Source organism: Cydia pomonella, chromosome 6, assembly GCF_033807575.1.
Source record: "Cydia pomonella isolate Wapato2018A chromosome 6, ilCydPomo1, whole genome shotgun sequence".
Taxonomy (NCBI): Eukaryota; Metazoa; Arthropoda; class Insecta; order Lepidoptera; family Tortricidae; genus Cydia; species Cydia pomonella.
The window spans coordinates 16,895,889-17,040,067 of record NC_084708.1 but is presented as its reverse complement, the minus strand read 5'-3'; the positions used below and the strand labels follow the sequence as shown (position 1 = coordinate 17,040,067).

Sequence of the window (144,179 nt, the reverse complement as noted above, 5' to 3'; positions counted from 1 at the left end):
TGATTTACTTTTCACAAAAAAACTATGCCATTCACTTTCTTTAAATGTACTTAGGAATGCCCCGTTAACGGAGTTTAAAAAAACACCATGTTTACATATATCATTACAATACATAAAGATCGATCTCTTCAAGATATTTTATGAGTAGTTGAAAATGTGAAATAGTAGAGACACTAATTGTTTTCATTGAAAATTTAATAGTCTATGAATATTTGGGATATTTTACTGTAAAAGAAGTAATTCAAAACCATATAATATGAAACATGACTATCAGTTTCTACAGGGAAAGTAATGTGAACATGAAATTAAAATAACTGGAGTCAACCGAGGGTTCCGTACGTTTTAGTATTTATTGTTATAGCGGCAACAGAAATACATCATCTGTGAAAATTTCAACTAATAATTTTTAAGAAAAAATACCGACTTCATTGAGGGAAACCGGTGAAAGAACGATTATTCTTGATTTGAGATTTCATACAATGAAATTAAAAAGACAGCGTCCTACGCCTAATTATGTAGAAAAGAAGGTAATATGTTTTTTTTTGCCACTGCACCTACCTTGATACATTTCAGATTTGCCCTATGGTTGACTGGTAAGATACCCGCAATAGGGTATTCGACTGTATTTAAGATAAATTATTTCACACCATGCATGAAATAAAGCACCCAGACCCATATGGTGGGAAGATTAGCTGGCTATGGATGAAGTCTTGGTGGCTCAGTTGGCAGAGCGCTGAAGTATCAATCCAAAGACCGTGAGTTCAAGTCTCAACCAAGGCAGAATTTTTTGCACATTTAAATTTATACTAAGATCACTAGGGAAGTTGCACACTTTTGAATATAAACTCAAAGGTAATATTTATTTTAAAACGCCATCCCGCATTGAACCAGAGTGGAGTCTATAACATGTCATCGCTCTGGTTCAGTCAAGTGCAAAAATATGTATCGAAAGAATCGTCTCATAAATATGGTACTACGCTCTTATTACACTGGAATAAGATGCTATGGGACACATTTTTGAGTAAGATGTGTACACCCATATTTTTACACTTGACTGTTCATGAAAGGCCATTTCAGAAATGGAATGTAAGCCAAATTTGCATAAAATGATATACTTACCGTGTCTATTGTATATGATCATGCAATCTTACAGAGTATCGTATTTAGCATAGCATTGCTTTTTGGCAAATCTGTTGAGTGGCTGACCTACGTAACTACTGAATTACTATTATTAAAATGCAGTGCTGCAAATTTACAAGCCAATCCGAACGTACCCTCGGTCACTTGCAACAAAAGTTCAAAACAAGTTTGTATGCCTGGTGCCTGGTTATGCGATTTAAATGTTTATACTATAGATGAATTTTTAAATGTTAAATGCACGTAGTAATAGTATGCAAGTTCCTGGATAAAACTTGTAAATAGGCTGACTCTGTATTTTGTTGGATCATTAACAATCCACCAAAAATACAGATCATTTTTTGGATGCTTGATTAAGTAGAATATGGAGAACTTGTAAATACATTTTTAACAATCCTATGTAACCCGTATTCCACAAATAAAATTCATTCATTCATTCATTGATACACTGGCATCAGAATGTTATTTTAATCATTGAATAGGTATTCAAATATAATTCTAATATCAGTGTACGTTCGAGTTGGCCTGCAGTTATATTGATATATCGTTCTTACCCTGCATCACCTTACAAACAACTGAATTTAAACATACTGGCAGTATAGGCAAAGAGGCTTGATTATCTACATTTTCTGGCAGCAGTATGCCCTCATGCCGAGTTCAGAAAACGTTAATTCAGCGGTCAGACACCGCGTCGGTTAATGTGTCATGTTAATGGGCTCTGGGTGGAATATCGGGACATCCTTTGCGTTCTATGGTATCCCAATTTATTTTATCTCGCAAGTGGTATTGAAAGAATTACGAGTGTGCTACGAATGTAGAATGGAATCGGTTTTAGATTCGATTTATATTCTATAGCCGTTGACCTCATACATTTTAGGTCTGTGGAAATCGTAGTTAGTAGATTTTTTAGCCAATAAATAAGATTTTATTTTACTTATTTAACATAAGGAGCCTTCTAATGATGCAAGATTCTTAAGTATGTCATAAATTGAAATGGATGTCATACCTATACGAAAGAAAAAGTGACCATGGCCTCCAGTGGCCGGGCTGGGAATGAACCAGCGTCCTGTGCAGTCGCGGCAAATGCCTCAACTACTCAGCCACCCAAACTTTGGCACTGGGCACCGGGGCATCTTGTTTAGTTTATGTTTTATATAGTAGTATTTCTACCTGAAGTAAAACAAAATAAAATATTTTCATAAAATAATTTGATTTTCACGCCACTGTTCGGAAATGTGGCAATAGATGGTCTAAAACCAAGCTGGAAAGTATGCAATATCTGTAGCACCTGAACCACCACTACTATACAGGCCGTCCCAAGACTATGGGACATCCAGGGAAAGTACCTTAAATATCGTAGATAGGATTTAGGATTTAGGAGGGTATTTTGCTGAAAGAAGATATTATTTTATTTTTAAAAGTAAGTAATATTGCATTCAAAGAATTTAAAAAAAAAATATTGAAAATTGCTTACCTTTTCTGGGAATTAAACCGAATCCTGAAATTTTTATTCTATTCGTTTCTTATGCGATATCATATTTCTGAGATGACTTATTTTTTATGCATTCTTTCGATTGGCATCATAAAAATACAGGATGTTTTTTTTCACATTTGACTTGGTTCGATTTCCAGACAAAGTAACTTATTTTTTTTCAAATCTTTAGTTAGGTTATTTATAGGACCAATTACTAGTTAAAAAAAAAGTCAAAACCATTCAGTTACGCTTACTTAAAGCGTTTTTACTTTTGTAGCTGTTTGTGGTGTTTTAGCAAAAACGCTTCTAAGTTTCGAGTCGGTTTGAAGCAAACCACAGAAAAACGCCCCTTGAAAGTGATAAAAAAAGGCGGGATCGGAAAATACTTACTGAATTAGATTGTGGAAATTGTGTTTGACTAAAAAATACAAGGAACACCTATATACGCTATAAAAATGAGTTCTTTTAGTAAAGAAAATATAAATGCTCTTGACATAAATACATGGCTTTCTTTCAACAATTGTCCTTACATCAATATATAGTATAATAAAAAAAAACATTTGCAAATGTTTTCTTATTTCCTCGCAGTAGTCGTGAAAAGCACTATGTAATGCCTCGGCCGGAAACGCTAAATATGGACTCGTATTATTTGAGGGTCTCCACTAACCTGTAGGCCCTCAAACTCACTCGACCATCTTTGAGCGGTTTTCCGGCCTCTCCTACAATGTACTGTTGTTTCCTAATAATAACTAACAGGCCAATTCGAACATACACTGAAATCAGATTGATATTTGTATCATGTTATGTAGTTATCATGCATCTCGCCCGCACCAATACATTGTACGGACATAGTTAGATGTAATTCTAATATCAGTGCACGTTCAAATTGGCCTGTTAGGTAACTCAATATAATTACGTCACAATTTGGGTGCGTAGGTGCAAGATAATGCCAACAGCTAAACTTCTGCAAGACAAGCTCATCCATCATTTAAATGTGTCTAAATCGACAGTTGCGAAACTTATTAATATTGATAATTATGTTTCACAAAGTGGAAATGGCAGTGTAATGAATAATCAACAATCGACTTGCATAAAGACTTGAATACCTGAAAATGGTCGTTATTTTCACGTTTCAAGTTTTTTAACTGCTCTTGTTAAGTTTGAGTGGCACTCAGGCTACGTAGCGAACATACAAATCGCTTACGCTCCGTAGCGACCGAAACGCAACTGTCACTGTCGCATTAATATGGAAGAGTGAAAGAGAGATAAAGCGTTTGTCACCTTGGCTAAGCACCCAGTTCAACGGATTTCGAAGTAAAATGACGATAACCATTATAAATAAAATGTGTAAAGGCCGCGAGTGGTCTTTATACTGTACGAGTATAACTTGATCTCAATTTAAGCGCTATTATCTACATTATTTTGTGGGCGCCATGTGTCCTCAACGACTCTCGTAAATAATATTATAAAATCTGATCGAAATTTCATCAGGAGCATCTGGATAAAGTTTTTAGATGAAACTATTTATTTACGTAAATGCCATGAGATAATTTGTATGGATCTATAAATGAATTTAGACTATCTACCTTTACTAATAGTGAGTAAAATGGGGAGTAGAAAATCATATGAGTGGCGTATAAATTTCAATGCGGGTAAAATCATCGGCTAATTGTACCAAAATAAAGAAGAAACAAACAAACAAATTGACTCAATAAATACCATCAAGAGTCACCATTATCTGAATTGAAACCTGTCCTCAAATGTCTCCTTCAGCTCAATGTTAATTACTTTCATAACAATGATGTAATTATTCAAATTATAAATGTAATTTAGTTTTCAGCGTAATGAATAAAGGCACATTAAGATTGTAACGGCACTCTTTTCACGCAAAAACGTAATTTCCTTTCCTTTTTATTCAAAAAACCCCGTAATAGCGTATGATTAAGCTTAAGTGCCACGGCAGCGACAGTCTATTGTAATGAGTCAAGAATTACCGTTTTGCTACAAAGAGGCGAGTTTATTAAAGTTTTGGATTCATGATTTACTTGGTTTTGTTCTGTTTTACCGATTCGAATTGTTGCGTTTAAATAAGCTAAATTCATTGTATTGTACCGATATTACGTTATTGTATAATTAATACAAATGATATACCTATTTACTGTTTAAGTAAAACAAAACGAAAAATAGACATTTGCCTGTTGTTAACCTAATATTTATTTAATCTATTTCGACGTTGGATGAAAGAAATGAAGCATATTTGAAAGAAAAATATATATAAATAGTCGACAAATATAAATATAACGACGTCAATGTTACAACAGCACTAAAATTCCAGCCCTACTTGAAAAGCACAAACCGGCTGAGCGTGGCTTCTGGCTAAGAAAAGATAAGTGTTTCTTGAATGCAATCAGCGCGAAAAGGTGGCAATGGTTCGTTTTCCGATATAAGCTGGTACATGAAACTTATAACCTTTGTATTATTACACAAGTGAAACTTGTTTACGGGAAGCTTCGCCCGGGGCTTTGCTTTAAAACCAAAATATCTACTTAGGTATCTACATATAATATCTATATCAATATTTACGCTGCTTTACTGCATGTGAATTATAAGTAAAAAATCGGTTTAGTCAAACGCGAGATAATCATGGACAAACATACAAACATACATACATATGGGTGAAACTGAGAACCTCCTTTTTTATTGAAGTCGGTTGAAATTAAACTGCATTAAACAAATGTTTTACAGCAAATCAAATTTGGTGATATACCGACAGCAGCACTAACCGGGTACAATGGTGTTTTCAAACCATCCAGAAACCCATTGAAATATATACACAACAACAATATTTCATCCAAATTGGTTACATAATTAGATTTTGTTAGAGAGCCACTATGAGGGTGGCATTTGTTTAAAAACCCTCAATAAATAAATAAAGATAAAAAAAATATATATATATATATATAATTAGATTAGGCGATGTACCGGTAGCAGCACTACTACCGGGTACAATTGTTTTTTCAAACAATCCATGTGTTCCAAAACCTTCTCCACAATTTAACAAACATTTTTCTGAAAACTGCATCAAAATCCGCTTAGCCAAATGCGAGATAATCGCGGAAACACATACATACACACATACATACAAGTCAAACTGAGAACCTCCTTTTTTTGAAGTCTTTTAAAAGTTCTTACAGTACGCCAATTCAAAAACAAAACACTCGGGTTGTAAATTCATTTTTAATAACTCGTTTTAATTGCTCTGAGTGTATCATGAAATTAGCCAATTTGCCTTATCAATTAGGTATAAGTTTTATCAAATCTTGAACAATGTTATTCTATTAATAGTGCCTGCTAAAATAGTCTACCAATATACTTCTTTCTTTTAAAATATATTTTCATTCTCCTTATTCAAAAGATTCGAGTTTAAACAGCTCAATATAAACTAAGTTATTTCAAAGTAAGTTTGTCTGGCCAGGCGATTATCCGTTTCATTATAGTAGTATTCATTGCTTTTAACACTTAAGTAGTTAACTGATGGGCAGACTGCCGACACACGATAATAACTAGGAAACTTTTTACTTCCCTGAGCCCTATCGTTAAGCTAACTGCTCCCAATTACCATTTTCGCGTGCCTCCTAAATAACTGCGTTCAAAAGTTCACCCAACTCGTAATGTATTCGTTTAACTGATAATTTTGTTCGATTAGTTACAAAGGCCGAAGGTGAGGGGCGGGCTTTGGCGTCTAATGATCTAATTTTGACGAACTCCGCTTCTGTGCACGTCAATTAATATGAATTGAAATATAGTTATTAGTAAAATGACTGGCGTAAAAATAACAAGTATTATTTTAGAATTCCACCACTTAAAAAAATCGGCAAAGATTAATAGCTGAAAAAGCTGCTTTTTTAAATTTACTTATTTATTAAGGTTTGCCAACAGGTGATGATGTTGTAATTGCTTCATAACTACATTAAAATCGATTTGGTTAAGACTTAAAATTTAGAACATCTCTGAAAAAAAAGCAATTCTATTTGACCTCTATTCTAATATCAGTCGAGATGCCTTTTTGTTCGAAATGAAATGTCAATTGCATACAATTTTGACATATCTCGCATGTTAGTTTTTTATTGAATGAATGCGTGGCATGCGTGAAAAAAGTTTTCACGTGACGTACAGTTTATCTTTTAATTAGTTTGAAGTATAAAATGAATGTGTTTTGTTGTTTTTAAAGTAACTATAGCAAAAATGAGCGATAAAAATATTTCGGTGACGCCACCACATATCCGCGAGCTCCGCCAAGAGAGCAACGATGTCCTGTAATTTGGGTTAGTGAAATATATCATAGAAAGTTTGTAATATGTGTGTAGAAAAAATAGTGTATGTAACTGTAGATAATTAGGCATTAAAACACTCGTGATCCTATTAAGAAACTCACTTCGTTCGTTTCTTAAACCCACACACTATTTTAATGCCTTTTATTATGTAGCAGTCACATAAACTACTATTACCCATCACGTGCCACCCCGTTTCCATAGAAAAGAAGAAACGGGCGCGGGAAGGGAGTCGCGCGTTTATGTCCTCTGAGATACTTACCAATTTTCATTAATTATTTAGGTTTTATAGTAGAAAAAGTATTATTTTATGAATCATTTTAGATGACTCGTAGAAAAAGTATTGTGTCTCACAATCACAATACATTTATATGAAACTTGTCTCAAAAATGTATAAACAGTAAGTACATCTTTATTTTATAAATATGATGTTCGCTTAAGAAACACAAAGCAATACGTCGAATGCAACCATGAAATCCAGATAAATTTTCATGCATTCGCAGCGACTACGAATCTTGTTTGAATGCGAGGGACATTCCACAGCACACTTTAAGAATTTCGAATTCAACATCAAACGTATGAAATATTTGGTGACATTGTTAAAATTTGACGGTGAATTTAAAATTCATATTTGTAACGAGGACATAATAACGTGGAATACATAGAAATATCGCCGGCTTCTGAAGTTGTCAAATATTACAACAACTTGCCTTTTATTAAACGACCTATTCAACCAACATTTGGATAAGATGCACTGTAGAACTTTTTTATAGTTAAAATTGGTATTTAAATACCCCGACATGAAAATGACAAGAGTTTTCACAGGAATAAAACAATTAACATTTTAATATCTACACAACGGATATAGGTTATATACATTTGCTGGCTAATGTAAAATAAACAAGTGCGAGTCGGACTCGAACACAAGGGGTTCCGTACTATTACGCAAAAAACGGTAAAAAAGCCACGTTTGTTGTATGGGAGCCCCACTTAAATATTTATTTTATTCTGTTTTTAGTATTTGTTGATATAGCGGCAACAGAAATACATCATCTGTGAAAATTTCAACTGATACAGCCTGGTGACAGACAGACAGATAGACGGACATCAGTGGAGTCTTAGTAATAGGGTCCCGTTTTCACCCTTTGAGTACTGAACCCTAAAAAAATATGAGTAACCAAAATGATTAAAAAAACAGATCTATAAATTGAAACCTTAACAAAACGCCATAATTGAGAAATACATGGAGAATAGAGAGGTTAGGCAACGTATGTCATTGACAGAAAGGTTTTATGTGAGGGCTAATCTGGCCGGGGTCGAGGCCCATTAATTAGGTCGCTCGTCCGCTCCTTCGGCGGTTTTTGTGGTTCCCATTGACGTATTTCTTCTTCACAATATCGGTTAGCCGTTACGATCGTGTCCCTCGCTCAATTTACTCGGGAAACCCTTACAAAACATTGCAAACTCACCCAACTAACTACCAGAGTTGGAAACCTTATTAAATAAAAGGTGTGTTTTTAGGGTTCCGTTGTAAAAATGTAAACGGAAACCCTTATGGTGGGAGTTTGTGCGTCTGTCTGTCTGTCACATCGCTATCTCGAGAAACTAACTACGCACGCCTTATGAAAATTAGGACTTCTAATCATCGCTTAAATATTCGCCCGTATTTAACTTACACACTGTATTATTGGCTTATATTGTTTTTCAAAAATTTGGTTTGTTGGTAAAAATAGCCAAATCAAATTTTGAACTTGAATAACAACCCAAGTAAAATAAAAGCATTGTAAAAATAACTTTCTACGCAGAACTTGGCACACATAATCTCAATTCTTTTGTCGGCAAAGTCAATAATAACGCATATACTCGTACTTCATATTGAACTTAGCTCTCATTTCACATTTATGTTTTTGACGGGATATCATTACTTTTTGTACAGAAATTATTAGTATCCATTATGAATACATTTTTATTTGTAAAATTACTCTATTATTCACCAATACTTTCATACTTAACTTTGTTATTCCTTTTTGATACGAATTAACAATAATATTCAGTTTTCAGATTTCTTCCTCTATAAACACCTATAGCCTACCTTGATGCTAAAAATCAAGTTTCTGGGTCATCTGGAAGTGGGTTAGGTTGTACTAAGGTAATATAAGAGTATACATCCCTCGTCGAATACAATTTCCACAGCTGAAATGATATGCTTGGGAATTTCCGCAAGTCTCCATTCTCGTATCCCGCATTCATACAGTATTTTTATAAAGTTACTCGGGCCCTTTGGGTCGGAACGCGAAGGTTAGAGAAAACAAATGAATCGAGAGGCAGCAGCGGCAACAAAAGTGACGCTGGAAATAGCGGCAATCAATAGAAACCCGCTGTTTGCCACCGCACCCCACCGGCCCATATTTACGTTTACAACTTATGTTACGTTAATTTACTCTCAATAATATACCTAATAATCGTTGTAGACGATTGACTGTTTTATTATTGTGTTGAACGTGTAACTAATTAAGATTAATCATGGCCTGGTATTATAATACAATAATTATTAGTAGCGCCTTTGTGTGACATGCAAGAACCCGCATTAATTTATAAATGGCAGTATTAATAATAATAACCTACCTTATGTAAGACAGCCTTTCGTTGGACTGTAACAAAGTTGAAATTACAAAAGATAATTGGAGATAGGTATATTTGAAATGTTCTTAGCGATACTTAATTTTTAAATCGCTCATATATTGGAGTGCTTGTGCTTAAGTATAATTGGAGCGAGCATTTGTTGTGAACGTTGTTTATCAATAGTTCGTGTTCAACGTTTGGGCACTTAGTGCTACAAGATAGTACGTGTATAGGTTGATCCCCGAAAAAATATTTATTTTATTAAGTTTATATGTCAACCACAATTAATTAAATTATTGTATAAAATTTATCGCACGAACAAGAATTTAGGTTTATCGTTTTAAGGAGTTTTCAACCAATTAACCATTGGATTTAGCAAAAACAATTAGTTTGGTTTGGTTCTTTAATTATTGTAATGTTTAGTTGAAACATTATCCACTGGTAACGATTGTATTACCACTGTGAACGAAGCCAAAGACGTCTGGACGCAGTCTTGTCCCGGTAGCCCGCTTCTGGTGTCTCTTAAGTCGCAAAAACAGTGGGACGAGCCTCTCTGCAAGTCAACTTTAAAAGAACTCATTGACTCTACCCAGAGTCCAGCAGAGCGCGCTCGTTTGCTAGCAGTCGCGGAACCGGAAGCGGGATATTGGCTCCACGCATTGCCGTCATCCAACATTGACACCCTGCTGGACAAAGCAACCCTAACCCTAGCCACCTCCTTGCGATTGGGCACCAAAACCAATGAGACCCATCGCTGTCGCTGCGGCGCCATGGTTGACGAGCTGGGCCACCACGGCTTATCCTGCCAAAGAAGTGCGGGTCGCATCTCTTGCCACGCGTATATGAATGATGTCATCCGGAGGGCGCTTGTCTCCGTTAGCGTGCCGGCCATCCTTGAGCCGAACGGTATCGCACGCGACGATGGCAAGCGGCCCGACGGGATGACACTCATTCCATGGTCGCAAGGGAGGACGCTTGTATGGGACGCCACCTGCGTTGACACGCTTGCGCCGTCCCACCTACAGGCGACCTCCGTCAAGGCGGGGGCTGCGGCCACAACGGCGGAACAATACAAGCGGCGCAAATATGCTGTCCTCGGCGAGGGCTACATATTTGCGCCGTTTGGCGTCGAAATTCTGGGACCGTGGGCTCCCAGCGCGAAATCCCTGTTTAAAGAGATATCCCAGCGCCTTGTGGATGCCTCTGGTGACCAGAGGGCTGGCAGCTACTTCGGTCAGAGACTAAGTCTGGCCATCCAAAGGGGTAACGCTGCCAGTCTTCTGGGCACCATAACACATAGTGACGACCTGGGGAACATTTTTTATTTATAAGTTTGTATTTTAAGTTTTATAATATAGGTATTTAGTTTATTTATTTGTTATTTAAGTTTACTGTATTTTATCATTTTGTGTTGTCCCAATAAAGTTTACATTGTTATCATAAACTCTAATCTATTATTCCTTTATTTATGTAAATCCGTACTTGCCGGCACACCAGGGTGAATAAAGGTATGTACTTAACCAATATGTTTTTGATATCATTTTTATACGTAAAGTGATCATTACAGAATAAAGCCCAACCTTCCCGCGCCCACTTAATTCAAAACACGTTTCAGTACAATGAGAGGGCAAACGCAATACCTATCTCTGCGCGTCACACCGTACTACACATTGATTGAAAAAGATTGATCCAAACCAATCACAACGCGTTGTTTGTTTTTCATTTGGGACGTGTTATAATACCGAATAAAACCAATTAAAAATGTTTAAATGCTTATTTACTAAAAAAATGTATTGAATCTATCTCGCGCTATCCGCATTTGAAAACTCCGGCTGTTGACTTGAGAAGGTTAACTGCAGGGATATCAGAAAATTGGTTGCATAAAAACTTCTATGGATTGGTGTATCAATTCAATACTTTTTCTTATGTGTCGGCAATATTTATTATAAAAAAATAGGTACACTAGAACTAACCCACTAAAGGTCATTAGTTTATTCAAGTTAGTGTGATCCAGCATTTTTAGATTTTTGTACGCTACTTTTAAAGCATTTCCTTTTTTTTTTTATACTACGTCGGTGGCAAATAAGCATACGGCCCACCTGATGGTAAGCAGTCTCCGTAGCCTATGTACACTTGCAACCCCAGGGGAGTTACATGTGTGTATCTAGTGTATATTTTATTATTATTAATAGTAATACGACATATTTATTGGGAAATAAACGAAACTTTTATTTCCGTGGTGATAAAATGCCTTAATTTGACAACTTAGCAGTGGCGGATCGTTCAAAGAACTCGATTCCCACCGGCTTGTCTAATTTCAGACCGTTGAGTGCTTTCGCGATCGGATCATGGAGAAAAGAAAAGTAAAATTAGCTCCGGGTTCCCTACGAATATTTGTGACGCGCCGCCACTGCAACCTAGTCTCCTGCAGTTTGACAATTGAAATTACTACCTGCGATTACCTAGTTCAAGACTTATTTTTTTGTAAATGTTACTCTTGAACTACCTAATTCCTAAATGTAAATGAATACATTATTTTTCTGTCATATACTACAGTAGGTAAAAAGTTATAATTCAACATCATACATTTTACAGATAATAAATAATAAATCACGCATTTAAGTTACAAGAGATAAAAAAGGAAACTAAAGTCCGATCACTATTTAAATAAAAATAAAAGGCCGGAGTAGATTTAAAGTATTGCATGGGGTGCGGCGGTTAACTGTCCAAGTAGAAGGCGGTCGGCTCTAAAAATACGATAAGGAAGCTATCAGGCAGTTGGTTATCGGCTCGGCAAACATAGGACCAACCGTTCATGAATAGTTAAAAGCTGGGCATCTTAGGGCTCGAGTACACATGGCTCAATCCCATAAAAACAAACAATATACTTATACGCTTTAATGCTATTAATGTTTACGCGGGTCGGATATCACTGCATTATTATAACTAGGCGTTGCGTAATCAGTCTAAGAGGGGGTTGTTGCATACAGATAAATTCGTTTCACGGATCGAGCAACCTTTTCAGTAGTCCGTGTGAACTTTGGCTTATTGTGATGGAGGCATGCGCGGTGTGTGCCCGCCAGGCGGAGTTGGCATAGTCTCGTGCGGCGCGACTGGGACCGCCCGCCGCCTCGCGCCTTACGCGCGCGCTCCGGTAAAACTCGCCAACCGTAAACCGATTACTTCCTAAAAATACCTGCAGAATTTTAATGAACTTTTCAGTGCTTCTTGTGATCTAACGTAAGGAGTCGCAGTGAGATCTTTAAATAGTTAACAGTGAGTAAGTAATCATAAGTGGGTGAAGTCGTACGTGATTTTATTTGACATTTATGCATCGGACATTGTTTATCCACAAACCGGCCGGTCAAGACTGTACAAGGTAAAAGATTTACTTAATTTAAATTAAAATAGGAGAAAACCTCTCATAAAAATATTTTGTTTTCCTGTTTGGATACCTACGTGAAAGAGTCTTACGAAGTAAGTCGTAGTAGCAGGCAAGGGGAAATTTTTTTTAGGTTTAGGTTTAGGTTTAAGAAATTTTTTTTCTCTGTCATAGCGTAAAAATATCGCGCACGTGTTCCCCTCGGCTCAATCGAAAGCGGCTTACGTCCGTGACATTTCTTTCGCTAAGTACAATTTGTACCAAACGACATAATATCTTTATATATTCATTCAATGCAAATTTTAAGAAGGCTCGTTTTTACGATCTAACCCATTTTATTCCACGTTAACTTCAAAACAACATTATTAGCAGGCAGTAAAGGTTTCATAATTATAAAAGTTATGCTATGCCTTTATGACTAGTACTAGGTACTTTCTTGTCTTTTGTCTTATACTGTCTACTAGTATGTGTGTAGGTAATAAAAAAAATGACGTTTCACAAAATACACTGGTAAAAATATACAAACAACATTTTAAATCATTGCCTTACGGTCTCGCTACGTAGGAAATGATAGCGGCATGTGATGTCCATTCGATTAAGACGAGATTTCTAAGAGATCTATTGTTCGTTCTTTTTGGAAAAACTAGGTTTTCTTTCACGTATACGTAGTGTACGTTACATAACATATTAATTTCAAGTAAATACACACCGAAATCTATGGCACAAAAGGGTCCTTATGCTTCAAGTGCAATGAGGTGCCTTTCCATCTGAAATTCCAACAGATTTTTTTATAGAAAGGTCCTTATTGCACATAAAGCATATGGGCCCTTCTCTAATGGAAAGCCACATAAAAAACAATTTTCCGTACGCCCTACACAAAAAAAAAATGCTTTAATCGATTATGGGTAAGAAAAGTATATTACCTTTGACCTGTTGTATACTTAAAACGGGTAATTTAATTCAATTTGTGTGTATGTATAATATGTGTATCTAGTAAAATTGTTTTGGTGTAATAAATAAATAAATAAATTAAATACAGTAGAAGCTACAATAATAATACATTTTAAGCATTGACAATATTCGGAGCTTTTCACGCGTGGATTCGAATCCTATCCTCGTCGCCATTATTGAAGGGGGTGAAATAAAACGGTAATTAATTAATTACGGTATATGGGATAAACAATAGACATGCGCTTGTTCATGACAGTAATAACAGAGAACTATCTTAGTATTGCCGCAGGAATTACTGTGACAGGCTATAACATACACCTAACCTACCTACACCTATCTACTAAAGTTAGTTTACATACCTATATACCAGTACGCAGGACCAGCTGAATAAGCTTGAGCGCTTTCAGAATCTCTGTATAAGGTTTATATTTGGCTTGCGCAAATATGACCATGTGTCACAGTTTTGTTCTCAGCTCAAGTGGTTTCCTCTTCGTCTTCGCCGTGACTCTCATGTTCTCGCCCTCCTTAATGGCATTCTCTTTAACCCCGCTACACCATCTTGTATCTTTTTTCTATCAGATGTTCTGAGACTCATATCAAAATTTTACAATAGCTCTTTTACCATCCGGGCTGTTCGGTTGTGGAATGCTTTGACAGTAGAATAAAGATTAGCTAAATCTCTCCCCATTTTCAAAAATCATCTGAAACTATACTTTTTATCTCTGCCTTAAGTTGCCATTTTATTTATTATACCTATGTATATATATATATTCGGCCCGATTCGAAGAATGAAATACGATAACGATAAGTTCTGGCTTAGAAAAGTTCATTTAGATATCGTTTGTATGTCGTATAATTGACAGAAGCAGCTCGATTCGGCAACCAATGTCACTTTGACGTTAGAAATATCATTGATAGATGTTATTGGGATCACAGCGGAATAGAAATAAACGTCAATTTTGACATGTCGTTTAGTTATCGATTTTTTAAAGATCTTTTCAAGATATTAAACGTGTCATAATCATTCCTCGAATCGGGCCGCTAGTATATTTATTTGTGTATTAGTTATTGTTAGGTAGTTTGTGTGTTTGTGTTTAATAGTCTCCATATGTAGGCTCCTTGCACTTAAAGGTTGTCTGGAAGATATCGCTTTTTACCCGGTTCTATTATCCTTTAAAATTTATTTGTAGCTTTACATGTATGTAAAATATATAATTATTGGTGCGATCAAGAATATTTACTTACTTACTTATATATTATATACCCAAACATGGAAGCATGCTACAACGCAAATTCCCGCTGAATGCAATCTGTCTATTTGCTGAGAACTCGAAACCCGGTTTTAAATAATGTTTCGATTTAAACCCGAATCTCGATTAAGTCTTACAACTTAATAATAATGCTTTTAAATTAATTTGTCTTGAAGGCCCTCTGCGCTGTTCGGTTCGGCCCCGTCTATGCCTCCCAAAGGTCCTGGACCGAGTTCCAATGGAAAAATTTATACTATAATACTATAAAAGAAAAATATATATATAATATAAGTAAATAATAATAATTCAGGCTAGATACTCATACAGTCGCCATCAGGTATATCGGAGCAACTGAGGTGCTCAAAAATATCTGAACACGCAGTCACTCAAGCGCCCTGAGAATAGCGGCGTGTTCAGATATTTATGAGAACCTTGGTCGCTTCGATATATCTAATGGCCACTGTACGTCCCACTGCTAGGCAAGGGCCTCCTCTCATGCGCGAGAGGGCTTGGACTATGGTCCCCACACGGGCCCAATGCGGGCGACTTCACATACACTTTTGAATTTCTTCGCAGATGTTTTTCTTCTCCGAAAAGCTATGACTTTCGTACTAGCCGTAATACGTAAAGTCAGTATCAAATATATAGTGACAGACAGATGGGTATCGAATCTTTGTTAACGTAACGTAAGGACGTGTTGCAATACAAATCATTTGGTCACTGGCCGTCCTTATCTATTTGATGCTGACGGTACATATGCATATGTATACTTATTTTATACATACCTAAATAGATCTTCCAAGATTCAACACAAACAATGCTTGGTTAGGCGGCAGTCGTTCGAAATGAATTTGAAATACGAGTATAATTGGCTAGGAGGTTTCAGTGTGTCTCGGTCTCCGCAGCAGAGTCAAGAGCCCTCCGTCAGACGAGCGACTCTGTCAAATGACTACAATGGAGAGGATTATTCACACGGCGCACGGACCACTTGGCAGTAAGATGCATTATCTTTTGTTAGCACCCCTTGCTTCGCCCGCGATAAAAATGTTTGGAAGCGCGTCGGAATTATACCTACTCTACTCCGGGAAATAATATTTGTGCTCATGAATGTTTTTGCAATTTTTGGCCTTATCTACTCAGTGACGATCGAGTTATGGGCACTTACGTTTCTTTTTCTACATAAAAAAACTATCCTATTTGTAACATTTTATCTCACAATTCTACCGTGTAAACCGTAAGTAAATACAATCATTGGTAATATTGTTTGGTAAGTGAGTAAACACTTTATTGCACGAGAAAAATATATATTGATTTCATCACATAGAAAATTTATGTGTAGTACAAAAGCGCACTTATCCCTAAGTTTGCTTCAGCTTGAGTGTTTTGTGTTTTCATTATTTAGGTGTTTAATAAACGTAAGGACGTGTTTAATGTTTCTGGAGTTATATTGGCTCACAGATGTAATTAAGAATCATCCATTAACAATCGCCCTTTCTTTTTGCCTGAAACATCACATTGAATGTAAGTAAGAATACGAAATCAACAGGTTAGCTATAAGTATGTAACTTCCTAACATTTGGGTAAGATACAACCCTCCTTAATGACGTAGCGGCCACATTGTTATCAACGTTGTCACATAACAATTAGGGCATCATTAAACAACAGCCGTGTAGTACTTAGTTTACAATATGAAGGCTGATGTAGGTCAGCTAGCGTTCCGCTCGGGTGAATTCACCATTTCATTCGTCGCATAGAGAAGCACTTTCATTTTTTGTATGCAAGCGAGAGTGCCAAAAGTTTTGCGCACTGCGTCGCTTCCTCAAACTGAATATGTATGGGATGAAGTTGCCAATTCAAATTCGGATACTTTGTATATCGCACTACTATCTTTAATTGAAAATTTACCGATTTATGTGTGAAAATAATGAAATATATTCGCAAAAATTTTCGGTATGTACCCAAGTACAAAAAATATTTAATTAAAAACAGATCCGAAAATTTCATATTTTTTGGGCTTTTCATGGGCTTTTGAGGTCAGAAATATTCTGAATTAAACAAAACGCAGAAAAAACCGGCCAAGAGCATGTCGGGCCATGCTCAGTGTAGGATTCCGTAGTTATTCTTCCGTCACAATAAGCTAAACTAGAGCTTAAAGTATAGTAGATTGTTAACCAAGGGATGAAACGGTACCTTTCACCCGAGTTAAATAAATAGGCAAATTTGCATAATCAGTACCTAATTAAAGTAACAGACTTACTTGCAATCGGAGACGTTGCATGTTTAAAGATAAATATCCCATATCGAAAAACATTTAGATTGTTATATTTATATAGACGAATAAAACACATATTTAAGCAAACTGCAGTAATTTTAAAATGATTTGGTTCATTAAAACATGAATAAGTAAAGTATAACAATAAGTCCTAGACATAATGCATCGTAGATGAGTGCAATAAACGAATATGAATATAAAATAAGCGGGATTGCCTCTTACTTTTTAATTTTTTCTCTTTCGTTATACCTTTTTACTATGAAGGGGAATTTTTTACGATAACTCAAAAACAGCTAAACTGATCATATCCGCTATAGTTTTCATTGTCTTGCTTAAGTTCTACTTCTACGATTTTTTTCATATTTTTTGGACCTATGATTTAAAAGTCAAAGGGGGGGGGGGGACACATTTTTTTTCTTTCAGAGCGAGTATCTTCGAATATGTTCACTTTATCAAAAAAAAATTGTTGAAGACCTCTTTCCAACGGTACCTCACACTCTAGGGTTGAAGCAAAAAAAATATTCACCCTCACTTTACGTGTAGGAGATGTACCCTAAAAAAATTAAATTTTTAGATATTATTACACGACTGATAAAGTCGTATCGATAAAGGGGTTTATAGATTTATATGTCCATGCCAAATTTCATCTTTCTAGCACTAACGACCATGAAGCAAAGCCTCGTACAGACAGACAGACAGACGGACATGGCGAAACTATAAGGGTTCCTAGTTGACTACACAACCCTAAAAAAGAGGATTTCGTCGCTATTAACATGTAAAAAAAGGCACCAACCCTTATTTGGACCCTTTCAATGGGCTATAAATCTAAATTGGTTTGTTTACACTTTACCAATTTCTATCCAATCGTGGTACTAATATCAAGGAATCATATTCATATCCATGAACAAGGTCAAGCTGAAATTTTAGTCTACAGAATCGATTGGTTTTAACCGACTCCTAATTTTGGTGACATGCCAATATTTTATGTTGGTAGTTCAACTTTGACACTCTTGGGTCGGATGTGCTTGCCAAATCGGGCTGCAAATAGTCCCCGGTACGAACTAAAAAGATTCGATTTTTGATTTGATTTGATCAAGTATTTTTCTTTTTGAAAAAGTCTTTATGCATATACCTGTTTTATAGTTATTGACGAAAATTTTTATTAGGTAAATATTAGATTAGATTTAGTAGGTAAATATAATACATATTGTAAGATAATTAAGGTAAAGTATGGGTAAAGGAGGTTCAGAGAAAGGTGGTAACATAGGGTAGGGAATTTTTCCAAATAATAAATTATTCCACGAAAACTACAAAAAATGTTTTGTGTTTTATGTTATTTTAAGGTATATTCTACAATCCTATGTTCATCAATACACGATTTAATTAATTTACCTCGGTAGAAAATGATCACAAAATTAGCATTAATTTTAGATTTTAGAGTGTAAGTAAATAGTCTAGTACTACTTAAAAACACAAATCAAAGTATTTATTGAACCACAAAATATTTGCTAATCCGCGAAAAGATAACGTGCTAGACAATCAGTGCTAACCCGTTATACTTACTTGCGTATTTTTATATGCAATTAATGTTCCCACCCTCCCACCGCAAAAATAAATACCTACTGCAAATAAATATAACAATCCACCTCCGAAAGTACAAAACTCGTGTGTATGTGTTTCGCCTCTCTACGAAGCATCCTCAGGAGATGTTGACTGTCCGAAGTTCGACTAATATAAGAGTATTTAATAGAATTATTTGATTCGTCCCTTGAGTTAAATATTGTAGAAACATAAACTAAAATGGTCATTAAAACGCCATTTGTTTAAAGCTTTAAAATGCAAACTTGTAGATAAACTTGCTCGGTCGTAGCACGTAGCAAATAATTGTGTTATTTATGTAGAGGAAACTTGCTCGTAGCATACTTAGGCTACACGTATGCCATCTGCATCATATTTTTCCTAAAAGTGCATCGGGTGCCCTTAAACTTTACAATTTAATTTGATATTTCATATTGCAAGCAGGGTTGGGCCAAAATTAACTTGAAAAAGAATTTAAAAAAAACTAATTTCTTATTCAATTCGAGTTAAATAATAATAATTCCTGCATTCATTATTTATAATAAAATTAAAGTGAATAAATCATGTAACTTTTATTTTAAATAAAGAATAAATAAACTGAATAATTATTTTAGAAATGAAGTTATTCTAAATAATGTTAATTTAATTATAATGTTTCTAGTCTCTATTAGTTCTACCTACGAGTATATCTAAATAAGAGATATTTTTGTCCCCGATACCCAGACTAAATTTTTATTCGTGAAATATTCAAGATAATATTAATTAAAAAAAGTCAAGATAATATTAATTTGATTAAGAATAAGATATCTTCATTCAGTTTATTCACATACGAATTATTGTATTATTTGAATAATTTTGTCGGGAATAAAATCAACATGGTGTTATTCTTAGGAGTTCTTATTCGAATAATGATTTTATTCTTGAATGCCCAACACTGATTGCAAGCATATATTGTTTCTATAGTATTTTCACACTTCTTAGTTTAAGTCAATGTCATTATAGTAGGTTGGCAAATAAGGGTTCGGGTTATTTTTTATTTTCTTTTCAAGTCAAGTCTCGGATATGGGTATATATAGAATCAGTAGATGTGGGTAGTATGGTATTCAAAGTCACTTCGTGTGTATTTTTTAGAATAATAGTCGCTTTTAATCTAGAGCAGTTCAAAAGTTCAAAGCAAACCCAACTCCGATTTGTGAAATTTTTGGACCTTATCTTATAATTTGTTGAACCAAATAGTGATATCTTTTAGTGTGTCATATGTTTGTAATATACTTACAAAGGCTATTCATCCCGTATGGGTATCAACCCATACGGTATATTTAAAGAAATAAACAAATCTTTGTACCGCCTACTTTATGACGTTACAGTTACTACCTCCACCATTTTGCGCGCTTGTCATTTCATATATTTGTATTTAAGACATCATACTGAATCCACTGATACCATATATACCCACATTCGAGATGACTTGTTCCAAAATCGATTACTAGGAGACTTTTTGACAACGATCTACTATTACTATTTGTTAGAATTGATAATAAATACGTACCTACGGCTCATGGCACATTGCATCCGATTCGCACGTCGTAGATCCTTAGCAAATGCGGAAATGGATAGTCTAAATTTGTGTAATTTTCATTCGATTTGTTCCCTATGTATTTAAAATCTGTGATGTAACGAACGTAACTTTCTTATAAGGGGCCCACTGATTACTAGTTCGCCGGACGATATCGGCCTGTCAGTTATTCGTGATTTTCAGTTTGTAGTCTTGACTAAACCACTAAGTGTTTTGATCAGTCAATCCATAGGCTAAAAATCGTCGTGTGCAAGATGTCGTAGGAGCATGGCACACTGCATCAGATTCGCACGTCGCTCCGAAGTTTGAGCGAGACAACGCTTAGTATTATACCGTCATGCCACTCGCACGTCGACGTGCGAATCGGATGCAGTGTGCCATACACCTTAAAAATATTTGCTTTTTTTACAAATTTCGCAGGTCGAGTCCCGGCTGCATTTGAGTTTTTTTCGTTGAATGTAGTCTATTGTCACCAAATTTGACCTTGTAGGCAAGATTATGTATTTAACACCTCTCTGCTACGCGTCGCTTGCTCACTCTCTATAGCTTGGGTGAATTATTAAACCAGACGAGATAATCGAAAACATTTAACTCATTGAAGATATTTTCGTTTTAAGCATACAAACAATTTGTTCTTTTGATCAATCATCACCATTACAAAATATTGACTTACTATATTGAAGGGGAATGTTTTATTCTCGCGAAGCATAAATCTTACGGTTTGAACATCAACTTTTTAGACATCAAAGGGCCCGGCAACGCATACAAATAGATTGTTTTCTTTTCCTGTTTTACTTTTATTCGACCTATAGATGATTATGCTGCTTACAGGAAATTACTCTAATTAATGTTGTTGATGACTCTTTATCAGACTGTGTAAGGTATTGCGACGTGACCGAATGACTACAGTAGAGCTAAGATGGTCGGTTCTTTATCATTTGTCATCATGCCTGTCACGTTCTAACAAGTATGTAAGCGCGAAAGTGACGGGCATAGTGGCAAGTGATAAAAATATGCTATTAAGTCAACGTCAGCACTCATTTAATACGAAAGAGCTACAATACGCGTCTAGCGTTACGCGAAACTTGTAGGAATTGGTAGAAAATTAAAAAAATGTAATAAATTAACTCATGTAATGGGACCTACTGTTTATAATAATCTGACACAAAACATTATTGATGCACCAAGTTTGAGAAACTTTGAGCATTGCCTAAAAAAATGGCTCATTGAACACTCGTGCTACACCTACGGGGAGTTGATAATGTATATACAGAATCAGTACCTATCTGAACAAACTTTTAAATAAGAAACTGAATATATGCCTTCTACCTAACCTAACATTTACTTCTGTTCACCTATTTTAAAATTATTTATAATTTTGGTTGTATTAAAATTTATAATCTCAATTTTAAATTATTATAGCTGTAATTCTATTTTTATTTTATTTTTATCTGATATAGAAATTGTTTTTTTTTTAATTGTAATGTTAATACTGATGACTCAATAGTTAATTTTATTTTTTATTTGAATATATATTTTGATCTTGATTTTTAATTTCTGATCTCAATTTTAATTTATTATAACTGTAATTCTATTTTTAATTTTAGACATGTAAACTGGCTTTGTTTTTCGTTTATATTGTAATTTTAATTTTGTTAGATTTCAACTTTAATTTAGTACTAAATTTATTTTGACATTCCAATCAACTTTATGAATAAATGAGTATGAGTACTTTTGTACCGAGACTGACTGAAAAAGCAAGACATGTTCGTAGTAGTTTTCGTGAAAATACGATGGAAAATAATTATGCACTACATCTTGTAACACCCCGGTTATACACCGTGTTTTTTTTGATTTGCGTTAATTTCAAGGGTGCATTCCTGAGCTTAAATTAAGTAACTTTCTCAAAGACACCGATATTCCAACTAACTCCATTTCGGAGATAATCAATATTTTATTTTTATCTTATAAAGTTCTTACGAGTGTGTACACTTACCGTAGGGCCCGTTCACATATTGATTAGTGTTTAGTACGGGTTAATACATTTTCTACTAAACGTAAGTACTATCTCGGACGATCGATGTTCGAAATGACATTGACATGTCACAGTTTTCAATTGTTTGATTGAGATAAATGTAATGCCCGTGCAACAACAACGCTATATGCAACATTTAATTACTTTTTATAACAAAAAAAATGTTAAAAAAATAAATAAAAAATTTTTTTTTTGGATAATTAACAATGTCACGTAGTTTCCTTAAACGTACTTACCAATACCCCGAAGTTAACGAAATTCAATAAAAACACGGTGTATACAATTGCTTTACGGTTGTAGAAGAGGCTAACCCTAGAACGTAAAAACGCTTCCGAACGCTTTGCTGGAAGTTAAAGCTAACGCTGGCACCGTCAAGTTTATTACCAGCAAGTAAGCGGAAGAGATATTATTGTGACCAAGACATACATAAGTTCAAGTAAGCCATTGACAAGTGTACTTTTAAGACATGTATAGTTATGCCCTAATAGAGAAAAACCACTTGATTTAAATATGAGTGTGTTTAAGATTTGTGGATGACAACAGTCAAATTATAAAAGCGTTGCTATAGTAAACAACCAGTAAAACGTATAAGTCTATGACGTATGTAGTTTACATATGTTCTAACAGCACCCCTTAAACTATATGTTCATAGTACACATCAAATACCAATTACTATTATCTACTAAGCACTAAGCATATAAAAATCTCTAACGAAACGCTGGAACCTTTCAATACATAAAGGCTTTGTTAAAGCATCGGCCAGCATGTCGCCAGTACACATATACTTTATTACCAGCACACCATTTTCAACTATCTCGCGAATAAAATGATGTCTAACATCAATATGCTTAGTCCTTGCATGAAACATGTGGTTCTCAGACAATTTAATTGCAGATTGATTGTCATTGTAAACCACCACTTTGACATCTAACTTCAAACATTCCGACATGAATGCCCTAATAAACAATGCCTCTTTGCACGCATCAGATAATGCCATATATTCACTTTCCGTACTGCTAAGGGCAATTGTACGTTGTTTACGACTCTCCCAAGAAACTAAAGAATTGCCTAACTTAAATACATAACCAGTGTAAGATCGACGATCGACTACACAAGCCGCCCAGTCTGCGTCCGCTGACCCTGTCACATTCAACCCACTCTTCTCATACTTGATGCTGTAATTCATCGTACCCTTCAAGTACCGAAGCACGCGCTTCGCGGCTTTCCAATGAGCTTCCGAGTAGCAATCGTTAAACTGACTTAACATACTTACAGCATGCGCGATGTCAGGACGCGTACAGACCGCGATATACATAAGGCAACCGATCAAGTTTCTGTACTCGTAGTCTCCAGTCTTCTCAGCTTTCTCAAGTTTCAAACCAACTTCCATCGGTGTTTTGGCAGGTTTACAGTCAGTCATCTTAAACCTTTCCAATACTTTGCTCATATAACCAGACTGATCCAGAATGATTTTTCCATCTTTCCGGCTGACGTGTATTCCCAATACACATTTCGCAGGCCCAAGATCCTTCATAACAAACTGTTTCATCATCTCCTCTTTTACCGCCTTTTTCTCAGTTTGATTATTGCTGAATATCAAAATGTCATCAACATAAAGGCCGAGAATGACAATTCTATTGTTATTCGATCTAACATAGACACACGGCTCGGACGCCAGTCTCTTGAACTTCAACTTTTTCACAAGAACGTCGTTTATCTTCTCATTCCATGATCTACTAGCCTGTTTTAACCCATAGACAGCTTTCAGCAAGCGAAATACTTTCCCTTTGCCGCTCTCTACTCCAAAGCCTTCAGGAATTTCCATATAAACCTCTTCTTTCAAGTCACCGTTTAGAAAAGCTGTCTTGACGTCCATATGATCAACTTCCATATCATATTCCGCCGCCAGTGCCAAGAGTAGTCTTATTGTGGAGTATCTCACGACGGGTGAGAAAGTTTCGAAGTAATCTACTCCATACTTTTGTGTGAATCCCTTCGCAACCAACCGAGCCTTGTATTGCAGGAGCTCTCCATTCATGCCTCTCTTTTTCTTAAATATCCACTTGCACTTGACAGGTTTCTTCCCCTTCGGCAAGTCCACAAGTTCCAGACATTTGTTATCTAAGAAAGACTGATACTCATCTTGCATCGCTCCCTTCCACTGCACAGACTCAGGACCGTCGAGTGCCTCGCGCACGGTAGTGGGGGTTTCCGCGCCGCAACTCGAGCTGGTGGTGAATACCGAACAAAATGCCTCCTCGAAATCACTCCGTCCTCTCGATTCCTCCGAATCCCAAGAAGACGACCCAGGAGCGTACTCTTCATCTGAAGTACTGGTTTCATTGTTTTCGGTATCATCAGCGTCCTGGTTCTCACTCGCAGGCTCCGACTCTTCCGCGACGTCAACGCATTCCGCCGTCTGCACTCCTACATTTTCAGATTCATTAGTAATGACCATGTACGGAGTCGGCTCGTTGACCACAGGTTGCTGAACCGGGTCCTTGTAGAATTTGTCCTCTACAAACACAACGTTACGCGAGAATATACATTTCGTAGGATGAGTGGGATCTACGAGCCGATATCCTTTCGTATTCTCGCAGTAACCAACAAAAATGTACGGTCTACATTTCGGATCCAGTTTCTTACGATCCTCTACGACAGAGTAAGCAACACAACCAAAAATTCGTAAATGGTTCAGATTTACCTTAGATCCCGACCACTTCTCCTCTGGAGTTGCGCCCAACATGGCCTTGGTTGGCGATCTGTTCTTCACATAAACCGCGGTATTCATTGCTTCTGCCCAGTATTTCTGATCCAAGCCAGCTCCCTGCAACGTACACCTCGCAGCCTCAACAATCGTGCGATTCGCCCTTTCGACGACCGAGTTCTGTTCTGGGCAATGAGGAACTGTCAGCTGGTGTCTGATGCCATGCTGCTTCAGAAATTCATCAAACTTTTTATTTACGAACTCGCCTCCCCGGTCACTACGCAGAATCTTTATAGTTTTGTTTGTTTGATTCTCGACTAGGGTTTTGAATTCTTTAAACTTACTAAAAACTTCGTCTTTCGTTTTAATAAAATAACTAAACGTTTTACGCGAAAAATCATCTATAAAAAGTAGCATATATCTCGAACCACCGTACGATGTTTGCGGCATAGGCCCGCAAACGTCAGTATGTATGAGCCCTAAGACTTCAGTCGCTCTTGTAAACGATTTCTTTGGAAACGGTAACTTAGGCGTTTTCCCTTCTATGCAAGAAATACATTGTTTAAACTCGGAGTTATTAAAGTCAATGCCGTTGGCCATACCTGATTTCAGTAGGTTCATGCTTCTTGAATTCAGATGACATAGACGACGATGCCACACATCTTGAGAAATAACACTACGTCCAGTCCCCACGTTCGCTGCGACATGTTCAGCGGACACAGACTCAGACGATCTCGGTTTACTATTACGCGTGTTCGAGACGGTTTGTAATTTGTAAAGACCATTCTCACATTTTGCAATAGCATATAAAACATTTCCAAAATAAATATTACAAACATCAGAAACAAATACGATTTTAAAACCTTTTGACGTCAAAGCGCTGACAGATAGCAAATTACATGACAAGTTCGGAATATTAACTACGTTACAAAGAGTTTTTATACCGTCTTTAACATGCAGTTCGGTACTGCCACGACCCGCACTACAAAGCCTTTCGCCGTTCGCCACGGTGACTTCCAAGCTCGTGTCTGGAACGAAGTCGTCAAGGATGTCCCTCCGGTTGCAGAAATGGCTCGATGCACCCGAATCGACGTACCAGAAATCCTTCTGCACATCTACCGACAGTGCGCTCAGCATTTGTGCCGTTTCTTTGGCAACGGGTCCCTTCGTCTTCCTGTTCTCTGGACAATTCTTGGAAATGTGGCCCAGCCTTTTGCAGCGGAAACATTTGACAGGCTTTTCGTCACGTCGCTTCGCCACCATCACGGAACCACTACTCGTGTCCGTTCCGTTAGCCCGGCGCTGATGTTCCTGTAATAACTTTTGCTTTACCAGCTCGCTCGACACTTTGACACTGCAGTTTTCTAGCGCCATTATCAGTGGGTCATAGTCAGATGTGAGTCCACTTAACATTATCACAGCTAGAAACTCGTCGTTCAGCGGAGCTTCGATGTCGGTTAATTGTTGTGCGACATCACATATCTTCGTAAGATACGATTCCATATCGGGATACTCCTGGAGCTTCATCCCAAACAACTGCCGCATTAAGCCCAGTCTTCGGCAAAGACCCCTGTCTTCATATGCAGTCTGAAGACTTACCCACGCCTCCCGTGCGGTAGTTGCGTTACGCACGTGCGTGATGGCCACAGGGTTTATGCTCAGACAAATGCGAGCCAGTGCTTTCTGTTGCTTCTTTTTATCGTCGCAAATAGGTTTCACACCATCATTGCTCTCGACGCACTCCCACAAATCTTCATGGATCAGGATCATCTTTACCATGAATTTCCATGATCCGTAGTTCCCCATGCCATTTAATTTTTCAATAGCTGGAACAATAGCCGCCCCCGAACTGGACGTCGCCATTTCGATTTTGGAATTTCGTGCGCAGAATTTTCACGACATAAAGAATAACGCACACAGCACTCCGCAGACGCTCACTTCACATTAAGCGACTGTTACCATAAGCTCTGCTACCATAATAGAGAAAAACCACTTGATTTAAATATGAGTGTGTTTAATTTTTGTGGATGACAACAGTCAAATTATAAAAGCGTTGCTATAGTAAACAACCAGTAAAACGTATAAGTCTATGACGCATGTAGTTTACATATGTTCTAACATGCCCTAAATAAATGCGAAGATAAATTATCCGATTGTTTTGACATCCCACACATGTTATTACCTTGCGGATCGTAGCGAAGTAAGCAATCTTTTATCGATAAACTCTAAATTCATTCATTCACCCTTTTAAAATTATGGCTTCAGTCCAGTGGGACTATTTCGCCAGAATCAAGGTATTAGGAGCTTTAAATACGACTAAAATTTTACGGTTAGTACAAGACAGTGTACCGTGATTTTATTAGCTCTTGTAAAGCGATAGCTGGTAAGGTAGCACGTGGACTACCGGCCGTTGACTTCAAAATAGTAGTTGAATGCGTTTCAAGATTAATTCTCTATTCACTGCATACACCATTACAAAGTTTACTGTATTACGCTATCGATATTATACTTTAAACAATATTAATGAGCAAAAAACAAAGAAATTATTCACAAGGCTAACTATCAAGATGGCGCTCGAACCGGAAGTCCAAAACTCTAATTAATGTTCAGTAAAGTCGCTGCACGTTTACGGTGAAGGCGCCATTCCGTGGCACCTAACTGTGAACTTTAGTTAGACGGAATCTAAGTAGACAAAAAAAAAACGTTTGATTTGACACCAGTCATACTAAATTAGTTTTGACATGCAAAATTTTCAACAAATATAAAGTTTAGTTGTCTTCGTAAAATTATGATCAAGGGGTTGCTGGGGGAAATGTCACATTATAAAGTTTGAAAATTTCCACAGCGCCGCGCCGACTAGAAACAATTTACTGCGACCTCACTCTGCGAAATCGTCAATTTAAAGTTTCTTGTCACATTGTACGCGGGTTCAATAGGGGATGCCCTTATTTATTGATGTTCTCAGAAGTTGAAGTGTTTGTAGTAGCATTTCGTACACAAGAAATTTAATGTTGATTTTGAGATATCTTTCAGTGTTCCACAAATCGGAGAAATTGTAATTTAAGTTACGATCCAGACAAAATAGCATTTCAAGTTGAGCTATCGTTGCCTGCCACTTGCTTAATTACTTGGTACAAAACAATACTAGACCTGATAGATAAGTTCCAATCTGCTTAGTTGGAGGTTATATTGTCATTTTTTTTTCGAGACGTCCAAACAATTCATCTGTAGGAATACGAGTAAATAATTAACAGAATGGGTGAAAAATAAATACTTATAACGTTCCTTTTCGTTTCTGTTTACTTAAAAAATAGGATAATATAGGATTGTTTTTATTTATTATGCTTGATATCTAGTAAGGTTGTCTGGAAGAGATCGCTCTTTAGAGACAAGACCGCCTGTTGTCTGCATCTACATTTAATCAATTGTTCTTTTAATATCTTGTATCTTTTTACTGGGGTGTGCCAATAAAGAGTGTTCTTTCTATATTAGTTTTTTTTATATTAGTTCTTTTTGTATTAGCCACCGAAACACGTAAAACAAAAACAAAAAATGTCATCGCCTCTCGTTTGATGCTTTGTCAAATGATAGTTCAGATGCTGTTGTTACTTAAAAAAATCGTCAGCCTGGTATATCGCGGTGGTAAGAACATCAGCTGGTCGCATGAACATGTAAAAAATAAGCGCTATACCTTTTATGATAGCAATATCAAATCATAAAACTTTGCATGTAGCATTTCATCAGGCGTAAACGCCTGAAAAGTCATTGCGCAATTTACACATTACGCATACTTTGCCGCACATAAAGTGGTAAGGCGCATATTTTTACATGTTCATTTTACAGCTGACGGTCATTCCACCGCGATAGAACCGGCTGATGGTTTCTTTAGTTTAAAACTGCATCGAAACTCTCATCTGACAAATATCAGCCGGGAGGCGATGACTGACGAAATATGCTCCTGGCCCGCGGTCTAAGACGGGAGTCGAGTTATTTAGCCCGCCACTGATAATAGTATTTGTCATAGACACAAATGTTCGTAAAGTTATTAAAAAAAAATCCAGATTGAAAATTGTGAGATTTTGACCCAAATTGCTCGAAGTCCTTTGAAGGTTTCACGAGAATTGAGGGAAATAAGATGTTAAGCGACTGCGGCGGAAGTCTGCCATATAAGTAGTCATGCCTCGTCTTGCTCCTCGGTCTTGTTAACAATCATCCTTTTATTTACTTTATAGTACATATGGTGCTATTTTCCCGCACGCGTGCGGGAATGAGCACTTTCTGTGCATATGTCGAAACTTCAAAGAGCCATATGTACTGTAAAACGTTGTAAGATACACGTGCGAATAGGCAAATCGCAACTCGTGTCGTATTATTTATCACCACTCGTTGCGAATTTCCTATTTTCTGCACTTGTATCGTAAATAACTATTGTAAAATAAAAACAGCCGGCATAACTTACCTATGGCAGCCTAACCAGCACGCCGCTCACGCCAGCTAAGCTACTGGTCGCCTTCACCGTGGTTCCGACACTCGGCCCCGCTCAAACGGTATCACGCTAGGGGTCGTGGGGTTGGGTAACAATAGGTAGCGAAGAGCTGACCGACATCAGCAGCCATGTCGTCCCCAAAAGGACGAAGACTGACCTCCCCACATCGATGGGGAGCGACACGCCACAGCCGAAAGGTGAGCCCGAGGCCGATATATCGAACGCCATCCATCATCATCACTGTACCTATGCGTATAATAACTGGTATTAACTTGCCAAAACTCGTATATTACCCGTATGATAAAAAAATCTTATTCACAAAATAAATGTGCGTTGTTAACAAATAACGGACAGAAACACTTTTAGTGTTAGGTATATTTGTATGATTACTTTATGTGTTTTACCAAATGTACGTACTCTGTTTCTGTCTAACCTCTACTCCACTGAAAACGTTGTGTTAAATTCGTATATAAATTTATTTTACTGCAATTTGAACTCCGGTGATAAGGTCGCATTTAGGTAGTCTAATGGCGGACTTAAACAGCCCCGCGCCAGTGCAACTCCAAGCGGAAATATATGGCGCTTTCATAAAATCTGAGGTGTCATTTCCTTTTGAATAGTTCGTTATATCTACGCGGGGTCGCTGCATAAAGTCTCAGGTTATTCAGGTTATTACGGCGACGCGATCCGCCGTTGCGGGGACGACGAGATATAAAGGGAACACTAAATCTCACCCTTATTGACAAATGACATCCCTCGTTACAATACCGTGGATATCGTTTTCCATATCCATCGTATTTTATACATTTCCTCCCTATTTTTGGTGCCATATGATCGTAAAGCTACACAAATGTATATATAGACACTAATACGCTCTTGCCTGTATTATATTGTATTGAATATTATGGCGGTATGGGATTTCCCGACAAACTGGGCTCGTGATTCTCGTATTTTGTTTTATTTCCATATTTTAGCTTTCGTGGCTTTGCAAATCTACGTAAGTGCCTAAATTAATTGTAGGTTGTAATAAAGTGATCGTATTGCCTTTTCAATGTAACTATTTCAGCCAAACTTTTAGAAAATAACCAAATTATTTTATTATTATAAGTAAGATTTGTACCAAAATTGCTAAACGAAACATAACATTGCTTTGATCTTCTTTGCCTGTCATAGACGTTTATTTAGAACACTTTAGGTATATATTTTTAGTATCGTCTAATACTTAATGCATAAATATTCTAACATATCCAGTCGGATGATAAGCAAAGAAATTAGTTCGATAAAAAAGGCAACATCATGTTAGGACTACAAAAAGGACTTACACCGGAGTTAATAGACGCGCCAAGTATAGGAAGTCCAGGCAGGAAAAACTTTGTATAAAAAAAAATACAGTGGGTATATTTATGGTAAGGTGGAGTAAGACGAACATAGTTAATTTTGCTCGGGGCAAGACAAAAAGTATAAAGATTCCATACAAGTGTTTGTCTTGCCCCGGTGATAGTCTTACCATTCTTATCCAACCTCCATCAGTTAAGTAATTGATTAAAATCTCGGGCCTTAACATGTAGGTTGATGTAAGCAAGTTGATGTATGCGAAACAGCAGTAAAATAAGCAAGCAATCTGAGTAATTACCATGGTGCTCAGCCAACGTACCAATCGTGAACGCTCCGTAGCGTAGCGTAGTCTCCATATCTATCACTCTTCTCTATCAATCTCTTTCTATCACTCTTCCATATTAGTGCGACAGTGATAGTTGCGTTTCGTTCGCTACGGAGTGTAAACGATTGGCACGTTGGCTACGCGCCCTGTTAGATAAGACAAGATAAGAAGAATTTATTGAAATTTTTTAGTTCGTATATTTTCTTGTCGTGTGTTGAGCTGGCACAGCACTGGCACAAATCGTAAACCATAGAGTAACATATACACCGTGTTTTTATTGAATTGCGTTAACTCCGGGGTTTCGGTAAGTACGTTTAAGGAAACTAAATGGCATAGTTAATTTTCAAAAAAAAAAATTTTTTTTGTTTTTTTTTTACTATTTTTATTTTTATAAAAAGTAACTAAATGTTGCATATAGCGTTGTTGTAACACGGGCATTACATTTAACTCAACCAAACAATTGAAAACTGTGACATATCAATGTCATTTCTAACATCGATCGTCGGAGATAGTACGTACGTTTAGTAGCAAATGTATGAACTCGCACTAAACACTAACTAATAAGTAAACAGGTCCTAAAGCAAGTGTACACGCTCGTAAGGGCCTTATAATATAAAAATTTATGATTGATTATCTCCGAAATGGAGTTAGTTAGAATATCGGTATCTTTGAGAAAGTTACTTAATTTAAGCTCAGGAATGCACCCTCGAAATTAACGCAAATCAAAAAAAACACGGTGTATATACTCGTACTATAGTTCGTGTCATCCACGATGACGCGCAGATTTGCCAAATCTAACCTTTAATGATATAACAATACGAGTCAAGGCACGCGTCTTCATGAATGACACGATAGATTTGCCTCGAACGGCTCGTACAGATTTTTTACAAGTTTTCACAGATAGGTAATTTGTCACGAAAAAATATGGCATCGACGTATCAAGGCAGTTTGTTTACACAGGGCCTATTAGGAAATGCGTAAATCGAAATTTCGTTCTCTGCCTCTCTATCTCTCGAATATGCAAGAGTGATAGAGAGGCAGAAAACAAAATTTCGATGTTCATGTTTCGCGATAGGCCCCCTATTTGTACTAGTTGCCCCCCCTACGCAAAGTTTTGCGTAATATTCCCTATAGTTCACTACTGGGTATATATATTTAATTTTCTTTTAAACGTTTCATCGCATATCAACATATAATTCATTGCTCAATGCGTTAGGCTAAATGTAGGAGTTAGTTCAAATCTCTCCCTTATCACAATTGAGCAGAGTGCATGAGTCCGTCAACGGTTTCCCATGTTCTCAATAGAAACGGAAGAATTTATTACAACAACTCTTCATATAGGAATGTACAGACCCTTTTATGGAATAGGTCATGAATCACCCGGATGAACCCGCGCGCTTTGACAAAAGCTTTCATAAATAAATAAATGCACATTCATAGAGCTTTTCCTTTTTTTCATTTACATAACTCATTGAAATGATTCTTCCTTTGTAAATTATGGAATAAGGACAGATGTATGTGTGGTGGATATCATTCAGTTTTGTGGCCCGTCTGGACATGTTCAAAAGTATTGAGGGAGATAAATTTTCATGTATTTTTTAATATAACTTTAAAATTATAATAAATAAATTTATCGTCACAACACACCTTTAATTTGTGTCACACACGACATATTTTGCATAACCTTTCTTTACTTTCTAGTTAGGTACACCCAAAAAACGGCCGTCAAGTTTACCATTCATTTATTTACTTTACTCGCCCCGTCTTTGGGTCACCCACTTACGTGTACCAATTTCAAGTGAGCTACGGAACCCTCAAGAATAAAACTATTATATTTGTGTAAACGACTATTCAGATAAATTAATTTCGCAATGCAAACTGAATATACGAGCAAGTACCTACTTGAGCGCTTGGCCCGTTGACGGTATTTATCTCTTGTTCAGTATTCTCGTGCTTCAGTTGAGTGGAAATATCTGAGGTACAAGGGTATCGAATATACCACAGTTCAGCGTGAAAGGATTAAGTCGATTGGAAGTAATCGTCTTTTCTTCTGATAATATTACTGAGGGCGTTTGTAAACGTCTCTTATCTCTGATCTTGCTTGGCGGGATGGATTGACGTTATAGTGATTGGATTGTCTTGGGCTTACTGTTTCCGAGATATATAATTTTGGTGGAAATATAATTCATGACAAGTTTTGGTAATAATAAGTATATTATCATAGAGATGTTGCTCAATCAGGCACCGTAAATATTTCAAATTTCAGTTACAAGAAATCATAATACATATATACAAAATACATAAAGAAACAGAGTGAAAATAAAATGCAATCAGATTATTTTAAAGGAAAAACTACTTAGGTATCATCAGCAGCAGAAATAACTAATCGAACGAGGTATTCAAAATAATCTGGATGTAACGTTAGTTCCTAAATTCAATTAGGCTGCGCTCACATTGCTAGGCCGTAAGAAGTAAGTAAGTATAATAAATTTGCGTACGGCGAGCTGCAAAAGTGCATGGACATATTATGAATGAAATCCATGTGTACATAAAAAAAACAAGTGAATGATAATTATAAGTAAGTGAAAAATGTTCAAGAAATTAATGATTTTGGAAAAGCGTTTCGTAACCAGTGAACGTATTTCCGTTCACTGTTAGTAACATACCAGGGAATCGTGCCTCAACTTCTTTCACCGCACAACAGCAACACTTCCAGGCAGATGTTCTCTTACATAATGCAGTCCACTCAATAACGTACCTCACACCGGCACGGTATGTTACAGTGAAACGTTTCAAGTACAGATTCCCCCTCCGGTAGCGTGCTGTGTGACAATGGGCGAGCAAACTGCACGAGTGCATGAGAGTTCACCATTTTGCTGAGTAAAATGTTTGCCTCTGAGATTTGCTATACCAATAAAACGTGGAGCTACTTTTATAAAACGATAGAGGTGGTAAATAACCTAAAATCTTCAAGTATGAGAAAGCAATTTATTTTTTTACTAAAGTTTTTCCATCTTTACTTTTTGTGTTCACCAACATTTTCATATTATGTAATATTTCATTTTTGTTGATTTGCCTTGCTCCAGTAACTTCCTAATCTAGCCATAAATTCTGTTACATAGTGAATTGTATATAACAACTATTAGGTACTATACTACAAAAATTTAAAGTTATTGGAACAAATTTTACATATGAAATAGATAAACTAATTACGAATTTAAAATGCGTAATGATTATTAGATTTAGTCATCTCTTGCGTTAATACGTGCTTTTTAATAAAGCAGCGAAGTGCCTCAAAAATACGCATGATTATTTCACCACCTCCGTCGGGTATTTCGACCCGACAATTTTCTGTAACAAACTTTTTTTTATGTATCGCGTAGAACAGGCCTTGTTCTCTAAGATACATAACATTTTTTTATCCATTGCATCACCATTGACTTGCCGGGAGTAAATAAGTTGCCTTAACAACGGGTCTATATTGGAACGCATAATTTTTTATTTCCTATTTTCACTTCGCACAACAACTGTTAGCATAACAACGTTTGGCATAACTACAGATCCGAATAATTTGATTATCCTAATTTTGTACGCACATACACTTGTCTAAGAAATTTCCATCCTACAGATTAAATGTCATGAGATTCTTATGTTAAACCCTTCTATACGCATAACCCGTATAGCCCAAATTCGAATATCTTAAAACTTATAATACTAATGCGTACCCAATATTAATTTCTTGACAATAGTTTAATGCATAATATCAAGCCGAACCTAACCAGTTCTAACTTAACCTATCCTGCTTCCTACTTTTAGGACAACAGTTCGTCTTTGTGAGGGTCGCACTTCTAACCTAACCTGTATTTAAATAAATTATATTAGTAATTTCTATGTTAAGATTTTCAACGTTAATAGAAGCATCTGTTCGACGCAATGAATAATATGAAGTTTGAAGTTATAAAAATCCGATATTACTCATTTTTGAATATGACCAAAGAATATTATGCGCGTAATATTTTAGGAACACAGCTTTTTAGGCGAATTAAAGAATTATTATAATGACATTTATGCGAAAAAGCGTTATGCCAAACGTATTATACTATGTGAAAATATGACAATCCATTTTATGCGAAAAAGAGCACCCCTTAATAATTAATCTTGGAAATAATCCATATTCAGGTTTGGGGAGTAGGAATTACGTCTTATAGGAATGAACAAAATGTCAATCTCTTCTCCTGAAATACGGTGTTGCAAATAGGTTACACTTAAGCGTCGATTACGGTATTTTGTTACACTCGTGCACATGTATTCTCTAAAATGGACCATTGTCGCAAAAATTGGAATCACTGATCCTTTTATCTATCTCTACTCACAAAACCACAACATACAGGAGGGGATAGTCTTGCTGCAGCACTTTGTTAACTACCAACATCTGACTCTTCCTTAGATCTGTCTTCGGAATGCAGAAAACCATAAAAATTTGGTCATCCGAATAATTTTTTTCAGGATAAGAATGTCATATTTTCGGAAAAAATGGCGCGCAAATTAGGCCCTGTTCGCTTGCTCCTTAAAATGCGTATAAATATTAAGATGAGGGCTGACAATATGGAATAATTATTAGGCATTGTTAATATTTGTTAGTCCCTTTATTAGGTCTATAAAATTGTATTAAATAACTTTAAAATTATAGTCTCTAGAGACAATTAACTTTGTAACAGAGTTTATGACTAGACTAGGTATTATTTAATAAAGTTAATTTTAACATAAATGGGGCACGACGCACGTAATATTTGCTCTTTAAGATGAAAGGGGACGACCGCGGAAAATCGCCTTTTCATACAAAGGTAGTCCTCATTTTCCTCTCTGGATATTACCATTATCGAAAATAAACCACAACTATGTCCTACTGTTTTTTTTTTCGTATTTTAAATTATTACACGATTAAGAAGCATTCAATTTTATTGTTTAGATTTGTTTTTCGCTCCTAATTCTTATATAATCAAAAATTTTAAAAAATCAATGAAGGGGCATGGCTATGGTAAATATAGGTACCTACTTACATCAAATTATGTAATTTTTTTTTTATAATGTCAATATCCAGAGAGGAAAATGGGGACTACTTTTCTAAGAAGATTGTGGTTTGTGGTGTTCCCCTCTCCTCTTAATTACTCAGTCTGTACCTGTGTAGGACGCTAACAAGGGAACTGAATGTCATGCTTTACAACTTTTCCATAATTTTAAAGTAAATATCATGAATATCATCATAAATTAATATCATTGAGTCAAACACAATGTCACTTCATCACGTTTAATTTTGTCAATTAAAGCTTGTATCCTTGTCACTTTTGTGGGTAGTTAAACATTATTTCATAGACATGTCTTAATAAAACGATTTTATGATCATGCCTTTTTGTGTGTGCATGTCGTTTTGTGATTTGATATCCGATTCCTAAGTTAAATAAGTAACTCATTTTCAAATTTTGAAACTAAGTCCATTTCCTTTACCGAGGAAATGAAGTTAAGCTCCGATCTACCGTCAAATACTTGAGCAAATGCAGATCTCGCTAGATTCCCTTAGGACGTGGTCATCTTCAATTCTCTGCGGAAGTGATGAACGGAATCGGCAAGTAAAAGGCATTAAATCTGTCTGGAGCGTTCGATTTGCATTGGGAAAATTGCATTTTCGAGTCGACGGCGACAAGGAGGCGGCTGCAAATGTTTGCGACGCTGGGAAAAGCTTTGCTTTAGGATTTTGCTCCGTTTTGTTGGCGATAGCACGGCGACTAATGTGTGTTCTCGGGACCGTGCAGCCTTACGGAATGGGAGGTAAGTGCTTGATATTGAAACGGTAAGATTAAATAAAAGTTCCTCGGGTGAAGATGATTGGCTAAAATGGAATAACTTAGAAAACGTTAAATATATTTATAACCGAACACGTGTTAATGTTTAGTATAATAGGTATTTACGTTTAAACCCTATAAGCAATTAGAAGGAAGGTATGTAATGCTACAACTTGTATGTATGCTACAACTTGTTTATTGTGTACATTATTAAGTTTTACAGGGGTTTTTTTGGGGAGTCTTTATTTGGTATGACGGTAGTACTTTTTAAAGTATGTTCCCCAATTTTCGACCATGGCTGAGCGGATTGGGTTTTTTCTAAAGTTTAATTGGATATACTTTACAAATGGTGTTTTTTCATCAAGGTAGTCTTGATTGGGATCCTAAAAAATTCTAAGAGTGGATTAGCGTATATAGCCTATATGATTTTTTATGAAGTTTTGCCCCCGTTGCAGAATAAAGAAATCTTAGTTGGTTGGTTGTCTGATACTAATATTTTAATACCGCAACCGGGATCGAGTTCTGACTTTTACGAGCCAATCTCTTTTCCGGTCGTCACGTAGAATTTTCTTGGAATGCTCTCACAAATAAAATTAATTGAAAACCTGAAAAGTCGCCGTGTCCGTGCCGTCCCAGTCAACTTGCGCCTTTGTGTTTGCAGGGCGGGAGATGTCGACGAGCAACGATGCACGTACACACAGATATTGTTTTCTAATGTTAATTTAGCGCTCCTGGCAATATTTTACAAGCCACCATGTCAATTAACTACACTCGATCCGCGGATTTTGCAGACGTCGCACGAGCATTAAAACAATATTTTTGAGCATTATGAATACTTCAATCAATTTTTCGTGTTATGGCTCCATCAAGGTGTTGATGATTCTGCCAATGTCGAAGACACGGTTAAGTAGTATATGAATCTACGATCTTAGACATTATGAATACTTACTTCTTCTTCTTCTTTTAAAATATGGCTTCCATCAAATCTATGATGATTTTGCCAATGTCAAGTTTCGTTGTAAGTTTTAAGCATGTTTTAAGACTTTAAGTGTGCTCGTAGAGCAGGACGTTGTTCTTGTTCGGTAGTTGTTTTTAGTAAAGAGATAGCTGGACTTTACTAAAAGCCACGATGGATTGCCGGATGTTGATTAAAACATGGTTAAACGCGTTTCAAGATTAGTTTTTCATTAACTGCACACTTCCACGATAGTTCACTGCATAATAAGCTATCTATACTACACTTTGAACAACATAAATGAGCAAAACATGAGCAAAACACAAAAAAATATTCTCGAGACGTCTTCGCCATCTTGAATCTCAACGACAACCCCCATACTTACTTGCCAAAATATTCATTGAAATTGTCAGCTGTCAAAAAATGACGCTGTCAAAAAATGACCATTACTTCGCTCTTTGGCAATGACTATAGTCTGTAAAGTCTTTGTCAGTAGAAAAAGGCGCGAAATTACGACAACCCTTCAAAAGGGACGATAACACTTAGCGCCTTCTTCGCGCCTACATTTTTTAAATTTGCCGCTTTTTTCTACTGACGGAGATGGCTTGACAGATTATATATTATTATACTCTTTGATTCAAATAAATCTACTGCATGGAGGTCCAAATAATATATTAGAAGAATACTGGTAGGTAACGAATAATTTTAAAATACTACCGAATCATTTCAAAATTGACAAATAGGAATATAGGGTTTGGAAAAACGATTATAAATTTACCGTGATAGTTTTGTTATGAACTAAATTATTAAGTGATACATAAGGCTTATAAAACTATAAAAATGGAAATTTGCTGCTTAGAGGAATGTGGTGCGAATTCAGTGCGGCCAGTTCTGATTGCTCCGAGGTGCAACGATGCGCCTGTTGACTTCTACCCTTGTCTTCCGGCGTGCACTAAAACATATTATTGCTGTGAAAAACCAAAGCCTAAGGAATCTCGCGAAGAAAGTTCTCGTCGAGGCGAGTGTCGTCATAGCCAACATAAGATGGAGCGTCGACCATGTTCACCGCCTAACAATCATCAGGACTGCTACGTCGTTCGTCCGCCATCGCCTCGGCCGCCGTGTTGCGAGCCGCAGTGTAAACCGACCAAGACAAAGTACATTATACCATGCTATCGATATGAAGATGGACGCATTGTAAGTAAAGCAAAATTGATATGAATTTGTAGGTGTAGGTTACAGTTAACCTTGAACAGTTTATGAGGTAAAACAATTTATGGAGAAAGTAGAAATACCTAGAATAACTTTTTTAATTTCATATAGCCATTATCACTACTTGCCGAATACACAATTACCCTACTTATTTAAATTCATATCACGCCAGACTCAATGTTTAATATGATTATAGTTCAGTTTTAATGTAAGTATGACGAAATCACAATCAATCAATCAATCAATTGTCAATCACAAACAATGAACTGGAACGTACTAAACAATCTTACTCGTATACACAAAATAAAAGTCCTTTAGAAAGATATATTTTGAGGTTTTGTAATTTATTCTTAATGCCAGAATATATCACTGTTTGATATGATATGAATTGATTGAGGTTAACCTATTTAACGCCCTTTTTGTTAGTGTTGGTTAAGACTCAAGTCCTTTGGGTCATCTGCTTTAAGACTCGACTCAGTTTTTCAGACTCTAGTCATTAAGCCGAAACTTGAGTACTTATGGAGAACTAAGTCTTTTGTACATGTACAAAAGATCTCCACATTAAATTCATAGGTTATGGTGCACATATCATTAAAAACTAACGATTTTCCTTTGTGTTACTCGTAGATAAAACATACAACATTTTTGACGAAGTCTTTATTCGGATACATGAGTCCTTTTAAGTTTCACGTAGAAAACTTAAAAAATGACTAGACTCGGGACTTAAGACTCGGAAAATTTTAAGCGCAGAATTGCGTAATAACGAATGGAGATCTTCAAATTTACGAGTAGACTTAAAAGACTCGAGTTCTTACCAACTCTTTATGCGACTTCATTTCTTATTATTATTTCAACCGTACACTGAAACCAACTACAAATATTTTTTTATTATTATTATTTATTTACATTGTGGTTGGTTCCAGGAACGGTATGTTCCTACTCGTCACGGAAGACTGCCTAAGACTGCGTACATGAGAAACGGAATTCAGGATCAAATCCACGGATACAGAGGTGCAATAAGGTTTCTTTGTGCTGGTGGGCTAGCGCTCGAACCTTCCGTATACACAGCTGTTACACCGCTAAAAAAACATTACCCTAAAATAACCCAAGAAGTAATGCCTATTAAAAAGAGGAAATAAACCTTTTATATAGTGAGTAGTAAAGTTACAAGAAAAGTATATATATGTATTCAAGTTACGACTCAGACGACCTTTGGCAGGTTTATCCCCTGCCATCATCTGCGTTGAAAAGGAATGGCCTCCAAGATCAAAATGTCGGAGAAAGCGGTGGCATTGCATACATCAGAAAATGTTGGCACGATGCTTGGTGTGGCGACTATCCTAGACCAATTGCCATCAAACCAATGAAGAAACTGGCCGTAAAAAAAGCTAAGAAACAATGATCCTGTTGGTGCGTAGATTCTAGCAAGGAAGTTATTTGCGTCATCAAGAAATATAATCAGAGTACGATTTTTACTAATACACTCTTATTTTTATTATTCGATTCATACGATACAAACGAACGATGCAAATGCTACACCATAGCAGATTTTTTACTGATGTAAGGAAAAGTATCCGCAGAACCAAGGCGCAATATTGGGTTACAGAGCGAGCACAAGATTTAATAAATAAATAAAAGAGAAGAGTGTGGCTTGTTGATTCATCATGCTCATTATATTGCACATTTTTTTAAATGTGTGCTTACTTTTATTTCGTTTGTGTCACTAAGCCTGACAATTTATTTTGATCTACATAAGTGAGACTAAACGGGAGTGTCTGGGTTGCAGGTGCGCAGGCTCCCCGTGACTGCATTCAAGCGCAACGGCATGCAGGACCAGGAGCACGGAAAGGTTCAAGGCGCGACCAACTTTCTCCAGCGCTGTCCACGCGACGTAGAGCTCGAATGTGATGTCAGCCCCAAGGTCAAAGTGTGTGATCCGGCAAAAGTACCCGTCTGCGACGGAAAAACCGCGCTTTGCTGTCGTCTTTTGCAAAAACCCATAAAAGTTTCACTTGAAGATATACTTGATGATTGACAATGTACGCTGCCTTTGAATTTTAATTTGTTGTTATAAGTTATAATTAATCATACATTTAAATAAAACGAGGTCTGAAGAAACTAAAATATGACTAGGTTTGTACTTGAAAGGACACTTGATCATACCGGTTACCTTCCATTCGGTTGCCATCCATTTAATTCGAGTTTCAATGGAACGCTTGTTTCACACCTTTAATAAAGGATATTATTAAAACCCTTGATCTTTATCCTTATTTGTCGTTAAGCCGGTAATCGGTCCTAAAAAAGACTCGTGTAAATAAATATGAGATCCACAATTTTATTCCTCTACATTTCTCTGTACTTATGCTAGATGGTTGGTCAATAATTAACTGATTTTCAAATTTATTTTTGCTTTTAGAAAACCGTTTACCTTAAAAGTAACCTTATTTAAATTCGGTGAAAACACTGCTTTTGAAACAAACATTACGTACCAATTTCCGTCAGGTATATGAAAAAGCTTTATGTGCTTAATTCATTTATTTATTTTTGGCGACAAATCTGTGCACACGGTAAACTCTTTTCCCTGTTTTGCCAAAATCGTTCTTTGTAAGATGAAACGACTTCAGTTATATTTGTTTTTAAACATTTATTTCCATTGTTGCAGGCTAACCAACCGACGGTGCTAATGCGGCGCGCTTGCGAAGTGGCAGTCGGCAAGCGCCCGCGTAAGAAGCCCTACGAAGAGAGCCGCTTCATTCGCGACGCCGACCACCAAGAATCACGTTACATCAGGGAAGATGAAGAGGTAATTAATAATATCTTTATATTCTATCATTCCTGCATCGGTAGCACATTAGAAATCCGTACCATCAGCAATCCTATTTTACATCCGGACTTCTCATTCACTTGCATCGTCGTGCCAATACAGAAAATATTATGATTAGCGGATAGTATAAATCCCTCTGAATATAGCCAAATTTACTTTGTAAATAAGACATTTTTGAACCTACCATTTCAACACATTACCTTTCATATATTGGTTTTATATACTGTCGTTAGAATAACTAATGCAAAATGTAATTTTTCCTACATTCCGTTGATAGTATGCGCGAACGCGACGGATTGAATGAAAGATGCACGCCTTCCCACTGGGCTAGCAACGCTCTGATTAATTTCGATGTTTATTTACTTATTATTGTTTTATTTATTCGAAATTGTATTTCATAGAAACAGAAATGGTCATAAATTGAATATTCAGTAAAATTCAATACCAATAAAAGTTTGAAGCATGGACAAATCGCCATCTGAATAAATTCCCACGCAATATCCTTTCAAAGCGAAAGCAAAAAGCCAAATGAACGCCTGCGACGCCGAGGTGAAATTCAATTTCATTACAGCCACGCTCAAAAAACTAAGGTGGACCGATTCAAACTCAATACTCGAATAATATTAAAATCCGGCTTTTATTAAAAAACTTGAACAAAAGATTATATAACCGCGATATATTTTAATGATAATCCGATTCTATAATATTTGTGTGGGTGTAAGTCTACCAAAAAATAATGGAAGGCTACAACGTTATCCATTTACGTATCTAATCTTATAGATAACTGTCTGTATTTCCCGTACACGGTTTCCCGTACTTATCATTTAGACTAAGAGGAAACATAAGAAATGTAGGTTATGACTGGAATTCAGATTCTTTTTCCAATCAAAATATAATTGCGCCATTTACATATATTACTCGGATTGGGTTGTTTATTTACAAAATACACAGCCCAATCTTCAATTGAGATGAGTCTGAAATGACCTTCATCTATACGCGCCTTAAAAATGTGAAACTGAATGAATGTAATGTAATTATAATATTTGAAATATTCCTCGTCATTTATTACGTCATTAACAAATATTTGTTGATTTCATACACTTAGATATTAAATACAAGTAAATAGTATAATTTTGACAATTATTTAATTTCGATACTACTTAGTCTGAAAATGCGGAAGCTAATATAAGATCTTTTAACTGAATAATATGGCATATATGGCTGTTAGCCGTTGCTCGAAGTATACATTAAAAAAAAAATTCCACCCCGTGGGAAATACAATTTTCCACCCTTCTATCAGCCTATGAAAGGTGAACTTTTCGAATAGTAGAGATGAAATAAAAAAATATTATAATTTCAAGCTAAACTCTCTGCATTGCATTTTATTGCTGCATTTTAGTAATCTGATTCAAATTTTGAGTTGTTTGCTCATGTTGGCTGATAGAATTGACTTTAAGTGTTGATATATGGTTGATATTGAATGATAACTATTTAATAAAGTTCATTTTTATTTGATTTGTAATGTTAGTTAGTATTTCTCTCGCGGTTCTCTCTCTTTCTTTTCTCGCGAGGAAAATATTAACTATGTATTATCAAAAACGAACAAATCAAATCAAATCCAAATGAACATAATAAAAAAAAAACATTCAATATCATCATTTAAATGTCAACTCTACCAGCTCACGTGATGAAACAACTTAAAATTTGCATCTGTTTTCTTTGCCCCACATGTGGATAAAATGCAAATCTCTCATTAGTTTTTGAACAATGAAGATTAGCAGTTGGTGTGGTGAAAAATAGCTTGTGAATTAATCGAGACTGGGACTGGTACTTGTATTCCTCTATGGTTCGTAAACCACCGCTCTGCAAGATTGGTCTCAGTAATTCCTTTTTATACTCTTGAGTAATTACTCAAGCATCCAAGCAAGCATAGCATCGTAATTACGATGCTTAAAAGAGATCACGTTGACTCCTCTTGCTGTAATTGAAAATAGAGTAACCCTGCAGAGCTGCTTTAACTAAAGAGTTATAATTTCACCTGTAATCTATAAACCTTTGTCTATACTTTTTATACTTTTGATAAAGCGATAAATAGTTGATATTACGAGTACCATATAGGGACTGTAACTCAATTCACATATGAAGTTTTGCAATTGGAACGAAAACGTGTTGGTTACATACGCTTCCCTAATGTGTGTGGAAGTGCACTGACGCTGAGATTGAATTTGGGTTGTCGTTGAATATAAGTACTATTAGCCAGTTTAAAACTTTTGCTCTTTTACTTTAGGAGGGAGTACCATGGGTGGGTACGGCTAACTCGATCACTTCAGCAGAGGATGCACTTTCTGGTTACATCAGTTAGCACTTTCATATAAACTCGTACCTAGTATGAGTTTAAACCATGTTGACAGCGTTCAAACTTTGACTTAGTTCCCTAATTGCCACGCGAGTGCATCGAGAATTGTATGCAAAGTTTAGAGCGTCATTCTGAGAGTTATACCTATGTACATCTAAGTATTAAATTATTGTTGGTTCTATCGTGACGATGACCGTCCGCTCTGGCAGGCCAATATGTATTGATGTCCAGAGAAGGTTTTAGAATAACGCTGACAGGTGAGTGCTGACGGTTGAGCGCTGAGTGCTGACGGTTGAGCGCTGAGTGCTGACGGTTGAGCGCTGAGTGCTGAACAATACGGGGATATACGCGCTCCGCGCTCCGCGTCGGCGTCGGCGCCCCGTAGCGGTCAGCGCTGACCGCCGCTGCCTTCAGTGAGCGCTTTAATATCTAGTTGAGAACGACTGGTGTCGGGGACGCTTCTTATGTCTTCAGAAAGCGGTGTGAGTTAGTGTCACACTGACCATCAGCGTCGTTGTCAGTGCCGATCGTCGGCGGGCGTAGTTCTGAAGACAGAGGCGAGTAAGACAGCCTAGTATCAAGCTAAGAGCTAAGTACTCAACGGTCGGCGCGATACTAAAACTTTTTAATAATAGTGGCATATTCACATGTCGGATTCAATTCAAACATTATACCTACACAAAACTATTTTTGGATCACAATCCATATAATTTGGCTTAGAGCATTTAACAACTGGAGACGCCTTGTCTGTAATTTTTTGTACAAAACAGTCTGCCGATTTTTGTGGGGGAGAAGCACGTCAAATGTATGTAGCCATGTCAGATAAATGTCAGTCCATACAATAAGTATTACTATTAGGCGAGGCTTTCGACAGAGGAGAATAAAGCTACGCGATGGGTGGCAACTCCAGTTGGTAAATGCTCTAACTAATTTGGTATATTGTAAAAATAAATACCGGGATAAGTAGGTAGGATAAGGACATCTGAACTTTTCAACTTTCCGCTCTAAGCCCAGTAATTAACAGAAAGCGCCGTATTACGAAAAGTTTTTGCAAGGAATTTCACTGAAAGATTTTTACCTGGGCAGTTAATTAATTCACGGAATCTTACTTAAGGAAGTTATCCGCTTATGTACCTAAATAAGAAGATTGACGGCTCTGTGTTGTAGTTTGGTCTAATGCAAAATTGGTAGGGTTTGACTCGAATAGGTATAGCCTGTCCGATATTGAAGATCAAGTTGACCGATTGATCGACTATACCTTACAAGGTAAATGTTCTAATTCTCGACAAGCTAATATCCAATGGATGGCACTCAGATATCGACTCGTCAATGACTTAAGTGAGATGAAGTACTGGAACATTGACTTTGTATTACTCAAAAGTGTAAAAAAAACAAGGCAAAAAGTATTCCTTTTATTTCATTAGTGATGCATTGAAATGCAAGTATTAACGCAATACAACTATGTTTAATACATTTCATGGCCATTGTCAAAACCATACGCACTCTATTCTAATAAGAATACTGTCCACGACTACTTATTTTTTTATCCATGTCAAAAAGTATAGGTACAGCCTGCTTGATGTCAAGCGGCCATCGAAATATTATTTGTTTTTACACAAACAAGATATTTTATGTTTTCTTTTCTTTGTTTATCAGGGCAACTGTTGTTTTCATTTCGAAAACCAAAAAAACCAGTCCTGCCCACCCATTGGACAGTGCGCCTCGTGTCCTCAGTATTGCATGGAGTACCCGCCCTGCGTGACCGCTCGTCCTATGCCGTCGCCGCCACCACCGCAGAATTGTTACTATTACTCCTGCTACAATCCTTGTTAAATACTAGAAAACATAAGGCCAGTAGAAGTATGAGATTATTCACTCCGCATATACCCAAAAATATGTATCGTGTGAAAATTTATACTTCGTTTTTATTTACCGGGATTAAAGTAATCATTTAAGGACGACGGAGATAATTTTGTCACTTGGAATAAATGCGCTTTTACATAGAATCACATTCAATTCGTCACGAATAAATTAAACCAAGTTACTGAAAAAAATGTGCACATACAATATAATAATATATTTTATTTCTAATTAAACAAGGCGCATTTACCCCGTAAACGCAAAATGGTGAACCTATTGTTTTCTTTTATACGTGTGACACGTATAAAATCGAAGAATTGTATTTTATATTACTTAAGGTCGTTATATTTCGAGCAGAAATAATGGAGGCCATGGACACTGTTTCTTTTTGTTAATTTTGCATACACACTTGACGTAAAACCGTAGCTCAAAGGTAGTTTATACATAACCATCTTGTCCATATTTCCTTAGTATCTAAATTGGGGTATTTTTAATATCCTCCCATTTCGATAATAATAGTAAATGTAAAAGTAATTAAAATATTGTAAGTTTAAATTATACACCAGTTATTTTTTGTTTTTGTTTACTGTTTGTCATTGTTTTGTAAGCTGTGCTGTAGTAGTTTATAGCAGTGTTTGTTGTTATCTTATCCAGTTTTATTCGCCATTACATTCATTTGTTGTTGAGTTTTCTTTTTCTTTTGAAACGCATAACGAACGGGATTGATAAAGGAATAACAAAAAATCTACGAATGTCGCATTCAAATAGGTACTCGTGTAGACAATAATAAACTACGCTCCTAGAAATCAATTTCTTTGCTTTGGTGAGGTTTAAGGTCTTATGGACATGCCCACGATTCGCGTCACAAAAAATGCTGTAAATTAATAGTAAATTACGATACAAGTGCTAAAAATAGGAAATTCGAAACGAGTGGCGATAAATTAAAACACGACCGAAGGGATTACCTATTCGTACATGTATCGTACAGTCAAGGTATTAAATATCGACACGGACAAAGCGCCAAAAATATGTACACACTAATGTTTGGGCAATAAGGTCGTGTCTACATATTTTTGGCACTTTGTCCGTGTCGATATTTCATACCTTGACTGTACAACGTTTTACAGTACATATGGTCCTTTAAATGTTCGACATAGTAACGTAATATGCTAATTTTCGCACTAGTGCGGTAAAGTAGCTCCATATGTACCTACTGTAAAATAAAATAAACTCACTGGCAATAAAAAAATAAAATTATTATGATACAAAATGAGAGCTTAAATCTGTCAGCTTATTTGATAGCCGATAGGCAAAATTTTAAAAGTAGCTTGTCAACGAGTCCCTTGCCAGTCTATGTATGTATGTTAAGTAATGTATGTATGTATGTATATACTTTATTGTACATAGAAATAAAAACACGAAAAACACAGTTACAGAGATTAAATAATAACTAGGGCGCGGGATTTTGGGTGCGGCTTTTGACAAGTCTTAGAGAGAAACACCACTATTTATTGATGGTATCGATAAATCGAGATTTTCTTTTATTTATATCTATTAAATAATAGGTATTTTGAACTTTCAGTACCCCTAGTGTAACTTTGATCGACATCATAACGTGACGAACGCGTTTGCGTTAAGTCTCATTTTGTATAGGATTTTGAGGTTCCAAAACGTCCCGCTTGGCGCGCTCTTTCGAAATCCAATACAAAATGAGACTAAACGCAAACGCGTATGTCACGTTTGGAAATCGAATTTAGTTACACTAGGGGTACAGATGACTAAGTACTTTTCAACATTTTCAACGGTCGATGATGAAAAAAGTTCGAAATATCTGAAAGTTTAATCCGTTTCATTTGGTTTACTGAAATGAGTATAATTACGAAAATCTTTATATTTTATAGTTGATAAGCTAAGTAGGTATTTGCTCGCGAGTGTTATTTTATTCAGTAACCCTTTTCCAGGCATAGTACAATCTATCGACCACATACGCACCATTAGAATTCCAACTTTAGCATTCCGATTTAAGGTTCAAATTAGACTAAAATTTCAGGAAATGTTACTTGTCTTCAAATGAATCATCAAAGCTAGATTAATTGAAATATATTTTACAGTACATATGGTGCTACTTTACCGTACTAGTGCGAAAATTAGCATATTACGTTACTGTGTCGAACATTTAAAGGACCATATCTTATACCTTTAAGAGTCCTTATTCCTACAGACGAGCGTATTTTGTAAAATGCTTCCTTTTTCATTAAAGATTACGACGTAACTATTAGTATTTATTCAAAAACTGGTAACGTACTTAAATAATCGTTTCCTAAACTAGCGGCTCCAACAGTTCAAATTTTCATTTTCTCTTTTAAACCTCTTTTTTAATGAGGTTTTTTGGGAGTCTTTTCCAAATTTTGCAGTGAGATGTGGCGTTTCGGTTCTCAATTTTGCTATAAACAAGAATCATTTGGTACATGAATGACTACAATTTGATTCAACATATCTCGTACGAGGGGCTGGAATGATTAACAATCGAAGATTCATTTGAAAAAACTGATAAAATACCTTCCGAGTTTTCTTCATTTTTTTGGCGAAAACAGGGTTTTATTATATTTTATTTCCGCAAATTGTACGCATATTTTGCTTTAAAAATAATATTATAGCAAACTGTAACTTTATGTTAACCTATAAAAAAAAAATCGTAACTATGGGACCTACATTGCCGTAAATTTATATTTTTTTAAAACACGTATAAATCACGCAGCAGCGACGCCCCGCTCTCAGTCCGCGCGGAGCGCGCTTAGAGGACGGACCTGTGCTCGATTGTCAGGCATTCGTTGCGATCGTAATCAGCTACGGAGTTCCGAGAAGTGCTACATACTGCGATTAGAAAATCTTAATAAAAGTTCATTTTTTACAGTATGCCTAACAGACTCGCTTATTGATGGATTTTCAGTGTTACTTTTTTTTTAATACTAAGTCGGTGGCAAACAAGCATACGGCCCGCATATGTACGCCTGCAACTCCAGAGGAGTTACATGCGCGTTGCCGACCCTAACCCCCTCCCACCCCTCGTTGAGCTCTGGCAACCTTACTCACCGGCAGGAACACAACACTATGAGTAAGGTCTAGTGTTATTTGGCTGCGATTTTCTGAAAAACGCATTTTCACTTGAAATTACGTTAGGGTTTGCATTATTATTTTTGACCCGGATGAAGTCCAAGTTCTCATGATGGAGTCAGGAGTTGGTCACCAGAACTCCTAATCTACTAATTATAATCCCATCGTGTTTGGGCTCAAAAGATTTGCCCTGACGAACACCATCGATCTAGATGAGGTCCAGGGTCTCATGATGGAGTCAGGAGTTGGTCACTAGAACTCCTAATCTACTCATTATAATTCCATCGTGTTTGGGCTCAACAGAGTTGCCCTGATGAGCACCTTCAATCTAGATGAGGTCCAGGGTCTCATGATGGAGTCAGGAGCTGGTCACCAGAACTCCTAATCTACTCATCATAACTCCATCGTGTTTGGGTTCAATAGAGTTGCCCTGACGAGCACCATCAATCTAGATGAGGTCCAGGGTCTCATGATGGAGTCAGGAGCTGGTCACCAGAACTCCTAATCTACTCATCATAACTCCATCGTGTTTGGGCTCAATAGATTTGCCCTGATGAACACCATCGATCTAGATGAGGCCCAGGGTCTCATGATGGAGTCAGGAGTTGGTCACCAGAACTCCTAAACTACTCATCATAACCTCATCGTGTTCGGGCTCAATAGATTTGCCCTGACGAGTATCATCAATCTAGATAAAGTCCAGGGTCTCATGATGGAGTCAGGAGTTGGTCACTAGAACTCCTAATCTACTCATTATAATTCCAACGTGTTTGGGCTCAAAAGATTTGCCCTGATGAGCACCATCGATCTAGATGAGGTCCAGGGTCTCATGATGGAGTCAGGAGTTGGTCACCAGAACTCCTACTCTACTCATCATAACTCCATCGTGTTTGGGCTCAATAGAGTTGCCCTGACGAGCACCTTCAATCTAGATGAGGTCCAGGGTCTCATGATGGAGTCAGGAGCTGGTCACCAGAACTCCTAATCTACTCATCATAACTCCATCGTGTTTGGGTTCAATAGAGTTGCCCTGACGAGCACCATCAATCTAGATGAGGTCCAGGGTCTCATGTTGGAGTCAGGAGCTGGTCACCAGAACTCCTAATCTACTCATCATAACTCCATCGTGTTTGGGCTCAATAGATTTGCCCTGATGAACACCATCGATCTAGATGAGGCCCAGGGTCTCATGATGGAGTCAGGAGTTGGTCACCAGAACTCCTAATGTACTCATCATAACCTCATCGTGTTCGGGCTCAATAGATTTGCCCTGACGAGCATCATCAATCTAGATAAAGTCCAGGGTCTCATGATGGAGTCAGGAGTTGGTCACTAGAACTCCTAATCTACTCATTATAATTCCAACGTGTTTGGGCTCAAAAGATTTGCCCTGATGAGCACCATCGATCTAGATGAGGTCCAGGGTCTCATGATGGAGTCAGGAGTTGGTCACCAGAACTCCTAATCTACTCATCATAACTCCATCGTGTTTGGGCTCAATAGATTTGCCCTGATGAACACCATCGATCTAGATGAGGTCCAGGGTCTCATGATGGAGTCAGGAGTTGGTCACCAGAACTCCTAAACTACTCATCATAACCTCATCGTGTTTGGGCTCAATAGATTTGCCCTGACGAGCATCATCAATCTAGATAAAGTCCAGGGTCTCATGATGGAGTCAGGAGTTGGTCACTAGAACTCCTAATCTACTCATTATAATTCCAACGTGTTTGGGCTCAAAAGATTTGCCCTGACGAGCACCATCGATCTAGATGAGGTCCAGGGTCTCATGATGGAGTCAGGAGTTGGTCACCAGAACTCCTAATCTACTCATCATAACTCCATCGTGTATGGGCTCAATAGAGTTGCCCTGACGAGCACCATCAATCTAGATCAGGTCCAGGGTCTCATGATGGACTCAGGAGTTGATCACCAGAACTCCTAGTCTATTCATCATAACTCCATCGTGTTTGGGCTCAAAAGATTTGCCCTGACGAGTACCATCGATCTAGATTAAGTCGAGGGTCTCATGATGGACTCAGTAGTTGTTAATTTGATGGTGCTTGTCGGAGTAAATCTATTGAGCCCAAACACGATGGAGTTATGATAAATAGATTACGAGTTCTGGTGACCAACTCCTGACTCCATCATGAGACCCTGGACTTCATCTAGATCGATGGTACTCGTCAGGGCAAATCTTTTGAGCCCAAACTCGATGGAATTATAATGAGTAGATTAGGAGTTCTAGTGACCAACTCCTGACTCCATCATGAGACCCTGAACATCATCTAGATTGATGGTGCTCGTGAGGGCAAATCTATTGAGCCCAAACACGATGGAGTTATGATGAGTAGATTAGGAATTATGGTGACCAACTCCTGACTCCATCATGAGACCCTGGACTTCATCTAGATCGATGGTACTCGTCAGGGCAAATCTTTTGAGCCCAAACACGATGGAATTATAATGAGTAGATTAGGAGTTCTAGTGACCAACTCCTGACTCCATCATGAGACCCTGGACTTCATCTAGATCGATGGTACGCGTCAGGGCAAATCTTTTGAGCCCAAACACGATGGAATTATAATGAGTAGATTAGGAGTTCTGGTGACCAACTCCTGACTCCATCATGAGACCCTGGACTTCATCTAGATCGATGGTACTCGTCAGGGCAAATCTTTTGAGCCCAAACACGATGGAATTATAATGAGTAGATTAGGAGTTCTAGTGACCAACTCCTGACTCCATCATGAGACCCTGAACATCATCTAGATTGATGGTGCTCGTGAGGGCAAATCTATTGAGCCCAAACACGATGGAGTTATGATGAGTAGATTAGGAATTATGGTGACCAACTCCTGACTCCATCATGAGACCCTGGACTTCATCTAGATCGATGGTACTCGTCAGGGCAAATCTTTTGAGCCCAAACACGATGGAATTATAATGAGTAGATTAGGAGTTCTGGTGACCAACTCCTGACTCCATCATGAGACCCTGGACTTCATTTAGATCGATGGTACTCGTCAGGGCAAATCTATTGAGCTCGAATACGATGGAATTATAATGAGTAGATTAGGAGTTCTAGTGACCTACTCCTGACTCCATCATGAGACCCTGGACTTCATCTAGATTGATGGTGCTCATCAGGGTAAATCTATTGAGCCCAAACTCGATGGAGTTATGATGAGTAGATTAGGAGTTCTGGGGAGTTCTGGTGACCAACTCCTGACTCCGTCATGAGACCCTGGACCTCATCTAGATCGATGGTGTTCGTCAGGGCAAATCTTTTGAGCCCAAGCACGATGGAATTATAATGAGTAGATTAGGAGTTCTGGTGACCAACTCCTGACTCCATCATAAGAACCTGGATGGACTTCATTCGGGTCAAAAATAATAATACAAACCCTAACGTGATTTCAAATAACACTGAAACTCTATAGCACTAATGTGCGCAAACGATTGGCATCTTGACTACGCAGCATGGGTGCGTAGCCACCATGCTAATCGATACGACAACGAAACACTATCTGTCTCTCTCTCGTACTAATATGCACAAACGATTGGCATCTTGGCTGGGCAGCATGGGTGCGTAGCCAACATGCCAAACGTTTACGATACGACAAGGAAACACTATCTGTCTCTCTATCGCACTAATATGCGCAATCGATTGGCTTCTTGGCTAGGTATCATGGGTGCGTAGCCAACATGCCAATCGTTTACGATACGACAACGAAACACTACTCTCTCTCTATCGCACTAATATACGCAAACGATTGGTATTTTGGCTAGGCACTAAGCAAGTGTGTGGCCAACATGCCAATCGTTTACGATACGACAACGAAACACTATCTGTCTCTCTATCGCACTAATATACTTTATTTATACCTGCAGTCATTTAGTAACTTCTTCATTTTCCATTGGTGTGAAAGAGACAGAATAAAGAGCAAGGGTTATAGTACACTCTGTAGTCTGTACACTTAGTAGTAGTGTACATAAAAAAAAAAACTACTGTGCATATACAATAAAATAAAGAGTGCCCATATGATATCATATGACACTAAAATTAATGTTGCTTGAAATTATATTGAAAACTATCAAGATTATTCTAGTCTGCATTGAAACGCGCGTCGCGTTGCCGGCGCTCGCGTACCGAGCGCCAACGCCATCTATCGAGCGTTATTTCGTGAAATCGGAGAACGCTCCAAGGATTAAGGGCTCTTAAACGAGCAATTCTTGTATATATATATATATATATTTCTGTGATCTCGGAAACGGCTCTAACGCTTTCGCTGAAATTTGGTATATAGGGGTTTTTGGGGGTATACAATCTAGATTAGTCTTATGTTTGGGAAAACGCGTGTTTTCGAGTTTTCATGCGTTTTTCTTTCGACGCAGAATATGGGCACTAATTTCGTGTTGCCGGCCACTGTCCGTCTGGTCCAGCGGGTTAAGACGCGGACTGCTAAACGAGTGTTACGGGTTCGAATCTCGCCCGGTGACTAACTTTTGTTTTTTTTTTTATATGTTCAAGTTTATATATAATTTTTTTAATTTTTATTGTTTTACACAAGTTTAATTTAGTAAAAAAAAATGACCTATGTAATAAGAGAAATCGACAATAGATGGCGTTACTCTGTGACAAGTGCTGTAAGGTTAAAATCGATTGTAAATAATAATAATTGTCAGTTCACATTTTACTTTTTAAGTTTATGTAGATTATCACCACCATATTACAAAAAATAGTTATAACCGAGCAAAGCTCGGTCGCCCAGGTACTGTACTGTAAAACGATGTACAGTCAAGGTATAAAATATCGACACGGACAAAGTGCCAAAAATATGTATACACAACCTTATTGCCCAAACATTAGTATGTACATATTTTTGGCGCTTTGTCCGTGTCGATTTAAAACACTCCCTTCGGTCGTGTTTTAATTTATCGCCACTCGTTTCGAATTTCCTATTTGTCGCACTTGTATCGTAATGTACTATGGATTTTTTGGGAAAACCTTGTAGATTGGTGCGGCCTGGAAAAGGGATAAATTAACAGCATTGATAAAGGAATAAACTGATTATATCGATAAAAAGTGGTGCTCTCTCCCTTAAATATGTCGGTAGTCGCACGCAAAATTACGGGCCTTAGTAACAGTGTCCACAAGCAATAAAAGGGGTATTTAAACTAATAGAAAAATAAATATTTTTACAGAATATATGGTCCTACTTTACCGCACTCGTGCGATAATTAGCACGTAACTATGTCGAAAATTTAAAGGGCCACATGTACTGTAAAATGTGTTACGATACATGTGCGAATAGGTATTTCACAACTCGTGTCGATTTAAAACACTAACTTCGGTCGTGTTTTAATTTATCCCCACTCGTTGCATATTTCCTAGTTTTCCCACTTGTATCGCAATGTACTATTATACATAGAGCTGCCCTAAAAAGTGTCCGTATTTAAATAAAATAGGTAGAGTCAGACCAAGCTAAGTTGGCATCGATTTTGATAGCCCAGCATGTGCAAGTGTTAAGTAAACGTCGTAATTTCATAGAACATTGACGTTTAAAATAACACTTGCACTATCTGGGCTGTCACAATCGCTGCCATCTTGGTCTGACTCCCCCATCTCATTTGTCTGGCCTAAGCATTATCGGGTTGAGTGAACGGTTTTAGTTAATATCCAAACTGTACATCTAGACTCGGAACTACGTTGACATCGACTTGAATGCATGAAAACTTAAAGTGGTCCGACTCAATCTTTATGGAGCGTCAATACGATTTGATACTATGAAGTTAGTATGAGAAACTAAAACCCAGTGCCCGTACCGTATGACCGTATGACCGTATGAGTCACTGACAGTGTCCAAAACTGACATATACGCTATCGAGAACGTAATTTATTTTCCATACATGTCGCTTGCTCTTATATGCGAGTACGAGCGAGATGCATAGAAAATAAGTTACGTTCTCGATAGCATTTATGTCAGTGCCGTGCCGATCTGGTGGTAGACAAAAAGGTCCATTAAATGAGTTTTTTGTTGATTTTAATATAATTATAATCTTTTAAGACGAAAGGGGACGGCCGCCGCGAAACCGCCTTTCCATACAAAAGTAGTCCCCATTTTCCTCTCTAGATATTGACATTTTGAAAATATTTTACACAATTTGATGTTTTATTCATATATAGCTATGCCCAACCGGTTGATTTTTTTTAGAATTTTTAATATTATAATAGTTTGCAGTGTATTAATAGTAGTTTGAGTGGAGCATTTAAAATTTGTATGGAACCTGTTTTTCGATCCTATAAGAAATAAATAAATAAATATTATAGGACATTTTTACACAAATTGACTAAACCACACGGTAAGCTCATGAAGGCTAGTTGCGGATACTCAGACAACGATATATATAATATATAAATACTTAAATACATATAAAACAACAATGACTTAGGAACAAATATCTTTGCTCATCACACAAATGGATGCCCTTACCGGAATTCGAACCCAAGACCATCGGCTTCATAGGCAGGGTCACTACCGACTAGGCTAGACCGGTCGTCAAATAATTAAAAAAACTAAATAAATCAAACGGTCGGGCATAGCTATGACTAAAATACGTAAAATTCTGTCAAACTATTTACCATAATGTTAATCCAGGGAGGAAAATGAGTACTACGTTTATTTGGAGAATCGATTTATTTATTTTTATTTATTGTAAACAGTTTGAAGTATATGTTACCGTAAATACACCCGTCTTAAGTGAAAACCATATCGCCTTGGTGAAAACGAGTTTTCACTAATTATTAAAAATTTAGTTCCAACTATAACTAGTACCTATGGCAATTCTTAGAATTAGTTGCTAAGTGGACCTGAGGCTCCAGTGACCCGTAGCAAAAATCCCGGGAAAACGCGAGGAAGATTCTAAATTTAAATTTAGTCAAAACTAGTTTTGACTAGAGAAAACACGTTTTGACTGGTTAATACTAGTTTTCACAGTATTTTGTCAGGGTAAAAAAAGGTGCAGCGACGAGCGAAGCGAGGAGGAGCAAGTTTAACTTTGATCAAACTGCGCGCCAAGCTGAGCGGCCAGCGAGCGCTACGACCTACTTAATATATTTTATAATATGTCAACATAGAATAAAAAGCTGTTTGTGTTATGCTACTTATGCGTATCGTCTAGTCAAAACTAGTTATCACTAAAGCATATTGCGAAAAAAAAATCTCGATTAATACTATGTAGTTTTCACAGATGCCTTACGGGAAACTAGTTTTAACTAGTGAAAATTTGATTTCAATGAGGCGATACGGAAAACTAGTTTTAATTAGAGAAAACGCGTTTTCTCTAAAAGGGGGTTTACGGCCACATATCTATAGGAAACAAGCCTATTATGTTTAGTTTCAGTTTTCACGAATGAACACAATTATTTAAAATAAAGCTGTTTCCAGGCTGATACCATTCTAGTTCATTTAGCAGCGGTAATGATTTAAATATGTATAAAGAATAAAATGTCTAGAACGTATGTACTTAGCAGGCTGAAATTCTTTTTTATAACAAACCATTTTCGTGATCTCTTTGACCTGATTCTGAATTGTTTTGTTACAGACAACACGGCGTCCTAAACCCGCAGTGCAATCAAATGGAAAAACGAAGATTGCGAGGATTCGCAATAAAACCGCAATAAACTAGGGCGTTGAGAAATAACAATAAAAACAACTTTAGAGTTATTTTTATGTAATGAAGCGGATCGGTGTTTCGGCTCGTGTCTGTGTGGTGTGAGGGTGTCAGTGTGTCAAATGCGAAGACGGCGGGGGGGGGGAGGGGTGGTGACTCGTGCGCACCATGCAGCTGGCTCTGTCGCTGCTGCTCCTGGCCGCCTGCGTCACTGCTTTTGCGCAGATCGCGTGGACGCCCATCTTTCTTGATGCCACCAGTAAGTACATATTCTATTCCTAAAAAAAAAAAATACCAGTTATATGTAGTTGGGAGCCAGAGCAGTCGCTATATCCTTAAGTTAAAAACGACCGATATTCTTTTATATAGAACCTCTTACATTTTTGTCTGTTAGAAATTTAATTTTTGTCACAAAACCATACAAAAGTATCGGCCCAATTCGAACAATGCTTAAAAGATGTCAGATGTATATGTTTATTTCTCATTCATCCAAATTTACTGACAATACGTATTGCTAGACTCATAAACCGTCCTTGTTGTTTTTCAATTCTGAAATAGTACATTTCGATGCTAGTGCGGAAAGTGTACCGAGAAATCTTGCCACGAGCCGTAGGCGAGTGACAAGACTCGGGACGAGTGAAGGAATGACATTTCCGCACGTGTATCGAACGACGTTTTTTAATACAGTTGCGAAAAAAAAGAAAAACAACAAGTACTTTTTTATGCATGTTTTATAAGACAGAAACAATTGTAAATATAAAACATTATACTATTATTACCAACAATCATTATTTACGATTATTTGTGTATCGTATATTTAAATTGTATGAAAAGAATATCGAATGTTGCCTGCTAAAAACATTCTTCAGTAAGAAAAAACGCCTCTGCTTTGACAGGCGTTTCAGCAGCTATTCCGTTCCATTAAGACAACTTATTAAGACGTTCAATATTCAATAAACGTGTCATAATGATGAAGAGGTAAGTAATAAAATATGAAATATGCTTATATTTATTATTTTTAGATTAACAGTAGGTTTTTATGTTGATTACGACTTTTAAAGGAACATTAACTCTCATCAATAAGTAGTCATGAATTGGAACAAGTGGAAAAGTAAAAAGCAGTTCGCGAAATCCAACTTTACGCACGCTAAACAGCTACGTAAAGTAGCACTTTTTGAGCAACTGTATTAAAAAAGTATAGATAGCTTTAACCAAATACAGTGTGAAGGGAAATAAATAGAATAATTCTTGGATTGAAAAGTTTAAACTGTAGCTTTATTTTTTCGTCATTCACATACCAATAAGCCGCGTCAGGCATTCACAGTTGACGGATGTTCCCATTAAATTGTTTCCAGCTTAATAGTTTTGTGACGTATGGTACCTGAGCTTTTTCAAAAAAATATTGAATACTTGATTCTCACAGAACCTAGTGTTTTTGAATTCTATCTACTCTGAATCATGTCATCATATTCAATGCTGATGCCAAAAAAAATATTTCAATTTTTTTTAAATGAAAATTGTAGTATGTACTACGTGACGCATATTAAAGTGAAAAAAATTATCACAAGAAAATGTGACGTAATGGAACGGACATTTTTGGACATTATTTTAACCCTTTACCACATATGCAACCATATATGGCAGTTATAATATTCAACTCTATTAACAGATATTAAAGTTCCAATTTGAATAAAATATTTTTTATGACATGCGTTAAGGGAATGGTAGGAATATTGTCGATTCTGAGTAGAATGAGCCCAAGAATGTCCAGAGGGCCTACCGCGAACCACGTTCGATGTGCTGCCTCCCTGTCACACTTACGTACGAATTTACAAGTGCGACAGAGAGGCAACACATCGAACGTGGTTCGCGGTAGGCCCTCAGATTTATTTGATATTTATTTTAGAAAACCAACTAAACCAATAAATAGCCTGAGGAGATAATTTAGTATTCTAATAAGTTTGTTTCTACTGGAGATTAACTAAAAAAAGCCGGTCAAGTGCGAGTTCGTTTAGCTCGCGCACCGAGTGTTTCGTACAAACTTTCTATTATCTCAATGCAACTATAAACCCGAAAGATTTTTGACCAGAGGTATACCAAGTAAAATTTTGTACAGCGCCATCTATCCACAAATCTGCTTATTAATTGCACGGCCTAATTAATGTATGTACGTATGTTGGTTTTTCGGGGTCGCACCATAAGGATTCATTTTTACCTTTTTGGTTCGGAACCCTAAAACTTGTAACTAACATAACCTGACTAACGTTTTTTTTTTCATATTCTCTCAGTTGTAAAAAGCAAAAAAGTTGCCGTTTTCATACCGAATAAGAAAAAATCGAATGTATTTTATTATACTTATATTTCTGATCCTCCCTCCGTAGTCGGGTAACAAAGAGATACATCAATATTTCTGCTCCTACGGGAATTTTAGTTGTATGTTGCTATATCGAACCTATGGCTGCTGCTTGAACTTATGGCTGGATTAAATTTCCTATACGAATGCATGTTATTATTCCAGTTTTGTTTCTTCTTGGTTAAGACAAGAAATACCAAAATACAGGCGTGTTTGTTATGCAGATTTTTTACGAAATAAATATTCCATTTCGTTTTATTGACACCACATTAATAACAACTTACTTAGTGCTTTTCATTTTTCGTATACCAACGTACGAGAACAATCCCGTGACCGCAATAACTAAACGCCAGTATTTCAGTCCCCGTCAGATCGTGTTCTTCTCTCACTTTCACTGGGACGGGACATGTTTTTGAATTTGATTTTTTTGTATTTTTAATTATAAAAACATAATCACTGAGTTCCCTCAAGCATGATATTGCCGATTTTTAGAAGCAATTTTCATATTTTTTTTTAGCTTTTAACGTTTTGGAAGTGCATTTTAGACCTATGTTCGTGAGTTTAGCTATCGAGCGAATCGATTCGAATCGCTGAAATTCCTCGAAAAAGGCCTTAAGATTGCTAATTTTTATGACAGCCGTATTGTGATCCAAAAAAGTGCTACGACTTTTTAAAAATTCTGTTTTCTGAACTTACTTCACCTTAAGTTCAAGTTCATTCTAAAGGCATTTTTAGGGTTTCGTATCCAAAATGGCAATAACAGAACCCTAAAACCCTTATAAATTCGTTTCTTCTGTCGGTACGTCCCACCGTCTGTCTGTCCGTCCATCCACGTGTCCTTCCGTTAGTCTGTCCATCCGGATAAGAAAATTATTTTGAAATTTCAATATGATCGGTTGACCCATTAGCGGTTATTTTTTTCAAAAATCTTCATAAATCATTTGTTTGCTTGAAAAGGGTACAGTTACTGATGTTCACGTTTGTTGTTGACCTCCTTATTCAGCTGTCCACAAACAGCCTGCAAACGATACAATTGTATAAGCATGAATATTAAAAATATGCCTACTTATATGATATTACACTCGTTATAATAAAAAGTCCACAAGGATGTCCACGCATTAAAAAAAAGTAAGGGCCGAGAAGTTACGCCCTTTTGCTGGTATGGCTTTTTATATGGTATAAAGGTACACAACCCTCCATTATGCTTGGCTCGAGACGAACTTAGCCGACTTTTTCAAAGAAGTTAACTTTACAGGAGACGCCAACAGTCTTAACCTTAACATTTTGTACGCCAGGCCAAGTGGACCTATGGACACAATCACCGAAGGGCTGCGCGTGTCCGTCGGGCGCAGACGGGGACTGCGCATGCTGCGTGCGCGACGGGGCGTGCCCGTGCGGCGACGTGGCGCCGGCGCGCTGCGCGCAGTGCGGCCTGGAACAATACTGCGCCAATAGTAAGTGGACCGAAGGCCACCAAAGCTTTCATCGTGCATACTCGATGCTGACACCGACCGTTATACGTTTGTTTTTACCAATATATGTATGGGTGGCGGCCATCGTCGAGAGTGCAAGTTCTGAGCGTGCGATCCGTGGCCCAAAGGGTAAAAGTCTTAGCTGGCGAGTCGAATGGTATCTAATTCCGTGCGTTCCGTACCCGCTGACAGATCCATGTGTGGCCACATGGTATGGGTACCGTGCGCGCAGTGTGGTCTGAATTATTACTGCCCGCGTAACCAACGTGCAAATCGTTAACGCATCGTAGTGCACGAAACGCAACCGTCACTGTCGCACTAATATGAAAGATCGATAGAGATAGATGACTACGATACGCCACGGAGCGTTCACGATTGGTACGTTGGCTAGGCGAAAAGCGAAAACTGTAACCAGGGCTATAACTGCGAAAATCGAAGTTCGCAAATTGCGGGGGTCTTTCTCTTTTACTCTCGCTAAGACGTAATTAGAGTGACAGAGAAAAATGCCCGCAATTGACGAACTTCGATTTTCGCGGTTATAGACCTGGTTACAGTTTTACTAGTCGATAACTAAAACTAGCCAACAAATCCTAATCCTACCCGAATTCTATACTGGCGCATTGGATTCGGTTATGTAAATTTTAGAAAATAATAGTTAACAACGAATACTTTATGTTCATGTGTGCCGTTTTTTAGTTTTATTAAGTAAATATGGATCGGAATCCGGATAAAAGATTTTTCAATCTCAATTTCAAAAATCTATCACTAAGAAACCATGTTTCGTAGCACCGACAAAAAGTATGCTGCCTAGCGGTGACAGATTAATCCTTGTTATCTTGTAAGTACGTTGCATAGTACATTTGTTTTAATTAGCGTAGAATTTTGTACATTTCTCGTACATGTTTTCTGATTCACAACAAAGTTGAAAACTCGACTACTACATAGTGAACTAGGTAGCGTCCGCCAGAAAGTATGCTTCCTAGCGATGACAGATTGATCACTGTTTTCTCTTGAGTACATGTAGTAGGTTTTTTTAAAGTGGCGTACAATTTCGTGTTTATCTTATACCTTTAAACGAGCAATTCTTGTATATATATATATATATATATATATTTCTGTGATCTCGGAAACGGCTCTAACGATTTCGCTGAAATTTGGTATATGGGGGTTTTTGGGAGTCTACAATCTATCTAGATTAGTCTTATGTTTGGGAAAACGCGTGTTTACGAGTTTTCATGCGTTTTTCTTTCGACGCAGAATATGGTCGCTAATTTCGTGTTGCCGGCCACTGTCCGTCTGGTCCAGCGGGTTAAGACGCGGACTGCTAAACGAGTGTTACGGGTTCGAATCTCGCCCGGTGACTAACTTTTTTTTTTATATGTTCAAGTTTATATATAATTTTTTAATTTTTATTGTTTTAGACAAGTTTAAATTAGTAAAAAAATGTAGTTAAGATTATTACCTATACACCACCATATTACAATAAATAGTTATAACCGAGCAAAACTCGGTCGCCCAGGTACTTTTTATTTATATAAGTTTGAATTCCATACGATACATTCCGTACGATACCATGTCACTGCTAGAAAGTATGACACAAAAAGTATATGAATAATTAAATGTGCCATTTATTTAACTTCTAATCTTTCTATTTGTATTGTTTCGGCATTACCAATTTTGTAAATAACACCATGCCAACAACAAGAAAACTCGTGGTTACATCCCATGGTATCCTATAATATGTCTAGTTCAATGTTTAAACTTTTAGGCTACGTTTCGACCAGAGATGTGCGAGGATGCGTTTTTAAGAACCAATAGGAACACTGCACGCTGAACGAGGAAAATAAATGAAGTGATTCTTTCTACAAAAGAAGAATAATGCATCATCATCCTAAATCCTAATTTCGTTCGGCTCATCGAAATTTCTTGCATTTTCAGCACGAAATTCATAAATGCTAACACAAAATTATAATAAAACCCAGACGCCCACTTTTAATCTTCCCGTCCACTCTTGCACTTTCGACTTATCACGCCCAAAATTGATGACCTGGAAATCGCTTACGTCACTTTAATGGTCGGTTTCCGTACCGGCACAATCGAGAAGACCCGACACGTCCTTGACAGCGCGGGATTTGACTTTTGAACCGTGAAACGCGGATAGTACATCCGCAAAGTTTGATTTTAATAATTTAGTTCTAATCCTTTGTTCCCCGCGAAATAAGGCAGGTTGCGAACCGCGCAAGTTGTATTATTCAAAAGTTTACTTACTATACAGTGTTCTCGACAACTTGTTGCTGTTGAACCCAATTAGCGACTCTATCATTGTTTTAAGCGTTGCTTTACTGGTTTCTGTAAGCTTACTTATAAAACTTCTCAGCTTGATAACCAGATCAAGTTACTTTTGAAAATGGTCAGTATATCTTTAAAAAATACAACATATCCGTTCTACAGTATAAAGAATCACGAAGTAGGCAAAAACAATAATTGAGAAGAAATTTTGCCCTTTTAAACAAAGCTAGGCAATCCACGACACGACTAAGTTTTCCTATACAATGAATTCAACAGTTCATTTTATTGACAAAGCACAACGATAAACCTAATGAATACGACGCTTGGTGAACGAAAAGTTTATTTAATTTCCAATTACGTGCCATCGAATTTCGACGAGAGTCGGCGTGGTACTCGCGAAATAGAATCACGAATGCGACTTTTTCGAATTGCTTACTTATATCAACGCAAATAAATTAAATAAACGACAATTTAAAAATGGATCGCTGTTTGTAGCCGGATACCCAGGGGATTGCGAGGTCCGGTTCGCGCAATGTTTGCTTTTTCCTTGAATAACGGTCCATTATTAACCCTTGGTCAATATCAAAGCTTTTCAGTGTTGTTCTTGTGGGATTTCAAGCCCTTCTACCGTTGCGCAGACATGTTCTGTAACAAATGTGATATAATGCAGAGTATGAGACATGAACTCTAATAGGACTTTGAGAGATACTATAATATATTAAAAGCTAATTTTATGCATGATATTAATTTAATATTAAATTAAAGTTATACTATCTACTAGTGCCTTGGCATTAAAACTTACACATCTTACATCAATACAAAATAAGTAATTTATATCATGAACTTTACAAATTATGCAAACACAACAAAAAAAATATATATATTTCTAACCGGTTTAGGCCGCGTAGCCAACATGCAAATCGTTTACGCTCCGTACAATCGAAACGCAACTGTCACTGTCGCACTAATATTATGGAAGAGTGATAGAGAGATATAAATCGTTTTGTTGTCGAATAACGATTGTCACCTTAGCTAGGTCGACAGAAACGACGGAGTTATGAGGTAACCAAACATACAACAAAAATGCGGTCGAATTGTTAAACTCCTCTTTTTTTGAAGTCTGCTAAAACAGGTTATATTATGCACACACAGTCTTTCTTTGATGCAATAAATATATGTGAGCACATAATACTTTCTAAATATATAATAAGGAAACTATATAAATCATTTGATAAATCCGCTGACGATATCTTGCTATTTTGTGTTTTTTTGACAGTGTGCAACATCACAATCGACTCACGCGTCCTCAAGACCAAATCCGGCAAAACGTTTGGGCAGATCAAATCGCCCTCCCTCCAGGGCCCGGGTGCCTGCTCCTACTTCCTCCAGCCAGACGCTGGCCAGCGAGTGGAGATTCAGCTCTACAGGCTGGTCTCCGTTGGAAGGTTCAATGGTACCAGGTAAGGCATGTTTCCTACTAAACCAAACTCTATTATATAGAGAATATTTTATACAGTATATATCCAATAAAATTAGTACTTAGTGAAATGTTTTAACTAGGGCTATAATTTTGACTTCAGTCAACTTTTAGCTGATATCCTGTACTATCATTTAACAATAAAAAAAGTACAGGTCAACGACCTCGTTTTCGAAAAAATTTTTAAAAAAGTACATTTTATTATCTTTGTTATCAATTCTCGAGTAATTGTGGCAAAATTTCTGTAACATTTATGCTTTAAATTAATGCCCTAATTCATAAGCTATTGAATTATTTCTATTTTTTTAATGTGCGATATGTAGGTAAATGGACAGATAATGGTACATTAACCAAGTGCATTCGTGTTTAGCAGCATGAAACTATGAAAGGGTGCAGTTTTAAAATGATTGAGAAAAAACATAAGTATGGGGGGTGATTTGTCGATAAAATAAATATTATTATAGGACATTAGGTATTACACAAATTGACAAAGTCCCACAGTAAGCTCAATAAGGCTTGTATTGAGGGTACTTAATATAAATATTTATAAATACTTAAATACATAGAAAACACCCATGACTCAGGAACAAATATCCATGCTCATCCCACGAATAAATGCCCTTCCCAGGATTTGAACCCGGGACCATCAGCTTCGTAGGCAGGGTCACTACCCACTAGGCCAAACCGGTCGTCAAATTCATTGTACTATACGTGATTAACGGCTCGACTAAACGCAGACAAACACATTGTATATAAATGCACGTGTCCTGACTGACTCATCAACGCAGAGCCGAAACTACAAATGCTAGAAAGTTATGCATGAGCTAAGAAGTGATTTTGAGAAATTCAACCCCTAAGAAGGTTAAAGAGGGGATGGAAGTCTGTATGGGGTTCAAGTTTTATTTTAAACTAGGAACTTGATATTTTGTAAAAAGGTTAAAAATAGGTTGAAGGTTTGAATCCATTACCAATGTTCTAAAACTTCTTATAAAAGTTATTTCAACGTTTTTGAAATTCGACCTCTAAGGCGGCTTAAAAAGGGGATGTAGGTTTGTATGGGGTTCAAGTTTTATTGTGAGCTAGGAACTTGAAACTTTGTAAAAAGGTATTTTATTACCATAGAAGAAAATTAATTTCAGCTTTTTTGAAAATTCATCTCTCAAGAAGGTGAAAAAGGGGTTGAAAGTTTGTATGGAGATCATAATTTTTTTTAATTGCGGGAATTGAAACTTTGTATAAAGGCATATTGTAAGAATTCAAGAAAAGCTATTTCAGCGATTTTAAAAATTCATCCCCTAAAAGGGTTAAAAAGGGGTTGATAATTTGTATAAGGGTTTAAATTTAACCTAAGCTAGGAACTTGAAACTTCGTAAATTGGTACTTCATCATCATTGGTACTTTTAATGAAAATTCATTACTATTACTATTAATGAGAAGAAAACAATTTTAAGCGTTTTTGAAAATTCATCCCCCAAGGTAGTGAAAAAGGGGTTGAAAGATTGTATGGAGGCCAAACATTTTTGTGAGTGCGGGACTTGAAACTTTATACATGGGCACATTATTAGAATGAAAAAAAAAATATATTTCACCGTTTTTATAAATTCTTCTCCTAAAAGGGTTAAATAGGACTTGAAAGTATGGATCCATTACAAATGCTTTAAAACTTCATTGAAAAACATAATGTGAGTTTAAAAAAAAGCTAATTTAACGTTCTTGATAATGCAACCCCCAAGTGGGTTAAAAAGGGAATAAAAATGTATATGTCGTACGAGTTTTCTTTTAAGCTAGGAACTTGAAACTTGGTATACGGGCATTACCTCTATATTGAAATAGACGAAAACTGTAACATATCACCTTTTTTGAAAATTCATTCCCTAAGTTAGTGAAAAAAGGGTTGTAAGTTTGCATCGGGAACGAAAATTTTTGTAAATAGTAATCTTGAAATGTCCTAAAAGGACACAATAATAGGAAACATCATTGTATATCCCTTCAATTGTTGTTTACTCTGAGAGTACGTCTGAATATCTGTCCAGTTAGACCAGTTTGACAACACTGGCTCCCCTCGAATGCGGCTGACCCATGACCCAAACAAGAAAAGCGATTTCAGCGTTTTAAAAATTAATTCCCCAAGGGAGTTAAAATGGCGTTCTTAATGGTTTAAAACTTCGTAGGTTGTGTCAGACAAATCTCATGCGTTGTATTATTAACAAAGTTATTAACCGTCCCTACTGCTACCTTTTGCTGCATAATGTTCTATGCTCATGTATATAACCACCAAAATACAAAGCCACGTGTACGAAGTCGTGGGCAACAGCAGCTGTTATTATATTTATAAGTTGTTTAAATGTTTATTGTTCAACAGAAAACCCTAAACCAAAAAAGAGGAACTTGATGCCATGGCACTTTCTAGCAGCTACTTTTCTACAAAGATCATCCGACATCCGATATCGGACAATGTGAAAAAGCTATTACTCAACCGAAATATATACAAAAATAGATGTTTGCAAACAAATATTACAAGTAAATATCCTGAATCGTTCTCTGAAATAGTACAAAAGCCACGAAATCCGTGTAGGTATTCTACAGCACTCTTAAGTCTATTCAAATGAGTTTGGTAGATGACGTGTCAATTGATTCGTTTTTATAATGTCGGTAACATAAGCTAAATATCCGACTTTGAAAAAGGAGGTTTGTTTATAATAACCGTAATCAGGTTAACTTAATCCTATTAATTGTTTCTAAATAGGTTTAATATGATACATTTTAATCTAACTTAACCTATTGTTTATGGATATGATATTTGATAATAATCCTCACCGAATTTTTAATCATCCCGCTACCATCGATACCTACGGTTTTTGACAGTCACACACATATGATTTTTTATCCGGAATACATAGACCATTCGATTCCATCCAATTTTGCGCACTCACAAAACAAAGAAACGACTCACCTGTGACGCGCTGTTTGAAATTGGAATTTGCCATTTTTATGGTTCCGTACCTCAAAAGGAAAAAACGGAACCATTATAGGATCACTTTGTTAACCGACTTCAAAAAAGGAGGAGGTTCTCAAATCGACTTAATTTTTTTTTTGTATGTATGTTACCCGATATCTCCGAGAATCATGAACCGATTTTCAAATTTTTTTTTAATCGAACGGGTATAACCCCGATGGTCCTGTTGGCACCAAGTCGGGGTCTGATGATGGGATCTTGGAGAAATCGAGGAAACTCTTCAAATGTTATAGGTACATGTGTTGACGACCGGTCTGGCCTAGTGGGTAGTGACCCTGCCTATGAAGCTGATGGACCCGGGTTCAAATCCTGGTAAGAGCATATATTTGTGTGATGAACACGGATATTTGTTTCTGAGTCATGGGTGTTTTCTATGTATTTAAGTATTTATAATTATATATTATATATATCGTTGTCTAAGTATCTACAACACAAGCCTTATTGAGCTTACTGTGGGACTTAGTCAATTTGTGTAATAATGTCCTATAATATTTATTTATTTATTTATTTATTTATGTATGGCGCTTTTGGTAATATTTGAAGTCGGTTTTATTTTTTGTTAAAAAGTTTTTTTGTCGATCCATCTGTCCGTCCGCCCGTCTGTCTGTCAAGATCCTTTATCTCCGAAATGCGTGGAGGTATCGAGTTGAAATTAAAATTATTTTCTCAGGTTTACAGTTCCTTGAATTTTTGAAAAAATCAAACTGCTACTACTAAGTTAACGCAAAAGAAATACGGCCGTTCATGCCGCTTAAAATGTAAATGTCGACACTTAAGGGAATCAACATTCATAGGGTACTTCTCGTTGACCTAGAACTATGAAATTTGGCATGTACACTACAATTACAAGGCAAAATCTGAAAACTATAAATTCGTAAAAAAATAAAAAAGGTTAATATTGTACGGAACTTTCGGTGGGCGAGTCCGACTAGCACTTGGCCGTATTTTATTGATTGTGCAAGTTAAACTACGAGTATTCACCGGGGCACGATATTAACTACTAGGAACTACAAATATAGTAACTATTGTTGTTTACTTGAGGGTTTAATTTTCCCTTTTATAATAGAGCCAGTGTTAATTTTTCGATCAATTACCGGCTCATTCAATGAGCGTTCCATACGCAGTTAAAAATATACACTCTAAATTAAAGTAGGTATTTAGTATTTTTGATACTAACTTGTTGCCATAGGTACTCCATTATAGGTTAGACAGACAGAATAAACGGAAGCTGTTGGCTAAGTAAGAAGTCTCTTAGCTATCAGCAACCTACGATTTAAGTAGATCTGACCGACCGAACCGCTTTATAAGAATAATCTGTCAAAGCGTCCTTATGGCAAGCGACAAAGTGAGACTTTTCGCTTGGAAATGACGCATACATATGTGAACGGTAACGAAATAAGTATTTCAATCCTTAAAAGCTAGACTTGCTCTTTATTGAGCTACAGATTGACTTTGGTAACTAGCAACCGTTGAAACGGTGAACCAATACCAATACTCGACAAGATCGATTTACATCTCATTCAGTCGTCAGTTCTATGAACTTCAAATAGACCTCCATCCCGACGGTGGCAGACAGTTAATAACCTAGCCAGCACCGAACATTGAAATTTCAGCAAAACACCTAAATCAATTATCAAGTACAACTTTGAAGGATTTAGTAACTGGAGTATAGTTAGATAAAATATCATATTAAATATATAAAAAACCGGCTAAGAGTATGTCGGGCTATGCTCAGTGTAGGTTCCGTAGTTACCTTACCCTTCTCTCATAATAGGCTGCCTTGAACGGACGCTTTTTGTACTCATGTGTTGTCATGAATAGTTGCAGATACGAAAAATTAGCTTGTTGCCTACCTTTTGTCTGCATTTTGGATGGGCCCAAACTTTCACACTAAGATAAGGAATCTTAACTTAAATGCATCTTAATTGGTTTTCTCTATAAAAGGGCCCACTGACGGTATCGGCCTGTCATTGTCAGTTAGAACAAAAAGTTGACAGTTCCGAACAACTGACAGGCCGATACCTTCCGGCGGACGGCGTTAATCAGTGGGCCCCTTTAGGGGGCGGAATTTATGAGGCAGATGAAAATTGGCTACTTGACTGTTTTTTGTAAATAATGTCAAACGATCTTGATTTTCGTGAGGATCAAATGTCTATAAAGGACTCATGGCATTTAAGCAACACAAAGATCAGAAATGAGAGTTAAAGTCTGACGCTCGTATTCGACGATTGAAACGCCTCTAACAAAATGATAAGGTGATGTGACGTCACATCATATAAGTCTGTCCTAAATGTATGGAAGATCAAGGAAATTGCCATTTTGACCCTGAAATATTGCGTTTATGTGTATAATTGTCATACAATTTATTTTTCAATCCCCAAACCTGGTCCCAGGCTACTCTGCCTATCAAATATGGCGGGCTGGGCATTCGCTCCACGGGGGACCTGGCTCTCCCTGCTTTTCTCTCATCTGTCCATAGCACCGTCAACCTCATCAGTGATATTCTTAATGTCATCAATCCCACTGATGTGGTAGTGGTGGGCTTGGCAGAGGCAGAGTCTACATGGGGAGCCAGATTTCCCGGCGAGAGCCCACCTACAGAAAAAACTAGCCAAGCTGCCTGGGACTCGGTAAATATAAAATCGGTCCACACAACACTTTTGAACGACAGTTGTAACCCCAGCGAGCGCGCTCGATTATTGGCTGTATCTGAGCCAGAGTCAGGGCACTGGTTACACGCTTTGCCGTCGCGGAACATAGGATCTCTTTTAGACCCGGCCGCACTGCGTGTAGCCGTATGCCTCAGGCTCGGGCTAAAGATCTGCGAACCGCACCCCTGCTGCCGCTGCGGAGGCCCAGTCGAAGCCCTCGGACGCCATGGACTATACTGTCAGTCAAGTGCGGGCCGAAATTTCAGGCACGCGGCCCTCAATGATTTGATCCGCAGAGCTCTCGGCACAGTCAATATACCGGCAACCCTCGAACCAGTTGGCTTGTCAGCGGCGGACGGGAAAAGACCCGATGGATGCTCGCTTGTACCTTGGTTTTTGGGGCGGCCCTTGGCATGGGATGTGACCTGCGTGGATACATTGGCTCCGTCCCACGTCCAGGGCTCGTCCCGAAAACCGGGGACGGCTGCAGAAGACGCCCAACTTAACAAGTGCCGCAAATATGCATTTTTAAAAAACAATTACATATTTGCGGCACTTGCAGTTGAAACCTTTGGGCCGTGGTCATCGGACACCAAACAAGTCGTGAAAGAAATTTCTCACAAACTTGTGTGGGTGTCCGGCGACCTTCGTGCGGGGGAATACTTCGCTCAGCGGCTAAGTCTGGCAATTCAACGGGGAAATGCAGCAAGCGTTCTGGGGACGATGCCCCAGGCAACTCTAATGTAATTCAATTTAATGTACCTAATCTTGACGTGTAATTAATAAACAATAAATCAATAAATAAAATGTAAAGAATCGAATGTTAAAAACAAAAAAAAAAAAATTTTTGAGATTTCGGAGCCTTGTATTTTTTTATAATCTCAATTTTTTTTTTTAAATTCCACTTTTTTTATAATGGATGGCTCATTTTCTATCCATTTAACTAAATTTTGTTATAATATTCAACATGTGTCAAGTACCCAATTTTGCATAAAAAAATCTACAATTGTAGCCGAGTCAATGAAAATCATCAGATAGGACAAGGGTCAGTTGTTCTTATTTTAAAATATAGTCACAGATAAAATATATATATAAATATAAATAAAAAACATTTTTAATAAACAAACATCTGAAACAGTAATATATTAATATATATATATATATATATATATATATATATATATATATGATGGACGTGTATTTGTATTACATGTAGGTATGGTCAAATTTCGTTTAATACACTCTCCTTTCTAGTACAGTTTAATATTATATTTCGGGTCAACAGTTTGCCAAAGTATCTAGTAAATTTTCAGAGGTATTTCTATATCCCAAATATCAGCTTCCGACATGAGAAATTGCCGCCATTTTGAAAATAATGCTATCTAGAATGTGCGCATACCTTTTAGTAGGGAACTACTTACTGTGAAAATTCGGTCTGAAACTCCCAGCTTCTATTATGTTTGTGAGAATATGTAAATTGAAATATCTTTTACAAATGTTTTAAAAACATATACTACAAATAATATACTCAAACACACCCACATTGTCAGTAGAAAAAGGCGCGAAATGAAAAAAATCTGGGAAGTAAACTCTTTGTGCCTACATTTTTTTAATTTGCTGCCTTTTTCTACTGACGAAATGGGTGTAGTAGTATACTTTTCCATTCTAAAAGCCGTAGAAGACTGGCGCGTACAGGACCTCGACCTTGGTCCGGTCAAAATATCTTTTTTTTAATATACTACGTCGGTGGTAAACAAGCATACGGCCCGCTTGATGGTAAGCAGTCTCCGTAGCCTATCTACGCCTGCAACTCCAGAGGAGCTACATGCGCGTTGCCAACCCTAACACTCCGCACCCTTGTTGGGCTCTGGTTGTCACCTTACACACCGGCAGGAACACAACACTATGAGTAGGGTCTAGTGTTATTTGGCTGCGGTTTTCTGTAAGGTGGAGGTATTTCCCCAGTTGGGCTCCGCTCTAGATCTGGAATGACATCCGCTGTGCTGTGTCCTACCACACAAAGCAATTCATGACATTCACAGTGCCCATACCTCTCTTTTGGACGTAGTTTAAGGACGTACCCGGGTCCAATCTCTTTCTCACTTATCGCCGTGTCCTCGGCGAACGTACAACGGATCACCTTACACCTCCTTATACACGATCGAACAGGCCTCAGGCCGGACCAAGGTCGCGGTCCGGAACGCACGTCTGCTACAGCTATAAGCCTTAACACATTGGGACCTTACCGGGAACCCGCTCAGGGGGTTCAGGGGGTAAAACGGGATAACGCTGGGATCGGCTACGAGCGTAGCGCTACGAAAACGTTGGTATCGAATGTGTTCTCAAGGGTAAATAGAGACAGGTGGGTAAATTTAGACAATGTTTTTTGACTATTAACTAATAGGGTGGTCCTTATTTCGATATATTTTTCTACGGGGCACCCGCTTAATGTAAAATTTACCACTATAAAACCAATGTATAAAAAAAAAATACATGTTAGGGGTCACTACCGCACTTTGAAAATTTGGACCCTCTATAGAAAATATTTTATATTTTTATTTTTTCGATTTTCCGATGTGGGGCGATGAGTTAGGGTAACGCATATAATAAGATTTTTTAATATTCTAGGGGTTTTATATTTCTAAGTATTGATTTAGAGGTGGGTCTATACTTTCTGATTCTATAAACACACATAAAAAATAGAATATTATTTTGAGTTAAATTAGACATTAATACACTTTAAATCGTCGGTCTACAATAAAAAATCTGAATAAAATATAGAAAAAAAAACATGTTATATGGAGAGTCTAAATGTTCAAAGTGCGGTAGCGAGTGTAGCGACCCGTAAAATCTATTTAAAAATTTAAAAAAATATATACATTGTTTTTTTTTTGTGGTAGGTTTTACATTAAGTAAAATTATATAACTTCGACAAATAAGGACCACCATATTAACTAATCTAGCTAGTCGAAAAATTGTGCACTACTGTCAGCCACATTCATATTTCCTTTGTCACCCCTTCCTGTCCCCAGTTATCCCACTCGACGGTAACTACTATTTTTCCTTGACAAGTTTTTTGCCGTGTTTGTGTCTCCGACATATATTCATGAACGTGCTCCTTCACTATTTGTCGGTCGTGGGCAATAACTACCAATATCTAGAATTTATAAAACAGGGGATCACCCGAAATGTGAAAAAGTCGAGTGTGAAGGGACAGGGCCTGTCACACGCACGCAGTGTGATCAATGTCCCGTCAAATTGAATAGGTATTTAGACTGACCGACTAAGCTTATCCGCCATACGATACGTCCATGTATTTGGAGCACGGATTCCTCATTATTATTCAGAACTTGAACTGTTCGGGTCAGTGCAAGCCAATATTCGAAGTTTTTTTCTAAATAAAGCGATATTGGATGTCGGCCATATTCAATTTGTTGCTTGCATACATTATACACGGATAAACGTACTTTTTGTGATTCTCATTCAGATTAAATGAAAATGTTTTCAGCAACGGTTTTCAGTAGAAGGAGAAAACCAAAGTACCTGTATTCATTTTACAAAATGTACAATTAACATAATTTTTGAATGTTAATCATTGGTGGATAAAGATTGTGTGGGTAGATGAATTATAAAAAATCCATTCTGACAGCAGAACGGATGAATTAATTAAATCTTTATTAGATAATCTTAAATAATCTTAAAATATAAATGATAAATGATCTTAAACCTAAACCTAGATAAGATTTATTAACTATATATTTTTTTATCTATTACTACATTGTTAAGCCTTCGCGTGGCAAACTCACGCAGCCCGATTGTCTATTTGAGATTTAATTCATTCGCAGAAAGTATAATTATAACAACTCAAAATTGAGGTATGCCAACCGAAGACTTGAAATATGGTTGTATTGCACTCATTGTAGTGTTGTTTGGGTTTTTATGAATATCGGCTTGCTGGCAATAGCCAATCAAGCTGTGTGTGCTATTGTTCAGGGGGGGGGGGGGGGGGGTGTCACCTAAACTCGACACACAATAAATATCTCTAATTCCATTTACATAGTTGCGAAGGAGGCTGGCTGCAGCTGAGCGGCGCGAGCGCGGTGCGGGCGGCTGGCGCCGGCGGCCCGGCCGAGACCCGCCTCTGCGGGGCCAATGAGCGCTACACCCCACCCGTCGTGCTGTTCGCTGACCACGGCGCTTCCACTTTGGAATTTAGGTATGGCTCTAAATTGTTGTACCTCCTCGAGCCTGGGACTGGCAGCAGCCCAGATTTGGACCTTTGCGGGGTCAATGAACGCAACACTCCTACACCCCACCCGTCGTGCTGTTCGCTGACCACCGCGCTTCCACTTGGAATTTAAGTACTTATGGGTCTAAATTGTTATACCCTTGAGCTTGTGATTTGCTGGTTGAGTAGATAAAGAAAAATAACAGCCGTTTGTTACAATAACTTTGCCATTTTGGGCATTATACCTACCTTTTTGAGCATTTTACCATGATAATAAACTCATAATAGGTATTAGTTATTCAATACAAGCATTCGGTAATCTTAATCAATACATGCCCGCAACGTCAAATTAGGTTCTCTTTCTTATTATGTATATCACAACACGTTTACCAAGTGGTTCGGAAAGGATTCTTTTAACCTGATTCTTATCATATTACCGGTCCCGGTGGAGCATCCTATCCGGCGAGAAAGTAATTTTAATAAATTACGTTCTAGCAATTAGACGGTTACTGATATTTTACATATTTAATCAAAATGAATTCAGATAATGTTCTGCTGAAATAAAATAAAATATATAATAATAACCGGTTTATGGGTATCTATTTATGTACACATGAATGGGTTCCAGCAGGCGTTTTACATGACATCAAAGCTCTCCAAACGGCCTCTACGTGTTGGATCTATATCCCCACGCACGCCTTATAAATGACCGGGCTTAAAAACCCGAGAGTTTGTAACGGAGATACAAATAATAATAATAATAAAATTTCTTTATTTAGATAACTAGGATCCATTGGGGTTAGGTACATAGTGACTTAAAATATATTGTTAAAATTTAAAAATAAATAAATTAATTAAATTGAAATTCAAATTCAATTATGCAAACTAATTATTCATAATAGGTACTTACAGAGGTAGAATATGCTAACGATCAGTGCCTCGTCCGAACCTTTAGGTAATGAATAATACGTATATAGTTAATCACATTTCGTACTAATACAAATACTCCTAGGTACTTAACCGGTATTATTACGAGTATTATTGCGAGGCGTAATGGTTGGAGCGCTTCAAAATTTATCTGCATTTGAAGTTCGTTTCGGAAACGCATGTTCCGGTAGTCAGAGGGACAAAAGGTCGTCACAACGGAACCGGTAATGCTCTGTTCGGAATTGCGGTCCCGGCGCTCGCAAAGCCGTGCCGACCTATACCAGCACTGTACGAGTACGAGTAGCACTGTGGTCGCTGATGTCAGTTTATGGCTTGAGACGCGCGTAATTCCATTTCCGACGCGATTTGCGACTGCGGTAATACATTAGGGCGGTAATTGAGCAAGTGCCGTCACTTTGCAATTCCCAGCACTGCGGCTGTGATTTATGTAGTTTAACTGCCAACCGCAATAATGATCATGTTATTTACTCGTAATTTTAACTTTCAATGCTTTGCCGGGGTTTCTTTTGTGTAATTGTAGATTTTACCGAGAGTTGGCAGAGTAAAACTTTGATTGCGAAGGCTAGGATACACCTAAAGTCGGGATGCTCTGATGAAACTGTTAGTAGTTTGAAACAAGTGAAAGTAAAAATAACTATTTGATAACAACTTCGGTCCCTATTTTCGGTTGATTCTTTGCTTTTTATTATTATAATTTGTTTATTGTAATATAAAATTATTAACAAAAAATATATTTACTGTAGTCCCATTCTGACAGGATAACAGAGAAGACGGACCGGTCACAGTTCCTCGCGTTCTTCAGCTTCACTTCTCTCAGCAACACGCAAGGCGTAGGCTTCCACCCGAGCGGCGGATCCAGGATCCCACTTACAGGTTCCATTTATCTTTACACTTACTTACTTACGAAAACTCCTCACGCATTCATATACAGGATGATTCAGGAGACGTGAGCAGGATCAAGCCTGCATATTCGGTAAATTATCAGCTACTGTTTCGTACCAGTATTTGTGAGATTAACGTTAATTTAATTTTTACTGTTCAAAAAAAAAGTTTTATTTTATTTACGATATTTATGGGCACCCTCTTTGTTTTATCCATAATAAGTGACAAATTGAATGTCATCGGAGTGTGGTTACTTTTATAAAATCGTATCTCACTCATGTGTGACATTTTATTTTCTTCATAATCAAAGTGCTGTCATAACGGTTAAAGAGGTTTTATCTTTGTTAATTAATTGTTGTAGGGTGTCCATGATTGTAGATAATCAAATTTGACCTTAAGAAAAAGTTAAATAACAGATAAAAAGCGTGATTGTTTTACTTAAATATGATGGTGAACGATTCATTAACAATTACTGATTGTGTAGTCTTAGTCCAGCTCACGTCTCATGAATCACCCTGTATTATTCATAATAATTATACTTTTTTGTACAATTGAGCTAAGCAAAGGTTTCGTCAATTTTATGTGTATTTTAGTACATTACCTTGAAGCTTAATCAGTACAAAATGTTTGCTTATACCAGACCAAGTTAGCTTTTGTTAGTATCTATACATATATTTACCTAACTATTTAGCTAACAATTTAAAAGTATTTTAAAGTAACAGTAAATCGTTAGCATTCTTTGCTAAAACGAATGCCTTGCAGATTGCAAAAAGAATAGGTATTGAAAGTACCCGCCACTACAAAACTTGAGCAGAAGCGAGTCTCAACTCCCTCCTCGAAGTCGTTCAGATCCATTTAATTCCATTGCACCCCCACTCCATTTAGCTCTTCTTTTACTGCATAAACTTTGCTTTATGTTATTCATCTTTAAGAGTCCGCGGCAAGCTCGGCCGAATATCAGCTTCCCATACAAACGGAGTTTCGTTCTTATTTTAAAAGTACGTGTTGGATTGCAATGAAACTTTGCACATGCAATGACATGAGCTTGCAATGCTTATAAAACAAATGAGATGGAGCAAAAACAAGTTTTGTATGAAAAACTTAAATTGGCTGTATTTTTTTAACTATAGTTTATGAAGCTACATAAACTAATTACAAGCATAGATATACCTTATCTTATTGTAAGTAAAAAGTTTCAGAGCAATCTAGCTACGAGTAGTCGTTTTAAAATGAAAGCGTAACTACGTTTGTATGGAAAACCGAGCTTGCTGCAGACTCTTAACAAGTGTTTTAATGATTGCAAAGTTATAATAGGTATATTTAGCCTTAGTTTTATTATTTTAAAATTCATTTAGGGAGTTCTTTCGGACGGTTATTATTAATTCAGTTGAAGTATTCTGACAAACTTTTCTACTTCATATCAATACAAAAATTGTTTTTAAACTGACGCGTGTGTCGGACGTAGGTGCGACCCTTGTCACTTTCTGTTTACAAATATTATGTGTCCAAATATCAGCACGATATCACATCGAACTCACTTATAAATTTATATATTACATGACTTTTCTTTCGCTAAATTTGAGCTGACATAAATGTTTTGATATTTTCTGATCTTTACTCGTATCTATTTTGGCAAGCGTTTTATTATGAATCGAATGAAATAAACAATAACCGCTGAACAACCAATTCGGTGCCTATTTTATTGAACCGATGAGTAGGTACCTAGTTTATTTTGTTCATGTGTACTGTTATACTCACAAATTATGTTTTAGATGTTATTGAAGAACAGAATTTAGCGACAATTACAACATCAGCATACAATCTTGTTACTTAAACAATAAAATAAACTTCACCATTCCTGATGTTTCGTTCCAAGATGTTTCATTAAGTTATCTTAAGGCAATAAACGATTTTTACATTGCGCCTAATAATACTTATGTTTTCAGTGGTTCGAATCATAGTTACATTTAGTTACATCATTCGATTTTATAAACATATCGTTTTGTTGACATAGATTGCGATTGGCTGTACCAAGATGTGTCATGCCGCGGGCCCAGCCCGTGCGTGCTGGCGAGCCCGGGCTACCCGGGTTTGTACCCACCGCACCGCCGCTGTCGCTACCTCTTCGCCACCAACTCCGTCAATACCAGGGTCAAAATTATCTTTACATCCATTTTACTGCCCAGAAAGTGAGTATTATCAGGAAATTAAACGACAAGTTAATATAATAAGTAGCGTGTAAAGTACACGTGGATCAGACACACGACGGGACACGTGGATCGTGGATGTAAGCAAAAGTAATCATTCGTTTGGCAAGTTCCTGCAGCGATACATGTCTATTAATTGTCAGGAAGTTTTAATTGCAACAACTATAGAAATGATGCAGTTATGTAATCTAAAGACATAACGGCGTGGGCTAAATTATATATAATTATGTTCAATGCATATCTACAATATATTTTCTACAATAGACTCGAATGTATTCATAACGAAAATTGTGAGAGGGCAGGTAGAAGTAGCCTCACTTTACGGGTGTTGTAAATGAGGAATGCAGTACTGTCAAAGAATTTTATTTCAGTGCCATTACGCGCCTTGTCACAGGGCCAATACTATGAGGTCCCAAGCGACTTTCATATTGATTGCCACTGTGATCAGGTACGAAATGGTACTGAAATTAATTGATTTGACTATACCAGTGACGACGATAATCATTGGAAAAACGCTATCTTCGTGCCTGTAACAAGCCAGGCACGAGGTTAGCCCTTTGATGCAGTTACACATATAAAGCAATTTTGTAAATTACTAAGGCGAATTTAAAAAAGTTGTGGCGTTCGGACGGAACTTAATAAAAAAGAAGTGTGTAGTTAGGTAGTTTTGTATATATGTATTATATATTATGACTATATATGACTATTTACATATGTGTTTTATTTCATATCCCATTTATATATCGTTGGTTATAGGACTTATAGGTTTACCTATCTTTTAGGAAATGAAATATTTTATTTTATGCCGTTTAGAACAGTTTTGATGTTTACCGTTCTCCAATTCTTCCTCAATTGCTCAAAGGTTAACTGGAAGAGATCCCTGAAAGGGATAAGTTCGCCTTTGTACAAATGATGTGTGTTCTTTCCTGTTTTATGTTTCTTTCTGTACAATAATAGTACATTACGATACAAGTGCGAAAAATAGGAAATTCGAAACGAGTGGCGATAAATTAAAACACGACCGAAGGGAGTGTTTTAAATCGACACGAGGTGTGAATTACCTATTCGCACATGTATCGTACAACGTTTTACAGTACATATGGCCCTTTAAATGTTCGACACAGTAACGTAATATGCTAATTTTCGCACTAGTGCTGTATAGTGTTTTACTACTACTACTACTACTAGATATTACTAAAAACTTACAATAAGGAAAATAAAGATGATTTTGTCAATCGAAAATTTCGATTCTGCGAAAGGGATTTCAAAAGATAGATTTTAATTTTGAAATTTAGAATATTAATGTAATGTGCCCGAAATAATAGGAAAATTGATTGTGTTACGTTCCGTTACAGAAATCTCGTTTCAAAATGTGTTCTGAATGTTTGCTTTCGGGACGCTCAGAATAATATTTTATATTTGGTATATACCTAAGTAGCAGCACGAGATAAAAGGCACAATGTTCGACTCAAATATTAGCTAGGGTAGAGTCAAGAAGCTTATATTATAACAGACTGGAGATAGAATATATAACAAGCTTTTAAGAGAAACTTATTCAATGCATTGAATTCAAATGTTATTATTTCAGTGCAGGAGATTATTTATATAGGGACTCCTTGTTATAAATAATAAAATACCTACACATACTTTGACTAAGGTGTTGAGTTTGTGAAGTTAGGGCTTGTAGATTTAGAAACTTGGCTCTACATGAGATATGATAGCTTTTTGACGGTGCGAGCCTTATGGCTTCGGCTTTTTATATTATAGAGATTTATTTATATTATATTCCCTTCAAAGTAGCTACAAGTCACCCTTAGACAGGGACAAAACATATTCATGACGACATTCCAATTTTATTGAATCTTTTGTTCAATATTTAGTATTATCGTTGATTGCAATCATTGTTCCAAATAAAATGGGTCACAATAAGTTTAACTAGAATGAATTTAATAAAAATTATTGCACAATTAAACTGCATTAAATCAAATCAGTTTCACAGCACTATGAAACTGCTTGACAGGATTTGGCGAGCGGCGTAGTTTATAATTTGATAATAAAACAATATTCTGCTGCTTTTAGAGCACAGAAACGTGCTAGATTAATAAGAATAATTAAGCTAATACCTATTAGCGTGATGTGGAAAACCCGAGAGTAGTAGGTACATTTATTTGTATTTCACTTTTAGTTATAGCCTTGGACTAATGTTAGAGCTCTGTTATTTCATTTCACATACAAAGTAACGTGAGCTGCACAACTGGATGGATTTGATAATCCATCAATTCCTTCATTTAGATGTGATATTTTATTTTTAGAGAAAATAAACGTAAATAGCATACTTTTTTTTTTTTTTTTATACCACGACGGTGGCAAACAAGCATACGGCCCGCCTGATGGTAAGCAGTCACCGTAGCCCATGGACGCCTGCAACACCAGAGGCATCACATGCGCGTTGCCGACCCTTTAAAAACCTGTACACTCCTTTTTTGAAGAACCCCATACTGTAGCCCCTCGGGAAAACCTCGGCAGGAAGCTCATTCCACAGCCGAAGCGTTCGCGGGAGGAAATTCCTAAATACTCTAAGTACCTATTTAAGATGATAACATTTTCTCATCTGCACGTCTAGTAAGTCCTGCCAAACTGGCGCGGCTAAATAAATCAAATCTCGCTTGATGGAGGGAGTCGCGCGACTTCTGTCAATATTCAAGGTGTAACAAAAATAGTGGGATAAGGGCATATGCGGCATCGTGTTCTTATTAGGAAAAATTAAAAGAAAAATATTTTTAACGCAAAAATTTTCGGCCTTTCTATGGATTGGCCGACTTGGACGGCCTACCCCATAGAAAAAAATTCTTTCGTGTCACATAAATTTTGTTCTACTTCTTTCTAATTAGAACACGATACCGAATATGCTCTTAAACGGATTCCCACTATTATTGTTACGCCTTTTATGCTAGACATTATGAAAGGCCTTGCGAAAAGGTGTTCCATAAGTTCTGCAACACAGAGAAATACCAGTGGAACCTCGTTTTTGGAAGCCGGTTAAAACAACGTTCCTAATCGTTAGCTAATCACACTAAGCTAACACGCGGTCGACGGTGTAGCCATTATTGCCGAAGCTAATGAAGCGGAGTTGGCTATCTCCTGGCATTTCATTCCAGTCGATTACCGTGCACTAGTGAGTTGAACGTTTAAGCAATTCAATATAATACGCTCTCCGAATACGCGCAATTTCTACGAACCGTGAGGTCACAATTACGCAGATTAGCTTGAGCGCCAAATCGCCTTCGTTCTGTAAGCGATAGATACACGGCCTGGCGTTTTCTCGGACAATCGCACTAACCAACACCGATTAACGAACCGTGATCAACTAAATTTCAGCCCCGCAGGCGGAGCAGAACCTACGAGTGTGTTCATTGACTTCCTTACATTGCGAACCGAATGCTTATGCGATGGAAATTTGTACCATACGTTTGAATAGATCCTAATTAGACTTGTGGTTGGTTATAAATGTTGCAATATTTGTGAGGGATATATTTAAGTATACCGGGTATTTTCAAACCACAGGCAATATCTTATTGACATCTTAAGTTCGTCATTAGGATCATGCTGTAAGCCTAACGTATTAACCTATAGTTCGTCCTTCTTTGGCTCTCTAGGATTGTCAAATTTGTGTCGGCCGCATCACCTGCGAAATAATGAGTGATTGTGAGTGACAAACTATTTCGAGCATTTGCGTCGTGGCCTGATTATCAAACATCGGCGAATCGTGGCATTAGACTAGTGATGTGACAATGTATTTTTGGGCGAGTCAAGCAAAGGGAACTAAATAGAAAAAATATTTTCAATCATTTAAAATATGACATTTGTGATAGATAATTAATATTTGTCTCAATTTTTAGAAGTTATCCTACGCCTTATTTTTGAGAAAATCCACAATTGGTGAAGGAAAATGATTATTCGACTTCGACTGACGGGGTGGTTAAAAAATAACGATCAAGTGCGAGTCCGTTTAACTCGCGTACCGAGGATTCGTACAAAGTTTTAATTATCTCATGTAAAATAAACACGAAAAGCTTTTGACCAGAAGTATACTAAGCGTAATCGTGAACAGCGCAATCTATCGATAAATTGGCTAACTAATTTGTGCGACCTGTGTTTATGTTGTTTTATTTGGGGTGAATAACATTGAGCTCTTTCAAATGGTACCCCACTTGATCTAGTAACTAGACTTCGAAATTTTGCCCCTTTTCATATTGGGTATTTTCCATAGTTAATAAAAAAAATAACACTTTCAATATGTCTGGGTTAGCGTTGTTCATAACTATTCAAAATTTCAAATCAATACTTTAAGTAGTTCTCGAGATATTTAATAATGCGGACGGACGGACAGAGTCGCACCATAAGGGTTCCTTTTGTATCTTTTTGGTACGAAACCCTAAAAAAGCATTATTTTGTAATTTAACGGCTCAGCGTATTTGACACGTCTCGTAATAATGATTAAATCAATGACAATGTCATAATAATGATACTGATGTATTTTAATAGCGATCAAACCTATTTCGTTACAGGTACGTTAAAGGCATGAGGGTAATGGGTGTTATTGGTTATTTTAATCTTATCTGAAAAGACAGTCGTTAAACGTGTCTCATCACTAGTGCTACAGTCACCGATGTACGCTAGAATACCACTGAATGCATAGTAGCATGTGAATAAGATTGTGTAAATGACTTCCTGTCATAAATCTGTACGTATATTATTCGTAAGTTAACATACACGCTGACCGTGACACGTATTTTGAGTCATAATTATCATCAATCATTTATTCGACTTTGCAATTTGCATGAAAATATTAATACAATACAGGGAAGAGTGAAAACTTAAAACACTTTTATTCATCACGAACAAAAGATGTGTGGGAAAATACATTAAACAATAACCGGTTTTAATACACAGCCACTTCCTTTGGAAGTAAACAAGCTGTTATGAATTAATAATAGGCAGCAAAGTTATAAATGCCAGCAGAGTTTTATTCACTTCCTCGCTCCCGGAAGTATTTTTATCAAGCACCCGTATGAAATCCACTGCGCGGTTTGAAAGGCTTGCGAACAATCGTTTCTGTAAATAAACGTCCGGCATTCTATCTCCCTTCCACGCCTGTGGGTTTGTGTGTGACTGGTAGTTACCGCGGGAATATTTTTGTATTCCCGGGAACGTTCTTAAAATTCTCTTAAATAATCTACAGAATCTTGCATTTTTTGTTCTTATATCCTTTAAGTAAAGATACAACATCATCATCATCATCATCGCTCGACGATGCCGCCATAACTTTGGCCTATGATCTATTAGATGTGCCACTTTATGATATTTAACAAATTTAACACATATCAGTGGAAGAATAAGGATCAAAGTCAAATGGCGTTCTAAAATTAATCATGTATCGAAAGATGGCTGTAAATTTATTGTGGCTACATAGTTTTCTATGACAATCCACCTCTTTTTGAAATCGTCTTTGCATTTAGGTACTTTGTGAAAACAAGATTTGACTGACAAATCCCAGTTACTAATAACGGGTTTTACGGTAACATATAGTACCTATATATGTTTCCGTAAAAACCCGTTTTAAATGAAAAGCGTTTTCCCTAGTTATAACTAGTTTTCCTTATCTTCTTGGTAAAACGCGTTTTCACAAGTTAAAACTTGTTTTCGCAAAGTGCCTTGGTGAAAACTAGTTATAACTAATTATTTAAAAATTATAATAATAAATAATAAATATTGTAGGGACATTCTTACACAAATTAACTAAGTCCCACGGTAAGCCAAGAAGGCTTGTGTGGTGGGTACTCAGACAACGATATATATAATATTTTTATTTCAGTTATAACTAGGTTTTACAGTACCTACCTAACATATAATATCTAAATGTTTTTGTTTTTACACACTTAATTTTTTTTTTAATAGGAACAATGTTCCGGATTAACGAATGTTTAGAAAAATATTCCTGGATACAATGCTTCTGTAAATATCTTTCATGTTTGCTATTTTCTTTGTCGCTTCCTCAAATATGAAGGTCGTGACCCGCAGAGACTTTATTCATGGCCACTCTCGAAAAATGTCCCATTGGGAGCTTCTTTTCAGTTTTTTTGTTCTTTTTCAACCATGACATGCTTTTAAAAGTTGACATTAATTTAATGAAATGTAAGCGGGTACACCGAGCAGATGCTGCTTCTACCCGTGTCATAGGATGCGTGTAACGTAGTGACAGCACCTGCCACAATATGTTTCTAAGTTACATTAAAATACAATTTGAAGATTAAGACATTAGCGTAATCAAATGTTCCTATTTTTCGCCCAGGGAATATTCCCTGCAAACGGCACAACACTGACTGAAATTAACGGGCAGATTTTTCACCTCTATTTCTTTCACAGCGGAACCCCTATGTGATAATTTAGACTCGGATAATTTAATCCTGCATTCCGTTTTCGAAGCACGAGTAACAAAATAGACGCTTAAAGTTTTCTAGGAAATATAGAAGGCAAAGAACGGATCCTGTTATTTTATCTACAGTTAGATATATATATATATTGATTTAAACAAACTATGTAATCGATGCAGCTTATAAACATACATGCACATACATGTGACAGAGTATCAAGGGACACACATATTTCAGAGTCGTTTTTTTAAATTTCTATAGTCATCCAAATTCCTAATAAAAAAAATTTTGCCACTGAGTACATTTCATGGATAACAATGGTAGCCATCGAGTGCACGGGTGAACAGTACCCGTACCATGAGTCACTGACAGTGTCAACACTGTCATATACGCTAACGTCTACGTAATTTAGTTTCTATACATCTCGCTCGCACTAATATACCAGTACGAGCGAGATGCATACATAGAAAGGAAGTTACGTTCACGCCAGTGTGTAGGTCAGTGGCAAACTGGTGGTAGCTGTACAAGGCACTTCAATTAACTTTACGCACTTGTTTTGTTCTTTACCCTACCCAAAGCAAATTTGAGGTAAATTAGAGCCGGAGGTAGAAAACTTCCCTGTTATTAGCATGCGTACCGCGCTCGGCGTACACTTGATTGCGATATCCCGGCTTACACTAATGTGTTCCCTGTTGTCTCATCTGAAATGCTAACTTGCATTTGTAGGGGAATGAAACTTTGTTCCAGCTAGCTAGCGCCAGCTAAACAGATACTCGACTGACTGCAGTTCTGTTTGTGTAAACAAGTTGTTCGTAAGCCCTTGTTATTAGGGTAAATTACCATTGAAATAATATTAAGGTATACCATATACCATTAAAACATACCAGGCCAAGTTACATGAAATGAAAATAAAATATTTCATAAATAATAGAGCTGAATTTCTAGTTGGATGTTTTCTCGAGCAATAAATCCTTTAAGCATGCAAAAAGTACCACTCACCTACACCTACAACACGTTTATGCTCAAAAGAGAGCAAAAGGAAGAAAATAAAACCGCTATCTCGGTGCAATACGTTTTCCCACATACTAATACACACAGAAGCTGCTCTCTGCTCTTAGATTAATAGCAAACATACCTTTTAAACTCGCCAAAGAAAACAGTGTTCTGTATCTTGTAGATAAATGCTACGGTGACTAAAAGCACTGCTGTAGTAGCGGCGCCGAGCGCCACCGTTGGGAGTTAGATGACGCTGCGTTTTCCGATGCGTTGTGAACACAAACGCGAACCTGGAAATTTTAGCACGTTGTACATTATACCTACCTACCTACTATCAAACATGTACCTTGCATTAATTTACACTAAAATATTCAAATTAAATTAACATTTATTACAGCTACATAATTAAAAGAATACTTCATAAGTATGTAAAATATTTTTATATTTATATCAGTAATTATTCAAAACCTGTTACTTGGTCAAAGGTACAGAAAACGTACCAACCTAATGCATTCACTCATAAAATACTTTTAGATACAGTGCGCAAGTTCCGCTTTAAAGATAACAGATCTATGAGCAAAGTAAACTACGAGTGTTAAATGATTAAAATAAGAGCTACAATTTTAACAGTGCCAACTTTGCACTAAGCATTATAGCAAAGCATGCAAAGCTGCGGTGTCAAGCCTCGTACTTAATTCTAAAAGGCCCCGACAAGTCCGCAGTTACATGGTGTTATTTAAAATTAAATTTATTTTAAGTAGAGGATGTTTCACAGCTATAATTATTTGCAGTCACTGCGCCACGGATTACCTAACGCTTCGAGCTGGCAACTCGCCCTCCGCTCCTTTGCTGGCGACGCTTTGCTCGGAGAGAAGCGCTACTTTAGAGCAACCCGGACCAAACCTATTACTAGAATTCAAGTAAGTCCTCGTTGGCAATCTAGCTGATTGAAATAATTCTACTTCCGACGTCAGCTTTTAAATTAATTGCACGAACCTCATTGTAGACTTGCTTTTAATTTAATTAGCGGGTTACGCTACATCGGAAAGCCTTTGGTTAAAAAATAGTATGTTTGACGTTTAGTTCGGGCCCGCTGGTACCACCGTACGACTACAACGGGTTCATTGCTCGGGTGGAGTTCACGGAGGGGGCGGATGGGAGCGCACCGCCACCCACCGTAGTTGCCTCGCCGCCGTTGGCTGCGCTCACGCATCATACGTCGCACGGTTTGTATCGAGAAATTGTATACAAATTAAAAAATATCCGAGAGCCAAGAAACATCCGTGCTCAGAATAAACCAGTAGTCATTTTACTAACAATTTATGACTTTACTAAATTTCAGGAACATCTGGAAAACGCAACTTTAAATAATTTATCCATAGTTTTTAATCCGTGGGTTTAAAACTATTGAAACTATGCCAACGGTTAGAAGAATGGGGACGGGACAGGGGCACATCTTTGTTTACTTTATCAAAAAGTTTAATGCCCTTTTCTAGTACTAAAAATTCAAATCTACACAAGCTATTTTACTCGACAATAATAAATTAATTTACCATTGGTAATAAAGCGTGCGTGCTCGTACTCAGTAAAAGCTAATTTATCAAGAAAACTGAACTATTGTAAAATCTTTGCTAGATTCAGGTGTTGTGAAGATGATAAATAATAATAGTGGACTGTACTATAAATGCTGGTTTAATTTCCAAATTACAAAAATACAAAAAGCGGCAAAGCGTATAGGATTCATATCATTTATCATTTATTTATATATTGTGCATTACAGGTAATGAATACAGATGTTATAAACAATTTTCTCTGTAACATGTCTTGCGACGACGTACAATAATTATAGCTGCCTAGCACATGCAATATTATTAGAAATATTTTACATTTTCACTACATATATTTTATAATTTTCTATAAGTTTAAATTAATAGTAATAATAAATAATAGGTAGTTCTATCTTCATAAAATTCATTCGCTAATTTCATGTAAAATAAATGTATTTGTGTAGCTTTAAGTTCTCATGTAAGTGAATTGCCAAAATCTTAGTTTATTCTTATCTTAAAACTAAAATAAATGTTAACATGACAATTTGACGCCATTCAAAAACGTGATCATATAGTCGTATCTTCTGAGTAAAAATTATTACTCATATTCACACACTCCCATAATGCAATAAAAAAGTATCGTCAGGATCCAATTCTCAAGTGAGTGGGATACGATAAGTTAGTTACAGTGTTTCAGGTTTGGCAATAAATATACGAGTAGGCCAATTCGAACGTACACTGACATTAGAATGATAACTAAATAATATCATTCTGATGTCAGTGTACATATAGTAAGCTGCAGAAATAACTGACCCCCCCTGCATAGACACTGATTTGCAGGGGGCCCAGTTATCTATGCAGCTTACTGTTAGTACATTGGAATTAACCTCATAGTAGGTATTACTAATACCTATATATTCATATGTTAGTTATGGTGTGAGCACAATGACTTTCTAGACCGCGCATATGCCAAAGTCACTGAACCCGCACTTCCAGACCCATACATTTTATTCAGGAAACACGAAAAATTCAATTGAAGGAAATCGACTCGCCGGTTCCACTATGAAATTGTGTACGTGTCGTCGCTAGATGAGATTGACGCTAATTTTATGACTGACCAAAAGGTCAATTTCATAATTCCGTCTGGACGGGATTTTATATTGTTGTTTACCCAATGCATATAGACTGCGAAAAAACCTAAATATGATCTGTCAACATGCTGCATGTGCAATCACCGTCATCGATTATCAATATTTTTTTATCGACACCGCTGCCGTGGTCCACATCTTTCTGACATAGTATATGTTTTGCATGACGTCGGGTCATAAAGTGCGAATGACTTTATTTCCGATTAATTTGTATTAATACTTGTGTCTTAGTATTATTACTTTAGATAAGTTTTCACATAGATTAACAAGATGCGGGACCCAACACTGACATTTTATAATTATGTTACAATAACGCCATCAAAAAGTTATGTACAGCCCGTGATTGTCAGTGTCATATGACTCATATAGAGGTAGATCATCATGCACCGCATGCATATTAAAATAAAGTAATATTTGATTTTTTTGTTTCATAATCATTTATCATTTCTATAAATATCATTTCTATATCGTACGTGTTTGTTTGTTTATGTTACAGAAGACAGATTGTTGGATTTGGACAGCAACTCCGTCACAAACGAGATTTCCAGCGGCGTGGGTGCGGGCGGGCGCGTCGGGTGTGGAGCGCGCGTGCGTAGCTACGGGCCCGGCGGCGCGCGCTCAGGGCACTTCGACACGAGGGCGTCCGCGTGGCGCGCGCAGTGCGCCATACATCTGCTGGGCACGTCTACCGATGTCGTGCAAGTTACATTGTTTAATTATAATTTAAGGTTTGTATCAAATTAATTTCATATTAAGTAGAAACGTCTACAAACGATAGGTAACACAAAGCTAGGAAATAAATTAAAATTGGAAAACGACGGTCCGTCCGGTAGATGTCGCTAGGCGCTTCCCAAGGCGCATATGAGGTAATATGGTGGGATTGTTCACGGTCATCGCCTGAGGCTTGGTCAGTGTAGCGTTACTCCTCCTTTCGGGCATCCTAGGCTCCGTCCGGTTCAGCATGGCTCTGAACAATTATTAGGGTTGGCACAACTTCACGTCCCTATACTCCCTATGCGAGCATGACCACAGATAAGATAATGACTTGAATTTTGACAACCCTAAATAGCCGAAAGGGATAGTGGCATACATTAGAAAGGGACAGCATGATTCATCCCTGAATCGCTGTCAAACTTCGATATTGTAGGAAGTATAATTTCTGCATGGTAGTTATTTATCCTGCGGCTCGGTAGTTCATATGGCAGGCGAATCAGGCGATGGGCTAGTGAGCCAGAATCGTGAGTTCGAGTCTCGTCCGAGACAGTGAATTTGTCCACTTTTCATTTATTTCTAAGTGTAAAGTTTGTATTTTAGAGTAATTTTATAGGAACCCTTTTAATGCGCCCTAAGTACCCTCAACCCCCAACACACGCCTTATTGAGCTTACTGTCACAAACGTCTTAATTCGAACAAGTTTTAATCACATTTTATACGTTTGCTTATAGGATCGCGAAGCTATTCTGTCTTACGTTATTAGAAAAGAGCTATAATAAATTAAATGAACACATAAACGTTCTTTCCTCGGGCACTTAGTAAGACGTCTAATGTACATAAGCTATTTGCTCAACGTTGAAAGTAAGACTCACGGTTCATTACATCGATTAAACTTTCAAAGACTTCACGTGATCTCGTTAGCTGCTTAGTAAGGTCGTAAATAGAACTTGAAGACTTATTCTCACTATATGAAACGTAACTTTTTTTTGCAATCAGGTTACAAAGTTGTAGATCTCATATTGAGATCTTTGAAGGGCTTCATGAGTTTCCCTCGAGAGATAGGGGCGAGCGGTCAGACAGAGCGGACCGGACGCTGCTGAGAGTGTGCGGTCCGGCAGTGAGAGAAGCGAGGGACCCCTCTGGGAGGTTCCTGGTGCGCCAAGCCGTGATATCTAAGGGTGCTAACTTGACCATTTTGGTGCGACGCGCCACTTCGCAGAGCGCTGATGACGAAGAATTCCTTGATGGCGCTTTTGCGTTTCATGATGGTTAGTATTTTCTCGAGTGCAGTATCTGTGTACTTATTTCTAAACGTTTGTGTTGTTTTTGTTAACTGATACCAAAATAACAACCTGCCATTTCTCGTATGAGCGTTTTTGGCCAAGTTAATAAAGCAGTATTTATTACTATGTAGGAAATGTTTATATGTGCTCTGTTTATCTGAAATAAAGAACCGTACCTGAAATAGAAAACCAACACATAAAATTATTGTGCAGAGCAACACGAGGGTACTGCGTCTCCGGACGCCACGTGCACAGCCACGCATTATGTAGGAAATGTTTATATGTGCTCTGTTTATCTGAAATAAAGAACCGTACCTGAAATAGAAAACCAACACATACAATTATTGTGCAGAGCAACACGAGGGTACTGCGTCTCCGGACGCCACATGCACAGCCACGCATTATGGGCTGGCGGCGCCATCACACGGCGGCGTGGCTGCACCAACACACCATCACGTGTTCTGGAATCTGGAGGAGCGGCTGGTGTGCACGCACCGGTTCATACCGGCGGCTAACCAAAGCGTCACCATCGAGGTAAGTCTACTTACACAGAACAACACGAAGACTGTAGGGCTAAGATGGTCGGCTCTTTATCATTTGTCACCATGACTGTCACGTTCTAACAAGTATGTAAGTGCGAAAGTGACGGGCATATTGACAAGTGATAAAAATGAAACCATGCTGCCACCACTGGTATAAACTCAACGAGCATACGTCGCAACTATATACGTCGGTCGCAAAGAACCATAAGGTCCGCCTGATGGTAAGCACTCTACTTAGCCTATGTACATCTGCAACTCCAGAGGAGTTACATGCGCGCGGCCGACCTATCACTCCGCACCCTTGTTGAGCTCTGGCAACCTTACTCACCAGCAGGAACACAGGACTAAGAGTAAGGTCTAATGTTATTTGGCTTCGGTTTTCTGTAAGGTTGTGTTTCTTTAAGGATGTACTTTCCCAGTTGTGACAGCTGACAGATCATATCCATAACCGTTTCATAACAAAAAAGTAAGTACTATCTGAATATATATAGTCCAAACCGTCCGCATACTGCTGGAAAAAGCAAAAACCAACCGCACCAGCCTTCATATGGTCTTCATAGACTTAGAAAAAGCTTTTGACCACATCCCTCGCGACCTGATATGGGAAGCTCTAAGAGCCCAGCATGTACCCGAAAAATACATCGCTTTAATTCAGGATATGTACACAGATGTAACAACTCAAATAGTAACTCCAGCGGGGACCACTGAAAAGTTTGCTATAACGGTTGGAGTGCACCAGGGCTCTGCTCTAAGCTCAATACTTTTTAATGTTACTATGGATTACCTAACTAAAAGATGTCAAAAAGCACTACCTTGGAATATTTTATACGCAGACGATGTTGTTCTTATGTCCGAAGATAAAGATACACTCCAAGCCGACTTTAACTTATGGATTGAAGCTCTGGAGGAGAATGGTCTAAAGGTTAGTAGGAATAAGACTGAACACATGTCGTGCATATTTGAGGAGACTACAAGCACAAACAGAGACAATATTCAAATTTTTGCCGGAAACACCATAATCCCACGTGTAGACCGTTTTAAGTACCTGGGTTCCATCCAAAATTGATAAAGACGTCGAACATAGAACATCTGCGGGATGGTTAAAATGGAGGCAGCTCACGGGAGTAATGTGCGATGTTGAAATGCCACTGAGGGTAAAAGGAAAACTACTTATATAAGACCGCGATTAGACCCGCCATACTCCATGGTTCAGAATGCTGGGCCACTACTAAACAACACCTAAACAAACTCCATTCTGCAGAAATGCGCATGTTAAGATGGTCGGCGGGCGTCACTCTAATCGATAAAGTAAGGAACGAATATGTCAGAGGCAGCTTTAAAGTCGCTCCTATTAACGAGAAAGTTATTGAAAAACGCCTTAGATGGTACAGACATATACAAAGACGACCCGAAGACAATATCGTCAAAACAGCGTTAAACTTGCCGACGACGAAGCGTGGAAGCGGAAGGCCCCCCGCCACTTGGTTGACGACGGTCCAAAAAGACCTTATAGTACAAAAGATCGACAAGAACCTAACCAGGAATCGTCCCACCTGGAGGCTTAGGACAAGGAAGGCCGACCCCAAATAGGGATAAGGTCCAGGATGATGATGAAGTACTATCTGAATAGGCCTCAAGCGCCCAGTCTAGTGGTGATGTAGTAGGGACAAGCATCCTTTGAGACAAATGTTTCAAAGATAACATGAATAATAATTAGATCGATCTCTATCCATCCATGTAGATACTATCTATATTATTTTATTTAATATATTAATTTATTCTAAAATACGGCAGCTTTATTCAATTTAAAGATATTAAAGTAAATACTAGTGGCCCGAACCTTTTGTTTTCGAGTTTATTATTTCACAAAAAACGACGCAAAATTATATTTATAAAATAAACCTCTACATATTAAAATTCACTTTACAAACTTCTTATTCTACAAAAACCTGTCTACATAAATAAACATTTGTCAAACGTACAATTTGTAAATGTTTTATTTAATTTGTAAATTATTTGAATGTTAAAATATAATTGAGAAATTATGTTCGATTAAATAACTTTTTTTTTACACTGCAATAAGTTTGGTATATAATACCGAAACAATCATTGAAAATGGACAGTTTCCTGGTACCAGTTTGTTCGTTTCTGTGATGTTCGCAGCTCTAACCTAACCTTACCTAACCCACTTTACTGGTAACCTAATCCTTTTTGGGTGGGTCGCAGTTCTAACTTAAGATAACCCTTAAGGGAATCATTTCACAACGTTTTTATTAAACCATATTGGTTTGAATCAATGCGTTTTATTAAACTGGCAATGCGTTGCATTAACAATTAATTTGAGTAATAGTTTTCCTATTTATACACATTTTATAATAATATAACAGTCAGTTTCTTTTTTTTTATATTTAGGAATAATAATTTTATTGCTTTTATAAAAACATATATATCTATGTATACTTACAGCGTTTCTACCTCTAACTAATCGGAGATTTTTATTATACATTCAGGGTATATGATTTTTCTCATTAATCTCCAAATCGTTTTTTTTTGTTGATGTTTTCGATTATCGGTACAGGTTAGAAGAAAAAATATATATTTTTTAGCGCCACAACTTATACATAAAGAAAAGAATATAGGATACAGCAGCGGTACATAAGGTGACATATTATGGTAAATAACAAACTCCGGTAAAATCGATTGCCAAGCTTCATGTACAAACTGAGAGGTAAAGTCAATGGTAATTAACTAATTACCAAGAACGAAACAAGTTGCTTATAAAGTATGTAATACCTACATCAGATTTTATAAATGATAAGTACCTGCAATATGATACATAATAATATAATAGTGCAACTCGTTTGCACTAATAATTCATGCGAGAATGATGAACTAAAATGTATAATATCATGTCGGTAAAATACTTTACTATATTTGACCCAATATCGAAACAAAATGAAGTATCAGAATATTGACCGGAGGTCGATCACAGCGTAATTTAATTGGTGCTCATTTCCCGTACAGATTCAGCGGTTGGAACGCATGTGGAGCGCCGAGCCAGCCGGCTCGGGCGCGGCGGGCTGCCGTACGGCGTGCGGCGATGCCGGGTGCGAGTGCCGGGCTGCAACCCCTCTACACTACCATGACCACGTCGCGCTCGTGGCAGGCGATGGCACGCACCTGTCCTGTTTGTGTGGTGACTTTCAGGTATGGCAGCTGAAATAAAATTAGCCCGAGTACCGAGGAACATTATATTTATACTCTTACTTGTCAACACATTTAATCCTTGTATCTCGCAAACACGCATGTACCTAACCCTTCTGGAGTTGCAAGCGTTCATATACATAATTATACATAACTAGTACTAAATCTTGTTTTTAAGTACAAGTAATGATATTAAACATACTTGACATACTTGTCTTATTTTCATTTACATAAGGTATTTTCATATACCCCACGTATACCATTTCGAAATCAAAAATTGCCTTCATTTTTTAAACTTGAAAATAAATTTCTGAGGTCATAATTAATCATTCGTCGTAATAATTGAGGAAAAATCAGAAAATGTCTATTATCTTAACGTCGTCATTTTGCACCGTTTTTAATTATGTAGGGTAGGCAAATGAACAAATAAATCGACAACATTTTGCCAAGGGGCGGGCCCGGGGACGGACGCAGCGGTAAAAGCACGTTCACATTTTGGTTGGGTAATACTCAGCGAGGTTTTATTTACTGTTAACGTCCTGCTTATTATTAATAGTATCTACTAGTAGGTGAACACAGTAATAGACAACACGCAGTGAAGGGCAAATAATGAGCATATTGTAACAGCATCAACGCGTGAATCCACTATTTACAAGTATATTGTTGGGCATTGGCAAAGAAAAGGTTATAGGTAAACTATGCCAACTAGTTAATTTCAACGCAGATGTTTAACCGCCATAATACCAGTCTGGTTACCGCCAGTATCTGATCCACTTTTCTGTTAAATTCGGTGTACTTTGACTTTACTAATTTGCTCGGTCCGAAGTTTCAGTCTGTAATCGAATAGCAATTAACTGATTGCTAACTTCGTTCGTCTTATTTCTTAACTTCACCAACGTAATAACACAAATTACTTTAGGAGAGGGGAGCAACTAAGCACGTAAAAGTATTTTCAGTATTGTGTTAAACACTGCACAAGATACGGGTTTTTGAGAAGTGCTTTTTCCTATCACTTAAGCACCGCAACTAAATACTCATTCTCTTGTTTAGTTTTATTTGTTCTTTATGGCTGTTTGGCTGTCCGGACTGATAATTTATTTTTATTCATTCATTTTTCCCTCATTAAAAGGAATCATAGGTCTCGGGCGAATAGCAAGTGTCACGTAATTTAGTTTTTCCGCGACAGTATCTTAATTAGAGACATACATGAATTGGTTATGCGGTTCAAACTTTTGCATGCACTGCACTACCGTCCGTTCAACGAACACGTAATTTAATTATTCGCAGCGCTTTACCCCTATCAAACGTCGCGCTGGCGACGTTTGGCCCAAAATTGCCACAAAGATACATTGTTGCAAAATTTTCGAGAATATCAGGGGCTGACGCCTGCCCTCCTCCCGGTGGTCATAAAACATGGCATAACTGGCGGCGTGTCATCCTTCCGCCCTTGTTATTAGTGACCGGGCAACGCTCGGGGCGATCGGCCGGGGTCTCGCTCCTGAAAATTCAATTACTTAGCACCCGCCACCGTATGCGCATTGCGTAGACAGTTGCAGGACAATTTGTCAATACTCTGTGCACGTACTTACTACACACCTACACCGCGATCACAGTCAGCGTTCCCTAAGGTCATTAGTCACGTCGATTCCTAAATGCACGTGGCATAATTACGTGTAATGAATCATCGTTTACACGACGATGTGGTTGGCAGGCGGCATGGCTGCCGGTGGTCGTGCGCAGCTGGACGAGCCTGCGTCTCGAGTACTCGGTAGCACATTACACGTTTGCAAGCCGAGGCTTCGACTACGCTGCCGCCTACAGCTTCAACGACGACGCCATGTGCGGACAACGCACCTTTACGACGCATTCTGGTAAGCTTCTATATTATTTTGGTACCTGTATCAATCTCATTGAACGTTTAATAATCTGTGTAGCTGATGAAAACCTAATACCGGATAATTCGATAAAATTGCTCGTCGGAAGTAGGAGATAATCTGCAATTTATCTTCAACGAACCCCGGACACCCTAATCGCATAAAGCGAAAAACAAACAGTTCAATTTGACAGTCGACACGCGTCGGGGTTTTGGAAAATGCGTTGGATATTGTTCTCGGCGACGCGGGGCGTGTCCGAGAAAATTACATGGCACGACCCAGATTCACGTCGCCTGGGGTGACACTGAATTGAAAAAATACTTGAACAAGGTCGTAAAGTTCCAATTACGACGTAGCTATTACGGCGACTCATTGCGTCTGCTCGTTCATTTCATTATTGTTCCCGTAAACACTGCCGCCTGTTAACCCTTATCTTGGCAGGGCCCAAAATATCTTATATTTAAACATTTTTTAGTTTTTGTCACCTATTCAGCATAATAGACTATAAAAAATAAGGAAAAAATCTAGGTTTTTCCAGGGTATCATATTAAATACAATGCTAATCCCTCTACAAACTAGTTACCTACTTTTTATAGGGTTAAGGGAGGGTACTCGACATATTTGTAGCAAAATTATAAGTTATTAAATTGAACATGCTAGAATTTTTAATGTTCCATGTATCACGGATGTTATAATGCCAAGATAAGGGTTAAAATCTCTTAGTTTTTTTACAACGTTATCCTATTTTTTTCTTGCTATAGGTGAAATATCTTCACGAAACGTGCCGGTTACGGGCAGCCTAAACGAGTTCTTTTACCAACAATGCACTTGGGTGTTGGACTCAAATGTTGAAAGACAACTCTACATTGACATATCCTCAGAACAAGTAAGTACACGTTGTTTTTTTTACATAGCTATTTTTGTTGTCTATGTAACCTGTGTCATGTCATGTCTAAATGTACAAATACAATATTGAATATGTATAACCCGTAACTTAACTTCATGTAAGTAGGTATTTAGTTATACAATCGGTACGTTAGGGCCTAAGCCAACATCTACTTATGCGAAAACAGACTGTGCTCTCACATAATCACACATTTGCATTGACGAGTTCGTCTTATATATACCTACTAGTCATTGAGGCCCCGAGATTAATCAAAGCGGAGATTAGTATCTCCGAGTGATTTTATATGATTGGATGCGGAAGATCGGAGAATGAACAGTTGAATATAAAAAAAAGTCGAACTTACTCGTATAGTTATTGTTCATATTTGCGTGATATAAAGTTATTGATCACATTTAAATTATCCTTACAATGTACTAGAATTTCATAACTGTAAAATTTGTTTGAATATTGCATTGAAATTAGTAGTAGTGAGTAAAACGCTTAACTGCAACGCTTGTTGAGTATATTTTCAAATATATTAGACTGGCAAATAATAATAAAACATAATGGCTATATAATGGCGTATAGTAAACTTTATTTAATACATTCGTAAAGTTAAACTAAATGGATATGCATAGTAGATTATTAACCAAGGGATGAAATGGTGCCTTTCACCCGAATTACACTACTCTTCATTTCGAATACGAGGAAAGTAAAATAAATATGAATTTAAAAAAAAACATGACCATGTATAAACATGATCAACATGTTTTATAGTATTTCAAAACAACATGTTTTACTTATAGTATTTCTTAAGGGTACTTTCAATTAACAATTTAAGGTAAAAGTATCGTGATTTCTGGAATGGGGAATGAAATATCAGAATGGATATTGTATTGTATTGTACTGTGTTGTTGAAGCGCTGGTGGCCTAGCGGTAAGAGCGTGCGACTTGCAATCCAGAGGTCGCGGGTTCAAACCCGGCTTGTACCAATGAGTTTTTCGGAACTTATGTACGAAATATCATTTGATATTTACCAGTCGCTTTTCGGTGAAGGAAAACATCGTGAGGAAATCTGACTAATCCCCACAAGGCCTAGTTTTACCCTCTGGGTCGCAGTCGCTTTCGTAAAAACTAGTGCCTACGCCAAATCTTGGGATTAGTTATCAAGCGGACCCTAGGCTCCCATGAGCCGTGGCAATATGCCGGGACAACGCGAGGAAGAAGAAGAAGGAAGGATATTGTACTACAAATCCATTTAGTATCCAATTTTAATTGCTTATCGTAATATAAAAGAAAATATCGTACTGAGAAAGTAAAATGCTCTAGTGCAGAAACGTATCATTTTCTCACACTTATTAAAACAATAACAACTCACTTACAGAGCATTAGAAATGAAAAATTATTATTTTAAAAAACCTTGATATTTTGACGTAGTTTTTATCTAATCAATTCATGCTACTTTAATACTTACGAAATTACCGTAATAATGAAAATATGCGTACATTAGGACAAATCGTGTGGATCGTGGAACATCACGCTGCACGAGTGGGCCGGCGCAGGCGCTGGTGATACGGGGCTGGCGGCGGCGGCCGGGGACCGGCTGTTCACCTTCTGCGCGCGCTACAAGAACCACACCTATTCGCTGCCCTACAAACAGAACACTGTTGTCATAAGGTAACGTGTACAATGCTTGTGGACCATAGAACGTCACAATGCTTGAATAGGCCAGCGAGTTGTGACTCTCTTGCAATAAATTATTTGAATGTCATATCACATTTATGTATATACCTACTTATATGTTATACATATATTTGTGGTGTTTTATTTTTTCCTCTGTTCTGGTTCTGCATTTATATTTGCTACCCTTATACATATTTCTTCCTTACGGTAATTTCTACTACCTGAAGGTTGTCTGGCAGAGATCGCTTTTTAGCGATAAGACCGCCTGTTATTGCTTAGTTTTTTATGTTAATTGCTGTATTAAATCATATTTTCGTTGTGCACAATAAAGAATATTATTATTATTATCACTTTGAGCACAATTTTGACAAATTCGCACGAAATGCATGTTACTACCTTCGTCATACGAACCACTAGACTTCCTCTTCCTCAAATTGCTATTTTTTCGAGCATCATTGATTCTTAACTCTTCAACTGCCTGAATATTAATATAACATATATCTTTAATGTTCTCTTAACACTTTTCTAACTTGGACGCGTTATATTATAAAATGCATCAGACAAAAATAATCGAACTGTCGCCTAGATATGTCGCTTTTTTTCAGGATCCTTAAAAATACGTCATTGATAAAATATACCTTAGCATTACCCCAAGTAAAGTAATACTGTCCAAATATTTAGAGCACGTAGATAGTGGACCGAAGAAAAATGGCGAAGTAGAAGAAATCTTTGGAAGAGAGGCTTTTAGTAGGTTGTAAACAATTTACTAAAGATAGAGAAACACTTTTCAAGTCGGCCATTTGCTAGGTTATTTAGGAACGGACCTCGGCCTTAATACACAGTAGACGTGCCAAATTCGTGAAAGCGCATACTTTTATAAACTTTCTTGGTACAAAGGTTTTCTCTCTGTGCATATTTGATAGAGGCCGTAAGCGGCGACGTGGCGTGCTTCCTAAATGTCGTTCTCACTCGTAAATCCATACATAACGATGTGTAAAAACAAGCCGGTTCGATGAGCCTATTCGTGTTAAAATATTATATAATCCTTCAATGCTATAAAGCAATAAATGTAGTTAGCTCTTACTGTGATTACTTTTACTTTGAATGCCTGTTGAAGAACATATGTCCATCGTTTCGTGAAAAGGATTAATGTGCGTCAGATATTTTTACAAGTCAAATAACTCGAAAGTTACAAGTTTACAAGTATACATAAACTTAAGCACGTTTAAATAATATATTATTAACCAAGGGATGAAAGACACTCATTTTTGCCGAGGTAAATTGGCGAGGTTAATTTAATACTATAAAAATTAGTCCGAGGCTGAAATAATGCCTTTCACCAGAGTTAAACACACTTTTTTCATTTCGAATACGACGAAAGTAAAATACATGTATTTTTTCAAAATATGACTTAGTATAATTTTTATAGCATTTCTCGAGGGTACTTACAATTTATATAAATGTATCGTTATTTATGGAATAGGTAGTTAAATATCAGATTGGAAATTGTATAACAAGTCCATTTAAAACCAAATTTCTATTGCTTGTCGTAATAAAATAAAATAAATCGTACTTGGAAAGTAAAATGGTATAGTGTTGAAATATATCACTTTCTACACACTTTTTAGAACAAATTTTTACAGGTGTATTTAATTCTGTTTCTCAAAGAAATGTTTTCTACAACAAGTTTTGTGCATTATACATTTCGTGTTCCAAAATATCTTAATTAGATAACAAAATCGCTACAGCACATTATCAATAAGCGAATATATGACAATTTGTTAAAGTATTTTACTGGTTCCTTCTTAATGATAATAACTCGTTAGCAATGAGTTTGTTGCCTTTTTCATACCATAATAAGATCATTTTAATATATTTTTAATGAGTTTATTATCTTATTATTAATGAAAAAAAACCATATTAGTAGCCTATAGAGACTCTCTATTATTTAGTGTTAAGTCACAAGCTACAAGTCAATGCGGAACACTCTTGTAACAATATGCATTTTCATGAAACTAAAACTCGTGAAAAATATTGAAATACAAGCGTTACCTTATATTCAATATAAATAAATAAATAAATATTATAGGACATTATTACACAAATTGACTACACATATTGGTACACACTTGTAATACAAAGCATGTACTTTTCGAGAGCCTAGGCCCTGTTAACCGAGTTGTTGTTACACAGAAAAGTAGCTACTTTATAGCACGCGATTATTATTATTACCAATTTCTTCAGGTCCAATTATAGTTATACCCCATAAGATTAAGATCTTTTCAAATAATTGGCCCCATAGTACCTAACCTACCCTTAAGTACTTGCGTAAACATACAATTTTAATACATTGTTTATATAATGGTTTAATGACTCAACGTATAACATTTTTTAGAAAACTTAGAAATTTCAGCAAAATAAACGAGCATAATAAATACTTACACATATTTTACGTACAACCATTAGTCACTCGAGCTAACAAGATCCGCGGCATAGCTACAGCGTACGTGTGACGAATAAACCGCAAGGGCGCGGTGTCATTAAAATGTGAGCATTAATTTTGTCCTCAGACTCGTGGCGTTGTCGCGGCAGCAGCCGCTGTACACCATCCGGTGGCGGTCGCAAGTGGTGCGCGCCAACACGCGCATGGGCGCGCCTACGCCCGCGCCGGCCGCTTCCGCCAGTGAAATCGCCACCCATTTACACCGTCTTCTACTCTACGCGGTCCTCTACATCAACGCTCAAACTTTCCGGCCAGTGACCGTGTGATCTAAATTATTCAGTGAATCTCGGTGGCTGTTTTGCATATTTACTTATTGAAATTTAAAAATTTTAAAGCCGTGCGAACGATGTGGATTGAGTGCGGCGAGAAGACTGTTTTCTTTACTTAGGTGTATCGTGTAGACTTCAGTTTTGTAGATTTGATATTGAATGAATGATGTTTGAGAAATACAGGTAAATAAAAGCTTTTTGTTTATAAACACAGGTGATTGTATTTCATCTTGACGTATGTGAATCGTTTTTGTTTGCTCTTTTTATTTTTCAGCATTTCTAGTTGCCGTTGTTTTAATCAACTTTGCTTACGAACAAGGTTATATTACTTGTTTAGGAAAAACACAATGCAATTCGCTGTATTAAGTTAGTTAGGGAGAGACACTGAACTAACCCGCTGTATTAAGTTAGTTAGGGAGAGACACGGAACATTTAAAATAACCGCTATGTATATTTTTATTTTTTCATTGTAAATACAAACATTACATCAAGTTCATTAATAAAACGTAAGACGATGATAAGAATTTATAATTTTAGAATGTTTAATGTCCAACAATATATGTTAAATCGTTAAATTGTTTGTTTTAAATATTAGTCTTTAATGTATTAAATATGTATGTACGTCTCGATGTCAATTATGATATTTGTTGATATTATGTTAGTCAAACGAAACAGCCAACTTAATTTTGTATCTGGCTTTGTTAGCCTTGGTGCCGCAGTATGATTCAGTTTTATTGTCACTTGCATGCTTTCGACGAATTCAAATATATAGGAAACCTAAAATTTCTGGATCATAACATAGTTGAAATAGGTCTGGTTTAGCTTGTTTTGAGATGTTATACGGCTTTAAATATAGTTGGTTAAAAAAAAAATCGACACGTATTTATTGATTGAAGAGTAAAACTCAATTATTCTTAAATACCTATGTAATATGCACAGAATTTTATGAAATACGTAGCCAAAACTTGTTAAAGCATGAACATTCTTAGTTCATTACACATAAGTTCTTAGATCCTACACAAAAGTAACCGAGACTGACAGTCGAACAAAATCTTTGTCATGTAGAAACCTAGAAATTATAAGTGTGCTCAGGAACTGTACTGACTAGGCTAGAGCAGGAAGCGTATTCAGATAAAAAATATACTTATGCTAGTGATCAGGGCAACCCTGTCGCACCTGATTTATAAGCGTGTGTGAACGGGTCTAAGATTGATATAAAATCATATTATTAAATCTGAATGCACCTATATGAAGTTGATTGAACACAATCCCCTCTAGTAGAAATTCGGTTGATGTCGGAAGTCTCTGCTTACAAAATATTTCAATTGCTTAAACGCCGGTTATTTAACTATAGAAAATGTTCGCAATAGTTTAATGGACTTTAAGCTTTGATAAAGGCGCTTACGCGAGCATTGACTTTGGTGCAGAGGCAATAGTTTTATTTATTGTTTGCAATTGCGCTTATTTTAAGGTTGATTTAAAGGTGGGCTATATACAGTCAGCATTAAGATAAATCATAGCCGTGATACTAGAACGCTGATAGTCGTACAGTTACCTGCAATAATATGGTACTCTTCGAAGGCCGCAAAATATGTGTCATGCTCTTATGGCTTTACAAATAAGATCGTGTCAGATATTTTTGCAGCCTTCGTTGTGTAACATATTATTGCAGGTGACTATAAATTGGAAGAGACCCTAGTCCACCAAATGCAAAGTAAAAACAACAGACAAACATATAGAAAGACAGACGTGCTCTTGAACGGAATCACAGAAACAATTTGATGTTGACTGTACTTAGAGAGATTGATCTACTACTTTTATTTTACGGAAACCTAATAGGAGATCGAACTGATAAGTCAAATTTGAATATTTTTAAAATATCCAAACGACCCAATTCTTTCTAAGTGAAAAATAAGAACAATTTTGTTTTATTCTTTATATTTTCGAGTATTAATAATTGTATAATGAGGAATAATCTAGGGGCATGACAAAGCCACCGCCTAGTAAAGTAAGATGTAAATTTTACAACAGTTCGATCCCCTATTGAGGCTTGTCTCTACCCCTTAGTAATGTTTATGTAAACTACGGCGTTGTTCAATGTTCTTAGTAATTGTTTATAATAGCAAATTAGCGACTGATTCAATCTGTCGATTAAATATGTTTAATTTAGTCCAGTAGATGTAAATAGTTAATTCGGATAATAACTAACGAAGCTCTAATCTTAATTAGACGATTCCGTGGTACCTATTAATAAAAACGTTTGTTACACCGAAATAGATCAAATGAACGCATTATGTGTATTATTTTATATCATTCTATTTCAAACCCACGAAATTCGATATGGACAGATTTTTATCGTCGTATTAAAGTTCGTGGATAGATATAGAAAAGCAAAAAAACCGTGTCCTAAAAAATCTTTCACTGAGCTACGAAATTTATAAATGTTTTATTTTTTTTGTAATTCAACGGGTTTTTTTGTCTTCCACCCAAATTTCACCAAAATTAACGAAAAAAAATCGGCCCATAAAACGCCACGCATACGCTTCGGCCATTTTCAGGTTGTTTACAAAGAAAAACAAATTGGTACCAAAATTCGAATAATATCTTAACCCCTCGTATGCCGCCTCACAAATTAGATAATTGAAAAAGTGACCTTAGATTAAAACAATAGATTTAAATTTCCACGCATGGATCCGTGTGTAAGCATACTAGGGGTTAACAAACAAATTAATTGGGCACATTCATGGCGAACTAATTCCTGTCCTCTAATGCAATTATTCTAATTACCGACGGGAGATGTCGTCGATGTGAAACCACTTTGCGTCTAACAAAATTATGGAGTAGCTATATAGCTACTAGCTACTTCAAGTTTGAAGCTCTGTCATTCCAGAAGGGCGGTTAAACTTTTCATTGGAAATACTCGCTCTGCCGTTTTTTAACTTCCGATGCTTGGCTCAGCGGTTTCTAAGAGAAAACTTAGTTTTTACTATATTTCCCCGCATCTGTTTCAAGTTATGTTTAAGTGTACTTACCTATTTTCGACTCTTTACTTGTTCAACAATTTAAGAATAATAATACAGGATTATAGAGAATTTCAATAACGCGTTTTTGGTCATATTCGTACATTATTAAATCCACGAAATACCTTATAGAGAAACTTATATATTTATCGTTCTAAACTTATACGAATTTACAGGGAGGGAGAATTTCAATAACAGACAAGTGACGATGATGCCGAGAGCCATACTAATATTTGATAAAAAAAGTCTGTTGCCTATCGAAGTTTTCGCGGACTTATATATCGAAGAGATATAACAATGGGCTAACTAGAGACAGCAGAACCTGTGCATTCAAATACAATTTCCTCAAGTCGGCAGCCTACTTTGACGGTTTTGATTGTCGTCAGCCGCTGCGCGGCTGGGAAACTTGTGCACTGAAAAAGACTGCTGGCGCGGCCTTCGCCTGGCTGAAGTTCCTCGCATCTACGCCGCTGACGTCTTTTGTGCCCCTCTCAAAGGAAACGCAATTTAAACTACATGCGGGCATGGCAAATATTCAAATCTCGCCCGATTCGAACTCGTCCTGCCGCCCCCGAAGCTAACATAACAATTAAACAAATCCTGATTAAAGCGACCTTTTCCTTCCTTCTTAAATATGCAGCTCGTTAAAACTCTGTAATTGGGACTTTTAAACATCGGACGTGTAGCATAACCAAAAGCCAAATTCAGCAAAGGATTAACATTATTTTTTTATTTTCTCTAATACGTTAATGATCTTCGGGAAGTTTGGTTGTGGTAAAATTTGCAAAGAAATGATCGAAATTCAAGCAAAGGATTAAATAGAAGTTGTTAATATTGCCTTTTAGAAGGAAATATACGTAAAGTTTCAGATAATTATTAAAATGAGCTCAAACAAAAGTTTATAGGAACTCTCCTTGTCATTTCGTTCTTGTTGTCATACTCAATTACTTAATTGTTTTGATTTATTGTAGTTATTTATTTAGCAGACCTGTTTCGACAGTTCGTCACAGTCTACGAGCCTAAGAAGGTAATAACAAGATTCCAAGTAAGCAAGGTAGGTACTTTATCTAGTGTACTTCCCAGTGAAAGTTGTTGCAGTGGAAGTTGGTGCCAGCTGAACTCAACTCAAGAATAATGACGGGTACTGTATCCTCCGCCACTTTACCGTTATTGTTCCTTGTCGCCATATTTTAAACGACTAACTGACATATTTACATAAAAATACAGTTAATAAAGTTTCGCTTCATCAGTTTGTTTTACAAATTGCTTGCTCTGAGCACAACATAATATTTGTCATTCTGTGATACTGCCGGGCGATACTGCAAATTATTTTGATAAATGGCCATCGTTCTTAAATGGATGAAAACAGTTTATGTTTATACGTTCATAAAACATTTCAATGTTCAATCCATAGCTGTTCTTGATGACATCATTCTGCCAATTCGTGAACATTACCAAATTTAATTAAAAAAAAGGAAACAGCTTCTGATTTGTTTGATGTCACGATCTCATCAGTTTGAATATTACAAAGTACAAAGTAAAAAATTGTTACAAACTTTTATTATTGCTATTACAAAAGATAAGAGAAAGATGATGATGAGACTAATAAATGAATAACCTCCTACGTTTTGACTTTCCGTAGTCAGATAAAAATATTATTCAATGATTGATTTCGGAAATGTACTTATTTATATTTAAAAAATCTATAATTTAGTAAACAGATTGCATTCAAATACCTACAAATACGATCAATAATGAAAGATTAATTCAGGCGTAAGGAATATTTTTGGTCCATCTCTTACTTTATATTTGCAAAGGAGAACTTTCACGAGTGAATTTGTTAATTGAAGTAACAAATTCGAATTAAGGCTAAGACATTCATGACGACCGATGATTCAGCATATTGCCAACTTAATCGCTGGTTGAACCCATTATACGGTTGACCTGGTTATTCCATGACAGTTAGGTAACAGTGGTAAAACGAAATAGTTCATTTTTAGGGTCCATTACTTCAAAATAAAAAAAAATGAAATATAAGGGATCACTTTGTTGTTTGTCCGTCCGTTCGTCCGTCTGTCTGACTGTCAAGAACCTTTAACTTGAGAATGCGTAAAGGTATCGTGTTTGACCCTTGAAGCTGTGAAAAAAATAAACTTCTAAGATAACGTAAAAAAAGATAGGTCCGGCCGTTTATGTCGCAAAAAACGTATATATGAATATACCAGCCGGATTATCATAATTAATTACATTTTGCACTCAAAGGTCCTTTTGCATGGATAAGTAGGTACCTATATTTTCATTGCTAAAACTCAGAGATACATATGATAATCCCGTACTCCCTTATATTTACACCTATTAACGTCATATGCTGACTGTAAATACTATGCCAATTATGAGTTTGTATTTTTAAATATTGCACCAGAGACATAGTTCATGTACTTTACACGACAAATATGTATGCATTCCTAAGCTAATAGTTTTGCTGACTGTACATGAAGCTGACAAATTATTTCATCCAAAAATCTAATTTCTATTTTTTTTACCTTGTGTCATCTAATTTCACTCGAGAGTTGAAGAATTTAATACGATTAAGAAGATACCTATCCATATAAAAATCCATTTGGATATTAGGTACTAAGAAATAAAATAAAATAGGTTTTTATTTTAAACGTTAGCGAAAAAGGAAGTTGATTTTAGTGGCGAGGCGTTTTGCCGCACAATCGGGCGCAAGAGAATGCCCTCAGGCGAGTGCACCTGACCTGGGCGTTATTAATAACGCTAACCAACAGCCTCGTTGGAGGTAATCCAATTCAAGTGAGGTCTCTGGGTACGAATAGTTAATACGCATCTTGTAGTTACACTTAAAATTGTTCTCTTGAAGTCATGCGATTGTATTGCGATAATAACAGCAATGTGCCTTGTTACACCAATTTTCTGTTTAGGAATTAACGTGCGATCATCTGATTAATTGACTTCTCATTTAATAAATTGGTTCGAAACGAATTATATTGTCATACAAAACCGATCAAGTGCAAGTTTGAATCGCGAATCAAATATTCCATAATACCTATAAAAGTGGTGTGGAAAAGCACTTACTACTATTTGCAATGAAACAATTCATTTGACAACTTAATACTCATGTATTCGCAAATCAAATTTAGGTAGGGTTAAACAGGGTAAGATAAACACCTTGTAGGGATTCCTCATACCATTTCTCTTGGCTGAACAAAAAAATAGATTATTTTACCCCACCTGACCTTGCCTTCCAAGGTGCTGTAGAACAATTTTAATAGCGCGTAATTATGTAGTACCCGAGTACAGCACCATCCACGTTGATACCAGGATTGCGCAGCTAAATATATAACTAAACAGTACCTTTCCATATGAACTATTCGATATTTCAACTATTAGAAACAAATTAAATTATTTCAACCCGTTTCATTTCAAATTGCTTTTATTAGACGGACGACCACTTCCAAAGTTCCAACAAACCTTAATATACTTACATTTCTAACAATGATTGTCAACTCTCAGTATTCTTTTTATTTGAGCACTATGAGCGATGAATTTTGCAGAGAGCAATTTTATGACTGAGACTCAATGAACAAAAAGTTTGTGCCATTTCTCGGCCCCAACACCTGGTGAAACAGATGTGAAACATTTACTAGCATTTCAAAATTTCTTCTGATCAGGTTTGCAATAAAAAATTTCGGATTTTTTGACTTATTCGTAGATTCAATAATCAACTTACTCGTATATTCAAACCTGCAGAAAAATCTCACTTGTGTATAGTTGCCAATCCTCACTTATTTATATTTGGAATTTACATTGGAAACGCAAATAACGGCGATGAGATGCGTGGGCAAGCAGGGCAGCGAAGTGTGACGCGAGATTAAAGGCTTTGCCCGGCAGTAGCCAAACAAATTGCCCATCTAATGGGAGCGCGGCGTGAGCCCGCCGCGATTTCATCCGGCTAGCGCGCTGCCATGCTATTAGAGCCTATCCACGATCCCGAACTATCCCTTTTTAGGGTTCCGTAGCCAAATGGCATAAAACGGAACCCTTATAGTTTCGCCATGTCCGTCTGTCTGTCTGTCTGTCTGTCTGTCTGTCTGTCTGTCTGTCTGTCTGTCTGTCCGAGGCTTTGCTCCGTGGTGGTTAGTGATAGAAAGCTGAAATTTGGCATGGATATATAAATCAATAAAGCCGACAAAGTCGTACAATAAAATCTAAAAATTTAATTTTTTTTAGGGTACCTCCCCTACACGTAAAGTGGGGGTGAATTTTTTTTTTTTGCTTCAACCCTAGAGTGTGGGGTATCGTTGGAAAGGTCTTTCAAAACTAATAGGGGTTTTCAAGAAACATTTTTTGATACAGTGAATATAGTCGGAGATAATCGCTCCGAAAGAAAAAAAAAATGTGTCCCCCCCCCTCTAACTTTTGAATCATAGGTCCAAAAAATATGAAAAAAATCGTGGAAGTAGAGCTTAAGAAAGACATTAAATGAAAACTATAGCGGATATGATCAGTTTAGCTGTTTTTGAGTTATCGCAAAAAGTTTTCCCTTCATAGTAAAAAGTCTTACTTTAATTAGGTACTGATTATGCAAATTTGCCTATTTGTTAAACTCGGGTGAAAGGTACCATTTACTACACTTTAAGCTCCAGTTTAGCTTATTGTGACGGAAGAGTAACTACGGAACCCTACACTGAGCGTGGCCCGACATGCTCTTGGCCGGTTATTTACTCTTACAAGCGGTCGCTGGAACAAGCGAGATAGAGCTATAAGACAATTTTTGTATCGCTGGAGTACGAATGGGAGATAGCTGCTGGAAGGTAGAAAGCTTTTTTAGGCTTCGTTTGATTAGATTAAAGCCAGATTTGGTGATACCAGTGCGAACTTAGATTAGTTTTCAAAAGGATTTTAAAAAGTTACAGCATTTTTATTTAGCTACACGCGAAACGAATCCAATTATGCTTCTATTCATTTGAAGTACGGTATCTCTCGAGCAAATAATAAGAGTACCAAACGGGTGCAATCGCAATCGGGACGGGAAATAGGTGCGCGGGACGTATGGACTTCATCAGCTCGTTAAACTACAAAGGGATCTGATCCTTTTCTCCTTTATCTGGCACGCGGCGAGCAAAAAATGTTCTCGTAGATTCTGTTCATGTTGTATAACACATCTCAAGTACAAATAATATAAACAAGTCTTAAAATGTTTGTGAATGCGAGCGCAGGCGTGTATGCAAGGAATATAATTAAACCGCTCACTGTTAATTAAACGACAGCATTAATAATAATGTCTTTGTGGGTAAATACATGTTCTACGGATAACAGTTGCCTATTATTTTAATTAGAAGATTATCCTAAGGTGTACAATTATGATAATTGGATACAGTATAGTTGACAGAGTGAGCGTGAAGCGCAAGCGACACGTCTCAATTCTAGTATTGGAAAAAATGCTTTCGTATATACGAAAGACCAGGCATGTCTGCCCGGCTGTTATCTCATGGAATTTCCCTGAAGTTGTTTGAAAAGGTTTATGTAATTTATTCGGGTTCGGTTTTTTTTCAAATTGGCAAAGCCATACATTTATAGTTTTACAGCTGACAGAGCTACTTCTTTAGCATCATTTATGTTTACACGGTTTTTTTTTGGGTTATTCCCACTATAGTTACTAGTTACCAAGTTGTTACCAGTGGTAACTACTGGGATTTTTTTTTCCCAGTAGATACCACTTGTAAAAGGTGGGATTTTTTTCGCAATAGTACCTAACCACCTAAATTTGGTTATCGTTCAATACTAATAAAAATAATATAAACATAGAGTGCTTTAATCAATAATTAATTAAAAGTCGAAATACATATTTATAAGTTAATTCGTTATTTGTTTAATTATAAGTCGATTGCTGTTTCAGGGAACTGCCTTAAAAGTGATAAAAAATCGGTCTTTTGTTTGTTCGCTTGTATAATTGTGACGTTATTTATTGAAAGGGTCTTTGTTGTCAATGGCGCTTACGCGATTACGATCAATATATAAAAAAATACAACGCTGCGCTACGCAGTGTGGCGTAACCGCCCTTGACAAAAGATCCAGTTTTAATAGATAACGTCACAATAAATTCAATTAGTAAGATAAATGCTCTCTAGGTTGATGGCAAAAAGAAAAAAAAACTTTTTTTTTATACTACGTATGTACGCCTGCAACTCCAGAGGAGTTACATGCGCGTTGCCGACCCTAAAACCGCCCCCCCCCCCCCCCCCTCGTTGAGCTCTGGCAACCTTACTTACCGTCAGGAACACAACACTATGAGTAGTAGAAAACATTTTATATAATGTAATTATGTAACAATTCCAAATAAAACAAAGTAAAATATTTATTATACGTAAAAATATATTTTTTACAAACTACATTGACTGTATTGCTATCGGTGCGTAGGATAGGATGCCGTAGTGATTAAAAATTAACACGTAATATAACCCCATGTATGTTGTAGGACTGTTATCGCCAACTGCTGGGCCAGCTCGGTGGGCGTATTGACCGCTCAGACCAACCAGTATAAACGCGTATCTCTAGCGCGCTCTCTTTATTAATGTATCGGTCACGTTACGCTGGTCCGTGCGGTTGCCCGGTCCGCCCGCGCTCGGGCGATGACAATTTCATTGTACTGTACTGGCTTACAAGTAGCCCATTCACACAGTACGTATACGTACCTATTTTTTTCTTACATAAATAAATAAGTTGTTTTGTATTAGAATATATTTTATGCTATTCGTGCACTATGTGAATAATGTGTATTAAAGCACTCTATATTGATACTACACTACTTCTATTGTTTTATTAGTATTGAACTTTAACAACATTTTGGTGGTAACTAGTGGTAATTTTTTTTCCAGTAGTTACCAGTGGTAAAAAGTGGGAAAAAAATTCCCTGTAGTAAACCTTTGGTAACAACTGGGTAGTAACTAGTGGGAATAACCATGTTTTTTGAACTCCGTTAGCTTCGGGATATTCATAAGTACATTTAAGGAAACTGAATGGCATATTTATTTATTTTTTCTTTAAAAGTAATGAGTAGCGTTGTTGTTCGGCTTATCAATGACATTTAGAATATCGATCGTCCGAGATAGTAATTGCGTTTATTAGCAAATGTATAAACTCATACTAAACACTAATCAATATGTAAGTAAATAGGCCCTTAAGACATGTATACAGGCTCGTAGGGGCGATCAGATAAAAATAAATCATTGATTATTTCCTAAATGGAGTTAATTAGATAGAATACCGGTTTTTTTGAGAAAGTTACTTTATTTAAGGTCAGGGATGCATTGAAATTAACGGACTTTAAAAACACGGTTTATATAACGCTGCGTTGTTGTTCAATTGATATTCCAGGAACAAATAGAGAGAAACTGCACTTAATTTTTAAGCTTCCGTACAACCTGCAGTCTGTGGAGGCCGTGAAACCGGTGGCGATCTAGATTTATTGACTGTACCTTCACGGCGCAGTCATAAATCTAGAGGCGTTAGCAGTTCACGCTGAAGTGGCAATAGCACGTATCGGCCCGCTATCACTTATGGGCATGACACATGGAACTTTTGTCAGGTGCCAATTCAACAAAGCCTTTACTTAAAGACCGATGGTACCGATAAATTTGTTAACAGTAATCGGTATCATTTTGATCATGATTATTTATTAAGTGAATATCAATTTGTACTCTTTTTGTAAATTTGTGCAATAAAGTTTAAACAAACAAACAATTTTCAAATTTAGATTGCGTTATTAATTATACAAACTACGCGTAAATTGATGTCTGTCGCATCAACTTTGCGGTCGCCGTATCCGATCGTTTTTCTGTAATTAGCATATTAAAATGAAACATGTTAGTAATTAATTTAAAATTTAAACCAACCCAATAGTTGTCTAGTTTATTAGAGTAAATAAGTATCTATAGCGCAATAAATAAATTATCTACTGCAGCCACTATGGAATTTAAATTAAACAAGGGGTCTTATCAAAAATATTAAATAATATAAAATACAGACGTAATGTATATACAATTGCGATAACTTTTTTATGTGTTATTGAAATTTTATTACGTAAGGTCGGTTACACTATATACGACCGTTTTTACAGCTCATTTGCGGCGTGACAGCCGCTGTCCAATAGGACTACAGCCATTAATCGATTTTAGGTCGGCGTAAATATGCGTATATAAATAGTTTCCACAAGGTAAGCTTTAGATACGATCTTCAGCAACAGCATGTATATAATCGATATGAATATTAATATAAAACATCAAAACATCATACGTATACCAAACGGTATTAGGTAATTAATATTTAAGTCAACCTGCGTCCCAGGCGTTAACTTGTAAACTACTCATACTTAACCACTCACTTGCTTTTGGTAACTGTGGTTACCAGCTGTCACCCTTATTTTATTATAATAATAGAAGTCACTGAAAAATATGAAGCAAGTGAGTGGGAGGAATTCCTAGTTGCGATTTTTCCATACAAACCCTCTCGACTGTTTTTCCTCCCTGAATTTTTAACCTAGAGCAATATTTTTTTTTCAAATAAGATCAATATCATCGATATTTGTGCCGCTATGTTTTGCCTTTGGATTATTTTATTTTGAAGAAACTTACAGCGCCTCGAAAATCGCAAAAACGGCTCAATTGAATTGGCTGCAAAAAAAGGCGGAGTATACAAATATGACAACAAATATCCAAAAAATCAAAACATAGCGGCATAGATTATTTCTTCCTCTGCAATTTCCAAAATTTCATGATGATTGGTTGCGTTTTGGAGGAGGAAACAGTCGAGAGCGAAACCTCGATTTTTGAGTTATTTGCGTGGGAATTTTAGTCCAAACTGCAGTTGTTCTTATTGCACGCACTCCCGCCCACTGCAGCGCGACAGAAACATAGCTTCAAAAATTTGACATTTGAAAAGTGGGCAGTTCATCTCTCTGAGATGTATGATGAAGCATTAAGGTCAGCTGTCAGCTGCTGCTTCGTTGGTTGATAAAGAAAAGGTTTATGTGTCTATCTATAAAGTAAGTGCTCATGATTAGCGTTATGTAAAATTAATTTAAAAGGAAGTTTTAGTAATGTGGGCTGTACATACTCGTCTAGAGAGCCCGAGGCAGGCCGAAAACGTGTGTACATGCTTCTCTCTTCTGGTCTCGCTCTTCCTCGTCTCATCTCGCGCTTCTCCGATTGGGAGCGGTGCCGTGATTCTCAGCGAGAGTCTCTCGACGAGTGCGTACAGCGGGCATTAGAAACTGTTGATCTCACAGGCAAATTCACCCTGCCGCAGCCGAAAGGCGGAAGCGGCCCCTCATACCCCCTAACGGGGGGTATCGAACGACGTCCAGTCCAGTCCAAATTCACCCTTGAGTTTTAAGAGCCTTAAGTTTTAAAATGACTGACATTTTATCAGGTGGCGACTTTATAACAGTACTGCTGTCAATGTCAAATCACACATTTTTCAAAGAGACTGTAAATATTCTCGCTTTTCTCCAAAATACTTCAATGTTGTGCGACAAATTGTGGAAATATAGGATCTTACTTTTTTCCCAAGGGCCCGAAATGCATGAATCGGTGAGAAAAATCTTTGAGTATCAAAAACTGAGGCAAATGAGAAGACCGTTTATATAGGCTGCATTTTAAGGAAGATACATATTTTGAAAAGAGTAAATACACAGGTAAGCTAAGTTTTGATGAAGTCATTCATAATATAGGGCATATATGTCTTGGCCACACATGCTGTACTCCGTAGGTACGCATCTCGACTTTGCGTACCTATCTGTTAGTGTTCGTAGGGCGTGCGTATATGAAACGCCTTCTTGTATATCCCGGTATACTCCAAAGCTTTGTTTTCTCTTGAACACTCGTAATATAAGAGGAAAAACTGCACGTGAGCCTTCAAAAATTTAAATAAACGGTAAATACACAAGATAACCTCAAATATATTAAGTGATTACCTTTGTATTCAATCAGCCTTTTTCCACCAACTATAGCATTTCTCCTTCGAAGCTCGTTTGCAGTTCCTGTACAGTCATAAATGAATACCTACATTTTACTTTAATAATCTGAATTATTACAAAAAAATCGCAACCATACACTTGACACGATTCGTAAACAAAGAACGGTTGAAGTGGCGACATCTGTCCTAACCTTTCAGTATGCCTCCTTATTGAGTTTTAGATCGCTGTCTGATAACCGTGAAGCACAGGCTTTAGTTTTATGTAAATAAAATTGATTTGTCTTACTCTCGCTATAAAATTATTACATACATGTTATAAATCGAAAACCATAAAACATGGCAAATACCATAATATTAATCTTCATATTCACACATGTAGCTGGAATATGCAGTCGTTACTTTTCGCAATTTTAACGTTTTTATGCTTAATGTGTCGGGCTATAGGAATGGAGGTGTTTTTCTATTTTGCGTACGGCAGCAACCTGCTTAGTAATAGAATTCACATTAAGAATCCTTCGGCCGTGTATTATGGTCCTGCCAAATTGTCGGTAAGCAATAATAAAAATACAACTACTTTTCTTAGTAGGAATCGTTAGTTTTGAACACAGGCGTTATTATTATAATTGTACAGGCAAATATTATTTGAAGACGAATATCTGAATAGTTCTCTGTTGTGTCTGTGTCTGTGTCTGCCTTTTGATAGTTACTACCTATGTAATACAAATGCGATTTAAGTTTGCATAAAATACTGACAATCTGCCGTTGCAGGCTGAGGTATTTCATTCCGGGCGGAGTGGGCTAAATTACTTCCGTTTGAAATACTTTTACTTATTCTGTGCCACAGTAATTGACGTGATGTCTGTATTATGATTTTGCATTTATCACACCGACGCTGCATATAGAAATCGCATCAATCTGATAACCACTTGAGCTGCTAAGGCAAAAAAAATGTCGAGCAAGGCTGTGTTTTTTATAGATATACCTAAAGATCTACATACTACTTTATGTCTACGGTGGGACATAATTATTTTACATCGTGAAAATTAATTAGAATATATGTTCCAAATTGGAATTAAAGTTTATTCGAAGATTTTCACAGGACTTCAGACTAGATTTCAACATGCAGACCCCAACGTGGAACGGAGCCGTGGCGACCATTGTACCGGACACAAACAACACTGTTTGGGGCACTCTCTGGCTGATTGATATTGACAAAATGGATTTTCTAGACAAGTAACTTGTGATTATCATATTACATAACTGTAACAATGAATCAAACTGTAACGAAAGCTAATATACAATTATACCAGTTGTCGTTACTTAATTCTACTGTCTACGAAGATGAAACGAAGTATCAATCTAACAAGTAAAATGCAATAATTATAGTTAAATTAAGACGGAAGTGGAGGACTCGTGCGAAATCGCCTTTTCATACAAACGTATTCCTCATTCTCCTCTCTGGATATTAACATTATTGAAAATATTTTAAAACAATTGTTTTTATTATCAACCACAGCTGTGCTGTTTGATTTTTCGCCCCTACATTTGAAGAAAATGTAGTCTCTACATTGTATGGAGAAGTGGCCGTCCCCTTTCCTCTTAAATAACTGTGTAACCACGCTGCACCTAATACGTCATGTTAATGTTTATTTGGGCACAAACGGTACAATAAGTTTTACATATAAGTCTTAATCCATCACGGAATAATAATTAGTATTCCGGACATTTGGGAGGAAGCCTACACGTAAAGGTCCTCTTGACACTTTAATGAAATAAGGGGTACACCGAGCGGATGCTGCCCTTGCCCGTGTTATGGGACGTACCCAGAGGCAGCACCCGCTAAGATGTAAGGACTATTGAAAGTTGATGGAGTTTAAAATGAACTAGGCATTGGGTGCAAACGATGGACTAAATTATGTGCTATATCGGTGACTCGCCCCCACAAAAAGCAACATGGATAAACAACTAGGATGGCCCATCAGCAACACCGGTGTGAGGGCTGAGGGTAAAGAGTTGTCACTGGACTTTAAATATATAGCCATTTCGGCACTTACCACTTCTACCCTCGAGAACGCAGCTCTCGAGACTCCACTCTATAGACGGCCACCAAAGACAAATTAGAGGCAGAGGATCCTGTGCCACCCACCCACTTTTCGGGCGATAGAGCTGCTGCAGGAGCACTCAGATAGCAAGCTGCCCTGCGTTGACTGATTGCATTGGTGAAACCAGCGGGCGAGTGGGTCATCCCTGGGTCATCCCTACGCCTTACAAATAACATTATTATTGAATACATAAACCAATAAAGATGCAACTAACTACACAATGAACAATTCACAATACACAAATCATATACAATTTTATTATACATTTAGTAATGAGCCAAATAATCGTAGCATTTGTTTTTACACTTTAACTAAAAACATTGACTTTGAACTTGTACTCTGTTGTAGGGCAATTGGGTATTATTTTTATTCTCTTTATTTATTTGTCTTCTGAAGTTAGGTTGTTGAAATATAAAAGTAATATACAAAAACACGTACCAATAAATACAAAAAAAAAAACAAAACATATAAGACATATTATTAAAAAAAAACCTAACCAAGGGTGCTGCCGGCAGCGGGGCAAGGTCCATGCCGCCGGTGGTGGTCAGGGCTGCAGAGTGAGGAACCGACGTACTTACTATATTCGCTCCGTGTCCAAAATTATCGCCTTCTGCATCTGACCTTTGATCCAGCCACCCAGCGAGAGTCTCTCTGAAGTCCTACAGAGTTATCTGGATAATTTAGACGAATCATGTCGCAAGTTTGGCCTAGTAATCAGTACATCGAAAACTCGGGAAATCTGCGGACGATACTACTGCTTATTTACGGGGCAAAGCACTGGACGAAGTGGGTACGTTTAGGTATCTAGGTAATCTATTGCGGAGTGACAATCATCTCGAGTCTGAAATTTCGTCTAGGATTGCCAAAGCTGCTGCAGCCTTTGGCGGTCTGAATCAACGAGTTTGGAAATCGCACGATCTTAGTCTTCAAACAAAGCTGGCCGTCTGTAGAGCAATTATTGTACCTCTGTCGCTCTATGCCTCGGAGACTTGGTGTCTACAATATAAAGGGGACATAAAACGGCTAGACACATTCCATCTACGATGTCTCCGAGGAATACTACGGTTGAAGTGGCAGGATCGTGTTCCAAACTCGGAGGTTCTTCGTCGAACGGGCATGCCGGGTATGGAATGTTTGCTCATAAAAGGCCAACTGCGTTGGTGTGGACACCTTGTACGTATGGCACCATCTAGACTGCCTAAAGTAGTGTTTTACTCTGAGCTAGCCGCAGGTAAACGTAAGGCTAGTGGGCAGTACCTACGCTACAAGGATGTCTTGAAATGCCACCTTTCGGCCACCGGCATATCATGCGAGTCGTGGGAGGAGCTTGCATCTCGGAGATCGGACTGGCGAACTGCTGTTAACACAGGTCTTAGTAACTTCGAGCACACCCGACTTGAAGATCTTGACGCCAAACGCCAGCTCCGAAAAACTCAGCCCAAGCCCTCCTACCATTACACATACAACGCATCTGGGCAGCTCTACTGTGTTTCGTGTTGCCGGACTTTCAAAACAAAATTTGGATTCGCAAGCCACGTCCGCGCCCATGCACGTATAGTTAAGACCCTTTTTATTTGTCAGGATGTCGCCGTTGACGGATACGTCTGGGAGGACATCATCAGGTGTTGGTCGAGACTCTTCCTATGAGACCGTTCGCTTACACGACTATCAGCACAATGCTTGTCTAGTTTTTTTTAATTATTATCATAAGATAAAAGAAGTTGGTCCAAGGGCCCAGGTCCCGCCATCTCGTCTATATTACCTAATTATGTACAACCAAATTTATACATGTAAGTAAGGTACATTTTGGAAGAGGTTTAATGATGAATATTATATTCAGGCAAGAAGGTGTGGACCGCAAGAGTTACTTCGCAAAGAACGTGACAGTGGCAAGAACTGACGGATATGAAATAGTAGCCCGCACTTACATCCTAACCCATAACCCTGCGAAGCTTAAACCAGGACAAATGCTCCCCGACAACAGGCGCCCATCTGATACATATATGAAGGTACCTACAGTTAAGCTTAAATCAGGTGAACTTTTTTCACTCCATCAGCCTAAGCCAAAAAGTTGCCCTGATATTAACTCTACTATACCAACTTGCGGTATGGCGTGCGGCTTCCAAACCGGAGGTCGTTACAATGACGGCTCGTACTGGATTTCTCAAAGCTTATGCTCAAAATATTATCTGAGGAAAAAATTAAAAGTAGGTGTTGGCGAAGTTTCCAATCGGCATTGGCTTAGCTTGGATACCGCTTATATATGCAGTTGGCTCTAGGTTATGGTAAATTTTCTTTGAAGTAAGGTACCTGCACCAAATAAGCCTGGTTCTTAATAAGCTTGCTTATTTTTAAATTTTCATACTTATTAAGTTAGAATGGGTTCAAACTTTACGTCCATGTTCGCTGGTACCATATACAAAACTTAAGTTCATATGAAACATAAGAATATTAAAAACTGTAACATAACACCACTCCCGATACAGAAAGTTTACCCCATTGGTCGATAGATGGCGCTCGCGTCGAGATAAATCGCGCAAGCGTTAGTCTTTCAGTTTCATAACATATATTCGACTTTAGTATGCAAACCGTTCGCTAGATGGCGGCGGCATCGAGATAGATCGCGCTAGCGTTTGTCTTTCATAGAATAGTTAAGTTCTAAGTTTGATTTTTACTAACTTATTTATTTAAAAGATTCGATAGACGACACGTTGATGTAAATTCCATAATAAAGCTCGGTTCGGTAATAATCGAGTCATGCATTATTTAAAGATTTTAAAGCCCCATGGCGGGGAGACACGCTGTATATTATATTTATAATTAATTGCATTTGTATATTTTTAGGTAATAATTCTCGGCGCGATTGAAAGTGGACTACCTGCTCGCTATGTAAATTATCTGAAAACTTTTCCAACAAACAACAAGAAAGCACCAAAAGACATGCTTAAGTCTCTTGGAACGGTGACACTAGTAAATAAAAAGGTCTACAAATTCGACTGAAAAAATATCGACTTACATATAAAATAAATACTGCATTTTGTTTTTCATTATGTTTAGTGGAAGTTTTTAAGTTGATATCTACTTCCCGCCCTCAACTAGGCTTACCAAACAGAAGCAAACAGACTGTCTGTACGGCTTACTCTTATTATTTGTTAAAACTAAATCAAAATATTATACGGTCTATTTAGAAAATTGATTTTCTCAAACTTACACTTAGGCCTAATGTGTTTTTAGCTGTGTAAACCTACGAATAAAACAAATTAACTGCATTTATTATTATTATTTTTCATTGCAAGTTTGAGAAGAGCACTTTCCAAGTACACATGGCCTACAACCCTTCGTTTCCCGGCCTCTATAGTAATGTACTTGTACCATTTTCAATTTTGACATGTATGTACCTATTGAGAAAAATTGCTAAATTAATATCCCACCAAAAACATTTTCATGTAAAATGTTGTCAAGACGAAACCATATGGCTTGCACTGTCAAAAAGTTATCAGATCTAGATCTCACTTAGAGCCAAGTTTATAACTCTACACGCTGTAACTCTACAAGCCCTAACTTCCGATATCTACACATTTGTCAAAATATGTGGCTTGACCATTTCGCCAACATCACATGGGCGTAAGGTGAAGAATTTATTTATTGTTCATTACTTTTCTGATAAACGGATAGTTCTTGTAGTATCCAAAAGGCCAAGCTATATATTTCGACTAAGGTGCAGAATTTGTGAAGTTAGGGTGTGTTGTGTTAGAAGCCTAAATAGCTCCACATCAGATCTGATAAGTTTTTGACAGTGAGAGCTATATAATGGTCTCGTCTTGGGAACATTGTACATAAAAATGTTTTTGGTGGGATTTCACTTCTTTGTATTTTTTCTCGCTTATTGTATTTTTTTTTGTTCATAAATACAGGCTCTACATCAATTTCAAACCTCTAACTAGCATTAAAATTTGCCTTAGTCTGATACAAAAATCCATCCTTTAGTTTAAGGGGTTGGGGAATCAAATAACGAATTTTTAATTTTTTTTTTTATTGTTTGTGTACAAATACTCTTTATTGCACAACAACTCATTAAAAGAAAACAATACAGTAAGATAACAGCAACACAAGTAGGTAATGTTAACTTTATATGTTTAATATGTGCACTAATGATATCATATCCCGATAATTTTGTTTATCTGGTAGGTAGTGCCCTTGCGCTTCGCTTGGCTCGTCTTGGCGGTGGCACAACCGTGCCCTCAGATTGTAAGCTAAGCTAAGGCAGTATTCTAAAATAGGTTACCATTTTTTATCTGCTAGAATAAGCATGTTGGCATGAAGATTAAATTGTAGGTAGGTATACTAGAATAATTACTTAAATATATGCCTGTAGCATGCACGACATCATATACCTAATTTATTCCCATGCAATATTTTGCTGCTTCAAATTTTAACCGTTTATAATTTAACGGTAGACTGTTCTAGATGAAACCTTACAATTTCACGGTTGAAGTACCGTCCCTAGACGCTAGTCTGGTTGCCCGCCGCCGTAGACATAGCTGTATCTTTCTGCCCATATGTCACTTTAATAGAAGCGTGCAACGATCGCGTGTGACAAATCAAATCAAGTTGTCACGGTTTATGGCTAGTACGCACGGAACGACCGGGGTCGGCTCGGTAACACTTCAATGCAGTGGAGTGACCCTTCACGCAGATGGTGAGTTAAATGGGCCCATAAAAATGTGGGTTCTATATGGGTTTTATAATACTCAACATTAAGCAAATAATTTTATGTATATACGTTTAAAAAGTTGTGTTGTTTTGTTCGTATTTAAAAAAATAAATATTATTTAAATTATTATTTAAATTTCGTAAAACTACCTGCACTGGCATCTTTCACCCCTTAATCGCAAATTATTAAATCTACTATTGTGGTACAATTGACCAAGAGCCAGAGTTGATTCTAAAATCATTAATAATAATCAGTAGCTAAGTAGTCTATAATTATGTAGTGAATTGGAGAGAACTTTTTCAGTTTTCTTATCAGCAAAGTTAAATTTGTCTGACGTGTAAGGATTACTAAAAAATGACACTTAACTAACAATAGATTGTTTTTGTGGAGAATGGACTAACCTAACCTAAACTAATCCCATATTTCTGGTTCGTGGAACAGTTCGTGTTCGTGGAAGCCTGTGGCCATAGCACAAAATGTTTATGGCAATTGACTGTAGGTCAAAAGTTTTTATGAAAACTGATGTTGTTACTAATAAATTTAGGACTATTGATGGTTATGGCAAGATCGTTTAGGACTAATGAGTTTTAGAACAATCACTACGACTTTGACTTTACTGAGCATTAGGGCTATTACCCATTAGGACAAAACGGTTAGGGCAAGTGACTTTACGGCGAAAATTATTGGGGGTTGCGAGGGAGACCTTGTGCACATATAAGTATAGTTAAATTCTTAAGGATAATATTCTGCTAACCAAGTATTTAATACTTACTGCAGCAATAAGTAATTAAGAAAGTTGTTTACGTCTGATGTCAAGAATCTTGAAACCAGTACCTACGTCTTTGGCAGTCTTTGTAAACAAGAAAATTAAACGGGATTAAACGCTTTATATTTACGAGGTAAGACGGTACTCCTTATTAAGGACGGAATACAATTACGAAGTTCCAGCAATTTAAGAAGATCTAGCCCCGTTTAATTGCTGCTACATAAATTGTCTTTTGAACAGACGATATCTTGGCGTTCGTTTCATTTAAGTAGGTGTAAGTTAAAGGGTGCTCGTGCTACACCGTGCCGAGCTCGATCCAATTAGGTACATAAAACACAACCCGACTAAATACAACGATAGGCATTTTCGCTTTATTAGGGAAAAATATTATTTTTTTTCATATTTTATTTTAATTAAAAATGAAAATGAAAAACGTAAAATATTTATTGCATTTATAAATGTTAAATATTATAAGTTAAAGTGGGACTGGGCAGAGCACGTCTACAGAATGCACCCTAAGCGCTGGACCAAACTAGGCACAGACTGGGTCCCACAGGATGGATCTCGGGGCAGTGGAAAACCAAAACGGAGATGGCGGGACGACCTTGATACATTTTGTAAAGAGTGGCAGGAGTATGCATTGAATAGAACTAAATGGCGAGAAAAAGGGGGGAGGAGGAGAAGTGGAATGCATTAAAGTAATGCATTAATTAGGGGGGAGGTTTAGGGTCGGCATCGCGCATGTAACTCCTCTGGGGTTGCAGGCGTACTTAGGCTACGGAGAATGCTTACCATCAGGCGGGCCGTATGCTTGTTTGCCACCGACGTAGTATAAAATTAAAGTGTAAATTACCTGCATTTTTTTATATCTTAATAGGTCTTTTCAATAGTCATACGTTTTTTAGGGCTCCGTAGTTAACTTATTTATAATTTTGCGATGAGCGGCGGTCTATCTATTTGTTTGTTCATAATACATAGCTTAGTGATCACATTAGAAAGCTGCAGTTTAGCATGAGTATACATAATCAATCACGCCAACAAAGTGTTGAATCAAAAAGTAAAAAAAAGCTTTAGTGTACCTCCAAAAATCCAAAAAACTAATTTTTGAACTATGAAGACAATAAATATGAAAATAAAGCCTGATGTCTAAAGGCCTCCTAGCCTGGTCGGTAGTAGTAGTGACCCTAACTACGAAGCAGAAGGTCCCGGGGTCGAATCCTGGGAAGGGCATTTATTTATGTGTTTATCACAAATATTTGTTTCTGAGTTATTGGATGTTTTCTATGTATTTTACTTATTTATTTATTTATTTATTTATTTATATATATATATACTGTCGTGTATTACCTACCTACAACACAAGCGTTATTGAGCTTACTAGGTCGATCTGTGTAAAATTGTCCTATAATATTTATGTATTTCATGTCTTTCAATGTAAACTGTTTTGAACATGAGCGGTTAAGCCGCTTATGAAAAGCCGTTTTTGCAACTCATCCTTTTTGTAAAAGGACGTAAGTGCTGTGAAGATATTTCCTATTTCTTTTTATCTCTATAGTATCTTTAAAAAGGCCCGGTTAAAGTAATATTGTTTAAGTCAGTATCGAAACCAGATGTAGATGTAGTGCAGGGACGCCCGGCCGGAAGCAGGCGGGTTGTCGATCGCTCGTTGCGTTTACTCAGCCCAGTTCCCTGGAGTTGGAGCTGCAGGTTACTGTCCTGGCGGCATTCTCCCACTATTCTCCTCAAATCTTCTCGTTTTCCTGCAGAACAGAAGGACATCTTTAAGTTCGATATCCTTTAGTTCGCTCTCTTTTAGTGTATCACTACCGAATGTATTATATCGCGGTGCCGCATACATAGTACATTCTGCTAGTAAGTGCAGAGTTATCTCCAGATGTCTATTAAGGGTATTGTGACCAGTTATGATACCAGTCAGTATTCTCAGACTACTCTTACCTAGTTTCAGAAGATACCTGGTTCTCCTCTGATCTATGCCACTAATCATCATTTTCGACTGTCTACATCCAGTCTCTTCTTTCCATTCTCTTTGTGCCCCAATCTCTTTTACCTTCTCTATAACTCCCTTCGTGACATCGGCTAACATAGGCAGAACTGGTTCCGGACCGATTAATTCCGTCTCCGCCCCTATCCTAGCCTGCTCGTCTGCCTTCTCATTTCCAGTTACTCCCTGATGCCCCGGTACCTATGCCACCGTGACATTTCTTTGCTTGCCTATCGAGTTTAGCTCCTCTCTGCATTCCTTCACCAGAGAGGATGTGACCGATACCTTCTTTAGTGCTTTCAGTGCTCGAAACCAGATGCCAGATTAACCGATTCTTAGGAAAACTATATACCGAGTATAAAAGCTATTACGACAATTAAATTTAGAAAATTGCCTTTACGAGGAATTTATTTGAACTGGTAATCCCGGTCTCAGCTTTCTTTTTAAAGTAATTTAATAATTAAATGTTAATATTATGTTAATCATCCTGTTTAGCGAAGATTCATAATGACTTAAACATATGCACCGTGGAACCCTCATCCATGCAGCATCATGGATTTGTACCTAATATGTATGGAGCTTTTTTTGCCAAACTGTATTGAACCTTATTACAAAGACTAACCAGTCATCCCTAGGGTCAAACAATATAAGGAAAATAAAGTAGCTTTTAATTTCCGTTAGCAAATGAATGTCAAGCAATGACAATAGCATATAATACACTTATAGATAAGAATATATTTATATTTACCCCAAGCGCTTTGATTAAATCCCAAGACATTTCTGGCCGTGCCCTTATTAAATATTTGCAAACTCCACAGATTCTAAATTAATTTCACAAAATTAAAAACAAATTGCAAACTTGCGCCGTACTTCACGATCCTATTGGGAAATTAAACGTCATGTAAATTATATCATTTAGACCGCCGGAAGACATTTAAGATGAGATATAAAGGGTGAATTTAGCCTTTATGACCGTAGCCACGCAAAGGATAACTCACGCTAGACCGGCCCGAGCCCGGGCCGAGGCATCCGACACGTCATTTTCTATGACAGCTGATCGATTGGTAATCACTGATCACGTGGTGCTTTCCTTAGAAAACGAAGCGCCGGAAGCTCCTTCTATAGAATCATGACGTGATCACCGATCACTTGTCCTGGAAAACAAGTATCGGAAGCCTTGGCCCGTTCCCGGACCAGCCGGACCGTAACCCTTTTACACTGAGCATCTCATTTTACAGTGCTTTGCCGTAGCGCCTATTATAGACCCGGTTTGGAAGCGGTAACGCATCGTAGTTGAGACGTCATGTACAGTCACGGACATTAATCGTTGAGCTATTTAGGGTTTACTTTATATTACATTTCTTACCGTTAGTATTCACAACCAAATTAGATTGAACCCTGGATAGATCAACAATTAAAGGCTGTGACCATACGCGACATGACGTCTAAACTCTACTCTCACAACAGGCGGCAAAACGTTTAATTTTTTTAACATTGGTTTACGTTTTAATAAGTACGAGTTTTTTTTTATATTGGCACTTTCTAATAAATATTGCTTGGTTATTAAAAATCTTATTAAATGTTAAAGATTTCCGAACGTTCAGTTAGTTTTTTTTTTTACAAGCGTCGCATAGTTTTACCGCGCTTTTGAAATGTCAATATAACTAGAGTGGACACTACAAAGGGAGATAATCTAGTAACGATTCAAATAAAACGAAGGAAAAATTGAATTCGTTGATCTGGATTAAAGTCTTACCAGAAAATAAGCTTTTGTAAGTTACAATATGGCATAGATCGTGCATTCACGACAACGCGTGCCTTGACTCGTATTGTCATGTTATTAAAGGTTAGAACACGCACGCACAAATATAGCAAACGCACGCACGCACGCACAAATATAGTTAGTGTCATCGTGGATGACACTAACTATATTTGTGCGTTAACTATCAATATGAATCAATGCTACTACATAGTTTTTCATGTAAGATATATTATATTTTTGAAGGTAAAATGACTTTTAGAGAAAAAAAATCCATGGTTTGACCAACATAGAAATCAGGATATGAGATACATATCTACTTTAATAAAAGCGAGCTTCCGATAACTAGATAAGTTCATTATAATAACTTAGGTCACTATTGAGTTAAAATTTGCAGAGATGCCTAATTAGGTACTTTTATTTTATCTCGAGCTATGACATAATGTTCCGTACGTATATATGAAAGCCGATAATAATTACCGATGTAAGGTGAAACCGCAAATTAAAACTTTTTGTCTATAGTAATATTATACGCAGGGCATTAAATATTAACACAATAATTTTACATAGAGAAACTAGGTACTGCAATTTAGTGCAGTTTATGCTCTGACATTAATTTTGTATTTCATTCAATATTCATGTCCAAGAATTTCATTACTGACCAAGAGGGATATTGCAGGAACCTCACATAAAATACTTAGGGTAAAATAGCACGTGAATAGGAGGAAAAATAAAACTTTTATATGATCAAAGTCAATAACTTTAGAAATGTTACAAATATGGAAAGGTTTACATTCTTGATGTTTTAAAAGCGAAATATAGAGACACAAGACAAGTTCCAGCTATAAAACATATTACAAAACGTAAGTCAAAAACCCCTTGCTGGTAGTTTCAATTCAAAACTATATTTCTAAACAAATTTATTTGCAAACATAACAATTGCATAATAACACCATCAAAGTTGTTAACGCAATATGTCATGAATAGCGTTATATTCAACACATTCCATAAATGTCATGTCAGATTTTTTTTAAACTGATTTACTTAAAATAAAAATCCTACACGAACCCCGAACTCATTGTAAAAATTGCGCTGGTTACAAAATAAGGTGAAATGTATTTTCCTGAAACTTGGAGTAGAGAAATCGGTTTTGCAGAGCATAAGTAGTTAAGCTCATATATAACTTTATGAGTCATGACTATTCGGTGGTAGTGCACCTACAGGTGTAGTATATAATTATTAGCCGTGGTATTTTCACGGAAACTTACGAACATGTCTTGCTATTTCAGTCAGCCTCGGTACAAAAAGTACTGTTATTGACTGAAATAGCATGACAAATACGAACATTTCCGAGCAAAATACGATGGAAAATAATAATGCACTACATCTGTATAAAGGTGTAATAAAACGGTACCCGTGAAACAGAGTATATTTACTTGAACAGATTTTTCCTGCGAAAGGGTGCGTGAAGGTGGCTTCCGAGATTTAAAGCAAACATAACTCGACTGGGAGGACGTTAAGTGGATATCCCAGCTTACGGCGCTCGGTATAAAGTGGACACTCGGATGCAGCACTCAGCGCGCTGCCGGCAGCTTGACAACTTGCAGCATTCGCTGATAAACTTAGTGTGTCTATAACTCGATTCCTTGCTCGGGTTTAGAATAAACAATATAAATACTTAACTATCTCTAGTTTATCCTCGTAGAGGATGGTTTTTCAGTTTTGTTCTCGTATATGAATTAGCTGTATTATTGCTACCAGGGATCGGCCCGGTATCCCTTTCGAGGGTTTTGGAAGGGGAATTTCGTAAGGCTTTGCTTACTAAAACCCATTCGTTTGGCTTTTGAGTTTCAATAATACGAGTAAGCTGATACCCGTTCCCAAGCGCTGACCTGTTGAAGGGGTATCGTTTATAAATCTTAACGCTTATGCCATTTTCAACTTTAACTTCGTAAAAATAGAATCAAATATTGCTTATTTATGTTTAAAGTAAAGGACTGGGTGTCTAGCGCGTTGACAGCAAAGGTGTAATTTTTTTTTAGTTAGGAAGGGGATACCCTTTAATTTTAGCGGTATTTCTGCAAGGGAAACCCAGGGGAAACCCCTTCCTAGAGCTAAGTCAAATGAACGGGTAAGCAATTCAAAGAGAAAGCCAATCGTTGGAGCTATTCGACAAACTACTAAACCATTTACATTACTAAGGCTTTTTTAAATTTTTGCTTCAGAAAATAATCCCTGTCTTGCGCCCCGGTATTTTCACCCCAAAGAGTAAAATTAGCAATGGTCAACAGATACAGCATAGAAAGGTTAAACAAAATTAAAGAACAAACATTAAATAATAAAGAATAAAGAATGCCTACTACTTTATACTTTCGAAAAGTACAAATAAAAGAATAACAGGAAACTTTCGCTTACCAATAAGTTAACAGCCTCAAGCTTAACAAGTTTCACGATAATCGCATCATTACATCGAAGTTCTCCAGACTCAACTAGGTACTAGGCAGATCACAAGTAAATGTGGACGGTAAATACTAATTAACGATGAATGAGCCAACCCAAACGTCAATCTCGGCGGGATTGGGCCGTGAGTCGACACTTACAAGTCAATTCCCTGGAATTATACATAGTGGGGTCCAATAACTCGACGTATTTTTGATTATTATATGATGATGATATTCCATGTTTATAAATAAACATTTCTTTATCCTAGTCTAATATTACATGTCAATTTGTTAAATATACATTATATGTACTTAGGTACGTCTATTCTATATTTAATTACTCTTATATTTTAATTTTTTGTTTCCTAGAACGAAACAACTAAGTTTTGTTAAGTGGCTTTTTGTTAACAGCCTCTTAGGTCACGCTACAGTAATAAAAATTTTCAACTGAGAGCAAGCGGCATATTCCGTATATTTCGATTCATTAGAATATGTATTGTTTTCCCAAAATTATAATGACTTGTCTTTTTTTATACCAAGACTTCCTCAATTTTATTTTATGTAAGATTATTTATAATGAAGAACGAACTAAATGTTAAATAAATATTTTTTAAAGATAATAAATATGTTCTAAAGATCGCTGGGAGCCTAACGGTAAGAGCGTGCGACTTGTAATCCGAGGTCGCAGGATCAAACCCCGGCTCGTACCAATGAGTTTTTCGGAACTTATGTACGGAATATCATTTGACTACCAGTCGCTTTTCGGTGAAGGAAACCATCGTGAGGAAACCGGACTAATCCCAAAAAGTCCTAGTTTACCCTCTGGGTTGGAAGGTCAGATGGCAGTCGCACTAGTGCCTACGCCAAATCTTGAGATTAGTTGTCAAGCGGACCCCAGGCTCCCATGAGCCGTGGCAAAATGCCGAGACAATGCGAGGAAGACGAATATAGTGCATTTCGATGCTAGTGCGGATGACATTTTTGCACGTGTATCGAACGACGTTTTTTTAATACAGTTGAGAAAAAATTAGAAAAACAACAAGTACTTTTTATGCATGTTCAGACAGAAACAATTGTAAATATAAAATTTTATACTATTATTACCTAAGTATCGTTATTTACAATTATTTGTGTATCGTGTATTCGTATATTTAAATTGCATGAAAACAATATCGAATGTTGCCTTTGCAAACTTAAAACATTTTTGCAGTAAGACAAAACGCCTCTGCTTTGACAGGTGTTTCGGCAGCTATTCCGTTCCATTCAGACAACTTATTAGGAAGGGTTTTTCAATATTAAAAAATTAACGTGTTATAATTATGAAGAGGTAAGTAATAAATTATGAAATATGCTTCTATTTATTATTTTTAGATTAACAGTAGGTTTTTATGTTGATTGCGACTTTTAAAGGAAACTAACATTAACACTCATCAATAAGTAGTCATGAATTGGAATAAGTGGAAAAGTAAAAAGCACTAGTTCGCGAAATCAAACTTTAGCGTGCGGAAAGTTTGATTGAACAGCTACGTATTAAAAAATATGTTCTAAACTATCTACTCGTACGTTACTCGTATTAGGAATAAGAGTCTAGTCTATAATTTGAATCTGTTATTGTCTTGTGTGTGTGTATTATAATTATATTTTTTACAAATTTTTAAGTTTATGAAAATAATATGTTATTTAGTCTATAAGGTATAACTATGTAATATGGGCATTTGCATTGCTCCCTGACTCAAATTTTAAAATAAAATAAAATAAAATAAATAATTACTTGGCTAGTTTGGGATCCCCTTGTATACAGGCAGGGAGTTTTTATTCTGGCAATTTATTCACAAAATCATGTTTAGTTGACAACTGTTGTATTAAATTATATATTTATAATTTCCAAGCGTATTACGACAGAGAATGAATGGGTTAATCTCGCACGTCAGTCATATTGGACTGAGGCCGCGGGTTGACAGTAGAAAAACAATTCCCGGATTACTCTCTTTATATGTATTTAATTTCGGATTGATGAAATTTACTGTTATTAAGTTTTATGCATAGATTACCAGTGGTAAAATAGTAGACTTAAATACAATTTGAGGTTTTATTGTATTTTCAAAAGTAATGTCAAACAATATTACAATAAGTACTTTGCAAACTGTTAAAACATTGTAAAATAAACAAGTTTTGCTAACCAGAATACTGTAGCCATAATTTTGATGCGTTACGGAGGCAGACGAGTTTCGTGGAATTGTCACGGAACTTCAATTAACACTCGGGAATTTTCTGCTTACGGCCGCGCCGGTTTTATTTTGTTATTTACGCCTGCATTAGAGAAATAAGCTTGTTAATGCATATTCCGTGCACAGTGTTAAACTATATTTATTGTTTGTACACCAAACTGAAAATGAAAACAAACATATTTTTTTCAATCACTTCTAGTAGTAAATTTTAAACCTGGAGTAAAAATAAACACTTGTGTTAAATTTGCTTACTGTAGTTAAAGTGTACCTACTGCAAAATGCATTTACCAACAGGAAACACAGAGTCGTGTCCTCAAACATTTATGAAACTAAGCCAACAAAATCAATGACACCTGTTACAGCGGTTCTCTTTCAATTTACTTTTTTCAGTATTCGGATGTGTATATGACGTTATTCAAATATTATATATTCCACGGTACAATATTCCGTAGCAATTTGGGAGAAAATTGGGCAGAAAGCAATTGATATTCTGATCTCGTAGAGGAATTTTCGCAGGGAATTCTGTCGAATCCACTTCTGATTCGCGTGAAGCACACGTCGCGCCTCTCTTCGGAATATTCCCCGACAACCGAAGGAAACCATGTGGAAATCACATTAATAAGTTAAAATTCTCACCTTCAACCCTTCCAGGCGTTACGTTAAGCCATCCACCAACTCCGTCTACGGGAAATAAGTTCGTACCCTGTTTCGATCGAACACAATACTAGAGTAATTGAGTGGTTTCCTGTCCCCATAGTAACTGTTTCAAGGCGTCGTAAACAAAAGGTTCATAGAGTAGCATGAATAGTTTTCCAAAGGCGGTTTTATCGGAGAAATAAAAAGCGGTCGCTTATGATTGTTTTGCGGTCCCTTTTACATAAGTGAATTCTTTCCAACAAACCTATTACTTATATTAAACAGAGGAAACTACCAACGCCTCCGTGACTCGACATCTCGAATGAATTTCTGTGTTCCATTAGGAACTACGCATATTAAAGCTCTTGGGCATAAAATGCTCGTAATGATCATGAAAGAATGTTTATTGGCGAAAGGCAATGTTCTTATTAAGTACTTCATTGCTTATTTCGCTCTCACATGTTTATAAACGATGATTTACGCTTTATTTATAGCTTTGTATTAGGTAGGCATAAATGCCAGATTTTTACTGCGCGCTTGGTTTTTTATTTGAAGGTTATGTAAATAGAACCAAATAAGTGATAGCTATTCACATACAAGGCTGAAGTTCCTAGTTTGTTGTTAGGACCGAAATAATACGTAATAAGTTGTTGTTTACATTTCTGCCCTCTGTATTATATTTAGGGTTCCGTACCAAAAAGGTACAAAAGGAACTGTCTGTCAGTCAAATCGCTAAATATCTCGAGAACCACTTAAGCTATCGATTTGAAATTTGGAATAGTTATGAATAACGCTAACCAAGACACATTGAAAGTATTTTCTTTATTAAGTTTTAATAACTATGGGAAAAAATACCCAATATGAAAAGGGGGCAAATTTTTAAAGAATGACTAGGTCAAGTGGGGTATCATTTGAAAGAGCTCAAATTGACCATTCCAAAACAATTTTTTACTTAATTTTTAGTAGTGGTAAAAAATGATTTATGAAGGAAAATGTGAAAAAAATTACCAATCGCGCAAATTAGTTAGACAATTTGTCGATAGATGGCGCTGTACACAATTATAATTAGTATAGGTACTTCTGATCAAGAGCCTTTCGCCTTTATAGTTCACGAGATAATTCAAAGTTTGTACGGAACCCTCGGAGCGCGAGTAAAACGAACTCGCGCTTGACCGGTTTTTTATGTTAGTTACATTACAACCTACTTACGCTACTTATTTACGCAGTCGTGGCATTGATTGAACCGTCATGAACGATTATTAGAGATATATTTATATATTCATAACTTATAGTTCGTTTGCATTAAGAATGCAGTAAAATCATCATTGTCCGCCGGCCTACAAGCGATGCTCATAATCAATCAAATCGTTCCTAACTTACTAGTATGCCTTCAACTAGTCACTGTAAAATTAACTTTCTAATTAGGAACTGTTTCATTGCTTACGGGAGTGGCTGTCGGACGATGATGATTTTACTGCATGAACTGTAAGTTATGAATATTTAGATATACGCTTATAAAAATGTGTCCTATCTTAAACATTTAAATATATAAATAAATCTTATAGGACATTACACAGATTGACTATGTCCCACAGTAAGCTCATTAGCGCTTGTGTTTTGGGTACTTAGACAACGATATATATATAGCGATTTTGACAGCCTAGACAGTGTAAGTGTTATTTTAAACGTCAAACTTCTTTGAAATTATGACGTTTACTTAATACATGTAGGTGCAGGCTGGGCTATCAAAATCGCTGCCAACTCAGCTTGATCTGACTCTACCAGGATTTGAACCCGGGACCAACGGCTTCGTATACAGGGTCACTACCCACTAGGCCAGACCGGTCGTCAAAGATATATTCGAAGGCATAAATATGCATATCAATGTATGTACTTTGATGTAGGTAGGTATTTATACATTCGTTTGTTTAAGATGTCTAAAGTTGTAAATATCTCCCATGAAACATATTTACTTGTTTAATATTAATATCATATTTCATCTTTAAAAACACAAGCAAACACAAACAAGAGGTTGACTCTTGCTAATATAAAAGCCTTTAAGAATAAATTGTAATAAAAACTCCCCGTACAAATAACGAGGTACAAATAGTGGGAGCTACCTCCTTCTGGTGCATTACTGGATACTGTAACTGAGGGACTTGTCCCATGGGAGTCCTTGCTTGGCGACGAGGGCTTGGAAGCGGTTACGAGCTGTCACTATCGTTGCCACATAAAATTATATGTATGTGAAAGCAACAGCACCTATTTCAACGAGCGTGCATAAATAATATACAGGGCGACTGGTAAATCGACCTATTCCTTGAAAGGGATTATTCTAGAGCTTATTTACAATGTATCCAGTCAACTAGGGGCCTAAATTCAATGGTTTTCGAGTTATTCAAGTTTTTAGTTTTTTTCGAAAAAACGCCATCTTCCGACCTAAGAATGGCGATTGTAAATGTAATTTTTGTTTTTCTTGTAGCCAGTAAACAAAAAATTTTTTAGAAAGGTTATGAATTACGGAATCCATTTCTGTAATTTTTACGTGAAGTATCATACACTTTTTTTTGAGTAATCGTCTTTGATTTAAAAAAAAATGTATTAAAAAAATACTTTAACTTGTATGACCTTTTATTTGTAAAGTATCGATAATTTTTGACATATTTTTTTATTTAAAGTAATCCTTTGTTTACTGGCTACAATAAAAATAAAAATTAACCATGCTAAATCTTGTACTTTTTTTACAATCGCCATTCTTAGGTCAGAAGATGGCGTTTTTCGAAAAAAAAACTAAAAACTTGAATAACTCGAAAACTATTGAATTTAGACCCCTGGTTGTCTGGGCTAAAAACATTGTAAATAAGCTCTAGAATAACTTCTTCCAAGGAATAGGTCGAATTACCAGTCGCCCTGTATAAGGTGCTAACCAATTAGCTACCGATATTTTAAGAGATGGTACTTTACATAGATTAACTTTAAATATAAATTAAGATAACAATTCCAATGATTTTTTGGTTTCATTTACCGAACAAAATAAATAAATATTTAATCTATCTAGAAATACTCATCATGTGGAGTTAACTAACAAGATGTTAGAAACTTTTTGTGATGTCAACAATTATTTGTCATAAATGTCATAAATGTCATAATCAACGTGTCATTCGATTAACCAACGTGAAGTGGTCAGTTAAGGTTAAGAGTTAGGTAAAAGATATTCTAGAATCTGTTCAATGAATAAGGTTTGAGTGAGAATGAGTTTTGCTCCATATTAACTTCTGTTCTCTATTCTTACTTTCTCCATTCCTTATTTCTGTAACTTTTCTTTCTTTTCGCCTTCGGTGTTGACGAGGCCCTTTCGGCTAAGATACCAATCTTGTCATAAAAAAGGCAGTCGCTGGTCACTATGTCGACCAAACTGTGTAATCACGTTAAAAAAATCAATTAGGTTCTATTTAATTATCTCATTAATAGGGTGTTTTTACTTAGCAAAATTGTTTTCCAATTTTCTAAATACTTAAATGTTTCATACTTAAATATGCCCCAGGAGCCGAGTACTATCACCTGTTAATTTATTGGTAACTAATTTGTTAGCACCTTATATACATTTACACACATATTTTTTTATAATATGAAAAGAAAATGTTTGTAAGTATACGAATTATTTAGTTAAATATAACATTGGGTATTTAACAAAACTTAACGTAAAGCTAGTTAGTGCTGGTGATATACACCGTGTTTTTATTGAATTCCGTTAATTCCAGGCTATGGATAAGTATGTTTAAGGAAATAAAAAGTAATTAAATGTTGCATATAGGGTTGTTGTAACACGGGCATTTAATTGAAGCAAACAATTGAAAACTGTGATATATCAATGTCATTTCGAACATCAATCGTCCGATATAGTATTTACGTTTAGTAGTAAATGTACACACTAAATACTAATCAATATGTAAACGAGCCCTCAGGTAAGTGCATACGCGCGTAAGGGCCTTATACGATAAAAATAAATTATTGATTATCTCCGAAATGGAGTTAATTAGAATACCGGTGTCTTTGAGAAAGTTACTTAATTTAAGCTTAGGAATGCACCCTTGAATTTTAACGAAAAAAAAAACACGGTATGTACCGAATGTTTCCTGTAACATGAGCAAATAATTAAACCATATATTGTACTCCTAAAACGATATAACTTTTGAGTAACAAGTTTAAAAAAATATGAAATCTTTAGATTTTTTTTTTTATACAAATTTAATATGATTTTCAATACACGCTAACATCAGTGTGTTTGACGTTGCTATTAACACTTTAAACGTAAAAAAAATTAAACCATAAGTTATTTTTAAAGTTGTTGAACAAATGTTGGTGAGTTTGAGGAGAACAGCCAACAGTTTAATTTATTGCTCCTGTTACGGGAAACACCCGGTATATAGAAAATAATACGGTATGTATAATTATCTTTCGTTTGCCAACTAAGATAGTTATTTTAACTTTTGAGGTCTAATCTCGCGGGTCTTTAACGCTTAAGTAAACTCAGAGCACTGATGGAAAAACTTCTGCCGAAGTGGGTTTACGTGCCCGGTGTACCGAACAGACCCGCGTATTGAGATATGTAACGTGAAAAACAATTTAACCTGGGTGTTCAGAGGCCGTTATCGATTTTAGTCGCAAAAATTTCAAATTGATAGATTTAGTCGATGAAATAGTACACCTTTCGTTAACTATTAGAAATAGCAAGTACTGGTTTCTATTAGCACGTCTTGTTATCTTTCATATATATATATTTTTTTAAACAGACTCACTTAATTAGTAATGTTTTTTAGGGTTCCGTAGCCAAATGGCAAAAAACGGAACCCTTATAGATTCGTCATGTCCGTCTGTCTGTCCGATTCTGTCACAGCCACTTTTTTCCGAAACTATAAGAGCTGTACTGTTCAAACTTAGTAAGTGGATGTATTCTATGAACCGCATTAAGATTTTCACACAAAAATAGAAAAAAAAAACAATAAATTTTGGGGGTTCCCCATACTTAGAACTGAAACTCAAAAAATCTTTTTTCATCAAACCCATACGTGTGGGGTATCTATGGATAGGTCTTCAAAAATGATATTGAGGTTTCTAATATCATTTTTTTCTAAAATTAATAGTTTGCGCGAGAGACACTTCCAAATTGGTAAAATGTGTGTCCCCCCGCCCCCGTAACTTCTAAAATAACAGAATGAAAAATCTAAAAAAAATATATCATATACATTGCCATGTAAACTTCCACCGAAAATTGGTTTGAAGGAGATCTAGTAAGTAGTTTTTTTTAACGCCATGAAATTTAAAAAAATATATTTTTTTCATCAAACCCATGCGTGTGGGGTATCTATGGATAGGTCTTCAAAAATGATATTAAGGTTTCTAATATCATTTTTTTCTAAACTGAATAGTTTGCGCGAGAGAACCTTCCAAAGTGAAAAAAAGAGTGCCCCCCCCCCCTGTAACTTCTAAAATAACAGAATGAAAAATCTAAAAAAAATATAATTATGATATAGGTACATAACGATGAAAACTTCCACCGAAAATTGGTTTGAACGAGATCTAGTGAGTAGTTTTTTTTAATACGTCATAAAATTAAAAAAAAAAAAAAAATTGTCAAACCCATACGTGTGGGGTATCTATGGATAGGTCTTTAAAAATGATATTTAGGTTCCTAATATAATTTTTTTCTAAAGTGAATAGTTTGCGCAAGAGACACTTCCAAAGTGAAAAAATGTGTCCCCCCCCTGTCACTTCTAAAATAACAGAATGAAAAATCTAAAAAAAAAAATGATTTACTTTACGATGCAAACTTCCACCGAAAATTGGTTTAAACGAGATCTAGTAAGTAGTTTTTTTAATAAGTCATAAAATAAAAATAAAAATTTTTTTCATCAAACCCATTCGTGTGGGGTATCTACGGATAGGTCTTCAAAAATGATATTTAGGTTTCTAATATAATTTTTTTCTAAACTGAATAGTTTGCGCGAGAGACACTACCAATGTGGTAAAATGTGTGTCCAAAGTGGTAAAATGTTGAACGAGATCTAGTAAGTAGTTTTTTTAATACGTCATAAATGGTACGGAACCCTTCATGGGCGAGTCCGACTCGCACTTGGCCGCTTTTTTTTTTCTGATGGACGTTTAGGTAAACGCGCGTAAACACTGATTTTATCGATCGTATTTGTTAATTTCGTACATTTTGGACTGCTAAACATGATAATATTACACATATCCTGTACTTCAACTGTAATGAACTACATTTTAGTTAGTATAAATTTGAAGTAGTGTAAATAAAAGTTAGACGAAATCAATTTTCTCCAGAAATTACTTCAAAACAAGTGACAATTTCCATCAAAATCGACTTAATTTCAACGTAATTTTGATACTTAAACAATCTACAACATTTGCTGAAACTGTTCTTATACATCATTTTGTATAATTTACCACCATAATTTTTTGATGAATTTTTTAAAACTGCCCCTTCTCGTCACATATTACCGGGGACGCACGCTTGCGACTTCATTATTAAAAGGCAAGATGAGAAGACGTGCTAATAAAAACCAATACTTGTTATTTAGATACGAGGGTGGATTGAAAAATTCGCGGCCTGAATATTAAAAACAAAACAGAGGTTTTTAATTTATTTATATTTTTCTACATAGTCCCCGTCGAGTTGAATGCACTTGTTCCATCTGGATATCAGAGCCATTACACCACTTTTGAAGAAGCTTTCCTCGAGACCTTCAAAATAGGCATCCACCTCAGCTTGGACCTCGGCGTTGCTTGAAAATTTCATACCACCCATATGTTTTTTTTAAATTGGGGAACGAAAGTCCGATGGTGCTAAATCGGGTGAATAGGGTGGGTGGGGCAATAATTCAAACCCACATTTGGCAATCTCCGCCATCGATTTTGCATCCCAGAAAACAGATGCCATGACTTTATTGGCAGACAAAATTGCTTTGGCTTTTTTGGGAGGCGGAGATCCAGGACGAATCCTCTGCTTCGATTGCTGTTTGGTCTCTGGTGTATAGTGGCGGACCCACGTCTCGTCCATTGTTACAAATTGGTCCAAAAAGTCTTGAGTATCGGCTTCATACAGGTCTAGACATTCACGCGAATTAGTACGACGAGCGATTTTTTGTTCCACTGAAAGAAGCCTCGGGACCCATCTCGCCGACACCTTGGAAAAACCTAATTCGTTGACTATAATATTTTGAGTTCTTTCATAAGAGATACCTATGATGTAAGCTATTTCCCGCACCTTTAATCGCCGGTCTTTCATTCGCATATAATTACCACATTGCCCGTGTTAGTCACCGTTGTTGGCCTCCCGGGACGAGGGTCATCTGCGATACTGCTGCCCATTTTTGCACCATCGTATATGATGGACAGGATTGCCCTAATGTACTTTGCATATCATCATAAATTTGCTTCGGTGTCAATCCTTTTTTATGCAGGTATTTAATCACAGCACTCTGCTTTAATTTCTCCATTTTCACGATATCTACCGACACGTAACTTTAAATATGCCGTAAAATTGCTTTTAAATATAGACACCAATTGAAATTTCGCGGGAAGACAGTTGAATAATGACAGTTCAAAATGGCGGCAGAAAAAAGAAAAAAGTTTTTTTTTTATTGGCCAGGCCGCGAATTTTTCAATCAACCCTCGTATTACGTAACAAAAGGTGTTCAACGACTAAATCTATCAATTTTACATTTTTGCTCTAAAATCGTTACCGGGCTTAATTAATTCATTCAATAATATATAAATGTTCATTAATCATTCCGTTTGATCAGTTCGGGTGTATTTGTTGTATGCTTAATTTGTAGGTGTAAGGTAAACTGGGGTCAATTTAACCGATTCTGAAATGATCGCTTATAAATCTGAATGTAACGTTACTAAGTTAAAATTGTATAGGTACTTAGCTAAGACATTTTAAGGCTAATGCACTATATATATTTTTGATATAACATTTATGGAGCTGAATGTTACATAATTTAAATCGATAGGTACACCCTGATTTGGATTGGGGTCAATATAACCCAAAATAATTATTCATGAATAGTTATTTTTAACGTCTTAAAATTAAATAACCTGTTTAATAGTGATACATTTACACTACCGGGTAGTCTATTCATATTTTTTTAACGATTTACACTCTACCACACTGCACAGTGAAGGTGTAACTTACATTGTTCTAGTACAATGTCTTCAGCATCTTATTTATGAGGTCCGTCGTAAAACGGTCGGATTTATTCATGTAATATATATTATGTACATGTTTATGTTCATTGATATGACTAACATAAATGAAGATAACGTTTGACGGTGTAGCTGTCTATATAAATTTGTAAATGGCTGAAATGGCCAACTTAGGTACGAGAATCTAATTAGATTTAGAATTTGTAAATCTAAGGGCCGGTTACACCAAATCGTGTAATAACTTTCGCTAAGTTGTATTGTATGGGAATTTTAATAGTTCACTACTGACTACCGTAGATCAGTCCGTCAATTGTGGTAGGTGTTAGCTAGGACTAGGACTATTTGTGATAAAATATTATCTATTATAAAATAGCTGTGGAAACTAACGAAAATTATTTTTCCGATGAATAAATCTTAACTAGGTCGATTTCTAATCTCCGTAAACCCCTACCTTCTCCTCCTCCCTCCCTCCTTAATATGTACCTACACATAATTAAAATTTAAAAATATTAAAATTTATTATTGATAACACATCGTTATAGGCATATAAGGTAATTAAGGGTAAAACAGTACATAGTACCTACAATTATCAGATACTGAAGAAATGGAGCAGAAAAGTGACATAAATTATAAATGTCTGGGTATACTGAAAAATGGGTTGCCTCTTGTTGCGCAGTCTAAAGCCGGACCAGCAGTCTACGCAGCGCAAACTAACAAATTGCAGTCTCAGCCCCTGTCCCGCAACAGTATTTCCCAGTAAATGTCTCGAAAAGAAGCTTGGAAATGTTCCACAGACGTCAAACTTTGTCCGCACAATTTATAGTCGATATTTCGCGGCGCGGCTGTCAAATTATATATTTAAAGATCCTTCGAGTCACCGTCCAACATGCCGCTATTTTCTTGGAGACATTTTCTGTTTTAACTTTCAGCTCGTCTCTGAAATTTGGGCAATAATCAATCATTTAACTTGGGGCTCTTTACAATTTACGTAATAATTCCTTCATCTATGTTTTGACATCGAATATTTACTACGAGTAAAGTAACGTTGACAATGTAACTTAACATACATATATCTTTCGTAGATAAGTTATGGTGTATGTGTTAAAAAATATATTGTTTTAAATGATTACTCATGTGTTTAACATTTAGCTGATTCCATAGACTACCATAGTGATTCTCTGTAAGTACATTGTCGACGTGTTAAAAATATCTCGAGTCAAAGTCAAATAGTACTGTATGCTCGTTGTGTTGTGTTTATGGATGCGTGAGATCAGCAAGGGTCTTGCAACAAAATGAAAAGGGCCTTAAATTGATTGGAAATATACTGTTCTTTCCAACAGTTAAATAATAATGTTAAAAGAAGATAGCTGACGAGCAGGATTCCAGAGTCTCGTTAAGTTACCTCTGCATTGATTTAGGACAATCGACAGAGACGTATTCGTACCTTTAAAAATATAAAACATACATAAACGTATTCGTAGCTTTTACATATATAAACATAAAATTCTTTTCATACAATTCATAAAAAATAATTCTTATTCGTCGTTAAAATAATATTTACAAACGATAATTGTCATTCGAATGGCATTTAAAAAAGTTAAACCACGTTATCATCATCATCATTTAAGAATTTTTTTATTTTATTTTGTCGGTGGAGTAGACGCCAGTTTTCGCGGTCCTCGGCCAAGTTCTTTAGGTCCCTGTAAGACACGACATTAAACCACAATAAACTTATAAAAAATAAAACCAAAAATTATATAGAAACGAAATAAAATCGGTCTGCGAGACAACATATTGCTACTATGTAAGTACTACACTTTCTATACTTATACTGTATAACACTAAACTACCTAGTTGGTTACTAAGTTCTGTTACTTGATTTGCAACCTCTTTATTTCCGTTAAAACAAATGCTACTGAAAAAATAAAAAATGACATAATGTGGTGGATTTGTGAGCTATAATTATATTTCACACATAACGCTTATCTCGTCGTATCTATTATGAATTGGGGCCTAAAAGAGAATAGTATCGCAGTAATTGCGTTGCACAAATGTGGGCATCCACCAAAAATGATTTTGAAGTTGCTTGAAAACCTAAAAATCAACAAACAATTACAACAAAACACAATATATACAATAGTACTCAGAGCTTCGATGACCGCAAGAGGTCTGGAAGACCACGCACCGTTCGGACCCCAGCTCTAATAAAGGCAGCAATAATAAAGGCAGTGAAGGCGAGAATTGCAAGAAACCCCGACCGGAAGCAAAAGTTGTTGGCAATACAGATGTCTGTGAAGAGAAGCTCCCTAAAAAAAGTTATCAATGAAGACCTTGGACTACACGCTTACCGCAGACAAAAAGGTCATTTGCTTAATGAACGATTAAAGACTATGAGGCTAGAGAGAAGTCGCTTACTATTGAAGCGGTACGCACAAAATAACCACCGAAAAATACTATTTACAGATGAAAAAAAATTACCATTGTAGAATGTTGTAACCGCTAGAATGACAGAGTGTATGCAAAAAACAGTCAAGAGGCGATTGCGGCTGTTCCGAGCGTGCAACGAGGCCATCATCCCTCTTATGTGATGATTTGGCTGGGTGTGTCATACTCAGGGCTAACACAGGTTCATTTCTGTGAAAAAGGTGTGAAAACGGGGGCCAAAGTTTACCAGGAAACCGTTCTCGAACCAATAGTGAAGTCCTTGAGCAACACCCTATTTCAAAACCAGCCATGGGTCTTTCAACAGGACTCAGCTCCTGCACATAAGGCAAAAACAACTCAAGCCTGGTTTCGAAGGAACAAAATTGACTTTATTGCCCACGAAGACTGTCCGTCCTCCAGCCCGGACCTTAACCCCCTGCATTATGTCATATGGCAGGTTATTGAGGAGAAAGCCTGTGCTAAACCCCACACAAATCTTGACTCCCTCAAGCGGGCCATAGTTAAGACAGTGATGGAATTAGACATGACAATGCGTGCCGCTATTGATGACTGGCCTCGTCGTTTGAGGGCCTGTGTCAAGGCCAGAGGAGGCCATTTTGAATGATATTGTTATATGTAATTCCTGATTTTATGTACTTCATTTTAATATATAGTTTATTTAACTTTCGTTCGTATATTTTATGTAGATAAAGATTATTGCAGTAACAGAATTTAGTAACCAACTAGGTATATCTTGAGTAAGTACATGGTATTCAGGCGTGCAAGGTATCAGAGCTAAGCTGCAGGTAGTGCGGTGTCGTGCTTTTAAATAGGTCTCCTTAAGGTGAGAAAATAACCCGGACTCCTGGACCGTACTCATAGCTTGCAACCATTCTACTACATTTGAGACTGCTATCACTACGAAGCTTACACAGTGACCATAATAAACACATATTCTAATACCAATTAATTATAATAATATATCTTGCTACGGTATTTGTATGAATTGTATTCTAATATGCAGTTAGTAATGATAATGACGTAGGTTTGGTTACTGAGAAACCGCCCTGTACGACTACCACCAGTTTGACACTGACATATACCCTAGCATGTGCGTAACTTACTTTCGTGCGAGCGAGATGTGAAAGGATCCATGAAGAATAGAGGGAAACCCGCAAATCCTTAAGGCATACATAGCGAGTTTTGTATTTTCTTGAACTAACCATGCAAATATACATTTATATAGAAAAGTGGCATTTGATGAAATGGAACTGTTCACAACGGACGTAAAGTTTTTAAGGAACATTCGTGCCAAGGTCCATTTCTGATGATGTGTTATATGAAGAATTGTGGAAACTTCTCAAATCATGATGGATTCAAATACTCCAAGCGCAAAACTTACACAACTATTTGTCCACATAGGAACGAGTCTTGCAGAATGCTATATCACTATAAGTCATAACAAAACCTTAACATTAAAAATAAAAAATAAAATAAAATAATATTTTTATATGCGCTAGCCACTAAAACGTTTGAAACCGGTGCAAAGCCGAATAATCTTGCTAAGGGTTGTTTAAGGTTTTTATCGATAAGCGACTTATAGCAAGCTTGCCACACATTGCTTGTTCAGTAAATGTGAAAAGGAAACACTATTTAAGCTGAGCTGAGTCTGTTATTATATCATAATAAAATTTACAGTTACAGGTGCTGTGTAGAGATTAAAGATCCTGAAATTCGTATCTGGGGGCATCTTTTATAAAATCAGATTTTTACTGGTTCCTCATTCAAACTTCAACCCCCCTTTCCCTCCTAACGCCCTTTCCCACTCCTTTTCACCCCTATTGGGGTGATTTTGGGGTTTGTAAAACTATTCTATATCCTTCCTCATTAGTAACAAAATCTCTCTACCAAGGTATCAAATTTCAACTAAATCGGTTCAGCGGTTTTTGATACCCCA

At 36.8% G+C, this 144,179-nt stretch overlaps 3 protein-coding genes and 1 long non-coding RNA gene across 9 annotated transcripts; 3 read left to right on the top strand and 1 right to left on the bottom strand.

Annotated features, from left to right (window-relative positions):
- The first annotated feature begins 38,963 nt into the window (after window positions 1–38,963).
- On the top strand, window positions 38,964–57,363 carry LOC133519130 (uncharacterized). 5 transcript variants are annotated; one of them, XM_061853073.1, is made up of 4 exons: window positions 38,979–39,453; window positions 42,131–42,271; window positions 46,305–46,449; window positions 57,231–57,363. In XM_061853073.1, exons 1-4 carry the CDS (start codon window positions 39,097–39,099, stop codon window positions 57,245–57,247), a joined length of 660 nt encoding a protein of 219 aa, XP_061709057.1. In that variant the 5' UTR covers window positions 38,979–39,096; the 3' UTR covers window positions 57,248–57,363. The 5 variants fall into 5 exon arrangements, with proteins under 5 accessions (XP_061709061.1, XP_061709058.1, XP_061709060.1 ...); XM_061853074.1 differs by lacking the exons at window positions 46,305–46,449; window positions 57,231–57,363 and adding an exon at window positions 41,255–41,507 and having other exon boundaries at window positions 38,970–39,453; XM_061853076.1 differs by lacking the exon at window positions 46,305–46,449 and having other exon boundaries at window positions 38,977–39,453.
- On the top strand, window positions 57,329–104,196 carry LOC133519129 (uncharacterized). The gene is made up of 16 exons (XM_061853071.1): window positions 57,329–57,558; window positions 60,948–61,106; window positions 64,690–64,873; window positions 74,618–74,773; window positions 76,491–76,606; window positions 78,630–78,804; window positions 87,044–87,172; window positions 87,336–87,478; window positions 89,444–89,675; window positions 90,658–90,929; window positions 91,297–91,478; window positions 94,511–94,693; window positions 96,402–96,561; window positions 97,326–97,450; window positions 98,961–99,127; window positions 101,704–104,196. Exons 1-16 carry the CDS (start codon window positions 57,468–57,470, stop codon window positions 101,900–101,902), a joined length of 2,673 nt encoding a protein of 890 aa, XP_061709055.1. The 5' UTR covers window positions 57,329–57,467; the 3' UTR covers window positions 101,903–104,196.
- An 11,070-nt stretch (window positions 104,197–115,266) lies between these two features.
- LOC133519127 (gamma-glutamylcyclotransferase-like) lies at window positions 115,267–120,079 on the top strand. The gene is made up of 4 exons (XM_061853070.1): window positions 115,267–115,469; window positions 116,021–116,154; window positions 118,864–119,032; window positions 119,868–120,079. The coding sequence occupies exons 1-4, from the start codon at window positions 115,308–115,310 to the stop codon at window positions 120,021–120,023; spliced, it is 621 nt and encodes a 206-aa protein (XP_061709054.1). The 5' UTR covers window positions 115,267–115,307; the 3' UTR covers window positions 120,024–120,079.
- Window positions 120,080–124,069: 3,990 nt separating this feature from the next.
- On the bottom strand, window positions 124,070–132,055 carry LOC133519128 (uncharacterized). 2 transcript variants are annotated; one of them, XR_009799588.1, is made up of 2 exons: window positions 131,570–132,055; window positions 124,070–124,263 (listed from the first exon to the last, which is right to left on the bottom strand). It is a non-coding gene; the product is annotated as an uncharacterized LOC133519128 (long non-coding RNA). The 2 variants fall into 2 exon arrangements; XR_009799587.1 differs by lacking the exon at window positions 131,570–132,055 and adding an exon at window positions 130,886–131,030.
- Between the last annotated feature and the right edge of the window lie 12,124 nt (window positions 132,056–144,179).

Bases quoted from the DNA above. Each gene is read 5' to 3' on its own strand.
- LOC133519130 (XM_061853072.1), top strand. From the start codon at position 39,097: ATGGAAATTTGCTGCTTAGAGGAATGTGGTGCGAATTCAGTGCGGCCA. The intron at 39,454-42,130 runs GTAAGTAAAGCA...CCATTGTTGCAG, and splicing joins GATATGAAGATGGACGCATT to GCTAACCAACCGACGGTGCT. The intron at 42,272-46,304 runs GTAATTAATAAT...TTTGTTTATCAG, and splicing joins ACATCAGGGAAGATGAAGAG to GGCAACTGTTGTTTTCATTT.
- LOC133519129 (XM_061853071.1), top strand. From the start codon at position 57,468: ATGCAGCTGGCTCTGTCGCTGCTGCTCCTGGCCGCCTGCGTCACTGCT. The intron at 74,774-76,490 runs GTATGGCTCTAA...CCATTCTGACAG, and splicing joins GCTTCCACTTTGGAATTTAG to GATAACAGAGAAGACGGACC. The intron at 87,173-87,335 runs GTAAGTCCTCGT...TTTGACGTTTAG, and splicing joins AACCTATTACTAGAATTCAA to TTCGGGCCCGCTGGTACCAC.
- LOC133519127 (XM_061853070.1), top strand. From the start codon at position 115,308: ATGCAGTCGTTACTTTTCGCAATTTTAACGTTTTTATGCTTAATGTGT. The intron at 116,155-118,863 runs GTAACTTGTGAT...TATTATATTCAG, and splicing joins AAAATGGATTTTCTAGACAA to GCAAGAAGGTGTGGACCGCA. The intron at 119,033-119,867 runs GTACCTACAGTT...GTATATTTTTAG, and splicing joins CATCTGATACATATATGAAG to GTAATAATTCTCGGCGCGAT.